The sequence below is a fragment of the Rhinatrema bivittatum genome, chromosome 4, assembly GCF_901001135.1.
Source record: "Rhinatrema bivittatum chromosome 4, aRhiBiv1.1, whole genome shotgun sequence".
In the NCBI taxonomy this organism is placed as follows: Eukaryota; Metazoa; Chordata; class Amphibia; order Gymnophiona; family Rhinatrematidae; genus Rhinatrema; species Rhinatrema bivittatum.
In genome coordinates, this window is record NC_042618.1 from 166,210,984 (window position 1) to 166,332,879 (window position 121,896).

The following is a 121,896-nucleotide window of genomic DNA, read 5'->3' on the forward strand; positions in this document are numbered from 1 at the left end:
TACGCACTACGTACTGACGCGCAGTGGGACGCACCACCATTCCACTTTGTACTGTAACAATTAATTTGCTGCTATAAAATGTCTTAAAAATAGCCTGCATCATAAGGCACTAAATGATTTGTAAGGGACCCTTGGTTCTGGTATTTCTTTGCAAGTAGCAATCCTTTGTCAGATTACAGACAGTTTTAGCAAGGACCTTGGAGAATAAATTTAATCAGCAGAAACTCTGAGCTACAAAAACTTCAACTTCTGTGAAACAGCCACACTTCTATCTTTATTCACATACGCACACCATCAACTAACTTTCAATAATGTTCTGTTAAAACAAACGAAACAATTTTCCTCTCTCTTTGTCTTCATTACCCAGGCTAGCCCAATGTCTTTTTTTTTTTTTTTTTTTTTTTTCTTCTCTCTCTGGCTCGATCCCCTCCTCTCTCCTGTAATTATCTCTGCCGTTAACCCTTAACTGCCATCAAGTTCTAAACTTCAACACCAGTAAATGCATTCTTCAGCAATCAAATCAGTATTTTAACTTAACACTGTAAATTAATTAGTTGTATAGTAGTCTTGTGCAGCATCTGTAAACCAAAACTCTTCTTATTAGGGTTTAAAACAATTAAAAAAATCCCTGGTACATGTGCTTGCAATTCACAGATAGCAGTTATCAAAAGAAATAATGCATTTGATCACAAAAAGAAATTTGTCTAACCGATCTACCACAGTAGAATTTTTTTTTTTTTTTTTTACAGGTACCTTACAGACAGACAGACACTGGGGACTTCCGGTTCCCCATTTTGCGTACTTGAGTTACCATTACGAGGGCGGCTCCCTCTACTAGCTTCTTTGCCCACGACGGAGGATTTTCAATAACTGCAATCCAAGCAGTTATGTACGGTCTATCCTCAGGGCAACCCGGATTCCCTTCTTCACTAACTATTTTCTGGACCCTCGTGGCCGTTTGGAAATCGAAAGTCCCTACCGGAGGCCAATTTACACACAAACTGGGCCACCTATGGGTACATTGTTGAATCATTCCGGGCTTTGTACATTTATGTCTATCGAACACTTCCCTATAGTGTTCCGTCATGACTTTTAATGGAGTCGAACCGCCCCATCCCATCAGGATAGAATTCACAGACAAAGGAGGGAAGGGAGGACGGATAGGTAAGGGGTCCGTATCCGTCAGACACAAAAGGGTCACTTTCACACAACAAGAAACCTATTCCCACTATCGTATGCGTTACTTCTTTTTCCTCTTTTTATGCGCGTGGCTTTCGGAATGCAATTCCTACCAAACCACTAGACACCCTGGAACTTTCGTGAAACTTCTCCCATGTTCTGCAGGAGAGGCTGCTGGGACTTGCAGTTCTGGAAAGGAATTTGCGAGTCTGCAGTAATACAGCCCTTCACATAATACATCCATTGTTCTAATCTAGGTTACAGCAGTGAAAGCTTATCAGAGAATAAGAACAGCGAAGCCAAAAAATGAAAATGTGCAATGTGCTGACAGAGAGTTTCTCAATGTCCTAATTACAGCTGTATTGCAGACTGTAAGTAAACCCGTCATGAAGCAGGGAATTCTGGTACATGAAGTCCTTTGTCAGGTTGAAGCGTTCAGACCCCTTCATGCCTAGGGCACTACAGATCCTTGCAGCAGTCCTGTGCAGGTTGATTGCTGGGGCCCATGGTAAAGAATGCCTGTTTTTGGAGGAGGGAAAAGAGAAAGTGTCCTGTCCCCCCCCCCCCCCCCCGTGCTCTCTCCTGTTAATCTTGAGAAATCTCAGTGTCAGCAGAACTCAAAAGCTCCCAGGTATGGCAATTAAGCAGCAGCCGAATGTACAGCCCTCATGAAGCTGGCCTTACAGGCTGCTAGCTCACCAGAGCTCCACTCGCAGCAGATGGTGCACCCTACTGCCAGGTCCAGGGCAGAAACAAAATAGCGGGTCCCGCTAGGGTCCAGCACCCTAAGGCTCTGCCTGATTGACATTCCTCAGCTTAGCCAAGGGAGCCCTTCGTGATACCACAGACCCAGGCAATTGCTTTGCATGCCTCCTCCCCCCTACCCAGGCTTGCCTTCCACACATGCTGGGCCACTGTTTGTAGCACCAATACTACTTACTCTTGGCTGTGCCAATATAAGAGGATACACCAACAAAAAGTTAATGAGGAACCAGCTTCTGCAGTGACTCCCTTTATTCAAGCAGTCAAAAGGGAAATCCTTATTCAGTGCTACTGCACAGGGGATGCTCACCTCCAACTGAACTCTAACTGCCAACATTTCAAATGTTATGCTAAATCTCAGGCTCCCATTGATGAAGAAACATTCTACTCATTTACATGCTTATTCCCATTGGCTAAAACTGACTGACTGCCTCTTTACTAGCAGTTTGCCCTTTAGTGGAATAGCAGTTGTGCTGCTCACCCAGAGGAGGAGATGATGTCATCACAGAGGAAAGATAAAAGAGTTCAGTGGGCTGGGCCAGGAGGGTGCCCTGTAATCTGCACTGAATGACATCACAGACCATAATCCAGCCTCTCTTGCAGATCAGAGGAGCTGTGTTGGGGCCCACTCAATCTGAAGAGGTAGTGAGGGGCATTGGAGTATCAGCTGAGCCCAAGATTTTTGTTTCTGAACAGGAGATTTAAGGCACCGACCACAGAGGCTGTCTTCTGCAGTCCAAACTCCCACAAGGCCAGAGCTAGAGAGATTTGCCAACAAAAGCAGAATGTCAAACCAGCTCTATGTGCTAGACAGAGGTAGGCAGTGCAAATGTGACCTTGGATTAAGACAGGAGGGAAAAGAGCCTCTGGAGCTTGTTACCTTGCCTCCCTTACTATTGCAACTTGTGTCTATGAGAGCCTAACAAAATAGTTAAGCAGTGGAGGAGGGTGCTGAATTCCTCTGAAGTTCCCTCTCCCTTCTGGCAAGCAAGAATTTGTTGCTTTATTGTAAGAGAGGGCGTGAAAGACCCCAGCCCCATTAAAGAGCTGGGGAAAATGTGTCTCTGTGCAGATGCAGTGCCCAGCTTGACTTTCAGTGCAGACTGTTTTGACACTGAGGGCACTGCTACTGAAGAAAGAAAATTGGAATCCCTTGATCTTTTGCCATTCTGGGTTTTGCCACAAACCATTGGGACACTTGTTAGAGCCTGCACCTGAAGACTGCCAGCCTAGCTCTGACTGAAACTATTCACAGATTCAGTTTCTGGACTGTTTCCAGGTTCCAGTGACAGTATGTTCCCATTTGAATGGTTTTGAAGAAGCCTTCCTTCTCTGCATGTTTGTCCTTTGTTCTCTGTGTGTTTGTATTCTATTCTAGGTGCCAAGTTTAAGAGCTTGGAGTGCCCAGAGGGGTTTGCTTGGTTTGTCTACCCTCTGGAGCAGTGGTTCTCAACCTTTTTTCTGTCGGGACACACCTGACAGATGGTTCTCACATGCGTGACACACTGACCCATGATCGTCACAGGGCTAGATGTAAATGTACAGTTTGCATCCACGGGAACCCCCCTGATCCACAATAATGGATGTAAAGCAGAATTATGACATTCCCCGTTCAACTCACTCTACAAAAAAGATATTCTGGTTCTGGTGTCATCTCAGTAACAGCAACTCAAACTCCTTCTACTTTCAGGCTCAATAGCCCTACTTATGAAAAGACAGCAGTTTACCACCAATGCATGTCCTCTACACTCAAACAGGAGCAACCCTATCTATGAAAAGGCAACACTACAAATATTAAATCAGGCCCTAAAAAACCAATACACCTCTTATTAGGAAAACAGAACTAGCAAGCAGCTATAGATCCCCACACAAAAATAATTGTAAAACTATACTAATAAGCAGAATAAATGTTTCACAACAACTATGAACAGAATAACATCCAACAATTAAAAACTCATAAAAACTATTAAAAATTCTCCAAACACCAATAAAATATTTCAAAAAAAGCAGACACATCACATAATATTAAATAATTAAAATAGCAGTCAATCAAGAAAATAAACTTAAAAAGCCACCTTTACTTACCCCCTCCAGCAGCTTTCATACTCCTCTTCCATGCAGGCTGTAGCACACACCAGAAGCAGCAGTAGTGGCTAAGCTCTATACTCATGGTCCTCTTCCTTAGGGCCCATGTCTCTCACACACACACACACACACACACACACACCATACCAGTCATGCCCCCATGACCAGTTTCTGTCTCTCACACACCAATCATCTCCCAGTCTTTGACAAACACACCAGTCACCTTCCTGAACAGTTTCTCTCATGCCATACACACACACACAGGCTTCCCACTCCCGTGTTCCACTTACATATATGGGCTTCTCACTCTCATAATCACTTTCTCTTTCTCACATACACTCACCAGTCTCTCACTCCCATGCTTGTTCTCTCCACATGCACAGGCTTCTCATTCCCATAATCACTTTCTTTCTCTCCCACATACACACACACCAGTCATCTGATCTCTCTCATGCATACACACACAGGCTTCCCACTCCCATGTTCTCTTTCAGATATACAGGCTTCTCACTCCCATGCTGTATCTCACACACTCCCAGCTTTCTCACTCCCATGCTCACTCTTCACATGTACAGGCTTCTTATTCCCATAATCACTTTCTTTCTCTCTCTCACATACACGCAAACACACACCAGTCACCTGATCTCTCTCATGCATATACACACACACATAGGCTTCCCACTCTCATGTTCTCTTTCAGATATACAGGCTTCTCACTCCCATGCTGTGTCTCACACACACACAGGTTTCTCACTCCCATGCCCACTCTTCACCTGCACAGGCTTCTCATTCCATAATCACTTTCTCTCTCTCTCTCTCACACACCCGTCACCTGATCTCTCTCATGCATACACACACACACAGGCTTCCCACTTCCATGTTCTGTCTTACATACACAGGCTTCTCCCTCCCATGCTGTGTCTCACACACACCCAGGTTCTCACTCCCATGCTCACTCTCTTCACATGCACAGGCTTCTCATTCCCATAATCACTTTCTCTGTTACACACACACACACACCCAGTCTCTCTCTCATTTCCATGCTCGCTCTCCACGTGCACAGGCTTCTCATTCCCTGAATCACATTCTCTCTCTCACATTCACATACACACCAGTCACACTGTCACCTTACCAACCAGTCTCTCTCATATACATGCACACACACAGGCTTCCCACTCCCATGCTCTCTCTCACATAATCAGGCTTCTCACTGCCATGCTTTCTTTCACATACACCCCCACAACACCAGGCTTCTTACTCCCATGCTCTCTCACATACCCAGATTTCTCACTTCCATGCTTTTTTTCTCTCTCTCTCTCTCACACACACACACACATCCCTGACTGTCTCACACTCTCACATACACATCAGTCATCTCCTTGAGCAGTCACTTTCATTGTCTCTCACATATACACATACATCAGCTCTCTGACCAATTTCTCTCAATCACACACATACTCTCGATCAAATACATTCTCTCACTTACACACAGGCTCTCAATCACACACATTCTCTCACTTACACACAGGCTGGCTGGCTGCTTCTCTCTCTTTCTGTCACTCACTTCCTCTCCCCCCCCCCCCAGCACAAACGGTAGCTGCTCCTCCAGCCCCCGCAGGCCAAGAAGGAAGAATTCCATCGATCGCGGGAGGCTCATGCTGCTCTCTCCTTTCCCTTCCGCTTTCTCCCCCAGAGCAGGAAGATCAGCTGCCTCTCCTGCTGCCACCGGACTCCTGCTATCTTCGGGCGTCCGAACTTCCTGTCGGGGGGGGGGGGGTAGCGGAAGCGCAGCACACAACGTCCACTTCCTCCCTCCCCCTCCCCCCCCCCCCCCAAGCAGGAAGATCGACGGACCATACGGCCCGACGCCCGAAGATAGCAGGAGTCCGGTGGCAGCAGGAGAGGCAGCTGATCTTCCTGCTTTGGGGGAGAAAGCGGAAGCTGTGCGCGACGCTTCCGCTCTCCCACCCCAAGCAGGAAGATCGAAGGACCATACGGCCCGACGCCCGAAGATAGCAGGAGAACGGGTGGCAGCAGGAGAGGCAGCTGATCTTCCTGCATTGGGGGGAGGAAGCGGAAGCTGCACGCGGCGCTTCCGCTCCCCCCCACCCGAACAGGAAGACCGGTTGGCCATACGGCCGCAGCAGCGCTTCCCCATGTGTGCGGTGATGGCGCGCGAGGCGTGGGTTCTCTTGCAGCACGGCCTTTCTTCTTCCCGCGCACCACTTCCTGTTCCGGGTCCGGGGGGGGAATGCAGGCGCGGGAAGAAGAAAAGGCCAGCCACGGATGCCACAGCTTTTTTTTTTTTTTTGCACCGCTGCCGTTCCCGCTGGGCTTGAACGTGCTGATAGCCCGGCGGCAACGGCAGCAGGGAAGAACGAGCAGCGGGAGGGACCGGGAGCCACGCGACACACCTGCCGGTGCTTGGCGACACACTAGTGTGTCGCGACGCACCGGTTGAGAACCGCTGCTCTGGAGAAATCAATATTCCCTGAGCTAAGGTGTGTTGAGCAGGTAGCAGTGTTCCATGATGCAGTGCCCCCCTGTTGACCATTTAAGAACATAAGCCTTGCCATACTGCATCAGAGGTCCATCAAGCCAGTATTTTTTTTCCAACATTGGCCAACCCAGGTTACAAGTCCCTGGTGGGATCCCAAGGGGTAGATAGAGTCTATGCTGCTTATCCCAGGGATAAGCAGTGGATTTCCTCAATAATTGTTTATGGACTTGTCCTCCAGAAATGTGACCAAATCTTTTTTAAATGCAGCTACAGTAATAGCTTTTACTATATCCTCTGGCAATGAATTCCAGAACTTAATTTTGCGTTTATGGAACTGTTCTTGATTAAAAGAAAATTCATATACAGTGGTCTGATAAATGATTTATCATTGGGACAAAGGACTTTAACAGGATAATGACCTTCCCATATAAGAGGGATAGATCAGAAGACCAGAGGATCAAAAAGTTTTAAGGAATGTGAACACTGACAATTAAGGGATTTTGCTATGCAAAAACTTTGAGTTTGGTTTTGAAAGAAAATGTGATTTTTTTAAAGTATAAAATTATAAAAAAATTCCAGAACAATCATAAAAGAAAACATTCTATAAAAATATTAAAAATCAAAATAAATTGCCTTAATTTGAATTTTTCCAATTATTTGTATGCTTAATTTGAAATTTATGTTTTGGGTTGCCTGATCTTGGTGCACTAAGAAATGGTGCCTGCTTAACCTGGATTTTGCTTTGCAGAACTTGGTATTCAGTTTCATGGGAGATGAAATTTAGAGAATATGTTTTTATTATCTTTCAGGTGCCTGAAGCTCTAACCAAGAGATTACAAGGAGGGGAACCTGAAGATGGAAGAAAGATGCCAGCTTAGCTCTTGTCCACTCTGATGGGAAGTGTGACATGGTTTAAAATGGCATGGGTTCATGGAAATGGCCCATTGCAGGTGTGCTATCATGGTCTAAAAGGGTGGATTTGTCATGGCATTCCCTATCATGTGAATAGCTTTGTCTATATCCATGTTTCCATGTCAACCTAAAAATAATTTTTCCCTTGCAGGAGAAATGTAAGAAGAACTTGGAGGGCTGGTGATGTCTATTTCCAACAACAGGAATGATGGATTCCTAATGTGATGAAATGGAACACAAAATGGTGTCATGTATTTATGTTCATTTTAACCAATTGGGTTCAATACAGGAGAAAGGCTGTTTAGAGGATCCTGCAAAACCCAAGCTGTAAGACAGTCAACAAAAGCCAGTACTGAGTACTGTTCTGTGGTTCTAGTATTTTTCATTCAGGTTGTTGGTGTTCAGTTTCAAGAACTGCAACCAGGAGATGTAGTATGGTGTGCACATCATCAGAGGTATCTTTTATGGTATTAAGTCTTCTCCATGGAAGGGTAATAGAGAATTATATGTATTTGATCCATGTTTGGCAGCCCACTATTGGTGAAGACTATAGACCTATTAAATGGAATGATTTACAAAAGCTTTTCAAAGGTGTGTGCTTCTGAAGGAGGATGTTACAGCACCTGTTCATATTACAGTGGTATTTAACCTTTTTTCTTTTTGCAGATGGACAGCTGTAGAACCTGTATTGGGTAAGGATCTGAACATACAGGAATAGATGACTTCTCTCCATATAATGTTGGGCTACCATGTTTACTGTTCATTGTAATGTGCAGATGTGTTTTGTATTTGAAAACATTTTTGTGTATAAAATGTCATTTACCCCCAAAGATTTTTTGAGGGGTGGATGTAAGAGGCTCCCAAAATCTGCCCCTTACTAGTGTCATGGCAATTATGGCCTTCAACAGATCATCCTGCCAGCAGTGTGAATCAGAGATCTCCATCCAACCCCTGCCCCTTTCTGTGAGGTCAGTGTATTGCAGGTGTCAGTGTACCACTTCCCATTGGGATGGGTTTGAGAGTTAACAAAACTCCTATGCCCATGTAACACAGGGGGAGTCAAAAAACAGCTTTATCACAAGGCTGAGGGAGCAGGTGTATCCTTGCGGAGGACAATTTGGTGAGTCTGTCCTCTCACAGGGTCAGGGCCTGAAGAAGAGTTTCAGAGTTCCAGAAAGGGGAAATCCAGAGAGTCCACACAGTGTTTAGAAGTGTACCTAAGAAAGCAGAGTTGCTTACCTGTAACAGGTGTTCTCACAGGACAGCAGGATGTTAGTCCTCACACATGGGTGACATCATCAGGATGGAGCCCAATCACGGTACACTTTTGTCAAAGTTTCTAGAACTTTGACTGGCACCTACTGGGCATGCCCAGCATGGCACTAACCCTGTAACCAGCAGGGGTCCCCCTTCAGTCTTGTGTATAGTAAAGTACGTGAGAAAAATAAAATAACAAATCACGAGAAAACCGAACTCCGCGGGGTGGCGGGTGGGTTTCATGAGGACTAACATCCTGCTGTCCTGTAAGAACACCTGTTACAGGTAAGCAACTCTGCTTTCTCACAGGACAAGCAGGATGGCAGTCTTCACACATGGGTGAATAGCGAGCTGAGGATGCCTGAGCAATGCACCAAATGCACCCAAAGACGTGCAACAGGCACAACAACAGGGGTGGATTTGGGAGGAGGGTATCCTGAAAATCCAGAACAGGTCGCTGGTAGGACATTGGGTATTATGCTGAGAATAGGTTGCGCAGAACAGACTGGCCAAAAATGGAATCTTATCCAAGCAATAATGGGCTACGAAAGTATGGAGAGAGCTCCAGGTCGCAGCTTGACAAATATCGATAAGTGGAACCAAATGAAGGTGTGCCACTGAAGTTGCAATGGCCCTTACAGAGTGTGCTTTCACACGGTCTTGTAGCGAAATGCCTGCTTGCTGGTAGCAAAAGGAGATACAGTTTGCCAACCAGGAGGAAAGGGTCTGTTTTCCCACTGGATTTCCAAATTTGATGTTATCAAATGAAACAAACAACTGGGTGGATTTCCTGTGGGCTGATGTGTGGTCTAAATAAAATGCCAGGGCACGTTTGCAGTCCAGGGAATGAAGAGCTCTTCCTCCTGGGTTTGAATGGGGCCTTGAAAAGAAAGTAGGTAACATGATAGATTGGTTAAGATGAAATTCCGACACTACCTTTGGTAAAAACTTAGGGTGTGTACGGAGGAGTACTCTGTCGTGCAGAAATTTAGGGTAAGGTGGGTAGGTGACTAATGCCTGTAACTCACTAACTCTGCGAGCAGATGTTATAGCGAGGAGAAAAATGACTTTCCAGGTGAGATAGCGGAGATCTCAGGATTGGAGAGGCTCAAATGGAGGTTTCATGAGCTGTCCTAAGACCAGGTTAAGGTCCTAAGCAGGGGCCAGAGAACACAAGGGAGGTTTTAGGTGAAGCAAACCTCTCATGAAGCATGTGACTAAGGGATGTGTGGAAATTGATACATCCCCCACGCCGTTGTGGAAAGTGGCTACCACACGGACATGCACTCTTAGAGAGGAAGTTTTCAGGCCTGACTCTGACAGATGCCAGAGATAGTCCAGTAACTTCGCGGTGGAACAAGCAAACAGGGCGATGGATATAGACGTGCACCAGACCGTAAACCTTTTCCACTTAGATCGATAAGAGCATCTCGTGGAAGGCTTTCGTGAAGTTACCAGTTTTGAAGTATAGGAGCTGCTAGTGGTTTTCCAGAATAAAATATTTATGGTATTAATTATTGTTTGTCTTTTCAGGTTACCTCATAAGGTGATACTTGCGCCTTCTAAAGAAGTTGAAGTATCAAAGGGGGGAATGTAGGAGCTCAAATTCCTATGAACAATCGTTGAATGAGAAAAAAAACCTGAAAATCTCTAATTAACAGCGCCAGCAGTGAAACGCATTGAAACGCACAGCCATTTTGTATTGTATTAACATTTGATACGCAATGGAATGCACTAAGTACTTACATACTGACATTCAGTGAAACGCACTACCATTTTGTAATAATATTTTGTATTGTATTAATACGATTGCTGCTATAAAATGTCGATCATATCATGTCTGTTAAATGACGTGTGTGGTGGTCTGATTGTAAGCTACACCTACTTGAAAGAATGTATAAAAGCCCACTCCCGACGGGGAGTGGCATGCAGTTTGTTCTAAGCCTTTGTCTTAGCTGCATCTTGCTGGCAATAAAAGTCTATCTTTACGGATCAGTTGTCTGGACCTCTTTCCTGACTAAAATAAGACGGTTACACCAGGACTCGAGATACCGACTCCGAAAGGTTAAGGGGTCGGAGTATCAGGTTTCAACATCCAGGCCGTCAGAGACAGGGCCGGGAGGTTAGGGTGGCGCAGGCACCCGTTGTTCTGAGTTATCAGTAGCGAGTCTGTCCCCAGGTGAACGTGCTGGCGTGCTGAGAGGTCCTGGAGGAATGGGAACCAGGCTTGGCGTGGCCAGTGAGGGGCTATCAGAATCAGAGCCCTTGTCCCTTCGTAACTTCACGAGAGTCTTGGAGATGAGTGGAAGTGGAGGGTACGCGTAGAGGATACCTGTGGACCACGAGAGGGTGAAACCGTCCCTTGGCTGTGAGTAGCAGCTGCGAGTGAGCGAGCAGAAGTTCTCTACTTTGCGGTTGTGGATGGACGCAAAGAGGTCCAGACGTGAATAACACCAGCATTGAAAGAGTGTGTCCGCTACCATGGGGATGAGGGACCATTCATGCGGATGAAAGGTTCAACTCAACTGGTCCACCAGAATATTGTCCACGCCCGCCAAGTAGGTCGCCTTGAGGTACATCGCATGGGAAAGGCCCATGCCCATATCTGCGCAGCTTCCTGACACAGAAAGTAGGAGCCTGTTCCTCCTTGCTTGTTGATGTACCACATCGCCACCTAGTTATTGGTCTGAATCAGGATAGTTTTGTTTGAGAGGCAATCCTGAAAAACCAGTAGGGCATATCTGATCGCCCAAAGCTCCAAGAAATTTATCTGATGTTTGGCTTTCTGTGGAGACCAGTTTCCCTGAGTCTGCAGGTAGTTGACATGAGCACCCCACCCTAGGTTGGAGGCGTCTGTCGTCAAGATAATCTGAGGTTCTAGAGCCTGAAAAGGAAGGCCTTGAAGAAGATTGGATTGTTGCATCCACCAAGCTAGCGACAGGCGGAGCTGCTTGGTAACGTGGACAATGCTGGGCATTGGATGATAAGCCTGAGCCCATTGGGATCGCAAGGTCCACTGTATCACTCTCATGGCCAGGCGGGCCATGGGCGTGACATGCACCGGGATGCCATATGAACCAGCAGGATGAGGAAACAACGAGCTGTCGAGTAATCGAGAGCCTGGAGGTATTGTGCCAGGGATGTTAGAGTGTAAGCTTGATCCTGAGGGAGGAAGACCTTTGCCTGTATGGTGTTCAGATCTGCCCCTATGAAGGATAGAGTTTGAGATGAAACTAGTTTGAGAGGTCTAGAACTGGTAGATGTGAATCGGTTATTTACTCTTTCAGATAATAGAAAGACTAGGGGGCATTCCATGAAGTTAGCATGTGGCACATTTAAAACTAATCGGAGAAAGTTCTTTTTCATTCAATGCACAATTAAACTCTGGAATTTGTTGCCAGAGAATGTGATTAGTGCAGTTAGTGTAGCTGTGTTTAAAAAAGGATTGGATAAGTTCTTGGAGGAGAAGTCCATTACCTGCTATTAATTAAGTTGACTTAGAAAATAGCCATTGCTATTACTAGCAACAGTAACATAGAATAGACTTAGTTTTTGGGTACTTGCCAGGTTCTTATGGCCTGGATTGGCCACTGTTGGAAACAGGATGCTGGGCTTGATGGACCCTTGGTCTGACCCAGTATGGCATGTTCTTATGTTCTTGACATAGTTGACTAGAAACCCGAGGGAGGTAAGTGTATTGAGGGTGAGATGATAGGATTCTAGTGTGTGGTTTTGGGTCAGAGCCCTTATCAACCAATCATCAAGATAAAGGTACACATGGACTCCTTGGCCCCTAAGGTAGGCCGCTACAAGGCACTTGGTGAAGACTCGAGGTGCGGACGCCAGGCCGAATGGCAGGACCTGGTACTGGAAGTGCCTGGGGCCGACTGGGAACCAAAGGAATTTTCGGTGAGATGGAGTGATGGCAATGTGTGCGTACATGTCCTGAAGATCTAGAGAGCAAAGCCAATCTCCTCTTTCCAGTAGAGGGAGTAGGGAACCCAGGGTTACCATTCTGAATTTTTCTTTGTGCAGATACTTGTTCAAGGCACGTAGGTCCAGGATGGGGCGAATGCCCCCTGATTTTTTTGGAATGAGAAAATACCGAGAATAGAACCCCTGCCCCTGCTGGGAGAGGGGCACCGGTTCTATTGCCTGGGATTCGAGGAGGACGGAAACCTCCTCCTTCAGTTGAGAGGAATGGTCGGATGACCCCCCCCCCCCCTTTCCCACGTCAGCCGAGGCGGGGAGTGTTCCGGCACACTCAGGAAGTTGAGATGATACCCTTGGAACACCACAGCCAGGACCCACTGGTCAGAAGTGATCATGTGCCATATGTTGGTGAAGTGGCACAGTCGACCGCTGACTGGTACGGACGGTAGAGGAGGTTGGCTTATGCTCTCTAGCGAGGAGTCAAAACCCAGCAGCTGGACCCGGTTGAGGGGCTGGCTGGGTCTTCTGAGGTCGGGTTTGCCTGGGCTGACCTTTCTGGTAAAGACTGGAAGGACGACCTCGAGCAGCAGAAGGATAATATCTCTGTGACTTGAAAGACAGGCACTTAGAGTCCTTTCGGAATGTCCTCTTAGAAGTGGACAGGAAATCAGAAGGTACTGCGGAAAACTGGTGCAGCGTTTCATGGTGGTCCTTTAGCTGTGCCACTGTTTCCTGGATTTTGTCCCCAAAGAGATTATCTCCAGCGCAGGGTAGGTCTGCTAATCGGTCCTGCATCTCTGGTCATAGGTCTGAGGACTTCAGCCAGGCCCACCTTGCACTAATCCCCGCTACAGACACTCTGGAGGCAGTGTCAAAAATATCATAGGCAGCGCAGACCTCATGCTTGCCAGCATCTAGGCCTTTCTGAGCCAGAGCATTGAGCTGATCCTGAAATTGTTCTGGTAAAGATTCAGAGAAATCTTGGATCTTCTTGAAAAGGTCTCTGTTATACTAGGTCATGTATAACTGGTAGGAAGCAATGCGAGAAATGAGCATTGAGACGTGGAAGACATGCCTGCCAAATGCATCCAGGGACCTCTGTTCTTTTCCTGGAGGTATGGAGGAATGAGGTTTAGAACGCCGAGTCTTCTTCTGAGCTGACTCCACAACACAGAATGGTGATCCAGCTGTGGTCTTTGAAACCCAGGGGCTGTCTGGACAAGGTAGGTGGCATCTGTCTTTCGGTTGACAGGTGGCACCGAGCCTGGGTGCTCCCAATTCCTTTTCAGCAGGTTGATTAGGATTTCATGAATAGGAATAGACATGATTTCCTTAGGGGCATCAAGAAACTGGAGTACTTCCAGCATCTTGTGCATCGAGTTCTCTTCTGTCTGAAGCTGAAATGGAATTGTTTCAGACATTTCCTTTATGAAATTAATAAAGGACAAATCCTCTGGAGGAGATCATCGTCTTTCCTCAGGGAGAGAGGGCTCTGATGGCAGATCATCAGAATCCTGGGAAGAGTCATCGGTCCAAGGATCGTAAGGCTGATCCACAGCTCCCTTAGGATCACCAGAGGGAAGAAATTTCATTAATCCTGAAGGATCAGGCCTAGGCATCGATGGTACCGGAGGAGGCACCGATTGCATCAACGGCGGCATCGACAGCATCGATGGTAGCACCGATAGAGGACGATGCGATACCAATGGCAGAATAGGTAATGATGGAACCGGTGACATCGAAGGATGAGTCGGTGGCAGGTTCCCAGACGGCGGTATGGGTAACAGTGTTTCTTCATTTTCCGATGACAAAGGTATCAGCGTGGAAGGCGGTATCCTCGGTTCCACCAATGGAAGAGCACCAATCAGCACATCCAGTCTGCTTAGCAGCGGTGCAAGGACCGTAGGTATTGGGTCGGTGACTGGGGCTAGCATCGGTGTTGGCACCGATGGAGGTTGGAAGCCCTGAAGTGCTTTACCGATGGCCTCTTGGATCATCCGATCCAATTCCTCGTGGAAGCCTGGGGCATGTAACCCCAGCTCCGGAGTGGGAGGCAATACTGGCGTAGCCGGAGGGTCCACTGGTGAAAGTGGAGGCGCGGCTCCCTGCACCAATGAAGGTGGGGAACTCCTACGGTGACGCGTTCGCAGAGGAGGTTGGGGCCTTCTCTGGACGGGATTTCTTTGTCGGTGGCTCTGTCGACGCCGATACTGAGGGCTTGCCTGGATCAGCGGACTGAGCCTTCCGATGCCGGTGTCGACGCTTTTCACGATGTTCTCCTCGGTCCTTTTCCTGAGGCGATGAGGAAGAAGCCAACACCTTCGGGGTAGTCTATGCCGGTTGGGCAGCACCAGTGTCTTGCTACTGGCGAGAGGTCGATGGCACCGGCTCAGATGATGTCAAAGCGGTCAATGGAGTCGGGAGTTTTGACTGAAAAAGAAACTCCATCTTCTCTGAACGGGCCTTGCAGCCCTTCGGCGTCATTTGGGCACATTTGGGGCAAGTTAAAATGTCATGGTCGGACCCCAAACACAGTACACAAACACTATGCGGGTCTGTGATGGACATTGTCCGAGGACAGTCAGGGCACCGACAAAAACCGACGCCATGTCTTTGACAAAAATTTAGCCGCGGTGCAGTTGATGGCCTGTAGGCCCCAAAGGGAAAACTCAACGGGAATCAACCGCAAATGAGGGTAAAGCCTTACCTTTTGACCGCGGAGTATGGAACTCACAAAAACCACCGCCCCACCCATTCCGGATGACCAAGCACAATCTAAAGCCAATGAACTTGCATCCTTCTTCCAAAGTAAAATTTCCAACCTTCTAACATGTCTACCCCCTAGCTCCACTCCTCCTCCCAGTTCTTCATCCGCTTGTCAAATACAGGAGCCTCATTTGAATCATTTGAACCCACCTCCACTATTGAGATTGAAACCATACTTAAGAGAATGAAACTGTCTAATCATCCGTTAGACCAAATCCCGACTAAACTACTCCTATTGGTGCCGGACACTATTTCTAAATATTTGGCTGATATCATAAACTGCTCCCTTTCACAAGGAATTTTTCCAGACGCGCTAAAACATGCCACTCTCAAACCCCTTCTTAAAAAACCAAACCTGGACCCTAGGGACCCCAACAATTTCCGCCCTATTTCCAACCTGCCCTTTGTCGCTAAGGTCATGGAAAAAATAGTCAATGCTCAACTCTTGGAGTATCTTGAAGACCACAAAATACTCCACTCTACGCAATACGGATTCCGCAAATCGCTAAGCACAGAAACCCTACTTATTTCCCTCACAGACCACCTCATCATGGGCATGGACAAGGGGCATTCCTTCCTACTAGTGCTCCTCGATATCTCTGCGGCCTTCGACACAGTGAACCATGCCATCCTACTAAACCAACTAGCAGAAATAGGAATAACAGGAACAGCACTCAGATGGTTCGAATCCTCTCTCAGCAGTAGAGGCTATAAAGTCAAAGTCAACAATAAAGAGTCCCTAGCATTAACTCCTCACTTGGAGTTCCTCAGGGATCCTCCCTATCTCCCACCCTCTTCAACATCTACCTCCTTCCCCTCTGCCAATTGCTTACAAACTTAAAACTGAAACACTATCTATACGCCGATGACGTACAAATTCTGATCCCTATAACTGAATCCCTTACAAAATCATTAAGTTCTGGGACAGCTGCCTCCAAGCCATAAACCTCCTCCTCACCAGCCTAAACCTAGTACTTAATTCTGCCAAGACGGAACGCCTACTCATATCACCGGAATACAGTAATACCCATCTACTGCCCCAACATACTGTCCCAACACATGGTTCCAAAACACTGATCACACAAACAAGAGATCTTGGAGTAATAATTGACAACCATCTGAGCCCGAAGAAGTTCATCCACCAAACAACCAAGGACTGCTTCTATAAACTACAGGTGCTGAAAAAACTCAAACCTCTCCTGCACTTTCACGACTTCAGATCTGTTCTCCAGGCCATTCTGTTCTCCAAGGTAGACTGTTGCAACGCTATTCTGCTTGGTCTCCCAGCTTCTTCTACTAAACCCCTTCAGATGCTCCACAACACAGCTGCTAGGATCCTAACAAACACCAACAGAAGAAATCACATCATACCCATCCTCAGAGATTTGCATTGGCTTCCAATAAGTTTCAGAATTCTTCACAAATCCCTTACTATTATTCATAAATCTATTCACCACCAGGTCCCTATCGACCTGCAAATCACTCTCAAACTCCACACCTCCTCAAGACCTATCAGGGAAGCATACAAAGATTCCTTACACGCCCCTCCCGCCAAATCCACACAACTGTCAACCACCAGGGAACGGGCCTTTTCGACAGCAGGACAGACCATCTGGAATGCCATCCCCCCAGACCTCAGACAGGAACCTTGCTTACTGACTTTCAGAAAAAACATTAAGACTTGATTGTTTCAACAAGCCTTCCCTTGACCAAGGCCTACATCAGCCATGCCACAAACCCGATACTAAGGCCTATTAAGTACACGCATTCGCTGTTTTTGTAACTAGATATTGAGTTCTCTCTGTACTTCTGTTTTCTTCCATCACCCCAGTTCCATTACCCCTGTTCTTTGTAACTTTTGTTCTGCTTGTACATCCGCTTCTGCTGGTTAAGGTTAATGTTATTACCCCCCTGTTTCTTGTAAACCGATATGATATGATCTGTATCATGAATGTTGGTATAAAAAAGTATTAAATAAATAAAATAAATAAATAAATTGATAGGGGGACCCCTATGGGGTAAAAGTTTTTGAAAATTTTGAAAGAAGTTCCATGAGGAAAATTCCTGTCAGGAATCTCTAGAGAGCTCCTTAACCCATGTAGTTACTGCTGCGCGGGGAGAAAAAAAAAGAGACTGAAGGGGGACCCCTGCTGGTTGCAGGGTTAGTGCCATGCTGGGCATGCCCAGTAGGTGCCAGTCAAAGGTCTAGAAACTTTGACAAAAGTGTTCCGTGATTGGGCTCCATCCTGATGATGTCACCCATGTGTGAGGACTACCATCCTGCTTGTCCTGTGAGAAAGTCCCTTACAGAAAAGGAATCCACAGCATCTGCTTGATGAGAGTACCATGGTGCCCTAAGGGAGAACAATCTGCCTGGGAAAATCCACAAAGCAATTCAGCCAGAAGCTCACCAAAGAGGAAATAGAAAAGAACTAAGAAGTTCTGCAATACCCAAAAGGTACTGGAAGGCCCTGGGGTGGAATGGGTTACCTGTCCCAAAGAGCTTACTTTTGTGGGAAGGAGTGTGAGAAAGACTGTGATTTGTGTTTTTGGACACTCAACTTTGTCTAATGTGATGTACTGCCTTCTAGTGCAGGGGTCAGCAATCTGTGGCACACATGCCATAAGTGGCATGCAAGGTCATTTTTACTGACATGGCAGCAATGATACAGAATAGCAGCTGAGTGGCTGCCACTGCCAATGTTTGTATGGAGCCCTGAGTCACATAGGCATGGAGATAAAGCCCCCCTGTGTGCTGGCAGCAGGAGTTGTGTTTAACCAAACGTTATCTCCTGCTGCCGCAGAGCCAGTCTTGCAGCTCTTAATGTGAGACTGGCCCCGCGGCAGCAGAAGATGTTGCTTGGTTAAACATGAATCCTGCTGCCACACACCCCACGATGTGGGAGGCCGCCACAGAGCCCATTCCGCAGCAGAAGAGAGAGAGAGCAGACCTGGTGATCACCAGTGGATCTCCTCCCACTAGTGGCTGAAGATTAAGAAGCCCAACAGGCTGCTCCTTTGGCAGCCGAAGAGAGATGGAGAACCCAATGGCTGCTAAGATATTCCATACTGGGTCAGACCAAAGGTCCATCAAGCCCAGTATCCTGTTTCCAACAGTGGCCAATCCAAATCACAAGCACCTAGAAAGTACCCAAACATTAGATAAATCACAAGCTACTTTTGCTTATTAATTACTGTAATAGCAGTTTATGGATTTTTCCTCCAAGAACTTCTCCAAACCTTTTTTGAACCCAGCTACACTAACTGCACTAACCACAACCCCTTGCAACAAATTCCAGAGCTTAATTATGCGCTGAGTGAAAAAGAATTTTCTCCGATTAGTCTTAAATGTACTACTTGCTAACTTCATGGAATGCCACCTGGTCCTTCTATTATCTGAAAGTGTAAATAACCGATTCACATCTACTTGTTCAAGACCTCTCATGTTCTTAAAGACCTCTTATCATATCCCCCCTCAGCCGTCTCTTCTCCAAGCTGAACAGCCCTAATTCTCTTCAGCCTTTCCTCATAGGGGAGCTGTTCTATTCCCTTTATCATTTTGGTTGCCCTTCTCTGTACCTTCTCCATCGCAACTATATCTTTTTTGAGATGCGACGACCAGAATTGTACACAGTATTCAAGGTGCGGTCTCACCATGGAGTGATACAGAGGCATTATGACATTTTCTGTTTTATTAACCATTCCCTTCCTAATAATTCCTAACATTGTTTGCTTTTTTGACTGCTGCAGCACACTGAGCCGATGATTTCAAAATATTATCCACTATGATGCCTAGATCTTTTTCCTGGGTGGTATCTCCTAATATGGAACCTAACATTGTGTAACTACAGCAAGGGTTATTTTTCCCTATATGCAACACCTTGCACTTGTCCACATTAAATTTCATCTGCCATTTGGATGCCCAATCTTCCAGTCTTGCAAGGTCCTCCTGTAATGTATCACAGTCTGCTTGTAATTTAACTACTCTGAATAATTTTATATCATCCGCAAATTTGATAACCTCATTCATCATATTCCTTTCCAGATCATTTATAAATATATTGAAAAGCACTGGTCGAAGTACAGATTCCTGAGGCACTCCACTGTTTACCTTTTTCCATTGTGAAAACTGACCATTTAATCCTACTCTCTGTTTCCTGTCTTAACAAACTTGCAATTCACAAAAGGACATCGCCTCCTATCCCATGACTTTTTAGTTTTCTTAGAAGCCTTTGTCGAACACCTTCTGAAAATCCAAATACACCACACATACCGGTTCACCTTTGTCCACATATTTATTTACCCCTTCACAAAAATGTAGGAAATTTGTGAGGCAATACTTCCCTTGGGTAGATCCATGTTCCCTGTACATACCCGGTTCAGTCCAGACTCCTGGGTTTTGCCTCCCCTCCAGCAGATGGAGACAGAGAAGTTTTGACTGAGCTGCCCTATATCCTGAGGTGCCACCTGCAGTCCGTCAGTATTGAACTGTATCCAAGCCAGATGAATAAACACCTTAGCCAAAAACAGTAACTAAAAACAATTTTGTCCCTCAAATGAGCAGAGGGAATTAAAATCCATGCAAACTCAACAACTGTGCCCACCCTAGATGGGACTGGAACCTGAGCTGATTATTCAGAGAGAAAACAGAAGTAACTGGTCAAGCGGACTCTCCAATTCCCCGTTCAGAAAACTAGGTGGGATTCTGGACTGATCCATGGTATCACAGGAATGAAAATTAGCAGGTAAGAACCAATTTTCCTTTCCCTGTACATACTCCTGGGATGTTCCAGAGCTCCTTTACCTAGGGTGGGACCCTGAGAGTCCCGCTCGAAGCACCTAGTCGCCAAAGCTCCCTGTTTTCTGGGGCCTGGACACCCAGGCAGTAATGCCGGGCAAACGTGAGCAAAGACTTCCAAGTAGCCACCCTACATATATATCTCTTGCCTAAGTTCCTGCCTAAGATGGTGTTGGACTTCCATCTTAACCAGTCCATCGTCCTGCCAACATTCTTTCTCAGGCCCCATTCCCACCAAGGCAAACAAGTCCTGCACAGTTTGGACTGCAAGCAAGCCTTAGCCTTCTGTCTGTCCACCCAACTTTTTATTTATTTTGATAGAAATAAATTGGGTATCGCCGTTGCCAGACACTTTCTAATTGGCTAGCAGACTACATCTCCTTCTGTTATGCCCAGGCGGGACTGCATCTTGGGGGCCATTTCAAGGCTCATTTTGTTCGAGCCATGGCAGTGTTGGTAGCCCACTTGAGAGCATTTGCCATGGAGGAGATCTGCAGAGCTATGATGTGGCGTTCTCTCCACACATCCACATTGTTCGGACAGGGATGGCCGATGCGACAGTGGCTTTGGCCAATCTGTCCTTTGGAGCTTGTTTGAGGTGTAGAACCCAACTCTGTTCGCACCTAGGGCCCATTGTGTGTGTTCAGGCTGCCCCTACTCCTCCCTCTCTTCCCCCCCGCCCCCCAACAAAACTACCTGTTGTGCCCATGGCAGCTAGTTTGGGTATTTTGTTGGTCCCCTTTTCTGCTGGGGGGGGGGGGGGCAACCTGTAGCTAGGGATTCACCCATGGGTGAAGACTACCATCCTGCTTGACCTCAGAGAAAGCAGAGCTCCTTACCTGTAACAGGTGTTCTCCAACAACAATAGGATGTTACTCCTCACGAAATCTGCTTGCCATCCTGTGGAGGTGGATTTTATTTTATTTTATTTTTTTTATCCTTGAATTCTCAAAGACAGAGGGGAACCAAATGTGGACATGTGGTATAATGTATGATGAGCATGCTCAATAATGCTCAGTCAAAGCTCTAGAAACTTTGACACAAGTTTTCCATGGCTGGTTCCATCTGATGATGTCACCCATGTGTGAGGACTAACATCCTGCTGTCCTCAGCGAACACCTGTTACAGGCAAGCAACTCTGCTATCTCTGGCTCTCCTTCTCTAAAAACTTAACCCTACACCTGCATCACATACCGTTTCTTGGATTGGCAACTGTTGGGAGACAGGATACTGGGCTTGACGGATCCTTAATCTGACACAATATGGCATATAGGAAAATTGGTTCTTACCTGCTAATTTTCATTCCTGTAGTACCACGGATCATTCCCGACTCCTGTGTTTATGCAACCGTGCCAGCAGATGGAGACAGAGAAAGTTTAACTGACACTGCTTGTTAAGCACTGGTGTCACCTGCAGTTCCTTAGTATTGATACGTACCCAAGCACAAAAACTCACTTGCAAAAACTTGTAAAAAAACTTGAACACACTTGTTAAAGCTCTGAAGAAAAATCTGCATAGCAGAAAGAGCACAGCTGAGCAGAAGACTCTCCACCTCCATCAAGCAGGCAGGCTCTGGATCCATGGTACTACAGGAATGAAAATTAGTAGGTAAGAACCAATCTTTCTTTGGCTGTGTCACTTCAAACCATGACTATTTAAATGTTTTGTGATTTTATTCTTTATAACAGTTTCCACGATTTTTCCTGCCACTAAAGTCAGGCTCTACTCTATAGTTTCCCGGATCACCAATTCTTGTGCTTTATCCTATTTTCTTCTGCTGGCTCCTTCTTCTAATTTTTAAATGAAGATCTTTTGGCTAAAATAACCTCTTTCACCTCACCTTTTAACCATGCCGGTAATCGTTTTGCCTTCCTTCCACCTTTCTTAATGATTGGAATACATCTGGTTGTGCTTCTAGGATGGTATTTTTTAACAATGTCCATGCCTGTTGCACACTTTTTACCTTTGAACCTGCACTTTTCAGTTTTTTTCTAACTATTTTTCTCATTTTATCAAAGTTTCCCTTTTGAAAGTTTTGCACTAGAGCCATGGATTTACTTACTGTCCCCCTTCCAGTCATTACCTCAAATTTGATCATATTATGATCACTAGAGATGTGAATCGTGTGCCCGATCGTCTTAACGATCGGGTTCGTCAGATATATTTTAAGTCATCAAAAATTGTTGAGTTGCGATACAATAGAAACTCCCCCAATTTATCGTGAAAAATCGTAAATCGGGGGAGGGGGGAGGGCGGGGGGGGATATATTTTTAAAAGTTTTTATGAGTTTTTGCCTCTATGGCCAACTTCTTTTCAAATTCTTTCCTAGCCTATCTTACATTTAACTTGCCAGTGCTTATGCTTAATCCTATTTTCTTATTTATTTATTTAGATTTTTTATATTCTACTTTTTGGCCCAAAGTGTACATCAAAGTGGACTACATTCAGGTACTATAGGTATTTCCCTATCCCCACAGGGCTTACAATCTAATTTTGTACCTGAGGCAACAGAGGGTAAAATGACTTGCCCAAAGTCACAAGGTGCGACAGTGGGATTTGAACCCTGGTTTCCCTGGGTCACAGCCCAAGGCCTTAACCATCTTCTGATGGATCATTCTTCTAATTTCTGAATGAAGATCTTTTGGCTAAAATAAGCCTCTTTCATCTCACTTTTTAGCCATGTCGACAATCGTTTGACCTTCCTTCCACCTTTATTAATGCATGGAATACATCCGGACTGCGCTTCTAAGATGGTATTTTTTAACAATATCCACTCCTGTTGCACACTATTAACATTTGTAGCTGCACCTTTCAGTTTTGTTTTGTTTTTTTACTGTTTCTCATTTTATCAAAGTTTCCCTTTTGAAAGTTTAGTGTTGGAGCCATAGATTTATCTACTGTCCTCGTTCCAGTCATTAATTCAAATTTGATCTTATCATGATAACTATTGCCAAGTGGCCCCACCACCATTACCTCTCTCACCAAATCCTGCGCTCCATGAGAATTAGATCTAAAATTGTTCCCTCTCTCATCGGTTCCTGAACTAATTGCTCCATGAAACTGTCATTTATTCCATTCAGGAACTTTATCTCTCTAGCATGTCCTGATGTTACACTTACCCAGTCAATATTGGGGTAATTGAAATCTCCATTATTAAACTACCAATTTGGTTAGCTTCCCTAATTTTGCTTAGCATTTCACTGTCCATCTCAACATTTTAGCCAGGTCTTGATTGTAGGATCCATCACAATCATATGGAGATGTGTGCCTGCATACCCCACCTCCTACTTGAGCAGGTGGTGGGGCTCACACTTGGAATATGGCCTTTTTGGTAATTTGAAATGCTAGAAGAGACAGGGTTTAGAGAGGTATGGCAGGTAGGATGTCAGTAAACAATTTTTGAAAGGCTGACAATCTTATTACATCCCCAGTAACTCTCCCTGCTTCCTCAGCATCTGTCGTCCGTCCCCCCGTCCCCCCAAATCCCCCGAGGAAAGTAGGAGTTGGTGAATGCCAGGGTCAGGCACTCTTTTACACATAAACACTCTAGCCCCCCTCTCTACTTCCCTCCCCTTTCCTCCACCTCTTATTTCTTTTTCCTCCTCTCTCACACTCCCCCTCCCTTCATCCCCTCCACTCACACCGCCATTCCCTTCGGACTCCTTCCTTCTCTCACTTCCCTCCTCTTTTCTTCCATCACCCCCTCCCCTCCCCATCACCTCAAGTGGGGCTTATTCTTCTGCTGGCAAAAAAACCAACCTGCTCCATGGGCCAATTTAGCCATACTAAGGAAAGGTTTGGGGGGCTGTAGTTTCGTGTTCTAATGGAATCCAAGTCTGGGGAGAGCAGCAGCTCCAAAGCAAGGTGGGGCTCAGCAGGTTGGAAGAGACACAGAAGCATGATTTAGTAGGGCCAGGGAAAACAACATGGCTCCAAGGTCATGTTTTTGGAGTTACAGTGTAGATCTCGCCATAGATTCCATCAGGGAGACGTTGGCACAGCTCTTCTATTCCACTATAGCAGGATACACTTTGAAATGTGCTCCTCCTTACACATTATGATCAGATCATGCAACACAAGAAAGACATTGCTAAAAGTCTGCATTAAAATGAAGAATGCCCCGTGCACCATAGTAACCCGCTCTTGATTTTGGGAGTCATTCTAAGCAGTCGCCAATATCTTTAGCCCCCACCCACATCTTGATGTAAGAGGCTTGTGCAGAGATCAGAAAAACAGCAGAGACCAGGGAGGATTCTGGGATATTTATTAACCGCGCTCATTTCTGTGACTAACTCAGAAACCGTGAACAGATTAAACAGGACACCAGAAACCTTCCGAACACCACCATCATTGCGCACAAAAGGTGGGGAACAAATACAAAATCGAAAAGGAGAAAACTATCCACAGATTATTTACAACTTTGATAAATAAAACATGGGGCATTTTGCAAGAACACTTTCCTTTCTTCAGAACCAGTGCATTGAATTATGAAAGAAAAAAAAATCTAAACATTAACAAAACCAGTATAAAAACAACTTCACAAAATGGCTTTTTCTGCACAGCATAGAGATTAATCCTGCATGTACCACACCCCACAGTTTCCCCTAGGTGTGGCCTGAATTTACAGAAGAGAAAGGGCAGATGTGGCCTAGCGCCCCGCACCAGGCTGCAGAATTCTGTGCTGGTGGCACAGACAAGGAGGATGAGAGGTAAGATCTGGGTAGTGCAAGGTGCACAGACAGCAAGACTTCACCCAACCCTGCTCCTTCCTCCTACCTCTCCTGTCTGCTGTAGGTTAAGGGCTGTTAATACATTCCTTGGGATATTTATGGCTACATAGGCAGTAAGTGTTTCAGGACAGGACTTTTTTTTTTTTTTTTTAAACAGAGTTTAATCCTTATTGTTTGGCTAGAGTCCACTTTCTTGCTTTCAATGAGATTGAGAGGTAAGGTATTTTTGTCTCACCCCACCCTCCCCTGTCCTCAACTCATGACTCAGATTTTCCATTTGATCTTTTCTAAAAAGGCCAAGGAGTGGATCTATAAAAGGATCTAATGCACAAACAGGCCGATACAGTAAAGTCCGCGGGAGAGCGGGCACCGGCCACTCGCTAGCGCCTCCTTTTTGACAGGAGCAGCGGCTGTCAGCAGGTTTGACAGCCGACGCTTAATTTTGCTGGCGTCGGTTCTCGAGCCCGCTGACAGCCACGGGCTCGGAAATCGGACGCCGGCAAAATTGAGCGTCCAGGTTTCGGCCTGACAGCCGCGGGCCAAATTCAAATTTTTTTTTTTTTAACTTTTTTTTTACTCTTCAGGACCTCCGACTTAATATCGCCATGTTCCCTGTACGTACCAGGATCAGTCCAGGACACCTGGGATGTGACTCCGCACCAGTAGATGGAGACAGACTAAAACTTGTGGGCGGAGCATATATGCCCCTGTGCCAGTCACAGCCCCTCAGTCTTACTCTGTCTCCAGTAGGTGGTGCAGGTCAGGTCACAGCTCCTTCCTGCCCTGGTTCTGGTACTCCGTCAGGGTCGGTTCTTTTCTTTTTCTTGGTTTTAGGCCAGTTTAGTGTTTTTCAATTGGGATTTTGATTTTGCTAAATTGTTCCTGAGGTCCCGTCCGCCCTGTCTCCCAGGGGGGTTGTGAGGTCCTGAGGGGACTACCCCCCCCTGGTTGAGGCCGCTGCTAGGGTCGAGGACCCGGCTTTCCCAGTAGCAGCGTCAGGGGTGACACCGGGGAGCCCGGTTCACTTACCCCTGCTGGACTAGGGCTCCAGGACCGTGGACAGCGACAAGCGTTGTTTTGTAAAAAAAAAAAAAAATGTTTTACTTTTGTTTTCGGTCTCTCTGGCTTCAGCTCTCTGCTGCTTTGCGTCGCCGCTCCGTGGGGTCTCCGGGGGGGGCGCCGCTGGCAGGGGGGAGGCCGGGGGGGGCCGCTTTCGCTAAATTAAATTTTTTTCTCCCGGTGCGCTCTCCGCCGCGGCTCGCCGGCAGGCCTCGTGGCTCGGCCTGTAGGGCCTGCGGCTCAGCGCGCGCGCGCGGCTTCCCCGCGGTGGTCTGTGTGCGGCCTGTTTCCCGGGCGGAGAGGGGTCATCCGGGGCGCCTCGGGGGTGCTCGATCCCGCAGCGCACGATCGCCGCCGCGCAGGGGGGGGCTCGGCAGAGCGGCCCCAAGACTTTTTCCCGCTGAGCGCGGGAGTGGCGGCCATTTTGGCCTCGGACCGTGAAATGGCGCGGGAAACGGCGGGAGCCTCGGGCCTGCCTCCCGCGCTTTTCTCCTCAGCGGGTTGATACAGGGGGGTCCCCTCGGGGGTCCCTTGGTCCCCGGGGGTTTTCAGAGGATGATTCTTCAGCCTCGGGGTCCCTTTCGGAGGATTTTGCGCTGTTGTTGCGCAAAGTCCTAAAGTGTAAGCGCAGTAAGCGCGGCCGGGGTGGACCCGCAAGGCCCCCCCCAGGGAAGACGTCATGCAATCCTAAGGGCGCTGCGGAGGGGTCCCGGGGCCCTTCCCGAAGTACGCGGCTTCCTCGTGGCGTCCCACAGGAAGCCGATTCCGATTCCCCCCTGCGGTGGACTCTGATTCCCCGGAGAAGCCCCTGAAAGGGGCCGACGGAGATGGGACGGACGAATCCGCTCAGCCAGGCGCCGGATAGGGATCCCAAGCAGTGGAAAATGATGATCCCAAGGTGGTCCGGCTCTTCCGCAGGGAGGACTTGCCACCCTTAATTCCGGCCATTCTCCAGGAGCGGGGAATAGAAGCTCCTCCGGTGGTAGCCCGTCAGGAGGCAAACATGGATCCGGTCCTGTTAGGTCTCTCGGCTCCGGCAGTGGCTTTCCCGTTTCTTTCTCCTCGACGAATATTCTGTTCCGGGAAGGGCACACCCCGGAGTTAGGTTTGAAGGTCAGTAAGGCCATGGACAAGCTTTACCCGCTTCCGGAGGATGCGCTGGACCTTCTCATATTCCCCAAGGTGGACTTAGCGGTCTCCGCGGTAACAAAGAGATCTACCAGTTCCGGTCACGGACGCGGCAGCTCTCAAGGACCTTCAGGACAGGAAGCTGGAAGTGCAGCTCAAGAAGATTTCGAGGTTTCCGCGCAGGGAGTGCAGGCCGCCATCTGCACGAATTTCGCTATGCGGGCCAGTCTGCGCTGGGCCCAGGTTCTTCAAGCCAAGGCGGATTTTTCCGCAGACGAGGCAGCGCAGGCAGATCGTTGGGAAGCTACAATAGCATATGGCGTGGATGCGCTGCACGATTTGCTGCTCACGTCGGTTAGGTCCATGGTAGCGGCTGTCTCGGCACGCCGACTTTTGTGGTTGCGCAACTGGGCGGCGGATGGTTCTTCCAAGGCTCATTTCGGGGTACTACCATTCAAGGCCATTTGCTGTTTGGCAAGGACTTGGACGAGTTAACGAGTTCCCTGGGGGGGAAAACAGGGCCTTCTAGCTTCCCGAGGATAGATCCGGGGCGAGGTCCTCGTTTTCGGCCAGTTCTCTTTCTCGGGGTCCCAGGAGGTCGCGTCCTCAAAGGGCGTCCGGGCGTTCGTATAGGTCTTCCTCCTCCCGTACTCCGCAGTGGCAGCAACAGTCCTTTCGAGGTAGGCGCTTCGGTAGACAAGGAAGTGCCTGGCAATCACGGCGCCCAAGTCTTCGCAATGAAAGGGGGTCGGCCCATCTTTCGCCGCAGCCTCGGCACGCCGGTTCCAACGGCGGGGTACGGTTGATGTCTTTCCGAGAGATGGGCCGGTGTATCGGCGGACCAGTGAGGCCTCACGGTCATAGGACGCGGCTACGCGTTGGATTTTGCTCACACCCCAGCGGACAAGTTCCTGGTCTCGCCTTGCAAGGCTCCCGAGAAGAAGGCGGCGGTGCGCGACACCACCCAACGCTTAGAAGGCTTGGGAGCTATTTCTCCAGTCCCGGTCAGCCAACACGGCAAGGGCCGTTACTCCATCTACTTCATCGTCCCAAGGAAGGACGGCGCGTCCAGACCCATTCTGGATCTCAAGGGGTGAACCGATGCCTTCGGATTCCTCACTTCACAATGGAGGCGATTCGTTCAGTCATCTCCTCGGTAAGGCCCGGCGAGTTTCTAGCCTCCCTGGATCTCACGGAGGCATATCTTCACATAGGCATTCATCCATCGGTCCAACGCTTCCTCAGGTTCTGCGTTCTAGGGCGGCATTACCAGTTCCGAGCGCTCCAGTTCAGGCTCGCGATGGCCCCACGTACATTCTCGAAGGTGATGGTCGTGGTGGCGGCGCAGCTGCGCCGAGAAGGTCTCTGCGCCGAGAAGGTCTCCTGGTCCATCCTTACCTGGACGATTGGTTGATTCGGGCAAAGTCCGAGGATCAGTGTCGGATGGCGGTAGCCAGGGCCTTCCACCTTCTGCAGTCCCTAGGATGGGGGGTCAACTACAGCAAGAGTCATCTGACACCCACGCGGACCTTGGAATATCTGGGAGCTCTTTTCGACACGAAGCAGGGCAAGGTGTTCCTGTCACACGAACGGAGGTGCAAACTGCAAGCTCAAGTACATCGCTTATTGTCTCTCCGCCAACCGCGGGTCTGCGACTACCTTACGGTCCCAGGGTCTATGGCTTCAACGCTGGCACTGGTTCCCTGGGCATTCGCTCATCTGCGTCCATTACAGTCATCCTTACTATCCCGCTGGAAGCCGGTCTCTGAGGAATTCCATCTACCGCTTCCACTCAAGGGACACGCGAGGTCCAGCCTGCTCTGCCTGGGGAGCTCGGTCCAAGGCCTATGGTCCGTGTCGCAAGCCCAGTGGTCTATCAATCGCCTAGAGACCAGAGCGCGCCTAGAGACCAGAGCGCGCCTAGAGACCAGAGCGGTCCGTCTGGCCCTGCAAGCCTTTCTGCCGTTGCTGCGGGGGAAGGCAGTTCGAGCGTTGTCGGACAATGCGACCACAGTGGCATACATCAAACGCCAGGGCGGACCAAGGAGCCCCCAGGTGGTGGAGGTGGCTCAGCGCTTGATGGCCTGGTCAGAGCTACATCTCAGCAACATAGCAGCGTCTCACATTGCGGGAGTCGACAACGTGCAGGCGGATTTTCTCAGCCGTCATCGTCTGGATCCCGGAGAGTGGGAGTTGGGGGACGAAGCTTTCTGCTCATTGCAAAACGTGGGGGGTGCCCCACATGGATCTGATGGCCACGTGGCACAACGCGAAGGCCCCGCGATTTTACAATCGATGTCGAGAACGGGGGGCAGAAGGCGTCGATGCGTTGGTGCTTCCCTGGCCGACGGATGTGCTGTTCTACGTGTTTCCCCCGTGGCCGATGATCGGCATGATTCTACGGCGCATAGAATTGCACCCGGCCAAGGTCGTCTTGGTGGCACCGGAGTGGCCGCGCCGGCCGTGGTTTGCAGACCTCGCCCAGCTGGCGGTAACGGCGCCCCTTCGGTTTCATGGAATGGCGGGCCTGCTCCATCAGGGCCCCGTCGGGCATATGTCCGTGTCTGGGTGGTCTTTGAGGTCTGGTGCGTGCAGCGTGGGGTGGTCTCCACTTCGGCTTCCGTCTCCGACATTCTGGCGTTCCTCCAGGCTGGTCTGGCCAAAGGCCTGGCGTGCAGTTCCCTTCGGGTTCAAGTGGCAGCGCTCGGTTGTTTGCGGGGTACGGTCCGTGGTACGTCCCTTGCGTTCCACCCGGACATTGCTCGCTTCCTCCGGGGTGCCAAACGCCTTCGTCCTCCCTTGCGTCTTCCTTGTCCGGCTTGGAACCTCAACTGGGTTCTTGTCCGGCTTGGAACCTCAACTGGGTTCTCTCCTCCCTATGCACGGCGCCTATTGAGCTTTTGAAACGCGCGACTCTTACGGATCTCACTCTTAAGACGGCGTTCTTGGTAGCGATCGCCTCAGCGCGGCGTGTTTCCGAGTTGCAGGCCCGGTCCTGTAGTGAACCCCTTTTGCGTGTTTCCGATTCCGGAGTTTCTTTGCGCACAGTTGTTTCTTTGCGCACAGTTCCTTCCTTCCTACCGAAAGTGGTGTCGTCTTGTCGTATGAATCAATCAGTGGAACTGCCCGCTTTGGCGGCCGGGGAGTTCTCTGTTCCGGAAGCGAGAGAATTGCGGACGCTTGACGTGCGGAGGTCCCTCCTCCGATATCTGGGGGTCAGTAATCCGTTTCGGGTCACAGATCATCTGTTTGTCCTGTTCTCTGGTCCTAAGAAAGGGGCCGCAGCGTCTCGCACAACGATCGCCCGGTGGCTTAAGGAGGCCATTGCTTCAGCGGTGGCTTAAGGCGGCCATTGCTTCGGCGTACTGGGTGCGGGGAAAACCGCTTCCCGTGGGCCGGAGGGCTCACTCGACTCGTGCGCAGGCGGCATCGTGAGCGGAGGCTTCTCCGGTATCGCTCAAGAGATTTGCAGGGCGGCTACCTGGAAGTCGTTGCATACCTTTATCAGGCAGTACGGGGGATGTCCGGGCTACCGACCCCGGAGGATTTGGAGAGAGGGTACTCCGAGCGGGACTCTCTGCTTCCCACCCTCGGTAATTTAGCTCTGGTACATCCCAGGTGTCCTGGACTGATCCTGGTACGTACAGGGAAAGGAAAATTAGTTTCTTACCTGATAATTTTCGTTCCTGTAGTACCAAGGATCAGTCCAGGATCCCGCCCGCAGTGCTACGCTGAAGTAATGGAGAGTCCGCTCTTTGTTCTGAATTCTTCTGTTCCGCTTGTTAACTCTCTTGGTTGGAGAGTCTGTTTCCAGGAGGGGTGTTTTCCCCGTTCTATTAGCGGTTTCTAGCTAGCTTAGTTCTCTGGTTGTGTTCTACTTTGACATTACGTATGACTGAGGGGCTGTGACTGGCACAGGGGCATATATGCTCCGCCCACAAGTTTTAGTCTGTCTCCATCTACTGGTGCGGAGTCACAACCCAGGTGTCCTGGACTGATCCTTGGTACTACAGGAACGAAAATTATCAGGTAAGAAACTAATTTTCCTATATTAAGTCAGAAGGTGCACAGAAAAGCAGATTTTACTGTTTTTCTGTGTACTTTCCTGGTGCTGGAAGAAATTAGCGCCGACCTTTGGGTCGGCGCTAATTTCTGAAAATAAAATGTGCGGCTTGGCTGCACATTTTACTTTCTGTATCCCACGCGCATACCTAATAGGGCCATCAACTTGCATTTGCATGTTGAGGGCGCTATTAGGTGCCGCGGGTTGGACGCGCGTCTTCCTCCCCTTACTGAATAAGGGGTAAGGGAAAACGTGCATCCAAGAGGAGACTAACAGTGCGCTCCGTCGGAGCGCACTATACTGTATCGGCCTGAAAATCAGTAAATGCCATAGAAAGAGTCGGAGACGCTCCAAGCCTAAAAAGGGTGTGTGAGTGGGTGTATTAGGTTAGAGGAGGGAGACAGAATTCAGTGAATCTCTTTAAACTTTCACTGATACCCTGATTATTGCCCTTAGCATATAGGGGGCAATAAATAACTGCCTGTACTGGTGCAAAACCCCGCATGTAGTTTTTTGGGTTTTTTTTTCCTCATGGGGTATGGATCAATAATTAAAGCAAATTGCTTTGATTATTGTCCCGGAAGAAAGTATCTGGCAGATTTGCACCTGCTCTTTCTGTAGATATTTTCCCTTGGAAATAAATACATGCAGATCTGACATATGTCATCTACATGTGCCATTTCCTTCCCCAACCTAAACATGCTCTCAGGAACACTGCCAGACAATGTGGGGAAATAACCCATTTCCACAGGAAAAAATCGAAATGGCTTAGATTGTCCTCGTAATGAAAAAAGCAGGTTCCTAGTACGGTTCTAGATCAGGAGGTGAATAATCAGAGGGAGGATGCTGGACCGGCATGGTCTGATTTCTGTAAAGCATAGGGAGACAGAGATCTGTGGCATCTCTCACCCGCCACCCTCCTCCATATTGTACACGTTAAATAATCCTGAGAAAGAGGAAGAGAGCTGGGGGGAGAGACTTTACTGCACATGAACCAAAAAATAAAATCTTAAATCACAGATTGGAACACTAGAACATAAATGGCAAAGTGCACAGATACGATTAGACATTTGGCCTTTGCTTCCTGATTCTTGGGTTCTTACCATTGTGATCATGAATCACTAAATCCTGTCACTGTGTCCTTGGGCCAAATTCCCATATATTAGGGGGTAAGGGGGATGTGGAAGGTTATGAATACAGTTTTTCATCCCCTCTAGATGCAGTTATAGTAACTATGGTGAGGCTGGAGGTAACTGGACTCTTAGTAGGTTGGGCGATGTCTCACAAGGACCTACCCAAAAGATGTAGCGCGTGAGCTCTGGAGACGTCACGACCTGTTCTTCAGATGCAAGTTACCAGAGCATTTGTTTTATGGGGGTCCCATAAATGATGTCACCACCATCTAAGACATCAGCCCTTAAGCATAACTACAAATATAAGAAAAACCTATAAAAAGTGCAGGTGCTCCTTTCCCCAATAATACTGGAAAGCTGTATACCAAAGCAGGTGCTGCTCCTCAGTAGCATTAGTCCAAGGCTGATGAAGGGACACTTTATATTACCTGTCCCCCATCTATGGAATCTCCATCAGCGGCCACTATACCATCAGACAGGAGAGAAAATAAAATCCACACCAAAGACGCAGCACTGCCACCAGCACCCATCTGCTCTCCTTCGCCCTGGCCAGCAGGGATCCTGTAACATAAAACCCTTTGTGTATATAAACTATACAGAACATAACCAGGCACAGGAGCCGGCAGCAATACTGAGTGAAGAAAGCACCCCTCTGCTCAGCATTGCACCCCACAGTTTTGCAAGAAGAATGCTATTAAATTGGTGCACCTAGCACAGCTGGCACTGAGCAAGGGGCACTTTTACCACAAATAATTCCTGGGTGAAAGTAATTCCTTTTTTTTTTTTTTTTTTTGGCTGTTTCAGACTCACAGCCCAAAAAATGGACAGGGAGTCTTCAAGACATTTGGACCTCTAGTCTCTTTAAATTAAAAATATATCTTATCTATGTACATGTCTTGGGCTCCTCCTTCCCAAAATATTCTATATGCTAGGCTTATAGAGATACTGCTGGATCTTGTCCCAGAGTTTTCAGAGTTCTCGGCTCAAGGCTCTTAGTTTGCTGACGAAGATCACGAGTACTTGCTGGATGCTTCAGAGGTAATGCTGTTCAGAATCCTCTGCCAACATACTGTCAAGTCCTAGCCCCCAACTCCTACCCCTTCAAAGGGGGAAAAAAAAAAACTTGCAAAAGCTTAAAGCAAATCCCTGGGAATTGTTGAGATGTTAACAATTCCTGGATTCCCCCAGCCTACCCAGTGAAGGAGAAGATTGGGGGAGCTGGGAATTGGCAAACAGCAAGTGTTAATGTCGCTTTGTCGATGACACCTTCTTCTTCCGGGCAGCCAGCATCTCATAGAAAGGATCCCGGCTGATAGCTGCTCTACAACCCAAGCAGAGAAAAAAAAAAAAAGGTCATCAAAAAGAAAAGCAGTTAGAAAGCTATTGCATTTCAAAAATTTCTAACCCAACCCTCAAGAGGTGCCTTCCCCATCAGTCTCATCTCATCCTACTCCAGAGACTGTCCATTCCAATCCCTACATGTAGCTATACACAATTTCCCATAGGAAATAATGGGTTCCCTGCAATGGTTTAACCCTCGAATATCAGAAAAAGAGAAATGTGCCTATTTCCTTTATCTACTGCCTCACCACCAACCAAACTTGATCTCTGGTGTTACCTTTGCTTCCTCACAACTAAAAATTCTCTTTGAGGCCCTTAGGATTTTGTTTACTGTTTTTGCCTCCACCATATCTCTTAGGAGATTGCTCCATGTATTCACGACCCATTTCTGGGAAGGGCAAGGAAGTATTTATCTGCTTCTGAAAAGGCTAACCTCTTGTGCACTTATTTAACCCACCTCTTCTCCAGAGGTCACACATTTATAAGATTCATAATTTATTTATGAACATTTGATATTCCGTCTTTTCTCAAAGTTGGTCTCAAGGCAGATTATAATAAATTTAAAATGAAGAGAGGCATTAGAACAGCTTACAGTCAAATCAGAATTTGAAATTAATGTAGCACTAGGATCCAGCAAAGGAGAACCCATTTGTGAATAGTATCAAGACTCATGCATGTCTCTGTTGTGTATAATACAGTCCCTCGTCAGGCATTCAAGGAAGTTGGGCCAAAGATGTGGGTCTTAGGGGAAGGCCTGGCTGAAAAAGCCATGCCTTAGCTGTTATTCAGAACTTAAAGTAGCATAGCTCCAGCCTCAGGGTTAGTGGTACTTTGTTCCAAATGTTTGGTGCGAAACAACAAAGCACAGAGTCTCATGCAAGACAATCTGACAGCAGTCAACAGAGGAGAGAAAGGAGTCATTTCTGCAGACCAGAGTTTCCTTAAGGGTACATAAGGGTAGAGAAGTTGAGAGAGGTATTCAGTGGCCTGTTTATTCAAGCATTTGAAGACAAAGCAGAGTGTTTTAAATGTTATTCTGCTTTTCTACTGGGAGCCAGTAAAATTGATGAAGAATAGGCTTGACATGATCAATTGCTTTTGCATCTATCAACATTCTCAATGCAGTACTTTGCAGGAGGTGAAGGTGCTTCAAACTGTATTATGAGATGACACTGTTTAGGGAATTGCAGTAATCGATTCGGTTGGTGACTAGCACATGGATTACAGTATCAAGATTGTGTTTATCAAGGAAATTGCACAGTTGGTGGATCTGATGCAGATACATGAAGGATGATCTTACTACTTTTGAAATGTGTGGTTTCATTGTGAGGGTTTGGTCAAGTTTTTTGAACTGACCTTTTCCACTGAAACGGAAGCTATACTAAAGAAAATGAAACCAGCATGACATCCTTCTGACACTATCCCCACTAAATCTCTCCTGTCCATCCCCAGTATAATAGCAAAACCCATCGCTGATATCGTTAACTGTTCCCTCTCTCTGGGAAATGTACCTGGCCCTCTTAAGCAAGCCACCGTCAAACCCCTACTCAAAAAACCTAATTTCGACCCTAATGACCCCGCTAATTTCTGACCCATCTCAAACCTACCCTTCCTAGCTAAAGTACTTGAAAAAGTAGTCAACACCCAGCTTTCCGACCTCCTTGAAAAACATATCATCCTCTTCCCATCACAATTCCGCTTCTGCAGATTTTTCAACACTGAGATTCTCCTAATCTCTCTCACTGACACCATTCTTAAAGGTTTCGACAAAGGTCATTCATACTTACTCACCCTACTTGACATTTCCTCTGCCTTTGACACTGTAAACCACAACATACTCCTAACCCGTCTCAAGGAAATTGGAATATACGGAACCCCTCTCCACTGGTTTAACTCTTATCTTACCAATAGACTTTACAAGGTCAAAATAGACAACTTTGAATCTAAACCTATACACCTCTCCAGGGGTGTTCCCCAAGGCTCCTCACGCTCCTCTATCCTCTTCAATATCTATCTTCTACCTCTCTGCCAACTACTCTCTGATCTTGACCTCACGTACTTTATTTATGCGGATGACGTACAAATACTCATCCCCATTACTGACTCTAGCCATCACCCTTAAAACTTGGGAAAACATCAACAGCCTCCTCACCAGCCTGAATCTTGCCCTTAACACTTCCAAAATGGAACTGATTATCATCTCTCCTCCTCATAACCCCTTAACTGCCCCGCCCTAAGCCATTACATTTTCACAGCGAGTGTGAGACCTTGGTGTCATTATAATCACCTCAACCTTAAAAGATTTATTGACTCGACGATGAAAGAATGCTATTTTAAGCTTAACACTTTGAAAAAACTCAGACCACTCCTCCACTCTAATGACTTCCGCACTGTACTACAAGCCACTATCCTCTCCAAAATAGATTATTGTAACTCCCTACTCCTCGGTCTATCCAAAGCCACTATTAAACTTCTACAAATGCTTCAAAACTCCGCTGCCAGAATTCTCACTAACACTCGCAAAATAGACCATATCACCTCCATCCTCAGAGATCTTCACTGGCTCCCGATCTCCCACTGCATAATCTACAAAACACTCACCATCTCACATAAAACCCTTCACAACCAGAACATGCGCTGGTTGAATGATTCCATACAATTCCACACCGCTAACAGACCAACCAGATCTTCTTATAAAGGCACTCTATACACCCCTTCACCTAAGCTATCCCACCTTAACACCACGAAAGAACGCACTCTATCCATTGCAGACCCTTATGCCTGGAATACCATGCCTCCCGATCTCAGACAAGAGCAATGTACTCAGAAATTTAAGAAAAAACTCAACATGGCTCTTTAAAAAGGCCTTCGCTTAACCAGTTCTTACTCATCCCCAACACTTATCGCACAATCCAGTATCCTCTCCCTTTCCATCGTATATGCCCTTATCATTGTTGTTTGCCCCTCCCACCGCTTATGCTCACTCCATTCCTTTGTAACTGCTCAATTGACTTCTCCATCTTCTATGTCCCCCTAATACCATGTGATCATATTGTTATCTTTTGCGTTCACCATATATATCTTGAAACGCCTCTATTGTTATGTTACTGGGTTTACCATATATCTTGTAACGCCTCTATTGTTTGTTACTTCATTTACCATATATCTTGTAATGCCTCTATTGTTTTGTTACTGCGTTTACCATATATCTTGAAAGGCCTGTATTTCCTTAAATCCTTTGTTTTCAACCGCCCTAGTTTCATGTAACTTCTTTTCCTGTTAACAATGTTCGTTGTAAACCAACATGATGTACCTACGAAATGTCAGTAAACAAAAATCCTTAAATAAATAAAGTTGAAGTCCTATGCTTTGTACTGACTCCTTAGGATGTAAGGTGGTATCTGCTAGCAAGGGAAACAATTGTAGGGGGTGACCTTGGTGGCTGAGTCAGAGGAGTTCTGATTTAGGTAGGTTTAGTCTGAGTTTGTATTTGCCAAGCTATTGGGCTACTGAAGTAAGACAATTATTGAGCTTGGTAATAGATGAAGTTTAGTCAGATCCCATTTTGATGCAGAGTTGGAGGTCATCCACAAATAAATGGCACTTGGTACTGAAGGACTCGATGAGGACGCAAATAGAGCACATGTAGATGTTGAAAAGTGTTGAGGAGAGGATCGAGCCCTGAGGCACTACACAGGTGAGCTCTTTAGGGCAGGATGGTTTGTTAGCTCATGTAACCAATTGTATTCTGTTGGCAAGAAATGATTCAAACCACTTTACAGCAGTGCCATCAATGCCACTGCTTTTTAGGTGCTGGATCAGAAGATAGTGATCAACCATACTGAAGGTGGCCAAGAGATCAAGTAGGACAATGAAGGAGTTACCACCTTGATCTACATGGAGATGGACACTGTTTGTGATGGCCAACAAGACCAAATCCATTCCTTGGCTTTTCCTGAACCTGGATTGATACTGGGCTAAGATACTGTACTCCTCTGGGGATAAGAGTTGGTGATAAACTACTTTTTCCACCACATTGGATAAGAAGGGAAGGCTGAAGACTGTGCAATAGTTGTCAATTATTTTAGGATCAGTGCCAGGTTTTTTGTAGGATGCATTTGGTAACAGAACAAGCTGGGTAGCAAGTCTTAAGTTTAGACTAACATGATCTAGACCAGCAGGCTAGATTATGTTTCAAGTTGTAGGTGAATCTTGGAGGAACTGGATCTAATAGGCTCATGGTCTGACTCATTCTCTGGAGGATCTTTACCACTTTTAGTGACGTGATTGCAGCTCTTGAACATTTTGGTAGCCCTCCTTTATCTATAGCTCTCCGAAAATGTGGTTTCCAGAACTGGACATAATACTCCAGATGAGGTCTCAAAGAATTTGGACAGAGGCATTGCCATTTCTTTGTTCATGCTGGCTATATTTCATTCCATGTCCCCGAGCAACTTAAGGTTATCAAATGTGATCACACTCCCAGACTTCTCCTGTTCAGTGATAACCAGCATATCAGTTGCACCATGTGCTGCTCGCCTAAGGACAAGTTTCTGTGCTCCAAATACATGACTTTATACATTCTGGCATAAGTCTCAGCTGACACTCTCCTCTATACCTCAAGCTTTCTTAAATGTCCTTTTTCTTTACTTCCTCTGGGGTGTCAGCCTGCTACAAATCTCAGTTATCTGCAAAAAGACCTTTACAGTTAGCTCTTCTGCATCATTTGTGGTCACTCTGAATAGAAAGACCATGACCGATTCCCTGAGGCACCTGCTGATCACCTTCTCCTCAGGAGAAAGGTAATTTACCACTGCTTTCTGTTGCCCATCATGCCACCAGCTGTTAACCCCATATCCCACTTCAAGGCTTACCCCTGAGCTGCTTGGCTTATCTATAATCTGCCTGTGTGGTACAATATCAAAATCCAACTATACCACATCCAGTGCTTTCCCCTGGTCACCCAGTCATAGAAAACTCTCGCCATCCTGCCAGCACTTCACTGAGCTCCCATGATCTATCTACAGTTCCATTCACTAGGTTAAATATAACATTTTATTACCACTTACTTTATGCATTTTATCCACTCCTCTTTCTCCTCGGGGGTGGGAGCAGAAATACGGTACACTGTGTGGTTCCCCTCTACCACCCGTCCATCGGCCTCTGTCTTACAGGCTTTGATCACCTGATCCTTATTATCTGGGATGTACAATTCAAAGCAGTTCTGCGACGGAGAAAGAAAAGAGAAAACTGTATCAAGAGCCAGCAAAACTATCTCAAAGCCAAGTGGTGCCTCCCCACCCCAATGCACATACATAGAGCAAGGCTGGGTATGCTTCTCCCCTATCCCTGGCTCCCTCACACACAGCAAAGGCTAGGCCCTGCCTCCTCCACTCTACTCCCCCAGAGTGGCCTCCACTGAGATTCAGGCAGCTGGAAAGGTTTACCTTGGACAGAAGGAGATAGAAGGGTAGAGGGCAGCTGCCTATATAACTTATACATTAAGGGGGCAATTTTCAGACTGTCCGCTTTGAGTAAAGTCCGTGAGTACTTTTTACCTGCAAAATCTGTGTTTACTTTCTCTTTAAAACTTGTCATGTGTACATAGTACCTGCAGATTATTGGAACTGTTCTTTTTTTTTTTTTTTTTTTTTTTTTTTTTTTTTAACACTACAGGGGCAAGAGGAGCAGAGAAAATTTGACACAAATGCTCACTGGCTTTTTGGAGTCTTCCACCTCTCTGATGCTCAGGTTTTCAAGTGGGATTATTCCCCGAGGCTCCTTATCCTGGGAGTACACAAAGGCACATTAGCACACACGATTCTACATACACACAGACTAAAACAAACAATCTGCAGGGTACCATATTAAAAGGGAAAACAAAAACTTAATAAACTAAAAATATAAGAACTTTGGACACTCAGATTACACATAAAGCTAGTATAATCATATGTCCCAAAATGTTCAGAGAAATAGTAGCCCAAACTAGGGATCTGAATATCGTTCGAAAAGTTTAAACTACTAAAATTAAAATGGTTAAATGTTAAGTGGAAGTCACAGGGACAGGATGCCCCCAGGATGTGCCTGCACTGACCAACAGTGTCCCTGCCTGTTCCAACATGGCCGTGACCATGGGAGCTGCGCAGCCTGCCGGAAAAGGGCAACCCCGGAAGTGCCAAAGTCAGCTGAGGGCCCGGCTCACGCCTGCCTGTCCTTGCAGCAGATAGCACCAACTAATATTAGATGGTTACATGAACTGCACAGTAAGATTTTTCTTATCAATTAACATTTAATATCCCTTGGTCTAACCCATATGAATATGAGCAGTATACACAGTATAAGTTATCTACCCTCTGTCAAGGGTAGATAACTTATCTCTTCCAGCAGGGCAGAAGCGTAACAGAATATAGTGATCTATTTACAAAGGATTTCTTCTGCACCTCTATCCCTGCACACACTGCTCCCCATGCATCCAGGGTCAGCCCCCTCTCCTCCCCCACCCCTGCTCTCATGAATTCATGTTCAGCACCCCCCCCTTGTAACCCCATCACTGCACACACTGCTGCTCTCATACATCCAAGCTCAGCACCCTCCCCCCCCACACACAGCCTCCTGAAGTATCCAATCCCTCTGTGCTCCCTGTGGTGTCTCCAGCAGGGCGGCGCTGTGATCCTGCCACTCACTGTGGTGTATTCAAAGTAGTAAAGGCAATTATCTGTCAAAATGAACCAACGTCTCTTCCAGGTCTTTACTCGGCCACCTGCAGAGCAAAGAGAGTCAAGTTCCACGAGACAAGAAACAGAATTTACTTCTAATGCAGACAAAAAGGAGATCCAGGGATTGGGCAGGGGGCACTGCAGAATGAACGAGATTGGGGAGTAAGAAGAACTGTGGGAGAATGGGGGGAAGCAAAGAGAGAAATGGGAGTAGGGGGGTGCTGCAGTGAGAGGAAAAGGAGGGGAGGGACAATAGTACAGGAATTATATAGCAAACATCTTCACATGATTTCTCAAAGTCAAACACTATAGCTCAAGCATCCCAGGAAGAGGCAGAAGCAAGCAGAATCTGTCCAAATTAGGGTCTCCCTGGGAATGGGGCAATGGGAGAGCTGGGAGGGCTGTGGCAGGGCTAGGAGTTATAGCTGGAAGAGTCTGACAGCAGCAGGCAGAGCGACTGAACGGCATCAAGGAAGCAGCAACAAAGCAACAAAACAAGTGAGGAGGAGAAGAGGGGTCTTCAGGAGGTGCAAATAGGATATCAGCACCACCATATTACACCCAAGGACCATCTACACAGTAAATTCCCAGAGGGCCAAAAAATTGTTTAACTTTCCAGACAGGAAAAAAAAAACCAAAAAACTGTAACAGATGCAAACCCTTTGGGATGAATGCTATAAATTCATAGCCAGTAAGCTCTGGGACAGAGTGACCCCACCCAGACACCTCCTACTTCTCTGCAATCAGTGCAACCAAAGATGCCAGCTTCAGAACCAGGTACTGTAAAAACCCTTCATTACCCTCCACATTTCCAACTGTCATCTAGCTCCGAAGAACAGATTCAGTCTGAGCAAAGGCTCCTAACCCCACCTATTCTGGGATACCCCCAAAATCCCTCCAGGGGAGCGAGTCCCCATGCCTACTCCCACAGCTTGGTTGGTGTAGCCCAGGGTCGGAACAGCAGGGGCTTTCTTCAGAGAGGAATCCAGAGTCAAGAGTGAACAAGAGACCACGAATTACACCCCATTGAAGCAACAAGTATGGTTACCAGCAAAACACAGTGCAAACACACTGGTATTCTCACTGCAGAGAAAGAAAAGCTAACAAGGAGCAGACAGACAAACTGAAAGGCTGGACAACAGTCCCCAAGAACTCCAACCCCCACCAGGAGAACACCTGCCTCCTCCTGACTGCCCCTTCCCTCCCCCACAGAACTCCCACCTCCTTATTCTACCTCCCAGGCCTCCTCCACCCTACTCCTTCCAACCCTTTGAGAACACTTGATCCTTTCTCTTCCCCTATGGAATTTCCTGGCTTTGCTCCTCTTGACTCCTCCCTGATTTTTTAGGAGCAGCCATTTGGCTATTGTGTCAAAACTAATGAACTCTATTGGCCTAATGTCTGATCTCAAGCATAACATCATAAGGCTTATCAGATTCAAAATGCATTAAGCTATCTTCATTAATAGGGTATTTTCCCTACTTTCTGCAGCTTGCTTGTTTCCTGTGTTTTGGTGCTATGCCATATTAGAAAATCATGTAATAACTGCTAGATTGGGTCAGCCCAATGGTCCCTATCACCCAGCATCCTGTGTCCAAGAGCAGTTACAATGGTGCTTAAGGGAAGTGTATAAGAAACACGGGAGGTGGGGCATTAAGAGTTGTCTATCCCCTCTCAGGCCTTTCCTTTTTCTAACACTCACGGTTTAGGGTAACACCGACCTGGGATGACATCTTTGTCTGTTATTTTAAATAACCTGTGACTGATCCCCATCCCTCATAAATGTGCCATCTCTTTCTGCTCCCAGTTATACAGTTTCCCCTCCACAGCCTCCTGTGGCAGTAACTCCCACAGGCTGACTGTGTTATGTGAGGAAGTGCTGCCTGGAGTGTGTTACATCTGCCATCTGACAGTTCCATTGGGTACCCCCTAGTCACTTGGAAGTGCAGAGCAGATTCTAATGTGGAGATCCAGTCCCGTGTTACTCCCAAAAGTAAGAGATGCAGACACACAAATCTTCCCGATTAATAATTAATGGGCTTATCCTCCAGGACTGTGTCCAAACCTTTTTTAAACCCTGGTATGCAATTAACCTTGACCACAACCTCCGGAAACAAATTCCAGAGCTTAACTGTTTATGGACTGAAAAAAAAAACCCAAACACATTTAAATCTGCTACTCATTAGTTCATGGGGTGTTCCCTAGTGCTAGTACTATCTGAAAGGGTAAATAACTGTTCCACTCCACTTATGATTTTACAAACCTCTACCGCTCAGTTGTCACTTTTCCAAGCTGAAGAACCTTAAAACCTTGTTAGTCTCTCATAGGGGAAGCCATTCCCTTCCCTTCATCTTTTTTGTTGCCCTTCTCTGTACCTTCTCTATTACCACTACATCTTTTTTGAAATGGAGCGATCAGAAATGCACACAACATTCAAGGAGCAGTGGCACTATGGATCAATACAGGAACTAAGGATATTCTCTGTTTTATTCTCCATTACCCTTCAAATTATTCTTAACATTCTATTTGCTTTATGGCTGCTGCATATTTCAATATACTGTCCACAATGACAAGATCCTTTCCCTGGAAGGAGACTCCTAATATTGAATTGTGTATCAATAGATGGGATTATTTTTCCCTATGTGCATCACTTTCCACTATCTATCGACCTTTTGGGATCCTGCCAGGTACTTGTGACCTGGATTGGCCACTGTTGGAAACAGAATGCTGGGCTTGTCGGACCTTTGGCCTGATCCAGTATGGCAAGCCTTATGTTCATATATTTAGATGCCCAGTTATCTAGTCTATATTTGAAAAAACTGGAATGTATTGTGACTTGGTACAAATACAATATTGAAGAAAAAAGTCACATATATGTCTCGGTTTATCGGTTTACCCTCAGATATGGGCTGAAGTTCACTTGCCGCTTGTGTAGCGTTTATAACTTTAAGCCAGAAATTATCTGGCTGCCCATTTTCAAAGTAATCACAGGGTAACCTTTTTTTTTAAACAGTTCTCTAGTCTGGCAAAGTCTTTTTGCAGTTTCTCATCATCTGCTTGTGTTTTTGCCGCTTTTAACTATTTTATGTCCTCTACAAACCTGATCACCTCACTTGTCGTTCCATTTCCTGGGACACTCCACTAATGACCTTTCTCCAATAGAAAAACTGTCCATTTACGTCTGAAATTAGTTTTGCTGTGTACATGTATTTAATTTGTATTAATTTGCTTTTTGTAACCCACCCTGAGTTTGTTTAGTTAAGTTATAAATAAATCAGTAGGGCCACTGCCTCCTATTCCATTGGTTTTTTTTTAATTTCCTGAGGCACTTTATCAAAGGCTTTCTGAAACTCCAAATATGCTGTATATAAACTGGCTTACCTTTATCCCCGGATATATGTACATCTTCAAATAATTCTCCTAGATTGGATAAGGCATGACCTCTGCCTTGCTAAATCCACGTAGGCTCTTCGCCATCAAGCCATGTTTATCCACAATCCCGTTAATTCTGTTCTTACCAATAGCCTTCATCATTTTCCCTGTCACCAATATCAAGCTCACTGGTCTCCAGCTAGTTTGGTCACCCCCTAGAGCCCTTTTTTAAAAATTAATTTAGCAGAGATTCATCAGTGCATTGGTCTTCCTACTTGGACATTTCTCTTCCTAAACGAATGCTACTTGTAAATAATGATTTTTGTTCCAGTAAACTCTTTACTCTGATTTATTTTGGGTTACTCTGTGCCTTGTTTTGATTGGTCCCTATTTACTAAGCCTTTTCAAACAAACAGACTCCTAGCTGTACTATTTCATTTCTAATGAGCTTCCTCGTTCCCCAGGGACATTCAAAAATGGGGCTGGGTGTGAAGCCTATTGGGAGACTTGGACTTTTAAGAAGGTTGAAGTATTCCCTCATCACATGCTCCCACTGTAACTTGGCTTCATTTCCCCCCATTGCTTCTGAAGTACTCGTGCAGTGTGTGTGAGATGCGCTCTACAGACACCGACATGCGACCACCTCTGGCAGTGGAAGATTCTGTTTAATATCGAAAATACTTATGCTCACTACAGCCTAAACAACCCCCTCACATGAAAACACCCCCTCCCCCCCAGGACATCCCTGGGGACTGTGTGCACTGTGGAAAAGCAGCATGAAGCCTATTACCGCCATCACACAAGGAACAAGGAAAGGAAGACCAAGATCACCCCTAGCACCCAGCGAGTCAGCCATGAGCCGCAGTTACATACCTCCTGAAGATTTGGGCAAGTAAAAGAGGAGCCAAAGTCAGGGAAACATACAAATAAGGGAGAAAAGAAAATTAAAATCGGAAATCCAGCCTGCAACAAATGATTCTAACAGCACAGTCTGCAGGTAACCTCCATGTTTTGTACAAAAACAAGCAAATGTAAAAAACAGGTTTCTTGGCTCATCAGCCCTCCTTGGGACACTGCAAACCAGCACATGCCAAAAAAAAAAACCAAAATACAAAACATGCAACTATGCAGCTGGTGCCAAGGCAGCTCCTGAGGGTCCAGGTGAAAACTCTTCCAAAGACTGAAAGGAGTTTCTGGCTTGTTCATTCGCTTTATACATATCTGCTTTGATGCAATTTCACCACAATAACTGTGAGGACACCCTCGTTTCAGACCCTCCCCACACCAACAGTCCTGTGACACAGACTCGAACTATTCCTACCCCTGGACATGCACCTCCCATCTCTCTGACAGCTCTACAATTAAAGGAAGAGAGCCAGCCTTGAAGGCCAAGAAAGACTTTTTTTGGGATTCCAAAATGGTATTATTGCAATTTTTAAAGCAAAATCTATTGCAGTTTTGTTTTTTTTTATTGAGGATTCTGATGTCTTTTAACCATATATTTGGCCCCTCCATATCTCTCCCTTTCTGGGGGAAGAATTGATTTGGGTTTTCCTGAAACAGGGCTTAGTGGGGAGCAAACTCTCTGGTGAATTAGAGGGTACACTGCATTTTCATACCAGCTGCTAAACAAGAATCATTTCCCAATCCTGCTCCCGCCAGGCCCCAAAGCTCAGTCCAAGAAAGAAAAACACAAAAAAGGTGTCTTACAAGTCTAAAAAAAAATTATTCAGTTCTATTTCGAAAACTCAGCATAAGCTTTCTGTAAGTGGAGGGGAGGAAGAGCCGTGCACTCAGCCCTTCTGCTGTCAGGATGCATAAGGAGGGTGTAGGCAGGGGATTGGGGGGGGGGGGGGGGGGGGGGGGGGGGGGGAGGGGACAGCCAACTTAATCTGGGGAGATGGGACAAAGGAATAGGACCCTCCACAATTAGGTATCAAAGAAAAGTCAACACTGTACAGCTGACCTACCTGGCAAAGTCCCATTTTCCTCAGCAGCACATCAGCTGTGCAAAGTGTGCAGGCGGATACAAATGTCTAAAGGAAAGGGGGAGTGGATACCCATGTCTGGAGGGGAGGGGGTTGTGCGAGTAGAAACACACATCTGGAGGGGAGTTGGGAGTGCAAGTGAAAAGTGATGTCCAGAGGGGAGGAGGGAGTGAGGAGTGATAGTGGATACCCATTGACTGGGGGTTGAGGGGGGAAGACTGCAAATGCATATGTTCTCCAGTGAATCACTAAAAGACATCCCCCCCCCCTTCAAATTCCCCTGCCATGCAGAGAAATCCTGCACGTGCACTCACCAAGTTTCAGCAGCCAGCCCTCTCGGTCAGGGTTGAAAAAAGTATGTGTGAGGTCATTACCATCGTCCTCTGGGATTTTAAAAGGTTCATTTTTTATGCTGTCGTACAGATTCTGTAACACAGAAGGTAGCCTTGCTGAAATATTAAGAAAAGTGAGTGCATAGGAAGTGACCTGTCAAACATGTGCCTGCTCGTCTCCTCATGGTAGGTGTTATTATACTGCTCACAAACTCCAGAGCATATCAGCGCCTGTGCCCAACTCACCCCAGCCTGCCTCTTCTGATCTATCACTGTATCAAAATATTGTTTCATAAAAAAACAAAAAAAAAACACATTTCTTATGCGAGGGGAAACCGAATTAGAGTCTACCCAGTAGAAAGTCTCTCCAGAGACACCCAGTCCCATTCCCAAGCACCACATATGCAGAAGCAGGCCCGCTGCTCGGCACCCTAAAGAGCAATGCCGACAGTCAGTATCCATAACCTCACAGTATCCAATAAGGACTCCACAACTCTTCTATACTAACACAGTACTTTCATTACCCCTGTAAAGGGCTGTATTGTGGATGAACGAGTGGGTGGATTCCCCCCTCCACAGGGCTGTATTATGAATCAATGGTTAATTCTGTAGTATTTTATTGGGGATGAAGAGGTATACTGTGAATGGGGGAACTGCAAGGGTCAGCGTCTCCATTATGGTGCACACTGACCCTTTGCTGGTTGTGTTCTGTCACTTATGAATGATATCCCTTCCCTAATAATTGCAAGGAGGGGGGCGAGAATGGCCCTTACTAACCCGCAACAGATCCTCAGGCAGGTCTCCTCCCACGTTAATTCCTCGGTTCATGGCGATGAATCTCTCCACGCTTGGCTTGTCTTTGACGTTGGGGTTATGAAGACTGGTGTTCAGCATGATAATGGCGAAGGAGAGAACGTAGCAAGTGTCTGCAAGAAAACAAGGTGAGGAGCTCTTGACATGGCCTTAGGAAGGTGGTGTGCAGAGCTCCTGATGTGGCCTATGGGAGGGGGAGTTCTGTGTGGCTCTCGGTACCTGGGGTGGGAGTGGAGGGCGAAGGAGAAGGAATAAACAAAGTGTGTGTTCATCCTCATGCCTCATCCTCACAACCAGACACCCATTCCCTCATCATCAGAAAAATCAATTAACTGCAAAGGAGATTATACCATGTTTTGTTTCAAGGGTCCTGTGGATATAACCATCTTCATCCCAATTCCAGCCCTCCCTGCCCTTAGTTTCTTAGTACAGGTTCTGTGCTTCTGATATCTGGCCCCAGTCCAAGGGACTACATGCTGATCAGTGTTCACCTAGCCCTGCTGCTGACAGATACATGGCATACAAGACCATAAGAAATGCCATGCTGAGACAGACCAATGGTTCATCAAGCCCGTCCGGGGCACTGAGAAGTGCCTGGAGGATACAAATGGGGAGATCCCCAAGTCTTCCTGGCTAATTATTTTAATGAACCTGTCCCCCAGGAGCTTGACTGGACCTTTTTCTTAAAAACACAGCTACCTTACTGGATGACTACATTCTCTGCCAAAAAATTCTACAGTTTAATTGTGCGGCAACTGGAAAAAAAACACACTTTCTAGAATTTGTTTTAAATCTGCTACCAATTTCATGGAGTGTCCCCTAGTCTTGGTACTATCTGGAATAATAACATATCCCTATTTACCTATTCCACCCCACTCAGGATTTTATAAAGTCTGTCATATCCCCTCTTTTCTTCATTAGGCAGCTGTTCTATCCCCTTTACCATTTTTGTCGCCCTTCTCTGTACCTTTTCTAGTAGAGACCTTTAAAGCCTCACGACTGCTCCTTTTAGTGACCTTCTAAATTGATATCCTTGTTTTATCACAGTCTCCCTTTTTAAAGTTAAATGGCATAGACAGATACATGGAACTTGCTTGGCATCTGTTTCTGGACGATGATGGTTCAATAAAATATTAAATAAAAAAATGGCATAAATAGAATACAAAATGGATTATCCACTAGAACCGTATTCTCACATCAGTTGAAGGTGGCCATTCCCATAACTAACTTGTGACTTTGCCACTTATGAGTTAGAGACCCTTCTCCTCATTCATTCATTCAATAAGAGTACAACTTTTATGCGCTGGATAATTCTAAAATGAGTCATTCTTTGCCATGATTTTGTTGTTATAATGTATCTGACTGTTGCATTGGAGAAATTACTTACCTGATAATTTCGTTTTCCTTAGTGTAGACAGATGGACTCAGGACCAGTGGGTATTCTGCTCTTCTGCTAGCACATGAGATGGAGTCAGATTTCAAAGCTGACGACACTCTAGATATACCCCTGCAGTAACCTCAGCTCCTCAGTATTCTCTTCGAAAAGCCATTGTGGATATATCTTTGCTTAAATAATTTGATTAAAATTAATTAAAACTTGAACTGGTTCAACTAATTTCCAAACTGGAGACCGCCAGTGCACTCAACCAATTAATGCCGACACCGGACAAACTGTGGGCGTCTTGAACTAGGGGTAGGCCACGGCTTACCCGTATTTGCTTAGTCTCGAGGTTTGCTATCCGTGGTTCTCCTTTTCTGGGGCAGCCATGGGCGGGATGCTGAGTCCATCTGTCTTCACTAAGGAAAACGAATTATTAGGTAAGTAATTTCTCCATTTCCTAGCGTGTAGCCAGATGGACTCAGGACCAGTGGGATATACAAAAGCTACTCCTGGACAGGGTGGGAGGCTGCCCGTGGCCCACTTAGTATCGCCCTTGTGAAGGCTGCGTCTTCTCAGGCTTGAACATCCAGGCGGTAGAACCTAGAGAAGGTGTGTATGGAGGATCACGCTGCTGCCCAACAGATCTCAGCGGGTGACAGTAGCTTGGTTTCTGCCCAAGAAACTGCCTGTGCCCTCGTAGAATGAGCCTTAACCTGTAGTGGTAAGGGCTTCCCTGCCTCTATGTAGGCTGCCTTGATTACTTCCTTGATCCAGCAGGCTATGGTCACCTGCGAGGCCGCTTCTCTTTTTTCTTCCCGCTGTGAAGAATGAACCAAGCGATCCGTTTTGCACACCGGTTCTGATCTTTCCAGGTACCGCACTAGGAGTCTGCCGACATTTAGATGGTGAAGAAGGCGAGAGTCTTCCAAGTCCTTATGTTCATCCAGAGATGGTAGTGAGATGGTTTGGTTTAAGTGGAACTCGGAAACCACTTTCGGTACAAAGGAGAGGACAGTGCGCAGCTGTATGGTTCCAGGAGCGAACCTAAGGAACGGTTCCCGACAGGATAATGCCTGTAGTTCAGAGATGCGACGAGCTGAACATATTGCCACCAGGAATACCGTCTTCAATGTTAAGAGGCGTAGTGACAGACCACGTGTTGGTCTGAAGGAAGCCCTAGCTAGGAAATCTAATACTCAATTGAGATTCCATAGAGGCACCGACCACTTTAAGGATGGTCGGAGTTGTTTAACTCCTTTCAGGAAGTGGGACAAATCTGGATGGGTTGATAACCGGATACTGTCGACTTCGGCTCTGAAGCAGGACAGTGCGGCTACTTGGACCTTGAGGGAGTTGAGTGACAACCCCTTCTTCATACCGTCCTGTAGGAACTCCAGAATCATGGGAATCTTGGCTGTCCACGGGAGTTTCCCCGCAGTCCTCACTTCAGGCTTCGCATACTCTCCAGATCCATATGCACGACAGGGATGTGGAGAACTTGCGGGCTCGGAGCAGGGTGTCAATCACGGCCTTTGAGTAACCACACTTCTTCAGGCGAATCCTCTCCAGGACCAGACCGTAAGAGAGAATTGAGAAAGATCTTCGTGGAGAATCGGGCCCTGCCGGAGAAGGTACCTGTGAGGAGGTAGGCACAGAAGGTTCCCAGCAAGGAGTCTTTGGATGTCTGTGTATCATGGTCATCTTGGCCAATCCAGGGCCACTAGTAGAACTAATCCCCTGTGATGTTCTATCTTGCGGATGACCTTGCCCAGTAGTGGTCATGGGGGGGGGGGGGGGGGGAAGGCGTACATTAAGTCTTCCTCTGGCTGAGTCTGGATGAAAGCGTCGATCCTATGGGAGTGTGGCTCTCGTCTGCAGCTGAAGAACCTGGGGACTTGGGCACTGAGACGGGTGGCCAGTAGATCCATGGCTGGGAGGCCCCAGCGATTTACTATCAGTTGGAAGGCTGTGGTCGACAGCATCCATTCTCCCAGGTCCAGGCTCTCTCTGCTGAGGAAGTCTGCTGAGATGTTGTCTTTTCCTGCAATGTGGGAGGCCGAGATCCCTTGTAGGTTTATCTCCAGAGACACCTCCTGGATCCTCCGTAGCGGTTGATGTAAGCAACCGTTGCCGCGTTGTCAGACATTACTCTAATTGCTTTGTCTCGTAATCTGTGGCTGAATCGCAGGTACGCTAGACTGACTGCTCGAGCTTCCAGGCGGTTCCATTCCGCCTCTTCCTTGTTCCATTGTCCCTGGGCCATCAGTTCCTGACAGTGGACTCCCCAACCTCGCAGGCTCACATCCGTGGTGAGCAAGGTCTAGTTCGGTGGGGATAGGCTTACTTCTCTGCTTAGGTGGTCTTCCTGTAGCCACCACTGGAGATGAGAATGTACCGTTGCTGGTAGCTGGAGTCGAATTGAGTAGTCCTGGGACAGTGGGTTCCATCGTGACAGTAAGGAGCGCTGGAGCAGTTACATATGGGCCCTTGCCCACGGCACAAACTCCAGGGTTGATGCCATGAGGCCAAGGACTTGAAGATAGTCCCATACCTTGGGGCATGCATTGGTCATCAGTCGTTGTAATTGTTCCATCAGTTTCCTTCTCCTCGGAGGAGGGAGGAAGACTTTGTTCTATTTGGTATTGAAATGGGCCCCCAGGTACTCTAGAGATTGAGAGAGCTGCAGACTGCTCTTGCCTGTGTTCACGACCCAACCAATTTCCTGCAGTAGGTTCTTGACTCTGCTGGTCACCTGCCGGCTCTCTTCCGAAGACTTTGCCCTGATCAGCCAGTCGTCCAGGTAAGGGTGTACCAAGATCCCTTTCCTTCCTCAGTGTTGCCGCCATGATCACCATGATTTTGGTGAAAGTTCTGGGGGTGGTTGCTAGGCCGAAGGGTAGTGCTCAGAACTGGTAATGGTGGCCCAGTATCGCAAACCACAGGAAGTGCTGGTGATCCTGATAGACTGGGATGTGAAGGTAGGCTTTGGAAAGGTCCAGGGAGGTTAGAACTTTCCTGGTTCTACTGCCATTATTACAGAGCGAAGAGTTTCCATGCAGAAGTCTAGCACTCGCAGATGATGGTTGACGTTCTTGAGATCCAAGATGGGCCAGAATGATCCTTCCTTCTTGGGAACGATAAAATAGATGGAATAGCGCCCCGTATTTTGTTGGGGTATGGGAACTGGAGTTATTGCCTTCAGACTGAGTAGCCTTGTTAGAGTGGTTTCTACTGCCAGCCTCTTGGTGTGGGAGTGGCAGGGTGACATCATAAATTTGTCTCGAGGGATGCTGCAGAACTCCAGAGTAATCTTCTTGAATGATGTTTAGGACCCATTTGTCTGACATCATCTCGACCCATTTTTGGTAGAAGAGGGCAAGTCGATCCCCTATCTCCTCTTCCTGTGGATGGGTCGGCCCATTCTCATTGTGAAGCACGGCTGGAGCCTGCCCCCGGGCCTGCTCCCCTCTTGGTCTGTCTGTTCTGAAAGGGCTGGGACCTTCCGGAGGGACGAGGTGCCTGGAACTGCGAGTTCCTGTAGGGTCTAAAGCGCTGCAAGCCTCTGCCCTTGGTTCTTCTGGGGGAGGGACGCTGAGATCTTTTACTCCTATCTTCTGGTAGCCGAGGCACTGGGGATTCGCCCCATTTGCTGGCTAATTTCTCCAATTTGCTTCCGAACAAGAGAGATCCTTTAAAGGGCATTCTTGTGAGATTTGCTGTAGATGTCGCATCCACAGACCAATTCCATAGCTTAGTTGTCTTCTGGCTGCCACAACCGAGGCAACGCCCCTGGCTGAGGTGCGCACCAGGTCTGAGCTTGCGTCCATCAGGAAGGCTGCTGCAGGTTCCATCGTCTCAATGATATATGTTCCGGAGTTATTTGCCTCCCTCGAGAGAAGCAAGCAGGAATGTGCCACCAGTGTGCAGCAGGAAGCAATCTGCAGTGTCATTGCTGTTGAGTCAAATGCCTGCTTAAGGATGGATTCCAATCATCTGTCCTGAGTATCCTTCAATGCAGCCCCTCCCTCAACGAGAATCGTTGTTCGCTTTGAGATGGCACAGACCATAGCATCCATTTTCGGGAAACGCAGGCGTTCCTTGGTTGCTGGCTCTAGAAGGCATAGAGCTTCCAAGGCCCGACGCCCTTTGAAGCTGGACTCCGGAGCCTCCCAGTCCAGGTCAATTAGCTCCTGGATGGCTTCCATCATTGGAAAGTAGCATGAGGCCTTACTAGGGGACACCAAGATGGGGGTGTTCTTCTTTGGTTCCGCCATAGGGTCCGTGCCTAGAATACCCAGCGTCTTCAGAGTCTGAGAAACAAGGGCTGGTAATTCGTCCTTGTGGAAGAAGTGAAGCATAGTTCAGTATGGTTCCATTCCTGGAGGGATTTCTCCTTCTTCCAAGGGGGGAGTCACCCTCAACTGAGGTGTTTGGGTCCCTGTCAGGGAAGTTCTTGGTTAGGCGAGGCATGTCTCGAGGCATCTGAGCAGAGCTGGAAGGATCTTGTGCTTCCGGCAGGGGTTGAGCCCGGGGCACAGCCGGGGCTGATTGTGCCTGAACAAAGGCTTACAGGCCTTGGAAAAATTCCAACCAGGAGAAGGTCCCTTGGTCCATGTTAATCCCAGGGGGAGTCGGAGTAGGGGCCCCAGAGGTGCCCTCCTGTGGGGAAGCCATCTCGGAGATGCATAGATCCGGGGAGCTATCATCAGTAGTTCCGGAACCATCTCCCAACAGTAAGGGACCAGGCTTTGGTTCCCCCTGGGTTTCTTCCCAATGTTGACACAGGAAGGACTCCAATTCAGGCTGCGCGGCTCTTATGTGGCAGGCTGTACAAAGAGAGTGCCTTCTGGCCTTCTTGGGTGCCGGTGCCACTGTCTCTATATGTTTACGCGTGTGCGGTTGTAAACATGGCTGTACGTATAGTTATGCGCATGGGTGCACTCAGTTGTGCGTGCCGCTGTGCGCACCATTGTGCACACAGCTCTGCGTGCATCTGCATTGGACGCGGGCAAATTAGGCACATCGGCCGCCCGGCCTGCCCCACGCTTGCCGCTGGTCGAGAAGGGAAGATGGCGCCAATGACCCCTGCATGTAAGATGGTGCCCCCCGAGGGTCTCCACATGTGTGGATCCTTGCACCGGATCGGGGCCTAGCTCAACCAAGGCTGCTCAACCTGATTGGTGCTCCCTTTTAACCAAGCCAGAGAAGAATTTGGTATGGCAATCCAAGCTCTGGAGACCGTAGACCTGAATTTAAAGATTTTTTCTTACCTGGTCTTGGCGCTTACCGATTGTGTGCCAGATGGTCTCCAGCTGCGGGGGGATAGGGAATTACCTTCACAACTGCGCTCAGTTCTGCACCCGCTGCCTTTCAGCCACACTGGGGGCTAAGTCCACACCGGGAACCGGCTACCGGACCAAGGCACACCTCTGAGGGATATCGGAGATCACCCTCAGGAATTCTCGACTGGGAGCGGGACCCTTAGGTATCACCACAGGAGAGCGGGGCTCGATCTTCTTTAAAGGTAAATTTTGTTTCTTCTTTGCTGTAATTCTTAACACTATTCTAGTGTGTGGGATAGTGTCTGCATCTGCTAGGAGACGGAGAGATACTGAAGAGCTGAGGTTACTGCAGGGGTATATCTAGAGTGACGTCAGCTTTGAAATCTGACTCTGTCTCCCATCTGCTAGCAGAAGAGCACAAAACCCACTGGTCCTAAGTCCATCTGGCTACATGCTAAGAAATATCCAGCTTATTGCAAACCGTTTTGAGCTGAATGTTTTGTTTGAGAAAGGTGGTATATAATTTCAGTTTTATTAAGAGATCAAATACCCATCAACACTGATGGGATTTAACAGTTCAAATACACTGTGACAGCCCTGGGGGGGGGGGGTGACAGGGCAGGAGGGGATAGTCTGGAAATCGCCCCTCAGCTATTCTCTCTCTCTCTCCCTTTCAGCCCTTGTTCCAAACTTCCTGCCATTGCCACCAACCTGGACACTAGTCATCCAGCAACCAGCACCTTAGGGTCAGCTTATTTACTGTGGCCAACATTGCCAGAAACCATCCATGCTACTGATCAGCATCTTGAGGGATGAGACATGTGGACCTTCCCTCTCAACCCCAGCCCATCAGTTTATATATACAGAATGCTCCAGGGACGGCTCAAGGCAATCTGCTGCTTCCCCCTAGGTCCCCCTCCAAAGTTAAAAGCATGGGACAAACCATCAATAGGGCCAAGGGGTGGGGGAGTCCCCTTGGAGTCTGACCCTTTCAATGATATGAAATGCTACAGAAGGAGGAAAAGAGGGGTCAGAGTTCCCAGAAGAGTGGCAGATAATAATAATATTTCCAGGAAGCTGGCAACCCTGCCACACTCCCAGGAACCCTATGACTTACCTCCCACACTCCCCCAGCATTTTCCCCGTGTGTTTGGTAGAGTCTCAATTGGTGCAAGGGTAATAGGCACCCTAGACAAACTTTACTGCTTTGTGACCCCTTCCTCTCAGCCCTCACCATACATAATTAAAAATTTTGCATTTATAATAACAGATTTTACATGAAAAAACATTCATAGTCTCAAAGGTAAAAATATCACATGTATATTATTTTTGCATGCATTGTTATGGTATCAACCAGAAAAAACTGCAAAAAAAGACATTTTGAACCCATACGGTATTAGATCTATTGTAAAGTGCGTTTGATGAGGGCTTGTTCCTCAAAAAGCCATATGTAAACTAAATTACAATTACAATTTAGTACACCTCACATTCCAAAACAGCACTAAATGCCAGCACTCAAACAGTAACAGCCCTACCTATGAAAAGGCAACATTGCAAATATTAAAACAGGCCCTAAAATATCAATACACCTCCTGTTAGGAAAACAGTACAAGACAGTCCGCCATACAACGTTCAGAAAGAAACTTAAAACCTGGCTTTTCAGCCAAGTTTTTCCAGGATCATAAACCCCCTACTCACATCCAGCCTGTTCATTCCTCTACCTTCTCCCACTTTCTGAGCCCATTAAGACTACTTGGTGGCAGGCTGGATCCTTACTGTATTCTCTTCGGTAACACATTGACTATTACTCACTCCAGATGCGTTTCCCATTTATTTCCCAATATTATTATGCATTTCCTCATGTAGTTAATTGTATTTTCTAATGCATTGCTTTCCCACATCCCAGTTCTGTATCCCTTGTTCCATGTACCGCCTCCAGGTGAACTCGTTATCAGTTTAAATGTAAACCGATGTGATTTGTATGTTATACAGGAACACCGGTATATAAAAATTAAAAATAATAATATTGATCTCTGCACAGAAACAACATGCTAGCAGAATACCTCACCTTGATCACACATGCAGAACACAGACAGACCCTCACCAAATACAGAATAAAAACACTAAGTAGCAAATAGACTGGGCATGCAAGAGGCTTATATGTAAAGACTAGCTAGGTGAATGAGATAATAAATGCTGCCAGAATGTTTAAGATTGGTGAAGTCACAATGGTAACTTGCTTATGTTGATGGAGTGGTATTGTGGGAGTTATTGATCGTACAATATCTGTACCCTTCCTATGCGATTATCTTGTACACCTGTAAACCTTTGTTGCGATCATGGTGATATTTCTGTTTCATGCCTGATTGTTGTGTTATTTGTCTGCAAGCTTAAATAAAAGTTTTAAAAAAATGTAAATATAGAAACATGCAGAGAAAAACTGAACTGGAGAACACAAGAAGCCAGACTGTATGCAAAGCAACAATAGAAAAACAAAAAAAAAAAAAAATCAAACCTCAAAATAATAATAAAACACAAAATATAATACATTAATCATAATAGTAAAACTATAGAAAGAAGAAATATTTCAAACATAGTTGACAAACAGAACATCGTTCAAAAATTAAACTCAAAAAAGGTTTTAAAAAGTTTTCAAAAACCAATAAAATATTTCAAAACAGACACATCAAACAATTTAAACTAATAAGAAAAAAAAAATTCCCCACACTCCCTATCTGGGATCTTTTCCAGCCACCCTGAGATTGTAATGGATTGGGAGAGGGGGTGCACAAATCTTATCCTCTCTTTCACTCACACACACACACACACGCGCTCTCTCTCACACACACACAAGACTATTTCACCATCCTGGTAAGGTGGATGGTAGTATAGATATTCTCACTGCTAGACTTTTCTCTATCTCACATGGGATTTGATCCATAAGGATTCCATGGTGCATTTTGTTTCCTGCAGGACTTCTATCCTGCTTAACTCTATGCCATCCTTTACACATATATAGTGCTACCCTCCACCAATCTGGTCTGCCCTCATTTCAATACATTTGTACCATAGCATCACAGCATCTCATTAGTTATCCTCCTTCCACCAGGTCTTCAAATGCTTACTTCTATATCTTCATTTAATACCATAAATTCTAACACCCTAATCTTATTTTTTAGACTTCTGGCATTTGGATATAGACACATAAATGTATTCTATTTGCTCCTATTCAGAACTCACTCATTAGCAATAGATTCAGGTAATTTGGAATTATTCATATTTATCTGCTCTTCATTTAAATCCATCTGAACTACTTTGACTTTTTCCACATCCTTTCTATCAGCAAACTGTAACAAGAGGAAAGTTTAGAGTATCTTTAGAAGATATTTCCCTCCAAACCATGAACTACTATCTCCTTTCCTCTGTGGCTGAGTTTAAAAGCTGCTGTAGCTCCTTTTTAATTAATTGTTAGTGTGAGCAGTCAGTTCCACCCCGGTTAAGACACAGCCCATCCCACTGAAATAGGCTTCTCCTTCCTCCCCTGCATCATTGTCTCAAATCAAATATGGAGGCTCTGGATCTCCGCTTGCCTCTGGGGTTCTGTGCACAGAACTGTTGCATTCTCAGAAATGCTCACTCTGGAGGTTCTAGATTTTAATTTCCTACCTAGAAGCATAAATTTGGCCTCCAAAACCTCTTTCCTGCCCCTATGTCAATGGTATCCACATATGCCACTCCAGCACTCTCAAAATCCTAAGTGATTGACGTATGGAGGGTTGGGGAAGATTAAAATGGAAAATTAACCACACAAATATGAGCATTGGTATTGTTAAAGCTTTTATGTTCTATACTGCATTCCATGGCTAATAAAACATTTAACTGAAAAAAAATCCTAAGTGATGCTTGAAGTCGGCTATCTTGGCACCACACAGGTAAATTGCTACGCATAGCCACTAGCATCCAGTTATCGATATTCCTAATTTTATATGACCAACTATAACTGCAGTCCTAACTCTTCCTTCCTGGACACACAACCATGGAAACAAATTCTTACTACAAGAGAATAATGCATCACCTGGAAGGCAGGCCCCAACAATAGGACTGCTTCCTGTCACTCCAAGGTGATTCTCTCTTTTTTTTCTGATTGTCTTGCTCCTCTAAAGCAGCACAGGGGCTGCAGAGAGGAGGTGGGATTGCTCTACTATGTCTTTGAAGGTCTCCTCTATATACTTCTTTCTGCCTCAGTTCTTCCAAGACTGCCACTCTAGCCTCCAGAGATAGGACTCGTTCACAGAGCTAGAAGCTCTGACTTAAAGAGCTTATTAAAAAAAAAAGGAAGCTCTTTGCTCTAGATGCACACACACACACACATGATCTTTCCCCAACAGGCAGATATAATCGTACATATGTCACTTGGTGCAAAAGAGAAGATAGCCCCTCTATCCCACTGCCGACTGCATCGTTCTATTATTAAAGGATGTGGGGAATGCTAAACAAAGTTTAAGTTCCTTGAAATGCTAGGAATTTATTATCAGGGATTTAATACAATAACTAGTTCTCAGGTGTTTAATATTGTTTACCTTTAAAAGCTTATTGCCTAATCCCCTGGGCCTCCACCCCTTGTAGCCTATTTTTTTTTTACAGTAGCCCAATATTCAGCAGTTCACAAGATCTCTCTGCATGTGGGTAGCATTCAGTGAGTGCTACACAGAATTATCACAGTGCCGTGTACCTGTGGACTGAAAGACGCCTGGATTACACTGACAGTACCGCTGTGCGAATGCCTCCATCATCCGATCTATTTTCTGAGCCTCTCCTGGCAGTCGGAAGCTCCAAAGGAACTGCCTGGGGGGAGAAAAATAGGATACAGCCCCTCCCCAGTCAGAATGCGAAGAGATAGTAGAAGGAAAATGTTAGTACAAGAGCTTGGCTTTCACCTTGCAGAAAACACAGCAAGACTGAGGCCATCTGGTCTCCCCAAGGTAGTGGTGTATGCTGCACCAGGAAAAAAATATCCCTCTCTCCAAAAGGAATGGTTTATGCACACTCACCAGCTGCAACAGGTAAGACCACCATCTGCTCCCCCCCCCGCCCCCTCCCTGGACACAAACGGCATTAACCTGCATCCAGTGCAGTGCCAGCATCAGGATACAAAGCCCTTCAACTCCCCCACCCATGGAGAGACGTAACCTGCACTCACCGTAGTGCCTGCACCAGGTTCAGATCCATAAACTCATGCAATTCTACAAAGGCATGAAGTACCTGGATATTAAATTCATCTCTGCAAAAAGAAACAGACAAGAGTTCAAGCATAAAGGACAGATCAAGGCTCCCTGGGACTACCAGGGAAAGGGGGGATGGGTGGGTGGACATTTGCTTCCCCTGAAGCTCTGAGAAATGCGGGAGAGGAGTGGGGAGGGTGAGAACCTCTCATACCTGCATATACACCTGGAATACATGCTTTTCATTTGTGCTAATTACGATACCCTTATTTACCCACAAAGACATTAATTGGGAAATCAATATTCAAAGCATTCGTTCCAGCTAACATTTATTTAGAGTTAGCTGGACAGAAACACGGCATTTTTAAAAAAAGTCTCTCTTCATTCACAATCTAAACTTTTGCCAGCTAAGTCATTACTGGGCTAAAATTTAGGTGGATTAAAAAAAAACAAACCCAAAAACAAGAGAGTGGGGAAATTTTGGGGGCATGGCTAATGTTTAGCTGATATTCATCACCAGCTGGAAAAAGTTATCTGGCTAAACCTGGTCAGGAACATTGCAGTCCTAAAGTTAGCTGTATAATTTAACAACCCAAAAAAAAAAAATCCCCCCCAAACTCCGTACACCCTCATCATCTTTTAAAATTGTAGCGCAGGCCGAGCACACCTCCCTCCGCACATTCCCCTCCCCCAATATCTTAAACAATTCTTGAGTCCAAGCAGCACTCATTCCCCTCACCACCCTTTCTCTCCTACCTTTAGAGAGGCCAATCCCCATTCAGTATTGGGCTCTCCGAACAGGGATTGGTTGTTTCACCCCTCAGTAAAATGAATAAATTAATATTAAGTGCAGGTAGCTGTGAGAGCTATCGGTACTTAATATTCAGCAGAGTGGGAGGAACTAAGAGCCTCTCCTCCTCCTGCTTTGCTTTGGAGGTCACTTGAGGGTTTGCAGGAGTGGTGATAAGGATTTTTAGTCACAATTTTTTAAAGGTAAGGATATGCTAATGAGGGGGGGGGGGGAGTGTGGATCAGTGTCAGTGTCACTCGGCCCAACAATGTAGGGGAAAAAAAAAGGAGAGGTAGTAAAGACCTACAAGAGCCTTCACGCTGCAGCTGAGTAAGAGGAGCTTGTACTGTATGTGAAAGCCATTGTGGTGGCTTGAGGAGTTATATACAGTAGATGTAGCGACTTTAGTGAAATATAAGTTGTGTAGCTGAATTTTGGACAGATTGAAGTGAACAGAGATAGTTTACTAGGAGACCTGTGAGGAGCAGGTTGCAGTAGTCTAAACGGGAGGTGATGAAAGAGTGGATAAAAGTTCCGGTAATGTGTTCAGAAAGGAAGAGACAGATTTTAGGGATGCACAGAGAAAGAAACGACATTTTTGCAGAGTTTTGAATGTGTGGAGAGAGAGAGAGAGAGAGAGAGAGAGAGAGAGAAGAGAGAGAAGTTGAATATGACCATAAGGTTATGGGCTGAGGGAACTGGGAAGATGACAGTGTTATCCACAGATATAGAGAAAGGGAGAAGATAAAGAGGTTTATCTTGGCCATGTTGTATTTAAGGTGGTAATGGGATATCCAGGCGGTGGTGTCAGCCAAGCAGGCTGAGATTTGGAACTGAATTACTGATTAAATTTCTGGTGTAGAAAGGAGATATGGGAATCATCCATATATGGATGGCACTGAATGCCATGGGAGGAGATCAGAGCACCAAAGGAATTAGTATAAAGAGACAAGAGAAGGGGGCCCAGGATATGCCCTGAGGCACACCAATTCATAGGGGATGGTGGCAGAGGAGAATTCACTGGAGTACAAACTAAAAGTGCAATGGAAGAGGTAAGAAACAAGATAGAATGGCATCTTGAAATCCAATTAAGGACAGAGCATCACGGAGTAGATAGTGTCAGTGTCAAAAACAGTGCTGGGTTCCATGTTAGGAGTCACCATCCCAGAAAAGGGCCTCAGACCTTGTGGATTATATCTTGCACTCTTCAATTTTGAGTGCAATAGCGATCAAAAAGGCAAACAGAATATTAGGAATTATTTGGAAAGAAAGAGAACAAAACTGAGAATATCATAATGCCCTTATCCTGAGTATTGTGTGCAGTTCTGGTCACCCAATCTCATAAAAGATATAGCGAACATGGAAAAGGTATAGAGAAGGGTGACAAAAATGATAAAGGGGATTGAAAAACTCCCTTATAGAAAAAGGCAACGGTTAAATAGAGAAAGGTTATTTATCCTTTCAAACACTATGACTAGAGAACACTTCATGAAACTAGCAACTGGCAGATTTAAAACAGATCATAGGAAGTGTTTTTTTCACTTGGTGAACAATCAAGTGATGTGATTTGTTTCCATAGGATGTGGTCAAGGTAACTAATATAGTGGGGTCCAAAAGAGGATTGTATAAGTTCCTGAAGGAAAAGTCCATTAATGGTTATTAGCCAGGTAGATTTGGGAAAGCCAGCGTTTATCCTTGGGAGTGATATACAAAAAAACATCAGCTACTGGGGATCTGACTGGTATTTATGACCCATATTGGCCACTGTTGGAGACAGAATGCTGGGCTCGATGGACCTTGGTTTGACCCAGCTTGGACTTCTTGTGATCTTACGTTGCAGCAGAAAGTGATAGACTGAGAATGTGACAGATAGCAGGGATGACTACAGGGGGAAAAAAAACTGAGGAGCTAGGTACGAATTTGGAGAAAGAGAGAAAATGGGCAGTTTCTGCAACTGTGATTCAGAAAAGGAGGAGAGGATAGCAGTGGCCAGAGGAAGGGGAGAGGAATGCAGTGGGTGAGAGGGAAGGAGGCAATGATAGAAATAATCAGGTTAAAAACTCAAGACTAATTTTTTTAATCTAGTCATAGAAGTAATCAGCCATAGTCTGGGCAGAGAGAGAAGGGGGGCATAGGAATTGAGTGTGACAAACAGACGGCAAGCCAGCCTGTCAGATGGCATAGTAGACTTGCTTGGCAAGTGAAATAGCAGAGAGAAAGGAGGTCAGAAGGAATCTGAAATGCATGAAGTTAATATAGGCATGGGATTTTAGCCAGCGATTCTGTGCAGATCGGACACAGGTATACAGGAAGCAAACAGAGGTTTTGTGCACCTTGTAGGACAGGTAAGGGGAGGGGCAAGAATGTCTAAAACAGAGGAGAGTAGTGTTATGAGAATAAAATGCCTCATCAACTGACTCAAACAATGAAATGAAGGAGAGTAAAGATGAGACAGCAGAGAAGAGGATACAAGGGTCGATAGCCTGGGCAGGCCCAGATTTAGGCATGGACAACACAGCCAACTGCCTATGGCGACAAATACCCAGGCTAAAGAGGAGCCTGCTTCTACTTGCTTTGGGACCTTGTGCCGGCACAGCTTCAAATGGGCACCACTACAGCACTCTGCCTATGGGTGCCAAAATCTTAAATCCGGCCCTGAGCCTGGAGATTCCTGGAGGTGTTGATGGTGACTGGACGAGGCTGTGGGGGAGGGTGGAGTCGTAGGAAAGTTATCAGAGGATGGTTTGAGAGGGGACGAACTAAGGTGGAGAAGTCAGAAACAGCAGTTGGATGAAAGAAGTGACCACGCTGGCAGCTAGGGGCAGTAGAGTAGAATTGAAGGTCAAATGAGGAGGTTAAGGAAAGGAATTTTGAAGCATAAAAGAGTCGGAGGGATCGTCAATGTGGAAGTTAAAGTCCCAAGAATAAGGAAAGGGAAAGATGGTTCAAGGAAGAAGGAAAGCCATGAGTCAAAAGTTGGAGAGAAAGGAGGAGGGAGATTTATTGGTTGAAAGGGGGAAATCGATAACCAACGGCTATTCAGAGAATCTGTGAGGTGAACAGGCAGATGGAGTGGGCTTCAAAGGAAGAAAAGGAGTGGGAATGAGGTGGAAGAAGAGGCCAAAACCTACAGGAGGGGGGGAGAGCAGAAGTCCACCAGCACTACAGTGGCCCTACTGCGTGAGGTGTATGGGAGAAACGATAACCTCCAGCACGACAGGGGGCAGCAACTGAAGCAGCGTCCACAGGGGAAAGCCCAATCTCAGTCTGAGCAAGAAGATGAAGAGTATGAGAGATAAAGGGGTCATTAATGTACGCAAGAATGGCAGAATTACAGAAACTATCATGAATAAGGGGGGCTCTTGCTGTGCTCCGCACTCTGGACGCACATATCACACTGACGGAGGGCCAAACAGCAGCACTTCAGAGTCCCATCTAGGTGTCACAATGATACGCATAAAGCACGAACACAGCATAGTCAGTTAAAAACAAATTAAGAGCACCTAGGAACAAGACTTCAACAAGAAACAGGCTGGCTGCTACTTGCAGCAGCTGCTGTGACAGCGAGGAGTGTCTGTATCCAATGAATGGCAGCAGGCAATGTGGGGAGGGCTCTGATCCCCTTCAAACACTGCTGAGATACAAAAGGAAATCTTGGTGAGCAGATGAGTGGGAACCGCATCCTGCTGTACTAACAGTTGCAGACCTTATTCCCAGCTCCTGAACGACTTTCCTGCAGATCCCTCAACTCAGCTTCTGTGTTTGATGCAAGTAAATCTTTCAAAACAGATAAGACATCCAAGTAGCATGCGCACATCTTTCAGAAGGGGTTGCTTCTTTCACAAAGACTCCCACCTTGCCCAGCCTCACTTCTAGCTAATGTTCCCCCAGGGTAAGCAATTGCAGCTTGCTGCCGTCCATCCCCCTCTCTGTGCATGGATAAGCTACTTGCTGCGTTACCTCTCTCCCAGGTAGTCCCCAATGGCGGTCTTGTTGAGTCCTTCCCCTTTGTAAAGGAACTGCGCGATGTCCTCACATGTGTTCCTCAGCAGCTCATTCTCAATCAAGAACTGGATTCCCTGGAAGAGAAGAATCATTAGATGGGTGTGGGGGAGGGGAAGCCTTCAAGGTCCTACACCATGGGCAGGACATTGGGGGGGGGGGGGGGTAGAAAAGAGGTTATTCATAACACCAAGGGCAGGGAATGGTGGAGGAGGGGAAAGGGATTCCTCCAGCACTGAGCTGAGGGCAGGGAATTTGTTTGGGGCAGGGGGAGTCTATCCCCAAGAGCAGAGAATGGGGGAGAGACACTGGACGTCATTTCTACAAATAATAGAGGTGGAATGGGTTTCATCTATTTTAAAACTTACAACCATTTGAAAGTGCTTGCAAAACAGGTCCAGGTCCACTTCCCATTGTCTCATGACCTCTTGCCCATTCCTCCTTGACCCCAGATACTACCTCCTTCGCCTCTCTATCCCCTGGAAGGTGTCTTACCTTTTTGGGGTCCATGTTAAACTTCTTCCTCCCCATAGCCACCTGCTTGTTCCTCTGCATGTTTTTCCTTCAAAACAAGAAGCAGCGTATTCACACTCCCTGTGCCCGTATGCCAGCATCCACCACAGTTCCCATGTCCAAGTGCCAGAATCCAGACCCTTGCACAGCAATGATTCCCCGCAGGTCACACCTTCCCCCACCCCCGGCTCACGATTGTGTCAGGAAATCCCCCCCGATTGCTTGGTGCGTGGAAGTGCAGAACCAGTGACCCCCAGTAGGGTCATGACATCACTGTTCATAGCAGAAACAGCTGGTACACATGCAGTGTGCCGGGCAGAGTACACAGCCAAATGCCAACAGCTCCTTCTGCACGTGATAATGCCAGCTGGCTGGAGAATTTTCTTCTTGTGCCAACTTAGAGCTCAGGCCGAGCGATGCATGTATGAGGTATTTAATAAGATGACATAAAAATGTGGGTGGAATCAGGGCGTTTGAAAAGCTTTGGTGAGACCAGGATCAAGAAGGCCACGAGTCACTGTTCGCAGCCGGACCTATACCACAGAGAGAATCGGCTGCAGGTTCGAAGGGGAGCCTCCCCATACCCCAGTGCTGAGAGACATGCCCCCTCCCCCATCCCTGCCCCTGGGGTATATCAGACACCCGGCCCCCTCACCTCTCTTCCGTGGATCCCAGATTCTCAATTTCATTTGTGACTTCTGCTATCTCATCCTTCAGCCGCTAAGAAAGAGATGCATGAACAAAAAAAATAAATAAATAAGAGGAAAGGAGGCATCTCACAAGAAGCAGCAAAGATGCACCGGGGAGAAATTTTCTGAAGCAAATTAAAGGATCTCAAGTAAGAGCTACATTATCAACGATCAAAGGGGGAAATAAGCAACTGTGCTGGACAAGATGCCCCAAGGAGAGTCTCTTCCAGCTCCCGCTCTGCCCTTCTCTCAGGAGTGCCTACTATCAGGTACCATTCCACCCTGCCACAGACCGAGACCACGTCCCCCAGCACGGACCACGAGCACTTCCCTGCAATTGGCTTTGCGTAGAGGGAGAAGAGAGCGAGTGTTCATATAATCCAGGACATCTGTCCTGAGGGAATCCCCCTTATCCTCCTCATCTTTGGCATTATATATTTTTTTTTAATTAACTACAATCTTTTGCCCCCAGAAATCTCTCTGGGAAGAAACTGCTTTAAATCACAACACAGAAGTCAAACCTCCTCTCCCGATATATAAATAATATAATATGGAGAGGGAAATTATATTCCCAAAAATATTAAAACAATTAATCAATATATGTAAATAAGGAGAAAGGTATCATAAGTAAAGTGCCTACTAGTGTCAATCCACCGTCTCCCGCCCACCGTTTGTGATACCGTTTGTGGCCCTATGTGGGCGGGAGACGGTGGATTGACACTAGTAGGCACTTTACTTATGATACCTTTCTCCTTATTTACATATATTGATTAATTGTTTTAATATTTTTGGGAATATAATTTCCCTCTCCATATTATATTATGGAAGAAACTGCTATATACATGCCATGGGATCAAGTGATCACTCTTTAAGAGAGCAAAAGCAAAGGGGAAAAGGGAGGAAGACAGACAAGAAGAACAGAAAGGATTGAAACAGAAGAGAAGTGGCAAGGAAAAAACAGAGGTAAGGAAAAAAAAAAAGGCAGCAGGGGACTGTGACCCCAGAAAAAACACTTCCACCAACCCTGAAACGCCAGCTGTGGTTAAACTGTGATCATGTGACAAGCTAATGAGCAGTAATACACATATACATGCTACCAGGCAAATGCCGTCAACAGGAAGCAGGGTGTGTCTCTATCACTGCAAAACACCAGCTTACACATCCAGGCAGCACTTTCTGGGGGAACCACCCTCCTGAACTTCATGCATGCTCAGACATTGTGGAGTCCTGTGTTTCATGCACTGGAATATTACGCCACTCTCCTATTCCCCCAGCACAGTACTGAAAATTGCACTATGGGCAGGGTACGATCTGTCACAGGCCTCACAGAGCATGCTGCAGGCAAGATACAATCAGCCGCAAGCCCCACAAAGCACTGCAGGCAGAATCCAGTCAGTCACAACCCCTGCCACAAGCACCACAGTGCCCTGCGGGCAGGATGCAGTCAGTCACAGCCGCTGTCACAAGCCCCAGAGCTCTTCAGGCAGGGTACAGTCAGTCACAGCTGCTGTCACAAGCCCCAGAGCTCTGTCGGCAGGGTTCAGCCATTCCTGATCACTGGTCCCACAGGTCACAGCAGGCAGACTAGAAGTACTGAACTGAACCAGCGATGCCACCTCTCACCTGTATGTCTGCCAGCAGTTCCTGCTTCCGACGCCGGATGTTTTCCAGCTCCTGCTGCTCCTCTGGAGTCAGATCACTGGGAACTGAGAGAAAAAAAAAATATATATATATATGCTGAGCACCACATTTTGCTCCCATGTGTCCACTGTGCTACATAGGACTGAAGTGTGACACGTTCAGTGGCAGCCCCTGGCAAATCTCCTTGCCACAAAATTCCATGAAAAATCATCTCCTGTTTTGTTTTGCTTTGGATTTTTTTTTTTTTTTTAATTTGTACTCCACCTTTTGTGAGTGGTCAGCCACTTCAAAGTAGATTATATTCAGGTACAGTAGGAAGATCTCTGCCCCAGAGGGCTTACAATCTAAGAGCCTCATTTACTAAGCATTTTTTTCATAGCCTTAAGAGGCCTATTTACTAAAAGTATTCTCCCATTTTGTGTCTATGTGAAGAATTCTTTGTCAGTAAGGGCTCAAAGTTTGTACCTGAGGCAGTGATGGTGAAGCGATTTACCCCAAGTCAGAATGAGCAGCAGCAGCAGCAGGAGGATTAGAACTCTGGCTTCCCTGGTTTCCGGCCTGCTGTTCTAACCACTAAATTACTCCTTCACTCCATGTCTCTGTGCAGGCTGCGCCCCCCCCCCAGCTCGGTCCACACAACAGGCTGCACAAGAGCCACTAGGAGCAGGAAGAAAGGTGATTTAGCAGGATGAATTCAACACCGATCACCAACAGCTCTGCAGCTTTACTTTAGCTCCAGTACGTACAGAGGCCCATCTCCAGCAAGTGCTGGCCTCCACCACTGAAGAGACCATGAAACCACAGCAGACAGGAGCAAGGCCACAGAGGCAAACCCTGTGCTCAGGTTTACTAATGATAATACGGGAAGCAGGCCTGAAGCTGGGAATCTGCCCCATTCTGGTGAAGAGCAATGGTGCCTGCACGTGCAGCAGAGCAGTCAGTTCATGGCAGGTGTACTACAAGGGTGGGCCTGCCCCACTGTCCCCTTCAGCACAGCTTGCTGTTTCAGAAGATAAACACCTATCACCAGAGCACATCCCTTCCCCCTCCATCACCAGCTCCAGTGCACACCCTTCTTCCTCCTCCCATTACCAGCTCCAGAGCATAAACCCTCCTCCTCCTCCCCCCCCCCCACACCATTATCAGCTCCAGAGTATACTCCTCTTCCCCCTTCCCTGCCCCCACACCAAAACCAGAGCACACCCCTCCTCCCACAAACCTAGCTGCACAGCACACTCCTCTCCCCCTCCCTTCACCAGCTCCAGAGCGCACCCCTCTTCCTCCTCCCCCATTACCAGCTCCAGAGTGCACCCCTCCATCCCCTTTCCCTGCCCTCCATCACCAGCTCCAGGACACACCCCCTTCTCCCCCAGTTCCAGAGCACACCTCCTTGCCCACTTCCCACCAGTTTAAGCACCACTCCCCAACAGCTCCAAAGCACACCCCCTCCTCTCCCTCCCCATCACCAGCTCCAGAGCATACCCCATTCCCCCATCACAAGCCTCAGAGTGCACCCTCTTCTCCCTCAGCTCCAGAGCACACCCCCTTATCCCTCTCCTCCACTTCCTCCCCACCAGCTCAAGTACCCCTCCAACCCTCTCCCCACAAGCTACCGAGCACAGCCCTTTATCCCCCTCACCACTAGTTCCAGACCACACTCATTTCTCTTCCTCCTCCACCCCCTCCCCACTAGCTCCAGAGCACACCACTTTTCTCCCTCCTTCACCCCTCATTTTCATCTCTGGAGTACACCCTTTTCTCTCCACCGCCCATGGCTAGCTACCATGCACATACCATTCTCTCCCTCCCCCACTGCCCATCACCAGCTACAAAGCACATACTAGCCTCCCTCCATCACCAGCTCAGGCCCAAATGTTCTCTGCCCCCCCCCCCCCCCCCCCCCCCCCCGAAATCACCAGCTTCAGTTGTAGTGCACTCAGCTGCCTTTATTTTTCAAAATTCTTCCCCAACTCTGAAGGCTTTGCCACCACGGAATGATGAGAAATGGGAACTACTCCTCAGCTCTAATCCCCGGCTCTGTTATTGGGTAACAGCCATTCTTGCATTTGCTGCATCCTTTTGGCTAGAGAATGGGAATAAATAAAAAATGCTTGGGTGTAACTTGCACAGAGCAGCAGTTACTTCCCTTAACAGAAACATGGGGGTAACCTGCATGGAGCAGCAGTTACTACCTTGGGAAGCTTGCTGGGCAGACTAGATGGACCATTTTGGTCTTTTTCTGCTGTCTTTACTATCGGGCCGATACAGTAAGGAGCGGTAGAAGAGCTGCGTTAGTGCCGGGCGCACCTGCGTTTGCCGCACGCACAGTCCTGCTCACCTACTGCTCGATACTGTATGTAAATAGCTTGCAAATGCAAGCCGCGTCCAAGAAGCGTCTGTGATGCGTTAGGCCCGCGCAACCCATTTTACTGTATAGGCGCTTAATACAGCGCCTATACAGTATCCTGGGTGTGCTGGTACCTGTCATTTCAAATGACATTTGAAATTACAGGCACCAGGAAGTGGATCCCAACTTTAATCCATGAAAACTTACTTTTTGTTGCTTTCAGCCCCTTCCCTTCTCTGCCGTCCTCCGGAGAGAGCAGCCGGCGGCAAAGGCAGCTTGCAGCGGTCCCCCCACGCAGGTCCTGGTTCTCCTGGCTCAGCCCTCATCTGAGGGTTGTGAAGTCAGGTAAGAGCCCACTGTTCTGTGCCCTCTCCAGTCACGGCGCAAGTGGAGCGAAGCGTACTTTCATTGGCTTGAGCGCCCGTCAATTTGGGCGCTCAAGCCAATGAAAGCACATGGACGGGCGTGCGTGATGCACGCCGTGACGTCACGCCCGCCCGTCCATGTGCTTTCATCGGCTTGAGCGCCCAAATTGACGGGCGCTCAAGCCAATGAAAGTACGCTTCGCTTCGCTCCGTGACTGGAGAGGGCACAGAACAGTGGGCTCTTACCTGACTTCACAACCCTCAGATGAGGGCTGAGCCAGGAGAACCGGGACCTGTGTGGGGGGGACCGCTGCAAGCTGCTTTTGCCGCCAGCTGCCCCCTCCGGAGGACGGCAGAGAAGGGAAGGGGCTGAAAGCAACAAAAAGTAAAGTTGGTAACATGTCAAGTCGCTTCGGGAGGAGGGGATTTTAGGTTTTTAGGTTTCCTTTTGGGGGAAAGTTTGCCGTCTACCCTTACCCCTGCCTCTAACGCAGGGGTAGGGGTAGGTGGTAAATTAGCAGGTTAAACGCGCGGCTCACGTTACTGTATGGGAGGGAATAGCTAATTCGATCGTTTACATGTAATATACATGCGCGGGCGGAAGGGGTTACCCGGTGATTTAAAGAGGTGGTAAGAGTAGGTTAAAGGGGATAGTGTATCACGGGTTGGACTAACGCGGCCGAAAAGTGAGTAGAAAGCGGGTTAGGAGCAGGGTAACCGCAGCCGCACTTTACTGTATTGACCTGTAAGTTACTATGTAATAAGGTGCACTAAAGTTAGCCCAGTTTTTTTTATTCCTGTTTTAGCTTGCATTTTTCTGTGGTAAGGTAACCCTAGTATTTAACAGATGTTTTAATTTAAAAAAAATGCACATTAAACCAGGATTAAACCAGTGATAAAATTAGCAAGGGTTCATGCAAATACCTTTAAAAAAAAAAAGGCATTAGCTATTCCCCAACAAAGTAGGGAGGTGAGTTAAAGGTCTGACAGCTTAAAGCACATTTTTTTTTTTTTTGCTGGAAATTTAACTCCTGGGTCAGAGCAGGATTAAAACTTAACTCTCATTTCTGGTGGCCATGTTATACTATTGTTGTGCCTGGTGCGGTAGTGCCCACCAAACATTTGAGTTTACTCCACCTCTGGGCGGGCACCTGCATGTGCATCCCAACTTTGGCATACTCTCAGGCTGATGCAATATCGTGCGTGTAAAAGACTTGCTTCCAGAGTAGACGCATGTTTTTTGGGTTTTTTTTAAAGCGCGTGCATCCACCTCTCCTGGGCGCTCGATGTAATATGCAAATGAGCTGCCGCGCTAAAGGGGACATACAATGGATAATTTGGGTGTCCCTAGCGCTCTGCATTGGGCGCCCAGGAGAAGAGGCTTTGCGACCACAACAGCCTGGCCAGAGCTTCCTCCCCACCCCCTGGCAGGGCTGTTCCCGATTGGTCCTTTTCACTGACAAGTGTAAGTGAAGCAGCGAGTAAATTAATATTAAGTGCCCCATGTGTGCAGGTTACCAAAATGGATGCTCAATTTCTGAGCATCCATTTTATCCCGCAGCAGCTAATTTATTGGCCCAAAATGCACACACAATATACATGGCCTTGAGCATGTATATCGTGGGTGTACATTGTGTGCCCCTAATTTTCATTTTCATTTATTTCTTTTTTACATGAAGACTTTTTTTTCTGCATGGTGCTGCTTTTCTGTGGTTACTCCTAGGAGGAACCACAGAAAAGCAGGTTTGTTTGTTTTTAAGTTGAGCCCTCAACGCGCAGGAAGACTTTACGCCTGCTCTGCTGATCCCTTCATTGCATCGGGGGTTACGGACGCACATCAAAACACACATCCAAGCACTCATTAACCTATGTTAATGAGTTTAGTACTAGGCTCAGCGCACGATATTGCACCGGCCTGTCTAAGTGCAGATGTCCACTCCAGAGAGGAAACTCTTGAATCCAAGGCCATTTTGGCAAGAAATGGCAAGTAAAATCAAAACATAAGCTCTCTGGGGCAGTCACCTACAGCTAGCTTAACAAAGCATAAACTCTCCAGGGAGGCATCTGCAGCTGAACAGGATTCCAGAGTCAGATGCATAGGCGCAAACGTGCATACTGTTGAACTGAAAGTGCCAGCCCTCGAGAGCTTCTGCTTTGATTTTTCTTGCCATGTCTTGCCAAAATAGCATTGCACGTGAGATTGTTGCTGTGCATCCCAACTTGTCAGCACATTCTTTCATTCAAGACCATTTTGACAAGGAATGGCAAATAAAATTAAAGAATAACCTTCTCTGGGGAAGGGGCCTACAACTAGATGAAAAAAAAAACAAAAACAAAAAACCTCTCAGGGGTGGCACCAAAGTGCATACTATTCAGCTTATGTTTTGTTCAGCTGTGGGTGCCTTCCCAAGAGAGCTTACGCTGAAAATGTAACTCCTTTTTTTAGGCCTGAGGTGGAGTAAACACACATTTCTGTTGGCCAAAGTTATAGAAACAGCTAGACATTACCCACATGCGTACAGCAATAGAATATCGGCCACCAGAAATGTGAATTAACTTATACTCCATCTCAGGCCAAGGTTGTTATCAAAACACAGGCGTAATGAGATAAGTGCTTCAGGTTGGAAGACGTCTGACCAAAATGGCCTTGCATCCAAGTGAAATCAAAGGTAAGCTCTCTGGAACAGGTAACTACAGCCATTAGGGTTGCATAGCACCAAAGTGTGTACTATTCAGATGTAGGTGCTTGCCCTAGAGAGCTTACCCTTTGATTTCACTTGGCATGCCTTACCCAACTGGCCTTGCATGCGAGATTGTGCCCAAGCCGGGATGCCCAGTACCAGTCTTGCATGCAAGGTCATTTTGGTCACTCTCCTTAAAACTTCAAGCACTTTTCTGCATTAGTGTGGCTTTTCAGGCTATCTCACATTTAAGCACATTCTTTCATTTAATACAACTTTTTTTTTTTATTCTGCTTAATTTGCATCTCATTAATTTACTGTATTCTAGGACCCCTGTTTTTAAACGTATGTGTTAAGTAAAACCTGCGCTAAAATTTAACTCAGATTTTAGTGGGGGTTTTATTGCATCTGCCCCTTTGAAATGTAACTATTGCTGACAGAGGCTCAGTATGAAAAAAGTATAAAAGCTGCCGCTACATTGTCACCCAAACTTTTTCCAGCCTGGCTACAAAGACTTAAAAGCCATTATTGCAGCAAAAGGTGGTTCTATCAAGTACTAATCTGAAGAGGCTGAATACTTATGCAAGCAGCATTTTTCAGTTTTTAATTTTATTTACCAAAAATGCAGAGAAATAATGAATGGTGACTTTGAAATTTTACTTTTAAGAGCATACTGGTTTGCAATAAACATGCTGTCTGGAACAATCTGTGAAAGTGTCATTTGTAATCCACACAAATCTGCTGACTTTTTAGGGGGCCGAATACTTTGCAAGCCACTGTACACACACATCATTCTCCATCATATATGATGGGAGTGGGAGGAGGAGGTGTGTGTGTGTGTGTATACATAAATGATGGAGAATGATGTATATGTATATATATATATGATGGGGAGTGGAAGGAGGATGCGTGTGTGTGTGTGTCTGGGTACCTTTCCTTCAGGAAATTGTCTGAACCTCTTTTAAACCCCACTCTGTTATTCGGATGTGTGTTTGTATATGATGGGTAGTGGGAGGAGGATGTGTCTATGTGTGTATAAGACAGATTGGGGGGGGGGGGGGTGAGGAGGATGTATCACAGTAGTGGGAAGGTGGATGTGAATATATATGACAAGTCAGGGGAAGAGGCTGGAGGTTGCCAGTGCATATGTCAGGGAGTGAGGGATGGGAGTGTGTGTGTAACACAATACTATATGTCACAACTGGAAACAGCACTCATCTTACATCAGGTATTTTAACTCTCTTATGAATCCCCTCCCCCATCATCTCCCGTCTGTCTGTCAGATTCGTTTCCTTTTATCAGAAGAGCGGGATGGAGAGATCAGAATGTAGAAGATAAGAAATCCCCCCCCCCCCCCCCCACACCCGCAGTAACCCCCTCTCAACCAGCACACACAGACCCTCTCTGCTTACACAAGGGATGGAGACTCACCCCCAAGGACAATGACATGCACAAAGCATCACCTTACCAAAGATGCCGGCCCTCTATCCTTTCAGCAGCCTGGGCTGTGGTCCCCTGCCAGACATCAAGCAGCTGAGGCAGTGCAAGGCCTGCCCTCACGGTCCATGGCGCCTCCTCTGCCGGGGGGCCCAGGGTGGAGAAGCAGCCGAAATCCCAGGGCCTGCTCCCAGGCTCAGGAAAATCTCCATGAAACAGGCGCCGCCTCCCTGCTGCAGCCTCTGCCCGCACTGCCTCATTAACCCCTGCCTGGCTGCAGCGCTGTAACCGCTCTCTCTTCTGGCTGCTCGCTGTGGCTTGTCCCGAAACCTGCTCCCACTTACTTTCTATGGGAAACCTGGCTATTTTCAACTGCTCCTTATCTCCGACATTGAACATTGAATGATGAAGCACTGCCCAGCTGGGAAGGGGCGCTGTAGGGACTCCTAGTCTACTTCCTATCCTGCTGACAAGATGAGAGAAGTCTGACAGATAAGATGGGGAGGGTGGAGAGAGGTTCAGGAAGTTTAAATGCCTCCTTTCAGCCGAGCTGTTTCCAGTTGTGACAGAGTCACACTGATGAAGAGCAGAGTCTCATTTTTAGTAGGTAAAAGACCAAGGTTAGGGTTCTCCAGCCAGAGAGCAGATAGAAGTTTATAAAATCATGAGTGGGATGGAAGGGGTAAATAAAGGTTCAAATGGTACTAAAACAAGGAGACATTCCATGAAATTAACAGCCTGCCAGGTTCTTGTGGCCTGGTTTTGGCCTCTGTTGGAAACAGGATGCTGGGCTTGATGGACCCTTGGTCTGACCCAGCATGGCAATGTCTTATGTTCTTACAGGTTTCACTCGCACACTATCATGCTGCGGAATCTGTTGCCAGAGGACACGATCAAGGTGACCAGCATAGCGGGGTTCAGAAGGGGTGTGGACAAGTTCTTGGAAGAAAAGTCCAAGGCACATTATTAGCCAGGTAGATTTGGGAAAGCCACCACTCTCCCTGGAAGGGATTGATGAGAACAAATCTATTTTTTTGGGGATCTGCCCAGATCGGTCACTGTCAGAGAGACAGGATGCTGGGCTCCATGGATACGACCCAGCAGGGCACTTCATATTTTTTGGATGGTCCCTTTCGGGGGCTGCTCTCAGCAGCCAGGGGGCAGAGGCACGCCTTCTGGGGTACTGCAGGGATCTATTGGAGCCAGGCTTCTATTCATTCCTATGAGGGCAGACGTCTTTATCCGCATTTACCACTAATTTTAATGCACCAAAAAACAAAGCCACTACATCTGGTCCCTACATGTGCTCAGAAAGATGAACAGCTAAGTCAGTCCTAGCAGGATTTGAAGCTATCAAACTTGGGTTTACAGCATGGACAGCAGCGCCATCCCCAGCGGCTAGGTAAGGGGCCCTGCCTCGCCACACTTGGAGGCCTTTGCAGGGGCCCTTCCCATACCATGCAGGGGCCCTTCCCATACCATGCAGGGGCCCTTCCCATACCATGCAGGGGCCCTTCCCATACCATGCCTGAGCAAGTATACATCAGTTTCTAACACCAAAGGCTAAGCTGTAAAGAGGAAGGGGAGGGGTTAGGTCACTGTTTCTAAATGTTTAGAGCCAAATATTCAAAAGATCTATGCTTTTAAGTTTAAGAATTAGGCACCTAGATTTTCCTAAATAAAAATTCTCCACTGCTCATATCCTAAATTTAGGCACCTAAAAACTTAGGGAACTTGAAAGTGGCAGGGCCAGGTGAGGGGAACAAACTTAAGTGTTCAGCTCCAATTTCCTGCACTGAGTGCAAACAGCCTGCCTATATTTAGGGATCTTATTTGAAGGCGCCTATATTCAATCTACAAGGAAGGCTCCTTACCAGTGACTGAAAATAGCCAGTTAAAATGAGGCGCTTAATGCTGTTTCAATAGTCTGGTCTGATACTACCAAGTCCCAGTAAGGAAAAGAGCCAGACTGAAACCAAATGGAGGTGGGGGAATTAAACAGGAAGGGAGCAGGAATCGGAGGGGTAAAGGGAAGAATCCCATGTTATGGAAAGAGGTGAGTCAGTCACAGAGGTCTTACAAAGATTAATTAGAACCCTCCGCTCCAGCCAAGCTTCTAAGCAGGGGAGCCAATCTGTTGTTTGATATAAACATTATTAACCAGACTCAAGCAAAGGGGTCAGGGTGGAAGCCCAATGTGCCGAGGGACCTGGGTTTGACTCCAGGCTCAGGCCTTCCGCTCCCTGGACGCAGACACTCTCCATCCGCTCCAGACTGGTTTTCGCCCTCTACATTCTACAGAGAGAGCCCTCGCCAGAGTTTCCAGTGACTGCTTTATGGCCAAAGCCAAGGGCCTTTACTTAATACTCATCCTCCTTGACTATCTGCTGCTTTCAACACTGTTGATTATTTTGTTTTATTTAGTCAATCCTTGATTTCTCATCTTATCTGGGAACCCTAAAGTAAGTTATCAATAAAAATACAGCAAACACAAATACTATACTCTGGGCACATACACAACTTATAGACAATATATTGATCCTAACATCTGCAATTATGAAAAATATAAAAATATCTAGTTCCAAACAAGAGAATATAATAATAAAATATGTTAAGGAGCTTTGTAAGACAGTAATGACTTATATTTCAAAGTCAAGACAGAAAATAAAAGGGGCACCTACTCCTTGATACTTTGTCCTGTCTTGGTTCTCTTCTTATCTCTTCCATCGCACTTTTACTGTCTCCCCTGGGGGGATCCCCCTCCACCATTATCCCACTATCAATTGGTGTGCCTAAGGGCTCTATCCTGGGTCCTTTTCTTTCCTCTCTCTGTACTAATTCCCTTGGTGTTCTGATCTCCTCCCACGGCTTTCAGTACCATCTCTATGCTGATAACTCCCAGATATAACCACTCTACACCAGAAATTCAGACCCAAATCTCAGCCTGCTTGTCTGACATTGTTACGTGGCTGTCCCACCATCACCTTAGGGAGTTCTGTCTTGGCCACGATGAGTTTATCTTCCATGCCAAAACCCACTTCCCCTCTATTTCTGTGAAGAACATGGTCATCCTCCCAGTCCCCTCGGCCCATAACCTTGGGGTCATCTTCGACTCCTCTCTCTTCTTCACTACACACATTCAAAACACTGCTAAAAAAATGTGTCATTTTCTTCTCCATAACTTCACCAACATCTGTTCCTTCCTTTCTGAACACGCTACTAGAACCCTTATCCACTCTCTCATCCCCTCCCAAAGCCATCCCTCTCCACTACAATCTATCTTTCACCCATATAACCTCTCAAGTCACTACATTGGCTCCCTGCTCATTTCCACTTAAGGTTCAAGCTCCTCTAACCTATAAGAGCCTTCACTGCTGCTTCTCTTTAATCTTTCCCTATATCTCTCCACGTTCATCTCCTCTCTTATCTTGAACTCCGCTCATCGGTGAAATCGCTCATCTGTGCTCTCCCTCCAGGGTTAACTCCCAAAGCTGCGCTTTCCATCTTGCTGCATCGTATGCTTGGAAGAGACTTCCTGAGTCTGTGCATCACGTTCCCTCTCTGGCCTTAGTCAAGTTTAGCCTAAAAACCCACCTTTCTGAGGCCCCTTTTAAATTTTAACTCCCCTGGTTCTCCTGGATCATATATATCTTGGTTGGTTTTAACTATTTTCTATAATAAATGAAACTCATAAGAACATAAGAAATTGCCATGCTGGGTCAGACCAAGGGTCCATCAAGCCCAGCATCTTGTTTCCAACAGAGGCCAAAACCAGGCCACAAGAACCTGGCAATTACCCAAACACTAAGAAGATCCCATGCTACTGATGCAATTAATAGCAGTGGCTATTCCCTAAGTATAATTGATTAATAGCCATTAATGGACTTCTCCTCCAAAAACTTATCCAAACCTTTTTTGAACCCAGCTACACTAACTGCACTAACTGTCTGTCTTTAGATTCTAAGCTCTATGGAGCAGAGATTTCTCTTCTGTGTATCTGCATAGCACTGAGTATGTCTAGTAGTGCTATAGAAATGCTAAGTAGTAATAGTAGAACATCAAGAAATATGTTTTCCTAGAAAGAGTGGTGAATGCCTGGAATGCCCTCCCAGAACTGGTGGTTGAAGCTAAAATAACAAAACTTCAGAAATGTATGTGTTAAACATAGAGGATCCTCAATTGCAAAAAGTGACAGGACAGAGGAAGCATGACCTCTTCGCACCATAGGTCAAGGGGGTAGGTAGCCAAGGGACAGCCTGTTCGGAGTTGTAGTTATGACACTGACCACTATGATATGGCTTCATCAGGTTTTCAAGAAGGCATTAGGGTAACCTGCACAGAGTGACCATGATTAAAGCCCAAACTTCAGTGAGCATTATAGAGGAAGCCATATGCCTGGAACAAGGCTTCGCAAGTTTGGGTGGCTGTGTGGATTATTAGAAAACTTAATAAGACATGGAATGGGATCTGGGTGTTGGATTTGGTCTTGTAAGAATCACAGAGGAAGTCAAGACTTGCGGGATCCATGGCATGCACCAGGGTAGAAGAGCAAAATTCTATATGTAATGTGTAAAAATAACACAATACAATAATTGTTTTTGAATAATTGCCAGTACAATACTGAAAAATTACTCAAGATTTTTTAAATTTGTATGCAGAATTCATCCAGAAGCACTGTAAAATTACATAAGGCTTGATTCCCCAAGCTCTCTCCTTTTCTTTCTTCCTGACCCAGGCTAGCCAATCTTGCCTCAGGTTCAGTGGTGTGCTAAGGGAGGGGATGCGGTACACCCCAGGTGGCAGCCGGGAAGGTTGGCAACTGCAAGCAGAGCCCATCACACTCACGCTAGAAGAAGAAGAGGGAGGCCTCCGGGCCGCGAGCAGTGGGAGCACTTGTCAGCCACCTAGAGCGCCAGGGGTCTGGAGCCGGCCACTGCATAGCCTTTTCTTCTTCCTGCTCGCCGCGGCCCGGAAGAGGAAGTGGTGGGTCCGTGCGGGCGGGAAGAAGGAAAGGTCATGTAATCACGGCCCGAGGCACGAGGAAGAGCAACAGCGCTGCCCCCCACCTTCCCATCGCAGATGCAAGACGTAGAGCCGCACCAGCCCCCCGTGCCGCCTCAAGAAAAATGAAGAGTCCCCGTCTGTCGCAGGGGGCTGAAGGAGGAAACTGCTGCTGTGCTTCTGATGGGGTGCGGGGTAGAAAGTGAGAGAGAGTGTGTTTGTATCTGTGTGTGTGTATGGGAGCGAGGGTGCATGTTTGGGTGTGAGAGAGGGAGCTGTGTGAAGGGGTGTGTATGCATGAGAAAAAGTGGAGGGTGCCTGTCTGCAGGGGTGTGTGAAAGTGTGTGCAAGAGAAAGAGAGAGCCTGTGTGAGGGAGAGGGAAACCAGAGATCACCCCGGGTGCCAAACACTTTAGGTACGCCACTGCCCAGGTTAAACCTCCAGCTCTCTCTGCCTACTATTTATCTGCCGTTATATACTCTGTTACTTTCCAGGTCCAATCCTCCACAGCTCTCTCCCTCTCTGATATTCAACCTCCCCCTCCCAGATTCAAACTTCCCTTTCTCTCTGCCTTCCTCTCCTTTCCACTCCCAGGTTCAAAACCCCTCCCCCAGCTCTCTTCTCCCCTCCAGATTTAATCCCTTACTTCCAGCTTGCTTTCTCATCTTCCCTGTTTCAACCCTTCCCCCATCCTGCAGCTCTCTCGGGCACTCTCTCTCCTACCTGCTGGCCTCAGGCTGCAGGATAGTTAAGAAAACAAACACAAACTTGTGAGCAGGCCCAGCTTGGAACAGCTGCCAGCACCAGGGCTTGCGGGGGTAAGAATGTGCTGGGCTGGAGAAGAGCAACACTGGGCAAAGGGGTAGCGAATGAGGAAGCTGCTGCCGGCCCAATCAGCTGTTTGCTGCCAAAGGGCAGGGCCGGCGGAAGTACTAGGCGACAGCGCCAACGGGGCCAGCATCTCCCCCTTCCCATGAGGGTCCCGAAGATGAAGCCATATAGTTGGCCCGTGCGCTGGAAGGAGGAGATGCTACCTTCGCTGGGAGCATGAGCCACGGTGAGGAGCAGGAGGCCTATCAGAAGGCCCGCCAGCTGTCAGACAAAGAAGTGGCAGCCAGGCCACCATCAAGAGCAGAAGGAACCAAGGAGAAGCCATGGGGCCAGGGCCCCACACTGTCAGGAGGAGGAACAGCAACCGCCATCCCCATGTAGTCAAGAGCAGGAAAAGCAGTGGGCCATTCACCAGCAGGAACATTGGCAACTCACACGGCCTAGAGTAGGAAGCAGAGCATTGGCAGCTCCCACAACTGGAAAAAAAGAGAAGGGGATGGAAAAAGGAAGGAGCTGCTGCCACTGCCACATGTGCATGAGTGAAAGAGCATGTGTGTGTGTATGTGTGTGGGGGGGGGGGGATTTCTGTGCGATGCCCAGGATTGGGGGTGGGGGTATCTGGAAATCAAAAATTCCCAGGTATGAAGTGATGTTTTATGAGGAATGGTGATGTTTCTGTTTTTCCATTACTGCACCGCATACAGAGTCTGGCTTCTTGCAATTTCCAGTTTGATTTTCATCTGCACATTTCTATTTCTATTTTATGGTTTATTTATTCTCTGTTTGGTGAGTCTGTCTGTGTTCTGCATGTGTGACTGAGGTGACGTATTCTATTAGCGTGTTGCTTCTGTGTAAGGATCTCCAGTATCCTGTTTTCCTAATGGGAGGTGTATTGATGTTAAAAGGTGCAATATTTGCAGTGTTGACTTTTCATAGGTAGGATTGATACTGTTTCAGTGTTGGCATTTAGTGCTGTTTTAGGACGGGAGGTTTACTATGTCGGAATTTCAGTTCCATTTACTCTTGGCTTTCTGAGGGCCAAGCTCACCCCCAATGTGTGTTACAACAGGCCTAATACCATATGGGTTACAAGAGTTTTCTAGGCAGGGTTTTCTGGTTGGCACCATAGCAGTGTAAAAATATAAAACATACATGCTGTGATATTTTTTCATGTAAAATCTATCAGAAATGCTAAACTGTTTAAGTATGTGTGTGGAGAATGTGTAACTGGTGGTGGGGAGGGGGGGCGCCAGGCTGAGACACCTAACACCCTTGCACCAGCCCTGGCAGAGAGGGAAAGAAGACAGAGGCACCGGCACTGAGAAGTGGCATAAGCTGGAGCTGTGCATGGAAGCAGACTTCCTTCTTCCTCTTCAGCCCCTATGGAACCTTACAGTCTCCATCCCTCCTGTTCTGGTCAGCGCTGGCAAGTGTAAGACGACTGCCTTCTCGCCCCCCCCCCCCCCCCAATCTGAATGCTAAGTGTCAAATTCTGCACTGATGGGAAATTGTGCACTGCCTACTTGCGCAGAATTCCACCAGGGGTAACCCGAGATGCACATTTCCCAAAGCCCACAGAGAAAGAGCAGAGACTTCCCACAAAAGAACAGAAAAACATCTGTATAATCCCGGGGGAAAGAAGAGAAATGGCAACTACAGCTCTCTCTATACATATCTATAGACACTATAGACAGATACCTATAGGACAGCACATTCAGTAGGTTTTGGGCAGGCCTGGCCCGGATATGGAGGGTGCAAATGCAGAATATCAATGGAATGAAACAGATGAATTAAAGGGTTGAAAGGTCAGATTAAAAAAAAACCAAAAACAAAGGAGAAGAATCTCAACTGGGCAGACTGAATGGGCCAATTTGGTCTTTATTTGCTGTCATCTACAATGTTAAGAACAAGTCTTAACTTGTCACCAGGCTAGAAACGTAATCTGACCACAGACAGTACGGACCAGCAGCAGAATCCTGAAATTGTTTATTCCTTTCTTGTATTTTGCTTGGAAATAAAGGTTAAGAAAATCAATAAGAATGGTTATGACTTTTTATCGAACAATATATAGTGAATGTAATTCCTTCCCTTTAATCCTTATTTCTATAGTGCTACTAGATATACGCAGCACTCTCACCAGATGTTGGCTTCCATGCGCAGGCTGGCACCACCCTGTTACCAGATCATAACCATTTTTTCTCATCCACCCCCCCCCCCCCATCCTGCTTTAATATAATGCTTTTCCAATATTAAGATTAACTAATTTTCCACCCTCAAATCTCATTTTCCTTTTGACTAGGTCTTCTACCATCCTTTTACTCCAAGTGGGGAGGGAGAGAGCCTTATCATATGAAGGTATGACTATTGCCACCTAATACGTCATGCTGTGCCAGACAGATAAAGACACACTCACATACGCTGAGCCAACATTCAAGAGGAGAGCGGTTTTCCCCAAGTAAGAGTAGATCTGGCCCCTAGCAGGAGTCCCTGCTGCCCCCTCTACCTCATCGACTCCCTTTACCTTCTACATGCCTTGGATAAAACAAGACCAGCACTTCAACCAGATCCTGCAGCAAGAGAGAGATCACAGTGCTTTGCCATATCTGAAATAGCAGCCTCACCAGACATCTGTGCCTGTGCAGGGAAAGCTAGCCTAAAACTTGTTGGTGTCTGTCGGAGCTGGACTGCAGCCCTGGAGAACAAACTCAGGCCCTCTGATCAGAATTAGCCCAGACAGACATAGGGGGAAGAGAAAATAGACTTGAAGGGGGAAGGAAGCCCTCAGTCTCAGACACACTTGACTAATTCTCCTACATGTGTTTGGACAAGCATATCCCCGTCATTAACCAAGTTCTGGCTGCAGCCGCTCAGTCTAGGCCCTTTCTCCTGCTTGGAGGTAAGTTTCACCTTCATATGATAGCAGGGTTGACATATGATAGCTGGATCGGACATATGATAGCTGGATCGGACATATGATAGCTGGACATATGATAGCTGGATCGGACATATGATAGCTGGACATATGATAGCTGGATCGGACATATGATAGCTGGATCGGCAGTCAGTCTGGTTCTATTTACCAGCCTTCCTCAGAACCGGCCCAACAAGAAAGGGTGGGGACGTGAACACCGGGACCTCCCCTCCTGCTAGGACACCCTTTGACTGACTCAATAAGCTTTTCTTTCAACACCCTCAGATCCTGCAAGTAACTAAATTCATTAGCAAATCAATCTCTTTCAAGCAGTCCCTACTACTAAACTTAGCATCTCCACGAGATATCCAACCCACCAGAAAAAGATACAAGAACCCAGCTCGTGAGAGATTGCCCATGTGCACGCACGCACGGAAGGGGGAGATATACACACATGCGTCTGGGAAGAGACTGCCAGTGGACATCTACCCAACCAGGAAGAGACACATGCATGGAGACCAAAAGAAGGGGTAACAAACATTTACCCACAGGGAGCTGTACACACGTAACCATCAGCAACAGGGGAAAACACACGTACACACACACTAGGACTGCTGGGTGGGGAGCGCACGTACACACACACACACGTCCCAGAAGGTTACACAGCAACTAGAAAAAATACTATGGGGAACTGAAACAGCAAAATATAGAGGGGAAATGCAAATTCCCCTCACTACCAAAACCCAAACAAGAAAGAGAGAGAGAGACACTGCAGGGTGCCTAAATTAACTGGAAACCCAAATAATCCCCAAACAGATTAGTGTTTTCCAGTCAGGACAGTACTAGGCAACTGTCTCTGACACTTCAGGACGACAATCTTTGAAGTAATGAGAAATTACTAGGAGATGCTGTTTCTGAAAAGGCAGTTAGTCATATATGAGACAGTACCTCCTGTTCAACACACCTCCGATCCCTTTCCCCAGATGAGGAGGGGGGGGGGGGGGAGGGAGAAAAGTAAAATCAGACCCCAACCACAGTAAAGGAAGGGAAAAAACTTTCTGGTATCTCCTTGACAATGGGGGTGGCAGCACATTTCCCTGTCCCACAGTGCCAGGGATGATACGTTCACCCTTACGCTTCCAGGCAACACATATCTCCCCCCTCTCCATCTTCTAGCACCAGGCAACACCCAGGACTTCTCTCCCCATGCTGTACTGCCAGATATAGCACAGACCCCCCCACCCTATATTACTAGCCTCTCCCTCCCCCTATTCTATAGTGCCCATCACAGCACAGAACCTCCCACTCCCCAACACATGTAAAATGGTCATGCCTCTAAAGTTATAGGAATGTTGAAAATAGTGCTAGGCACCACACAGAACAACCCCCCCCCCCAAATCTTGTATTATTGTCAAACACCACAAAGAATCCCCCCCCCCCAGTCATATAGTGCCAGGTATCACATAGAAACCCCCCTTCCCCCACACACACAAACACACTCCAACATACAGTGTCAGGCACCACACACAGGACCCCCCCCCCCCCCCCACTCACCATTCCCTGCCTCCGTATTGAGCACCATGTCTGCACTGTAAATCCTGGGGTTGGCCTCCCTCTCTCGCTCTCTCTCTCAGCTGCTCCCAGCACTGAAGCCGAGAGCTGGACTGCTGAGGTAAGCAGGGAGAGGCGGCCACCTGCCGCCCTGTCCTACTGCAGGAACCAACCAGCCACCAGATGCCAGGAAGCACGTCATGTGGGCCCCAAGGCCAGATTACTGCCAACACCCTGTTCCTGTTCCTGAAGAAAGCTTAACCCTTTTCACACCCACTGAGAGACTGTGCAAGATCTGAGGAAGTGAGAGGCTGGGCAGACATTGCAGCTGTTAGGCGATCACTATGTAAGTGAACAGGAAGCAGATGCCTGTCCCATGTCATAGATATGCTCAGCTTAGAACCCTTCTCTCACCCCTCTGACACTCATTCACCCAAGTTATTTAAACTGTATGTCTAAAAAAAAACAACAAAAAACAAAACTCATTTAATTATTTCAGAATGTGCTCAGCACCTCCCTAATTCCTGCTCTCTGCCTGAAGTTTCTGCAGAACCAGCACTTGCTCAGGTTACAACATAGGCGGCAATGTAAGGAGTCCCATCCCAGACACATACACTGAGAAATTTGAGGGGGGGGGGGATGGGGGCACATCAGACAGACCCTCATTTAAACTGGGCAACAGGCAGAGTCATACAGTCTCGAGGGCAGAGAACTCAATACATCTAAATACAAACCGAATAACTTCCCATTTCAACTACATTTTAGTGAAAACACGAGAGTCCTGCTTCACTAAGGCTTATGCTTATGGGAGAAAAGCTTAATGAATCAGGCTCTTTGTCTACATGAATAAAGACCGCCCAGCTAGAGTGGTGAGACTGGCCACTACTGCTTGGAGCCCTGGACTGAGAGAGACTGCTGAAGCAGGAGCAGGGATTCCTGTTAGCTGCCTCCAGATGCGGTCTCCTCAGGAGATCGACCCTTTTCAAGGCACATCCATGGCTCAGTCAGCCACTGCAGGGAGAATTAAACTGCACTTATCATGCAGTCTGGTGCCTGCAACACAAAGGTCAAATGGAAGGAGAAAACCCACAAACCCCACAATGCACTGGAATAAGTTAAAAAAAAAAAAGAGAGACAGACCAAAAGTCTCCCTCCATAACTGGGTCACATGTCACGTCTGGTCATGTGGGGAAGTTTTTGAAGGACCCCCACACAGACAGAGTTTTCAGGCTATCCACAACAAATATGCAAGTGAAATCTCCATGCATGGAACACTCACCATATGCAAATTTATCTCATGCATATTTATTGTGGATGGCCTGAAACCCAAATGCATATGGTAGCAGTCTTCACTAATTTTTTAAGCTGGAGCCACTTTGGATCCAAAGAGGCTGGAGGAAGGCCAACAAATTTTCTTGCACAGGGCCAACACCACTACTGACTGGCAAGTGCCAATAAGGTCACTGTCCCCACCACTCTCTCCCAACCCCCTCTACCTTGTACCACCACTCTCTTTCTGTCTCCAATCTCTCTCATATTACTCCACCCATCCCCAGGAGTCTTCCACTCTCTCAACTCCCAACCCACACCCACACATACAGCAAACGCAGCTTCTCCCTCAACCTCCCCATAGCACAGCAGCAGGGTCAGACCGTCAGTCCTCTCACCCCACTGCAGCACGAGCATCCTGATCCCCCCCCCCCCCCCCCCACACACACACACACACAGAGTAGTCTCTTACAGGCTGATGCAATATGGAGAGGTCTACAAAATCATGAAAGGACTTGAACAGGTTAATGTAAATTGGCTATTTACTCTCTCAGATAATAGACGAGCTAGGGGGCACTCCATGAATTAGCAAATAGCTCATTTAAAATAAATCCAAGAAAATTATTTTTCACTCAACGCATAGTTAAGCTCTGGAACTCATTGCCAGAGGATGTGGTTACAGCAGTTAGTTCAACTGGGTTTAAAAAAGGTTTGGATAAGTTCCTAGAGGAAAAATCCATAAACTGCTATTAATTAATAAGCAAGGGTAGCTTGAGATTTATTTAATGTTTGGGTACTGCCAGGTACTCATGACCTGGCTTGGCCACTGTTGGAAACAGGATTTGATGGACCCTTGGTCTGACCCAGTATGACAATTCTTATGTTCTTACAGACGCACTATAAACATGTCCAAACTGGACACACTTTTTTTTTTTACGCATGCATAATCAGCTCTCCTGGGCATTCGATGCAATAGGCAAATGAGCCGCCGTGCTAAAAAGGATACATTAGGGATAAATTGTGTGACTCTAGCACGTCCATGGCATCGAGCGCCCAGGAGATGTGGCTGTGCGCAGGTTAGGAAAACAGATGCTCGCTTTTACGAGTGTCTGTTTTTCTAACCCGTGCACTGCTACGGGTTAGGAAAATGGATTCTCGTAAATTGAGCATCTCTTTCCCTAACCTGACTGCTTTAAAGACTTTTTTTTTCTGATTCTGTGGTTCCTCCTGCTTAGTATCGCTTGGGGCACCTCAAAGCTTAACACCAGCTCCAGGACTAATGATTTTTTGGCGTAAAAAAGTGCGCATCCAGCACACGGTAACTTTTTACATCGGGCGTACTAGCTAATAGCCTCATCAACATGCAATTACATGCGATGAGCGCTATTAGCTACGCGCTGGGATGGATGCGCTAATCCCGGTATTGCATCAAGCTTAAGTCTAGCGAGTCGAACCGCGCGATCAGCAATGAGCTGACCTTAGTGCCCGATATTGCATCAGCCTGCTCGAATGGTCTGCTGCAGGGAATGGGCAGGAGGCTGGCTGTAGGACAGGATCAATTTTATCTCCACTTATCTTGGCGTACTGGGACTTATATCGCTGCCACTGCCTTCTCCCTTATTGCCGCCACCACCACCACCTCCTTCTCATTGGCTGTTACTTCCCCTTCGTCCCTCACTTCATATTGCTCTTCCAGTAGCATAGGCCGACTGAGACACCTCCTTTGCATCGCTGACGTGCTCCAGAAGTCTCCTCTTTGCCCCGAGATAAGGGAAAAATACAAAGCAGGAGCTACATCATCAATGGGAGCTGCATTAAGGATCCTTAAGAGCTGCCACTGGCCCCCAGGCCTTAGTTTGAAGAACACTGAGCTATGGGGTCCCCCAGGACAGGTTTGGGAAGCCCTAGGGCACAGTGCCACAGACTTTTCAGAGTCTCACGTACAAATAAATCTCAGCAAGATACTGAATGGTTGCTGCAGGTTCTGGGGGTGGGGGGGGAGGGTTATGCACAGTGGGGGTTTGCATGCAAGGGGGAAACTATCTGGGCCCCTAACTCTGAAGTTACAATGTGAAACATTTTCTGACATGTGGGAGGGACATGGGGACATGGCACTGAACTGGGCAACTCCAAGTTTTATTTTGATGTTTGTAAGGCGCAAAGAAAGATAGAAATAGAAAGTAGGGGGGGGGGGGGGGTCAGGGAAGCCTAGCAGGACAAGGCGAACTCCTCTGTACCAGCCTCTGCAGGCTGCAATGAGTGCAGTAGAACGATGGCAGGCACCAGATCTTTTACTCTGCTGGGATTTCTTCTTCTAAAGATGCCAATGCAGAAACATTTCTTTCAGCCCCAGCTGAGGGGGTGCTTCATGTGCAGAGCAGAAAAGAAAACCCACCTAGGTCCCTCTGCTGACAAGAAGCACTACCAGGATCTTCTCCGGGTAAAGGCAATTAACAATGGAATCCAAAATGGAAACAAATGCAAGCTCCAGGACAGGAAGAGACGGGTCATTCTCTGACTGGAAGAGAGAAGCCACGGACTGCAGCCACAGCAGCGAACCATCCCAGCATTCACAATGTCACCCTTGCTAAACAGAGGGCAGCAGATCCATATTTAGACTATAATCTCTCCTGCTACTTGGTGTAAAAATAATCCACTCAGGAAATAATAAGGAAGGGGCCCATTATACTCAGGGAAGAGATATTTAACATTAGGCGTGTGCTTGCACAGAAGCTAACAGAAGTGTCAGTACCAAGCGATTACTCTGTTGAAAAGTATGGCGAAAGAGAAGATCCTCAAGCAGCAAATGATGCAATTGGCTATCAAGAAAATGTGGCGGAAAGACACTAAAATACTCCCCAATTGTATTTTCTGCCACCAACCTAATGTGCCTCCTCTGAACTGCAGGAGGGGGCTCTCTTTCATACAATGCAATTATGAAGAACACTAGTGGTAAAGCTGAGAGACTGAGATCAGACTCAGCATACCCCGGTTTATGAGCAAGGTTCACTCCTGTCATGATGTGGGCAAAAACTGATCCATATGGAGAGACTATTCCCAAAGGCAAAGGCACCACAAGGGAGCACTTATTTAAAAATGTTTATATACCACTTCCCTGCTTCTTTAAAAAAAAAAAAAAAAAAGCCCAAAACAGTATAACATAAGAATAACACACAAAAATATATTAATTGTTTTACTATGCAATCCAGACAAACAACATAAAAGCAGATAAACAGTGGTTCTCAACCCTGTCCTGGGGACCCCCCCAGCCAGTCAGGTTTTCAGGATATCTACCATGAATATGCATGAGAGAAAATTTGCATACACTGCCTCCATAACATGCAAATTTTCTCTCATGCATATTCATTGTGGATATCCTGAAAACCCGACTGGCTGGGGGGGGGTCCCCAGGACAGGGTTGAGAACCACTGAGATAGAAGCACCCAAACAAACAGTCATGGGGAGGGACCTGGGTCTGATGCCCAGGTCAGATCTTCCTTTCTCTGTGCCAGCTGGGGCCGCTGAGCATTCACAGCCCCTGGGAGAGAGGGAATCCTTGCCATTCACTGCTCAATGGTTATTTATTTTTTGATTTATATTCCGCTTTCTGGCACTTCAAAGCAGATTACATTCAGGTACTGGGGGTCACTCAGGTGTAGTGACACCTGTTGGCCAGATACAGGATCCAGGTTATCCACGGCTTGTAGCCTCGCCGTTACTCTGATGGCTGGGCTGAACGGAGAAGGGAAGGTATAAAAATAAGGGAGAAAGCCCCAGGTAGTTGCAGATGAAGGCTGATAGTGCCAGATAGCCCAGATGCTGGTTCTGACTGAGCTACAAACCCAAATGAACAGTGGGGGAAAGTGCCAGGTCAAACATCATTAAAAAAAAAAAAAAACAGTACTTGAGGAGTCCATCATGTGTGCACATATTCAGGAGAGTGTTTGTATGTGCAGTGACCACCCAGTACTAAAATCATTTCTTGGACAGAGCTGTAAGGAAGCAAAAGGTCCAGAAAGTTGTCCAGTGCCACATCATGTCAATCAGGGGTGAAAAGGGTCATAACTGATGATCAAATGTGAGGGAAAAGGTAAAAGACAAAATTTATTCTAATCACTAGGCCCCGCTTTCAGTCTCAGCAGCTCAGTCCAGTTCAACAAGGTTTAGATCCTACATAAATGCATAAAGACAGACAGACGGGGGGGGGGGGGGGGGGGGGGAAGGAGAGCAATGGAGCTGACAGGTGTAAACAGAACTATAAGGCGACTTCCTGTACCTGCAGAGCTGCATTTAAGCAGCAGCAGGCAAGGTGCGTCTTCTTCCTTGGACCACATCCTGTCTCACGCTCACCTGCCTCCTTCCACTGCACCCAAAACACAGCGGAAAGGGTGGGGGCTCATCCAGCTGTGGTAAGATCTAAACACAGATTTCTGGAGAACAAGGCCCCGCTCTTAACAAGAACTCTCTCACTCCCCCACAAGCTGTACTTCTTGGGGGATCCTAGTTTGTGCCGTGTATTGGGGAACAGCCGTGACCAAAAAAAACAGATAGTGTAAGAGGAAAAATGTCCTGAAAATGGAGAAGCGAGACCCTTGCCCATCCCTTGTCTTTTCCAGCAGAGATAGAGAGTTGAGGGGTTAGTGGGGGGGAGGGGGGAGGGAAAGGCAGAGAGAGCAGGGAATTGCTACAACCCCATCAACCAGCAATTCCTTTGAACAGTGAGAAATACAGAGATGTTCCAAAGCAAGAACAAGAAAGAAAACATCAACCGTAAGTTATTTGTCATAATCAAAGAGGAAGCGAGAGGAGGGGGTGAGCGAAAAGGGAAAGGAGGAAAAAGGAGAGAAAATGGAAAAAGGAGAGAGGAGGGGAAAGGGCAAAAGAAAAGGGGAAGGGAGGTAGATATTCACACCATTTACCTGGTTTTCCAGTCACGGAGGGGCAGAGGAATGCTTGGAAACTGGATGCGCAAAGCTCGCTGACCGTGGCCATGCTGCGTCACGGGGACAAGACCACGTAGCCCAGCGGCACCTGCCTCCTCCAACACAAACGGGTTAGCCCGCGATTCTCACTCCTCTCCAACTCCTTCCAATCGTCAACAGGTTCTACCCCAGGCTCTCGGGGGCAGGAGGATGCTGCGCTTCCGGTTCAGACCCTGGTCCCGTAGAGCTCCGTACAACCTGCAGGCAGGGGCCCGGCGGGCAGCGCCAGTCACAGCTCCAGCGGAGGGGACCATCCCCCAAGTCCATGAACACCACCCCACGACACAACGTGAAGCAGCAGCTTGACACCCTGCAGAGCGCCTCTCATGGGTGGCGGCAGCCGCAGCCCCGAAGGTTCCCGAGATCCATCTGCTCCCGAGGCCGGGTCAGCGAGACGCCTTCGCTTTCTGAACTCTGGCAAAGACGGCCGTGCGAATGTGGTGAGGGGTGCTGGGGATGTCTTCCTCAGCTTCCATCAATCCCACCCATGTCTACAAACTAATGCCCAGTGACGTGGGCTCAGACTTGGATGGGGGCAAGAAGCTGCTGAAGTTGCCTGTCGATGCCTTCTCAGTCCCCCCCCCCCCTCTTACCAAGGCCAGCCAAGATTCCCCAAAGCCAGAAAGGATCCCCACCCCCCCATATCTGCTGTTCTTCCTGGCTGCAGCAGTACCAGGTCCTTCAGTGCTGTCGCATAGCAACAGCAGGAGGAAATGAGAGGGGCATATTACAAGCAAACAGCTCTGAAAGATAGAAAAAGCTCCGGTATTATCCTGATCAGCTGCAAGGGCTGCGCATCTGTAACCAGCGGGGGACGGAAGGAGGCACAGACTGTGCCTGATTTGGAGGAGGTGGGCAGATTATGCAGACTGTGCCTGATGGGGTGGGCATCGCAGCCTGTGTCCAGCGAGAATGGCCAGCCTGTGCCCTGTGAGAAGGACCGGGGGCAGGGTGCGAGGCATACAGCTTCAAGAGCAGGGGAGAGGAGAAGCCAACTATCCTGTACTGACCAAGGTGAATGGAAGAATCTCAGTCTTTAGAAGACTAACCAACCAACCACAACCGTGGAGACACGTAGATTTCTATTCTAACAAACGGAGGGCCCGTTTCCTGGTCTCCTCGTGCTTTGCACTCTGGTTCCCACACTCAGCCGCCAGATCCTGGATGCTCCCGCTCTCCTGCCATGCCCTTCAAGGACAACCCCTCCAACAGCTACATTTGGCTGAATTTTGGGAGATGAGTCTCTTACTGAGGTGCCAACATTCCTGCCAAATCCATACACGAAGAGTAGCCCCCAGTACCTGCATACAAATGAACCAAGACAGACACAGCGACACTGCACTTTAGACTGATGCAAAAAATCTAAAGAAAGACCAGATGAGAACAAAAAAAGGGGAGAACCTCATGAAATAAAATCAGCAAGCAGCCTAAAGTACATAGCGTTTAAGAAGATAAGAAGTACCGTGCCGAGCAGGGCTTAGTTTGTTGGGGAATGGCCTGAAACACAGTTCCGCCTCTTCTTTTCAGGCTTAAGAGGCAGAGCAGTTTTAGTCCATCCCCTTCTTCCAGGCAGCCTGCAGGGAAGAAGAGAAGGGCTGAGCACTAGTGGGAGAAGGCTGACTGGAGGAGGCAGGTAGGTTGAACACTGGTGGGAGTTGGGAAAAGGAGAAGGAATAGTGTGTTCGTGGATGTGTGTGTGTGTGTGAGAGAGTGTGTGCTTGGGGGGAAGAGAAAGATTTAATACCCAGCCCTGGTTCCACCCACAATTCACATCTGGGTCCTGGGCCTCGCTCACTCGCTAGCTCCTAACCTGCCACCTCGCTCCATAGTTCCACTTTTTTGGTCTACAAATTAAGCCCTAGTGCCAAGTCATCCTAATGGCCCATCCAGCCCCATATCCTGTCTCCCACCGTGGCAGCCCCGGTCACTTGGAAGTTCCTGGCAGACCCCTTCCCTGCTGCTCATTCCTAGAAGTAACAGCTGCACTGGAGCCACCCAAGCCTTTCCGACTAATAACCGTTAATGGACCTGTCGTCTAGAAACTTCTCCAAACCTTTCTTAAGCTCAGCTACACCACTAACCTTAACGGCATTATGTGGCAACAAATTCCACAGCTTAATTATGTGCTGACTGAAAAAATATATATATATATATATAATCTTAAATTTGGTCTAACTCTGCTTCCTTCTAGTTTCATGGCATGTCCCCTAGTCCTAGTACAATCTGAAAGTATAAATAACTGTTGCCTCTCATGATTTTATAGACCTCTATTATCTCCTCTCCAAGCTGAACAGCCTTACCCTGTTTAGCCTTTCCTCCTAGGAATGCCATTGCATCCCCTTTTAGCATTTTGGTCACCCTTCTCTTTATCTTTTAGAGCTCCATTTTATCTTTTCTGAGATGGGGGCAACCAGAACTGCACACAATACTCAATGCAATAGCACCATGGATCAATACAGATGCAGTATGACACCCTCTGTTTTATTCTCTATTCATTTTTGGATCGTTCCTAACGTTCCTATTTGCTTTTCTGAACACCAATGCACTGTGCTCAAGGACTCCAAGGTGCTTTTCCTGGGTTCGGACTCCTAAATTTGGAACCCAGTTTAAAAACTGAAAGGCAAAAATGCATCTATTGCTAAACTCAGCTAAGTGGCGCTGCATTTATTTGAACTTGGAGATGTGCCTTGTAGCGCACACAGCTTTCAATAAGCACACACACAAGCGCACACGCACACCATTCATCAGGAAGCGCATCCCTCCCCCCCCCCCCCACGAATGCCTGTCAGCAGCAGACCTGGGCAGCACAGCCAGCGCTTTCAGGGTCAGCGTGCAAGAAAAGCAGAAGGTAGATGACTGATGAAACACACCGAGAAGCAATGGGGTGGGGAGAAATCACAGGAAGCCCCATTGGTTACCCTGCCCTTCCCATCACCACCGCTGCCCCTACAATATAATTCCACAAATTAAAGCAGACAGAGTGAACAAAACCAGACACTCCTTCAGTGAGATACCGGCAGCAGACGGCGAGGGGTTGGAGGGAGGCCTTTTCCACCCCCGGCACCTATTTCTAAGGTGTGCAGAGGAATGTAGGGTTTGTTTGTTTTTTTAATTTTAGTCTTTGCATTTTTCCAGATACAGCCCAGCCAGATAACAACATACTCAGGAAGCAAGTTTGCTTGCCTGTAAACAAGGTTCTCCATAGCTTGCAGGATGAATTAGCTATTACACGTAATTGATGTCATTGGATGGCACTGACAGGGAGCCAGCTCTAAGAGCTCAGTAAAGACTTTACTGAGCATGCATGAGAGTTCCCATAAGCGCAGGCCTTGTGAGGCCCTCTGTCTCTTTCAGAGATTAAGCTTTAACAAGGTAGTCAACTCTCCAGGATGGCGGGTGGGTATTATGACTAATTCATCCTGTCTACTGAGAATGCTTTCTCTATTGACAAGCAGACATGAATTAGTAATTATTGTCTTTTTAAATACAGTGGCACAAGTATTTAAAAAGACAACCTGGCTCCCACCAAGTAGAAAGTGGTTTACTGGGGTGGGGAACAGGCTACACAGAACTGCTTACCCAAAATTATGGCCACCTCAGGACACACTGTTTAAACAGTAGTGGGACATGAAGGTGTGCACAACTGACCAAGTAGCAGCTTCGCACGTTTCTTCAATGGAACTGGCCATGAGATGAGCCACCAAAGTTACTATGCCTCTCTTGATAAGCCTCAAGAGTCTATAATCTGTAAAACAACCACTGTAATAACAGTGCACAATATAGTCTGCTACCCTATTGGCCAGAGCTTGTTTGGCAATTGCCCTTCCCATTCTGTGTCCTTGGCTACCAATAAACAGTTGAGAAACTTGACAGAGAGGTTGAATCTCTTTCAGTAACATGCCAGGGCTCTCTTTCAGTCCCAAGGAGTGAAGAGCCCTATCCTTCGTGCATATATGTTCTTGAAAAGAATGCTGGCAACAGATACCACTTTCGGAAGGAACTTGGAGCTTGCAGAACCATCCTATTGTGAATATGAAATCAGAGTTTGTAGTTCACTTACTCTTTGTACTCAAGAAATGGCAATGAAAATCAAAAGATGGTTTCATGAGTTGAGCTAGGACTACATTGAGATCCCAAAGCACTGTAGGTTTACTGACCAAAGGCTCAGAATGCCACAATGCTTTCATGAATCTTGATACCAGGGGGGGGAGAGAGAAATCGGAGCCCCTTCTACCTGCTGAAGATATGCCGCAATGACAGTGAGATGAACTTTAACTAAAGAGGTGCTAAGGCCTGAGCAAAGTAAATCCCTCAGGCCACACGAGAAGGGATCCAGCTCCAAACTTCAGAATCTCTTATGGAGAGGCGCACACACTAGTGCAGGACTTTAAGTCCTCCATCTTGGACAGGAGAATTTCCAATATCCTTCTCTGGTCACCAAGACTTAAGGAAGCAAAGAAATTCTTCACTAACTCCAACAGTTGGGTCCCCAGAGGCTGGGGAAAAACTCTAGTGCAGAGTTGGAGGAGAGACATCGTCTTCAGAAACCCTACTCAGTTCATTATCCTCTTTAGTTCAGTCTGTATAGCTGTATAAGAACTCTGTAGCAGGGCATATGTCTCTTCTGCAGCAGCAGCTGGCTCCAATGTGCTCCAGTAAAGTTGCATAGATTTTATTTATTTATTTATTTATTTAGAGTTTTTATATACCGGCAATCATGAAAACATATCTTGCTGGTTTACATAGAACGGGGGTGCAATAAATACATAGAACTTAAAAACATAGAACCAGAACTGAGGTGACAGAAGGTACAGTTACATTTAACAATGGAGGCCAAACTTGGAGAAGGAAAAAGAGAAGAGAAGATAGAAATGGTTAAACAATGTACAATTTAAATGTAGTATACAAAATAAATGTTATATACAAATGGTAAGGTGTTTTGGGAGTCATTGAATGGCATTTGAATGGCATTTGAATGGCAGCCTAGTCCAAGGCCTCCCATCACAACCTATCCTCAGTGGCAGGAATTTTGCACCAAAGCACTCTGCTCCACCACAGTTTATGATACCTTGGCATGCCACGCTGAGTGGGACAACTGTGCCTTAAGAGTGTGAACTCTGTTCCAAGTACATGGACAGTGCCCTGGTCAGCCCAGATCTGGATAAACTAAATGACTCAGTGCCATGGGAATCATCTGCACCATAAATGATGAAGGGACCTGCCTCTATGAGGCTATCTTCCACTTGGCACTGAGGAGGAACCTGCTCCAGGAGACCCCTGTGGCGACAGTGAAGATTTCTCCTTTGGCTGAGGAGGATGGCCCCAAAAGGGTTTCCTCATATCATTTGGATATTCTTCTTGGTGCCTCATCCTGGACCACAGACTTCTACACCACGCTCAAACCCCGACTTGAGGCGGATCCAGGAACCAGCTCCACATTGAGGGCAGAGGCACCTTCCTTTGTATATGGGATTGAGGTGGAGAGGAATTTTGAGTTGACTCCCTGCATTAAGAGCCTGACAATGTCTCACTCCTAGATAAGGACTGGCTCCAGTGTTTAGCCTTGGGGCTCTTACCCATCAGTTCACTTTTTATGGCCTCCATCTTCCAGGTGAGGTAAGCTTTGCCTTGGAGGACATCTAACCAAAGCTGTAGCAGTTGGATCCAGACCCAGACAGAATAGCAGACGGCATGCCTAGTCATAATGAACATCCGGCACCCACAAATGCGAGCCTTCAAGCTGCTCAACATGGACTTCACACACATCTGAACTTTTTTTTTTTTAGAACTGAAAAGTTCTGTTTGAGGCACTGCAAAGACAGAAGCAAGAAAATAGAAAAGCACCAAGGCAATAACAAGGCACAAGAGCAAAAGCTTCACAAATCCAAGAGACTGGAACCCGTCCGTGTGGTAGCTCAAATGAAGAATGACTTAAGAGGAGGCGCATGCTCACAGGGAACTCCCGCATATGCTCAGAAGAATCTTTACTGAGCTCTGAGAACTGGCTCGATGTTGGTGCCATCAGATGATGTCACCCACGAGTTATAGCTAATTCATACCTGCATGTTGACAAAAAATGGTAATAGTTCTTCATGTATTATATTATTAAACATAATAAATCTAAACTTTTTGATTCTGACCTTACTTTAATCTAATTTTTATTCTCTCTAGGCTATCTCTGCCACTGTCCAGAAAGCAGCAAGCCCAGATGGTACTTGTACCCTTCACTGGTCACTACCACTTGTTGGCCAGGTCTCACATATCACAGCACTATAGCCTGTGCCAGGACACTCTTCAGCAGACCACACCTCCTCCCCAAATACCTTCCCTTCCTCATGTCTACTAAAACCAGTGTTTCTGGTCTGTTTAAACCACTCTGCTGGAAAAATGCCCGACGTCTTGCCTCAATCTTTGGCTTCAGTTAGACTGAGAAGACAGGGAAAATTCATCACATCTTTGGCTTTCTCGGAGGCTTTGTTGAGCTAACGCGCTATGTGGCAACTGAGGATATGCAGCTGCTAGGTCTGGGATTGAAAGCTGCACGTTTATCCAGGTCTTGTCCTATGGGCAACACTCACTAAGCAGGACACCACCATAAGAGAAAGAAAAGCAGAAAGGCATCATCTACAACAAAGACGAGGGTAATTATATAAGGTTTCCTGCAAAATGCAAGACATCTGTGAGAGAGCAATGGAACTTTTCATTTGAAAAGAAATTTTATTTGCATATAAAAAAAAACAAAAAACTTTAAAAATTACCACACAAACTGATTGCACCAACAAAAAAGACATCACATTAATATGGTACTTGAGAGTATTAAGGGTTGTAAATAGAAATTTGGCCAGAACCTAGATTTAATGTACCGGACATCAGAGATTGCCAATAGGCTTAAATTCCCTTACTTGTTTGTATGCGTTATATTTTTAGGGGGTGCTTTGAAGAGGTATATAGTATGTTATAGCTCACACTATGAAGGCAGTGTTCAAGAGGGAAAGGTTTTGAAGCTTCCTGGCTACATTCACCTTGGTCTCTCTAATTTAAGAAAAGGCGGTCAAATCCCCAAAGATGCTATGAACCACAGATATCTCTTCAGCCAGCTCTTTCTGAACAGGGACCTTGCGAAATTTCACCACAGACAACATGAGTTCTACTCTCCCCAGTCACTGAAGGCAGCACAAACACTCCCACCACAAGTATGAACACTGCCCCCCCCTTCACTGAAGGCATCACAAGCACTCCCACCACAAGCATGAACACTGCCCCCCCCCTCCACTGAAGGCAGCACAAACACTCCCACCACAAGTATGAACACTGCCCCCCTTCCTCCACTGAAGACACCACAAGCACTCCCACCACAAGTATGAACACTGCCCCCCCCCCTCCACTGAAGGCATCACAAGCACTCCCACCACAAGTATGAACACTGCCCCCCCCCTCCACTGAAGGCACCACAAGCATGAACACTGCCCCCCCCCCTCTCCACTGAAGGCACCACAAGCACTCCCACCCACAACCCACTCTGCAGCACAAGAACTCCCATCTCCCCACCACAGGTGCCATGAACACTCCCCCATGCCCCTCACCACTGGCACCAGGAGGCCATGCTGTTCACCTGCCCTACCATAGCTCCTCCAATGTTTGGTTTTTTTTTATAGCCTAGCATGCACTCGCTTTATAAAAGAGGCATAAAAAAAAAAAAAAAAAAAAGCAAGAACCTACGGTGAGACAGAGATAATCTCCATGGAAGCAAGCTGGATTAATATTCCACAAAAGACGTGAGAGGCAGCACCTGCTGCAAGGAAACTTTGTTCCAAGGGTAGTTCAGCTGCTAATTAAAAAAAAAAAAAAAAGAGGGGGGGTTTGATGTAATATGTAGGCATCCCCAGCTCTAAATCAGTGCTGGGCATGTTCCCCGCTCATACACTGCTCCCCACCCATCTCACTCAGATGCCAACACCCCAGAAAGCACCTTCGCTCCATATTAAGTAGACCGCATCCGCCTTGTACATCAGATAGGGTTGCTAGTGCCAACCTGTGAACCCAGCTGGTTTTAGGCCGGATCTTTAAACCATCAGCCTGACTGCTGGCCTCCTGGCATACAGCTGGAAACTATCCAAGTCTGAACCCGCTCCACATCAAAACTCCCAGAGTCTCATCGAGAACCAAGTCAGCCCGGGAAGCAAGAGCGCAACCCTGTGGCCACCGGCACAGGACTGTACTACACTTACCAAATCTTCCGTTTTAATTAGATCAATGGTGGAGGGGGAGGAAAAGCGAGCACAAAATTAAGAGGGAACAGAGATGCCAGTGAGGCACATAAAGAAGAGGGAATGGAGGGATAGGGAAGCAGGGAAAGCTTGTTGGCTCCTTCAAAGCAACAGCTGAGCCCAGGTAGTCACGGTACATGAACATGAGGCTGGTGCCAGAGAGGAGATCAAAGTGAGCAAGTCGGGGGAAGGGAAAGAGGTTGGAGAGAAAATATGGCTGGGAGCCATAACCGAACAAGCCTCAACAATACTTTATATTTCTAAAAACTGCAAATCCTGACATACACGGTACCAGCTCGCAGAGTCTGCAAACTTCAGCAATCAAACGAGCTGCTGGCAAAACCACAGCTGGTCAGAACGTAAAAGGCTGGTGGAGGAAGAAGAGGACAGGCCTACATGCATAGAAGCAAAAACTTTCACACATTTTAAAATACGAGAGGGATTTTAGAAAGCATGAAACGAAACAAACACCGATACCCGTAATAATCCTAAGACAGCTAATACACTCCACTCCTGCCCTATTCAAATTCACAACCCTTGAGCACAGTCACCACTGACCCCGTGTGAGTGAACATGGACATTCCTTGTGTGGCCTTCATGAGGTACCATCCTCACCACAGGATGAGGCTCTAGGAAAAAGAAATAAACTACCTCTTTTGAAACATGTCAAAAAGATTGGGATATACGTTTCCTACAAGAAACCAGATTATGCAACCAGAAAGAGATCTCCTTCACCAAGTGGGAGTAGAGAGATGTCCTATCAGTGTAGTCAGTTGGGCAGGATGCATACAATGGGATTGCTATTCTGTTCACCTTTACCAATCTGACTGTGGGGAAAGCACTGGAGCTGGAGCTGTGCCCAGGGAGGTGGCTCTTGATGGATGTTGAAGTGGAAGGGGAGAGCTTACACTTGATATGCTTTCCATGGCTTGTAGATGAGCTTTTAGAGTCTCTGACCCTATTCTTTGGAATGAGATGCCTCTAAATATTTGTTTAGATGGCAGTTATTTGATTTTCAGGGAGATTTGAAGGCACAGTTCTTTCTCTCAGGCCTTCTTACTATTTCCTGATTCTTCTAATTTTTAAGATTCATATAGATTAAGGATGCTCTGTTACTGCTAAAGGCTGGAGGGATATTTACTGGAAGGTTATTTTATATTTTGTTTGATTTTGTGTTTTATTTTTGGTATTGCTGTATTATTTGCATTGTAAAGGTGCCTTGAGGTTTTATGTCACTAAGGCAAGAAATCAAACATGAAAGAGAAATAAATATATACAGTCCCCCAAACCAAAGGAACTGTTCCAGGCAGTGAAGCCATACCTGGTAATAGCCAGGATGCTGGTGTTTGGAGGCAATTTCAACTGTGTGGAGGGCAGCTTGGATTGGGGCTCACAGCCTGCAGCTTCTGGATAGGATGAAACCACCCTCATAGCAATGATAAAGACAGATTGGTCTCAAGGATGAGTACAGACTATTTTCCAAGATGCCCAAGATACACGTATAAGCCGTACTGACTGCCTGTATACACACGCATCGGTCTACACAACTCGGGTTCGGATTGTATCCTCTGCCTTTTCTGACCACTGTATAGTAAAAACGTGTATTGAACACTTCTTTGGTCACTTTGTTTGGAAGGGGAGTCTGGTGGTTGAATAATGAACTGCAAAACCGCAGAACAGTAAAGAACATGGAAACATTTTATGAAAACCAGAAATCTTGAATTCCCCTCTAAATTCAGTTCAGGAGTGATGGAAAGATATCAAGATCCACCACTGAGCCCTCTTTAAAGGGAAGGAGAAGAGGGGTTGCTCCTACCTATGGTTACGACTCAGCTGGATGCATTCAGATATAAGCTGTGGGAAATGGGTAAATAATATTTATTTATGAATAAGCATTTGATATTCCACCTTAGGCTCAAGGTGGATTACAATCGAATTTAAATCAAACAGTTATAGTAACATTAATGGGTCATATATCGTCAAGCTAAATAACCAAAAGCAGAGATGAGAAAGTTGCATTCAGTTGCAGAAAGAGCACAGACAGCCATGGACAAGAATGGAAATAAGACTCTTGGAACCTCTTCTGAACCTGAAGGAGACCAGGAAAAGTAAATTTAATAGCGGACTATGAGGACTCCGAGGGGGATATGCAGAATTCTCCGGAGGCATGCTAAGGTACATAACAGCATAGGAGCCAGTTCTGTGAATGCAGTGGGTACTTGAGCACCCCCAGTACTGAGCAAATGCCATCGCTATGTCCAGGGAGGAATAACTTGGATGGAGTTTAGCACCCCCAATCATTTTGAAGAGCTGGTTCCTATGTGTAACAGAATAATATCACAGAGTGTTTAAAGAATGCACCATATCAAGCCAGAAAATCCAGCTTTTCCTGTACCCAGATTATGAGTGCTGGAGTTCCAGCCTCTTACAGCCTCAATCGCAACACAAGAAGTCAAAGACGCCATTTGCATGGATCACAGGAGATCTTCAGGAAGACTGGTCTAATAGCAGAATTCTACAAGACCTTCAAAGCCATTTTGGTCAAAGATTTGAGAACATCTACCTTACTTATCTGGCTAAAAATTAGACATAAGTCATTATCCAGATTTATCCAAATAAGAAATGGGTGTGTTAGGAGCAGGGACAAGTTAGCCAAATAACTTATCTGGCTAACTCCGATATTTGGAGTCAGCCAAATAAATTATTTGGCTATTTCCAGAAGTGCCTGAGAGTAGATTTAAAAAGCTATCCAATCTTGTGTGGCTGGATAAATTTAGCTTAACTGGCTATATTGACATGAATATAATGGATTAAATGGAGCAGCAGTTTAAAAAAAAAGTTGTGGACTTACTGGCCCTAATCACTGCTCTCCTCTGCCTACCCAAGATGGCAATCCAGGGCCCTGTTGGCCAAGCCTGCACTAAATCTCTCAAGTTTATCTTTATAATGAAAATTTGAAATAGCTGGTGCTGCCTTCCCTCCTTCTCCAGTCCTGCCAAAAGTAAAGCAAAATGTTCCCCTCCTGGGCTCCCACCCTCCCAGTACCATTAAAATGAAGATCTTCAGCCCGGCTCATGGAAACAACCTACTGTGACCCAGGCCTGCAGCTTCTAGGGCAATTCCCAGATTCTGGTGCTGGTCCTTACTGTCCCTGGTCAGATTTCATTTCTGGCCTGGTGGCAGGATACTATACAATTTGGCTGCTGTTTCACCTCTTTTTCCCAGAATTATAGAGAGTTTTTCTTGCTCATTCTTTCATGGGAAATGTTTGATTTTCTCTGTTACTTTTGGGAAATGTGCATCCCTGACATCTTTGTATTTTGCACAGCATGAGAGGAAATGCATTTCTCTTGTTATTTTTCTAGTGTTGCACTGAATAGAATCTGGCTTCTTGTGGTTTCCAGTACAGTTTTTATTTGCATCTTTCTATTTTTAGTCTTTAATCATGTATTCTGTATTTGGTGAGGGTCTGTCTGTTTTGTTTGTTTGTTTTGCATTTGTAACTGAGGTGAAGGATTCTGCAGCAGTCTGGATTTTTCTGTTTTCCAATCTGCATTTCCCAATAGGAAATATATTTGTTTCAGGGCTAGTTGCAGTATTTGCATCACTGCCTTTTTGCAGGTCAGGTAGTAGGTTATTGGACTTCCGGGTATTGGTGCTGGGGTGATAAGGCAGGTTTGCTACATAGGTGATATGTGATTTTTTTGCAATTTTGTGTTGACATTACAGAGTAGCCTGGTAACAGAGGGAGTTTGTGTTGCTGTTACTGAGCAGACACCAGAATTTGAATATTCATTTTTGCATGGCGAGTAGAAAGGGGAAGCATCCTAGTTCCGCTCTACTCTATTTATTAGGAAAGTTTCCATGGACACAGTGTTTGCAAAACTGGAGGCATAAAATTTCTGTTGGGGATCTGTCCCATTCTGTATAGCCTGGGGTTAATGATAAACCCCAGACCTCACTCCCATATAAAAGGATTAGTTAAATGATGCTACTGAATACATTTTAGAGGGATGTATTTGTCCAGAGGTTTTTTATTGCATAAAAGGATCTTAGGTTTTTTTTTGTAGTGCCTTTATAGTCATTTAAACCTCCCAGATGTATATATTAAATACCCGCATGTCCAGATCTCTAACACATAAGATAGTCTTTACTCCCTTAACTTCCAACCACTCTCTAAAGCAATAAAATAGGATCTAGTGCTTTAGGCTCCTTATTCAAATTTCATGGATTGGTAGGATATCCACTATAAAAATGAATGTCCTGCCTATAGTGATTTTCCTGTTAGACTGGGGTCCTAAATTCATTTTTTCACAGTGTTAAACTCAGCTTTGTCTAAATTTATATAGCTAGGGAAAAGGCCAAGAATAGCACAACAAGTTCTATCTTTCCCTAAAGCGATGGATGGCTTTGGCCTCTCCAGCTTTCAGCAGTACCAAAAGGCAATACACCTGAAAAGTATTATCACATGGTTTAAAAACCCAGAAGCATTGGACTAGCACTGAGAAAAGTTGGGCCCAGAAAAATGTTTTTCATCAAACTCCTTTCATCAACACCCCTTTATAGCCTCTGCACTATGTACTTGGAATAAGGGTTGCACAGAAAGGCTATTTCCTCTACTGCTGTTTCTCCCTTATGACGCAACCCTGACTCAGCCTACTTTACAAAACAACTTCTCTTTTCAAAATGACCACAAGATCTGTGCTATGGTGCAATTATGTCTGCTGATCCGCTTGAGACCAAACCTGGCAAAAAGCAGAATATCAGAGCTTCATAAATAAATAAGTGATAAAGATGTGATTAGTAACCATGAGTGTTGGGAAGAACCCAATCTGACTTTTGCTGTTCATTAGGAATTTTACTATTTGTTCGTTAATGACATTACAGATCTCTCTATAATTTGGGTTAGTAGCATCCTCATGTTTATCGATTAGTGTATACATAAATTAGGAATCAAAGATAAAGAGAGCAAGCAGTCAGTGGGTGTCTACATAGAAAAACATGAAAAAGCAAAATGTTGCTTACCTGTAACAGGTGTTCTCATAGGACAGCAGGATGTTAGTCCTCACATATGGGTGACATCATCAGGATGGAGCCCAATCACGGAAAACTTCTGTCAAAGTTTCCAGAACTTTGACTGGCCCCTACTGGGCATGCCCAGCATGGCACTAATCCTGCAGCCAGCAGGGGTCCCCCTTCAGTCTTATTTAAAAGTTACAGGCAGTGCCGAAAAATAAAATAATAAAACGTTACAAACCCAACATCGCGGGGTGGCAGGCAGGTTTCGTGAGGACTAACATCCTGCTGTCCTGTGAGAACACCTGTTACAGGTAAGCAACATTTGCTTTCTCACAGGACAAGCAGGATGGTAGTCCTAACATATGGGCAAGTACCGAGCTGAGGATGTCCGAACATGCACCAAATGTACCCAAAGGCGTGCAACAGGTACAACAACTGGGGTGGAATTTGGTAGAGGGCATCCTGAACCCCACCGGGCAGGCGGAAGGGTGTTAGTACGTCACATTGTAAATAGGTTACGAAGGACAGACTGGCCGAAGATGGAATCTTGTCTTCCGGCTTTGTCCAAGGAATAGTGGTCTGCAAAGGTGTGGAGAGAACTCCAGGTGGCAGCCCTGCAAATGTCAGGAAGCGGCACCGATCGTAGGTGTGCTACTGAAGTTGCCATGGCCCTCACAGAGTGTGCTTTAACACAGTCTTGAAATGGAATGCCCACTTGCTGATAGCAAAAGGATATGCAGTCCGCCAACCAGGAGAGAGTCTGCTTACCCACAGGCTTCCCTAACTTGTTAGGGTGGAAAGAGACAAATAATTGAGTGCTTTCCCTGTGGGCAGCTGCACGGTCTAGGTAAAACGCTAGAGCCCGTTTACAGTCAAGGATATGCAGAGCCTGTTCTCCTGGGTTGGCATGGGGCCTGGGAAAGAAGGTAGGTAGTATGATGGATTGATTAATGTGAAACTCCGAAACTACCTTAGGCAAAAATTTGGGGTGAGTGTGGAGTACCACCCGTTCTTGCAGACGTTTAGTGGAAGGCAGATAGGTAACTAGAGCCTGCAATTCACTAACTCTGCGAGCTGAAGTGATAGCCAAAAGGAAAATCACTTTCCATGTGAGATATCGAAGGTCACAGGATTGAAGAGGCTCGAATGGTGGTTTCATGAACCGACCCAAAATCAGATTAAGGTCCCAAGAAGGGGCCGCAGGACATAGTGGAGGCTTGTTGTGGAGCAAGCCCTTCAAAAAGCGTGTTACAAGGGGGTTGTACTGATATAGGAACATCCCCGACACCTTTATGGAAGGCGGCTACCGCACTGACATGCATTCTGATGGAAGAAGTCTTAAGACCTAACTCTGATAGATGCCAGAGATAGTCCAGAAACTTCGGGATTGGACAGGAAAAGGGGTCAAGGGACTGAGAAGAGCACCATGACATGAACCTTTTCCATTTGTAAGAGTAAGATTTTCTTGTGGAAGGCTTCCGTGAAGCAATCAAGACACGGGAAACTGATTCAGAAAGGTTAAGTGGTTAAAGGATTAACCTTTCAATATCCATGCCGTCAGGGACAAGGCATGAAGATTGGGATGGCGAAGGCACCCGTTGTTTTGAGTGATTAGAAGCAGGTCCTTTCCCAAGGGAATGTGCCTGTGGATGGAGAGATCCTGGAGTATGGGAAACCACACTTGGCGTGGCCAGTGAGGTGCTATCAGGATCATGGTTCCCTTGTCCTGACGTAACTTCACGAGAGTCTTCGAGAGAAGAGGAAGTGGAGGGAATGCATAGAGCAGACCGGTTGCCCATGAGAGGGAGAATGCATCTCTGGGTTGAGAGTAATTGCTGCGAATGAGAGAGCAGTAGTTTTCTACTTTGCGGTTTTGAGGAGACGCAAAGAGGTCTATCCGAGATATCCCCATTGTTGGAAGATGGAGTTAACTATCGAAGGGTTGAGAGACCATTCCTGCGGTTGAAAGACGCGACTCAGCTTATCTGCCAGCACATTGTCCACTCCCTGCAACCAGGTGGCCCTGAGGTACATCGAATGGGAGAGAGCTTCCGCCCAAATCTGCGCAGCTTCCTGGCACAGAAGGAAGGAAGGAGCCTGTGCCTCCCTGCTTGTTGATGTACCACATGGCCACCTGGTTGTCTGTCTGAATCAGGATGACTTGATTGGAGAGGCGATCCTGAAAAGCCCTGAGAGCTCCAGGAAATTTATTTGGTGTTTGGCTTCCTCTGGAGACCAAGAGCCTTGTGTCTGCAGATCGGCTACGTGGGCTCCCCACCTGAGGTTGGAAGCGTCGGTTGTGAGAATGATTTGTGGATTCGGAACCTGGAAGGGCACTCCCTGGAGGAGATTGGTCTGATTTTTCCACCAGGCGAGAGACAGACGGAGTGAGTCGGTGACGTGGACAATGGCTGACAGAGGCTGAATAGCTTGAGTCCATTGAGACCTCAGAGTCCAGTGCATGAGTCTCATGGCCAAGCAGGCCATTGGTGTGACATGGACTGAGGATGCCATGTGTCCCAGGAGGATGAGAAATTGGCGTGCAGTCGCAGCGTGTTGAGACTGCAGCTGGTGAGCAAGAGACACAAGAGTCAGTGCTCGTTGTCGAGGCAGGAAAGCTTTTGCCTGTAAGGTGTCCAAGTCTGCCCCAATGAACAACAAGGTTTGAGATGGGACTAAGTAGGATTTGTCGTAATTGACGAGAAATCCTAACAAAATTAGAGTGCGTAAGGTTAGATTGAGGGACGACAGAGCAGCTTGCTGAGTGGGAACCCTGATTAACCGGTCGTCCAGATAGATTTAGACGTGAACACCTTGTGTCCTGAGGAAGGCTGCGACGACTACGAGGCATTTTGTAAAGACCCATGATGCAGACGCTAAGCAGAATGGAAGCACTCGGTATTGATAGTGCTTGGGGCCTACTAGGAACCTCAGGTACTTGCGATGAGCTGGACCTATCGCAATATGGGTGTATGTGTCCTGGAGGTCCAGAGAGCAGAGCCAGTCTCCTCTTTGCAGAAGAGGTAGAAGCAATCCCAGGGTGACCATCTTGAACTTTTCTCGCTGGAGGTACTTGTTGAGGGCCCGGAGGTCCAGAATAGGATGGACGCCTCCCAATTTTTGGGGGATTAGGAAGTACCAGGAATAGAACCCTAGGCCTTGCTGAGAGTATGGTACGGGTTCTATTGCTCTTGACTGGAGAAGGAGGGAGACCTCCTGATCCAGATGAATGGAGTGTTCGGATGTCCTCCACGTCTGTAGAGGTGGGGAGTCTGGTGGCAGGGCGAGAAAGTTCAGATGGTAACCCTGGGCAATAATTGCCAATACCCATTGGTCGGATGTGATTGAATGCCACATGTTGTGGAAGTGGCACAATCAACCTCCCACTGGTATGTGCGACAGAGGAATCTGGCTGCTGCTCTCTAGTGTTACAGCTATGGCTGCTGTACAACCGCCTCACCACCAGGGGTCCCTCTAGAGCTGGCTCTCCTGACAGGCCCAGTCCATCTCCCTTGTTCACTCTATGTTCTGGGCTTCCCTTTATAACCCTGCCTGACAGTTCCCTCGGTGCTTCGGCATCGAGCTCGCCTGGGCTCCTTGCTCTAGCCTTGCTTGCTTGCTGTGCGTGTGGTCCTTGGACCTTGCTTTGTCTACCTTGCCTTGCGCGGCCTTCGGGCCTTCTACCTTGCCTTGCCTTGCCTTTGGGCCTTCTACCTTGCTTTGCCTTGCCTTGCGCTGTGTGCGCCTTCGGGCCTTCTACCCTGCTTTGCCTTACCTTGTGCTGTGTATGGTCTTCGGGCCTTCCGCCCTGCCCTGCTTACTGTGCGTGTGGTCCTCGGGCCCTCTGCCCTGCCGTGTGAGTGAGGCCTTCGGGCCCTCTGCTCTGCCGTGTGCGTGTGTGAGGCCTTCGGGCCCTCTACCTTGTGTGGCCTACGGGCCCTCTGCTCTGCCGTGTGTGAGTGTGTGGCCTTCAGGCCCTCTGCCCTGTGTCCGTGTGTGGGCTACGGGCCCTCTGGTCTGCCGTGTGTGTGTGTGTGAGGCCTTCAGGCTCTCTGCCTGTGTCCGTGTGTGGCCTACGGGCCCTCTGCTCTGCCGTGTGTGGCCTTCAGGCCCTCTGCCCTGTGTCCGTGTGTGTGTGTGTGAGGCCTTTGGGCTCTCTGCCCTGTGTGGCCTACGGGCCCTCTGCCCTGCCATGTGTGTGTGTGTGTGTGTGTGTGTGTGTGTGGCCTTTGGGCTCTCTGCTCTGCCGTACGTGTGTGTGTGTGGCCTTCGGGCTCTTTGTCTTACTACTAGCTGCCCTGACCCAGCCTGGACCCTGACACTTATCTGCCGCCTGCCCTGACCCAGCCTGGACCCTGACACTGTTATCTGCCGCCTGCCCTGACCCAGCCTGGACCCAGACACTGTTTCCAGCCATCCCTGTCTCTCTCCACCTGGAGCCACCCTTCTGGGTGGTGTTCACAACACCAGAACACAGCCCGAGCGTAACACTAAGTGGAAGTCAAAAACCTGAAGCAGGTCCAGGTTGAGGAGCTGCTTGTGGTTTTTGTTTCCAGGCTTGATGAGATTGCGGTTTTTGATAAGGTCTCGTGGCACGGGATCTAGTTGGTGGTGGGTAAGACTTCTTCAGGCGATAGAATGACTTCTTAGAGTCCTTTCTGAAGGGCTGTTTTGAGGAGAAGTCAGAAGGCATCAACAAAGAGAGCTGTTTTAGGGTCTCATGATGATCCTTTAATTCTGCCACCATCCGTTGGATCTGTTCGCCAAACAGATTATCGCCGACACAAGGTAGGTCAGATAACCGGTCTTGTACTTCTGGGCGAAGGTCAGAAGACTTGAGCCAGGCCCACCGTCTCTCCGAAATAGCAGCTGCAGACACACTGGTAGAGGTGTCAAAAATGTCATAGGATGTTCTAATCTCATGCTTGCCTGCCTCGAAACCCTTGTTTACAAGGGTTTAAATTGTTCTTGAAATTGCTGAGGCAGGGAGTCTGAGAAGTCCTGTATCTGCTTAAAAATGACCTTGTTATATTGAGTCATATAAAGCTGATAGGCGGCAATTCGGGAGATGAGCATGGCCCCTTGGAATACTCGGCGACCAATGTTATCTAGGAATTTCTGTTCCTTTCCAGGAGGAACAGATGAGTGAGGTTTTGACCTCTTAGCCCTCTTCTGTGCAGACTCTACCACGACCGAGTGGTGATCCAGCTGTGATTTTTGAAAACCTGGGGCTGACTGCACTAAATAAGTAGTATCAGCTTTCCTGTGTACTGGAGCAATTGATCCAGGATTTTCTCAGTTCTTCTTGAGGAGATCAAGAAGGACCTGATGGATGGGAATAGAAGTTATTACCTTGGGGGCATCCAGGAATTGGAGCAACTCCATCATCTGGTGCCTATCATCCTGTTCCATCTGTAATTGAAAGGGAATCAATTCAGCCATTTCCTTCACAAAATTTATAAATGAGAGGTCCTCTGGAGGAGAACGCTTTCAACTCTCAGTGGGTGAAGGTGGTGAAGGTAAGTCATCGGTGTCTGATGAGGTATCATCACCCCAGGTATCATAAGGATCAGCAGCCTTCCCCCTAGGAAGTAGAGGGGGACAGGGTGGTTGGATACCGGAAGGTCCAGGTCTAGGCTCCAAAGGAATCGGAGGAATTATCGGAGGCACCAATGATGGTATCGAGGGAACCAGTGAGGCATCGAGGGCATTGATGGATGACTCTGTGGCGCCGGACATAATCGGCATGTTGGCGTCAGTGTGGGCAACTTGGAACATACTTACATATATGGTGGACTTGCCCAGTCATCATACCTTATTGGACAGAGCTTACAAAATGGTTCTCTCAGCTTATGGGACAGACCGTCTCGTTGGACCCCACCTACGCTCTTCTTGGTAAACTGGTAGAAGGTCTATCTCTGCATCAGCAGCGACTATGTCAGCAAATTTATATAGTGGCACGTATAGCCTTGGCTCGTAAATGGCGAAGTACTCACTTACCACCTTTGACAATTCTTATCAATCATCTCCACAAAATACAAATCCTGGAACATATTACCGCTGTTCGACACCAACACTTATCATTGTACCAGGCTGTCTGGGCTCCTTTCACATCATGGTATGAGACATATGTCGCAACCTAGTTTACTGGTTTTATGAACTCTCGTGACATTCAGGATACAGGGTATATATTATTTTGTCTTACATATTACTTTGCAGTTTCGTGTTTCCCGTATCCAGACATTTCTATCCCTTGAATGATTCACCTAGTGTCCCTAACAGAATTTTCGCTTTTTGACGTTTCCGGGATTCTTTTAACTACATAATGTTACTTGGATCACTTGGAAAATATTACGAGTATGGTAAAGGGGGGAGGGAGGGGAGTAGAAGCATTGTAACAGAAAATATGTACTTTCTAACGATTATTGTTGATTGTATCCATTCTTTCTGTACACTGTATTTATGTTCTTTTCTCTGTTTGCTAATAAAAGCTTTAAATATAAAAAAAAAGTAAAGCGAAAGAGGCTATTTTAGCCAAAAAACATCTTTCAAAAGTTAGAAGATCCAGCTGACAGAAAATAGGAACAAGCATAAGCACTGACAAATTAAATGTAAAACATTTATGACAGGCTAAGAGAGAATTTGAAATGAAGCTGGCCACAGAGGCAAAAGCTCATAATAAAACCTTTTTAAAATATATCCAAAGTAGGAACCTGCAAGGGAATCTGTAGGCTCTTAGGGAAGATAAGGCCAACATGAAAAGACTAAACTAATTCTTTGCCTCAGTGTTCACTAAGGAAGATGTTGAGGAGATACCAGTTCTGGAGACTGTTTTCAAGGGGGATGATTTAGATTAACTGAACCAAATCACAGTGAACCTGGAAGATGTAGTAGCCAGACTGACAAACTAAAGAGACTTAAATGTTGAGCAGGAGATGTGGATGGGCAGACTGAATCACCTAGCAAATCACCTGGACCAGATGGTATACACCCCAGGGTTCTGAAAGAACTAAAAAGTGAAATTTCAGATCTATTAGTAAAAATGTGTAACCTATCATTGAAATCATCCATTGTATGTGAAAACTGGAGAATGGCCAATGTAATCCCGATATTTAAAAAGGTCTTGAGGGGTGATCCATGAAACTATAGGCCAGTGAGCTTAACTTCAGTGCCAGGAAAAATAGTGGAAACTATTCTAAAGAACAAAATCACAGAACATATAGAAAGACAAGGTTTAATGGTACACAGCCAGCATGGATTTACCCAAGGCAAGTCTTGCCTCACAAATCTGCTTCATTTTTTTGAAGGGGTTAATAAAAATGTGGATAAAGGTGAACTGGGAGATGTAGTGTATTTGGATTTTGACAAAGTCCCTCATGGGAGGCTTCTAAGAAAACTAAAATGACATTGGATAGGAAGCAATGTTCTTTTGTGGACTGAACACTGGTTAAAAAACAGACAGGAAACAAAGAGTAGAGTTAAATGGTCAATCTTCTCAGTGGAAAAAGATAAACAGTGGAGTGCCTCAGGAATCTTTACTTGGACTGGTGCTTTTTCATATATTTATAAATGATCTGGAAAGGGATATGATAAGTGAGGTGATCATATTTGCAGATGACAATTATTCAGAGTAGTTAAATTATATGCTGATTGTGATATATCACAGAGGACCTTGCGAGACTGGAACACCAGGCATCCAAATAGCAGATGAAATTTAATGTGGAGAAGCACAAGGTGATGCATACAGGGAAAAATAACCCATGCTGTAGTTACACAATGTTAGATTCCATATTAGGAGTTACCATACAGGAAAAAGATGTAGGCGTCATTGAAATTGTCGGCTCAGTGTGCTGCGGCGGTCAAAAAAGCAAACAATGTTAGGAATTATTAGGAAGGGACTGGTGAATAAAATTAAGAATGTCATAAGGCCTCTGTATCGCTCCATGGTGAGACTGCACCTTGAGTAGTACGCAATTCTGGTTGCTGCATCTCAAAAAATGGCTCCCCTATGAATAAAGGCTAAAGAGGTTAGGACGGTTCAACTTGGAGAAAAGACAGCTGAGAGGGGATATGATAGAGGTCTATAAAATCAAAAGAGCACTAGAATGGGTAAATGTGAATCAATTATTTACTCTTTCAGATAATAGAAGGACTAGAGGGCACTCCATAAAGTTAGCTAGTAGCACATTTAAAACAAATTGGAGAAAATGCTTTCACTCAATTACAATTAAGCTCTGGAATTCATTGCCAGAGGATATGGTTAGAGAAGTTAATGTAGCTGGGTTTAAAAAAGGTTTGGAAAAGTTCCTGGAAGAGAAGTCCATAAACTGCTATTAATCAAGTTGACTAAGGGGTAGATTTTCAAACCGCGCGATTTGGCGTACTTTTGCTGGCGCATCAGGTGCAAGCAAAAGTACGCGGGATTTTAGTAGATACGCGCGTAGCCGCGCGTATCCGCTAAAATCCTGGATCGGCGCGCGCAAGGCTATCAATTCCGTATAGCCGGCGCGCGCCGAGCCGCGCAGCCTACCCCCGTTCTCTCCGAGGCCGCTCCGAAATCGGAGCGGCCTCGGAGGGAACTTTCTTTTGCCCTCCCCTCACCTTCCCCTCCCTTCCCCTACCTAACCCACCCGCCCGGCCCTGTCTAAACCCCCCCCTTACCTTTGTTGGGGGATTTACGCCTCCCTCCGGGAGGCGTAAATCCCCGCGCGCCAGCGGACCTCCTGCGCGCCGGGCCGCGACCTGGGGGCGGGTACGGAGGGCGCGGCCACACCCCGTACCGCCCCGGGCCGTAGCCACGCCCCCGTACCCACCCCCAAAACGCTGCCGACACGCCCCCGAAACGCCGCGACGACCGGGCCCGCCCCCGACACGCCCCCCTCGGAGAACCCCAGGACTTACGCGAGTCCCGGGGCTCTGCGCGCGCCGGGAGGCCTATGTAAAATAGGCTTCCCGGGGCTCTGCGCGCGCCGGGAGGCCTATGTAAAATAGGCTTCCCGGCGAGCAGGGCTCTGAAAATCCGCCCCTAAGTGCACACTTTGCACTAGTTCACATTAAATTTCATTTGCCACATGCATGTCCAATCTCCCAATTTTGAAAGGTCCATTTACAATTCCTCACAGTCTTCTTGTGAGTTAACAATTTTGAATAATTTTATGTCATCGGCAATTTGATCACTTAACTCATTGCTCCCATTTCAGCTCAACCTGCAAATATGTAAAGTGTGGGAGCTGTAATCCAATGTGGGTGGGTCCTGAGGAAACCAAATTCTCACTCAGCGAGGGGATGCAGTCTCTGCCTGAAATCTCGGTGCTAGGGTTCTCCTTCGATGGGGCAGAATCAGCCCATAGAAATCAGGAGAAGAAAATTGAAAGAGGGGAGCAATGGGTGGCCAGATGGATGAACAGCAAACACCAACTTAGTGTTAAAGTTCGAATTATTAAGATGTTTCTTTTACCTTTGTTTATGAATCTAAGTTTTGTATTTCTGCTATCCCAAAACATGGTGGTCAGACCGAATGGCCTGTTCTATGAGATGCTCTGGGGGTGTAAATTCCAAAGGATACATAGGAACATTGTTTGCCTAAAAAAAAAATGGTGGTGGTGGTGGGGGGGGGGGTTTAAGTACGATAAACCCTGTGCTGTTTTGTGCCATCTTTTATGTTTTCTTCAATTTGAATAAGTGTCTGAGTTTGGGGTTATGTCAATGGCAACACATCCTGCCTAGATGGGATATTCCCTTAATCCCAGCCAGGAAAGGATAGCGTCAGCTAGGGGACGAGGTCATTGCCCTCCCCATGTGCAAGCGTTCACATGCTACCTAACATCTTGGCACTTCATGGTTGATAAAGTGGTATCATTCTCCAGGAAAGAGCTGTATGAGCTTGTGCTATGGAGGTCATTCTACAATGACCTTGGCCTTGCCTCAATGTGCTTGTGAGCATTATGCTGAGGTACTTACTCCAAAGGTTGGGAGACAGTAAGATCCACACAGTCAATGTGGGACTTCTTATGGCTGCCAGTTCTAGGGCATCAGTGTCCGAGCCAATACAAGATTAAAAGTGAATGTGGGAAATACCTGTCCTTGCCTGACCTGTACCACACAAAGAAACTGTAGAGCATCTGTTAGCTGCCTACTTAGAAATGCAGTGTGGGCCGAGGCCACAAAACAATTACAGATACCCTTTTTCTCAAGCAATGTGGACAGCCTGTATGGGATAGGGCTATGGCCCAGACAACCATGATGGGCTTGCACTCTTTGGCTTATCACTCCATCATAAAGCACAAGATATAGCTAGAAAGATGTGCTCTAGTTCTGAGAAAACTCCACACTCCAGTCATGGAGCTGGTGGTCTCAATAACTAGCATGATCTGAGAAATCTAAAGAATAAAATATGTTGCTTCACAAGTTTGGAAAGCAAACCTGGCTCTAACATCCTGCTGTTAAATGCATTAACTATGTGATGTAAATGCCCGCTTGTGCTGTTAAAAACATTGTAAGTATTGTATATATGTAAATATTTTGTTTTCACATAAAATAGAATTACCCCACTACTTCAGTATTGAGATCCTCACAGATACACAGCTCTGTCAATGCACCTCATTCCTGCAGTACCCCTTACGTTTAGGTAAATAATTTACAATTGCAACAAAAGAAAGAGTCTGAAGGATGGCATAAGAGGATAATCTGGCGTATTTATAAAAATGAGAAGGAAGTAGGAGAGCAAAACTGTCTCTGACGTGAAGCATACGTTAGTGCAGCAGCAACTTCCTCATTCCCCAGCAGGATCAGAAGAAGCTGGAGTGCAAAAAGGAATCGAGAACAATGGCGGGCTGGGGGGAGAAATAGACAGGAGAAAGATGGGAGCATGGGCATCCAGAGAAGGGTTGAGAAGAGGAGTAATTTAAGAATCTCCTCACCTTATAGCTCTACCACCGCTTAAGTCAGAGCTTCCCAAACCTGTCCTGGGGACCTTACAAGCCAGTCAGGTTTTCAGGATATCCACATTGAATATGCATGAGGTAAATCTGCATTTACTGAGACTCCATGGTATGCAAATTTATCTCATGCATATTCATTGTGGATATCCTGAAATCCTGCCTGGCTGTGGAGTCCCCCAGGATGGGTTTGGGAAGCTCTGTCTTAGGTGTTCTGTTAACTCCAACAGGAGAAGGGAAGGACCCAACCCCACTTTAGCACCATACAAAGGCTACCATACATGGCTAGCAAAATTAGGGACTACTCCCACATTGACAAGTAAACTGCTTTCTAACCTACCCCTCATCCCCAAATGAATGAGGGAGAGAGTGCATAAAACTGCCCCATCTCTCTCCCCACTAATACAGGAGAGGGGGCTTTGAGGAAGAGGTCGAGCAACAGAACAGAGGGCACTGGACAATGGAGTCTATTCTGGTGAAGGCAGAGTGACCAGTGGGTCCCCCAGGATTCAGTGCTAGGCCTGGTTCTTTTCGATAGCTTTATCAGTGGCACTGCAAGACAGAAAAAAATATCTTTATTTCAGTTTGTGATTTTCTATGGAGTTGTAGTGATCTCTGTGTTTATTCTACTGTTGATTTTATTGTAACTCACCTAGATATTTCATGCAATAGGCATATAATGTGAACAAATGAAACAAACTCATGAAAAATGGGACTGTTTGCCGCTGATACAAAAGGCTGTAACAGAGGAGACACACCAAGATGGGTGGAAACTGAAAGAGGCCCTCGAAAAACAAAACAAAACCCAGAAGGCGGCCCTGAAACCCCTCCTCCGGGAAGAAGAGTCCCAGGTTTGAAAGCTGTACTCCAATGGAAAAGAGCATAAAATTAATGAAAAAAATCATTGGCCACGTATCATTTAGGAGAACAAGAATTAGAAACTGCTCAACAGGCAAAAGATTTTTGCAAAAAGACAGAACAGATGGGAGCAGATCAGAAAAGGAATGTTAAAATGATGCACAACCCCTACACTGATGGATCTCAGATGCGCCACATGTGCTTACTAGAGGAAAGATGGGATAAGAAGGATATGAAAGCAACATTCAGATACTTAGGTTCCAACACAAAAAAATAATAAAAACATGGACAAGGGGGGGTCACAACCTGAACCTGGACGGATGGAGAGTTCTTGACCTGAACCTGGAAGGATGAAAGCTAAGAGGAAACCTGACAATATATTTTTTTACTCAGAGGGTGGTAGATGCCTGGAACACAACCTGAGTCAGAATTTAAGCATAATTTAAGATACAGAGGGCAGTGAGAGACAAAGGTAAAAAAAAAAAGAAAAGAAAAAGGAAAATACTGACTGGCTAAACACTGCACTACAACTACATGTCCCCCAGAGAAATCTAAGATCAGCCAATAAAGCTCTACTAACCATTCCCTCTGTAAAGACAGCAAAACTGACACAAGTAAGAGAGAGACCTCTATCCCTAGCCGGTCCAATATTATGGAACACACTACCACTCGAAATAAGACTAATGAAAGATCTAAAACTCTTTAAAAAAAAGTTTAAAAACATGGCTCTTCAAAAAAGCTTTTCACAATGAGAGTGGGAAGTAAGGAATACTAGAAAGAAAACTCCAGCACACTGTTAAAAGTCAACAAATAGCAGTTATCACCCCTTTATTATTTTTCTCATACATATAGATTAATTTAAGAGTACAGTATTCTCATATATGGATATTCTATTATTCATATAAATGGAATTTCCATTCCACAATCCACATAGCGTATTTGAATCATGTAACCGAAACTTTATTGGCACCTACTAGCTAATTTATAATCCTAACCAGACTCATTTATGTGCCGATCTGTAAACCGTTGTGATGGTATACTACTAAACGACGGTATGAAAAAGTTTTTAAATAAATAAATAAAAGGGGAGGAGGGAGACCTCTGCGTGTTGGACTTGCATGCTTGCCCACCCACTGGTAAAGAGCCAAAAAAGGAGATGAGAAAACAGACTTCCACCCAGCAGATCATCAGGGGGTAGCAGATCTCTGGTACATCCTTATATATAACCATGGGGAGAAAGCAGGTTGCCCAGCATGAGACGCAGAACGACTTGGCCACACTTCACTAGGAAAGAGCAGCGATACCCTGCAGGCCACATACGATGGACAGCCAAGAGAGATCCTTAGCCAGGAAAACTGAATGGGCCAAATAGCTGTCTGTCATCATCTGTTTCTGGAGGACAGGTCTCCTCTACTATGACTGGCCAGTGGTCTTCAATCCAGTCTCTGGAGAGCCCCTAACCTGTCGGATTTTCAGGATATCCACAATGAATATGCACGCGATCTCTCTTGGTAAAATAGAGGTACAGAATGCAAATATAATCACGTGCATGCATTCTGCATATTCTGAAAACCAGTCTGATCATGGACCAATGGCCTGACAGCAGAAGAAGACCATAAGGATACATTCCAGCTGCCAGACAGAGTATGAAGCTTAAAAGATATCACTTCCTATCCAGAATAATTTTTGTGATCTTCCTCCTCAGTACTAAGAACATAAATTGCTATGCTGGGTCAGACCAAAAGGTCCATCGAGCCCAGCATCCTGTCTCCAACAAGTAAGAGGCCGCAGTCCCCATGTTTACCTGCCAATAATCGTTAATGAACCTGTCCTCCAAAAACTTTTCCAAATCCTTTTTAAACCCAGCCATATTGATCACATCTTCCAGCAACAAATTCCACATCTTAGCCATGCACCAACTGAAAAAGATACTTTCTCCAATTTATTTTAAAATCTACTACCTCTTAGTTTCATGACATGTCCCCCTAGTCCTAGAACTACCGGAAAGGATAAAAAACCGTTCCGTTAACCTGTTTCACTCCATTCATGATTTTATATCATATCTCCTCCAAGCTGGAGAGCCCTAACCTGTTGCTTTCTTTATAAAGATTCCCCATTTGGTTTATAGCCAGTATCCTTCCCATGTCAAATCAGAAAGCTGTTGCCTTCTAGGTCCCCTGCATGGGTTGCCAGACAGACTTGGCTATGCATGGTAGCACCGTATTAACTTGCCTAGAGTCATCTCTTACCCAGCCTGCATCTACCCTCCCCACATGTAGGAAAGGCCTGTACCAGATTAGTTAAGCAGCTTGTTGTGGTAGCACAAACCCTCCAGCACTGCTACAGTTGATAACAAAATGACCACAGTTCTTGCCTTTCACCAGCCAGGAGCCCAGAGGACCAGCTTCCCTGCAGCAGAGGCTCTGAACCACATTTCATTTCCATATTTCCTTCCTCATTGTTACTCAGCATTAAGAATACCTGCACATGCAGAGCTCCACACTCTACAGCATTAACTGTCCCCCACCCGGCAATTCAATCAGTTCCATCGCCTTCCCACAAAACCCACCGACACTCATAACGGGCTGATCCCAAAGTGCACCCCAGACCCCCACATTTCACAGAACAGAGAAGTCTAAAGCTATTCAGCTTAAATGCTGTCCACCACCCCAAGTCCAGATACACTTAGGGGCCGATGCAATAAATCTGTGCAGAAAACAGGAACTTTCCTAACTTACGCCCAGCCACCTCTCCTGGGCATGCAATCGAATATTTAAATAAGGGGTCGCGCTGCCAAGGAGATGCTAGGGACAAATGTGGACCCCTAGCACCTCCTTGGCAGTGGGCACCCAGGAAAGGTGTCTGTCAGCAGGTTAGGAAAACAGACTCTCAATTTAACAAGCATCCCATTGCCTAACCCCGCTGGGCAGGTGTTAATTTCTGAGGGTAAAAATGTGCCCGTCAGGTGCACATTTTTGTTTTCAGACGGGGAGAATAGCTAATAGACTCATCAACATGCATTTGCATGTGATGCGCGCTATTAGTTTCATGGGGGTTTGGACGCACGTTTTGGACACGCTAATCCCCTTATAAAATAAGGGGTTGTGGACGCGTGTCCAAAACCAGCATCCAACCACGGGTTAAACTGAGCGCACTGAATTGCATCGGCCCCGAAATGCTCATAGGGACAAGCAGGAAAACCAAGATTATCACACGCTGTACATAACCACTAATAGCTTGTTTCTTAATCAAAATATTTTTTATTTGGCCTAACTGCAAATACTGCACCAGCCTATCTTTACAATACCTTGGCTAGGAATTAATGCATCTGTGTGCTGTAGAGTAGGATGCAACCATTTTAAAATTCTGTGCAGGAATGGTTTCAAGAGCTGAGCCTTCAGTCTGCTAGACAGCAATGGGGCACAGGGATTACAGCAGTCTCAAGCTGTCACCCTAAAGACCCCTGATGTAACCTCCACATCCACAATGTGGATTATGGTATGCACCAATGGCATTACCACCATGTGCCATCCTCCAGATGAAGTCTGGCAGATGTGGAGCACCAGTTCTCTTCGTTCTGTCCATGTTTCCAAATCATGACCATTTTTTTTTTAAATATCTCCTTCAAACTGCTCTCCTCTCTCTCTTTTACCTTCTATCACACTCTCCCATACTAGAATAGTTAATCTTCCACTAAAGCCTCAGAGTACATGACCAGCCTCTCTCATTTTCCTTTTGGCCAGCTCTTCTACCCGGGATCTTCCCCTCTCACCATGTCAGGCATCCTTTCATTTCAGATAAGGTCCTTCTAGCTAATGTTCAGAGTTCTTCCATAACATGTTTCACATACATGTATTTCCTCTAAGTCTGTGCTTCAGTCATGTATCCTACCCCTGAGAAGATGGTTTTATATAAAGATTATAAGCAAGGTATGTCATAAAGGACAAGTCTCAATCCTATATTACCTCCTAATTTATATGATCTTTTTACCATAGCTGAGTAATCAGCATGGCAATGCCCAGTGGATTTCACTGTACGTAAGTCTCAGAGAACAAAAACTACATACCACAACCCCCCCCCCCCCCCCCCAAAAAAAAACAACACACTGAACATGGCAGCCAGTCCCAGCCACTGTACAATAATCCTTTCACCATTGCACACCCTTTGGCTTCTTTCTGACTCACTTTCCTTTCAGCTGCCAAAACTCATTTCACCATTACTCATTATTTACAGCTCTTAGCCTTGGTCACTACATCATGCATACAGCAGGTGGCCTGCACAAAGGAGAGAAGCATGAAACTACAACTCCATACGCCCTTAACCCACACAGGGAGACTTCGGCAGCTCAGACACAGCAGCACCAGGCTCCAAAACAGGAAGAGATCTTTAAAAAAAAAAAGAAAGAAAGAAAGAAAGAGAGAGAAAAGAACAGCTCAGAGACAGCATATTTCCCTCTCTCAACACAATGCCCAAATAGTGCCCAGAACACAGCTGCACATGCTCTCCCCCTCACTGCCAAAATGGTGCTTCTGCCAAAAGCAGGGCAGCATATACACTGCACTCCCTTCCCCCTGCCCAAGCAGGGCAGCACAGCACATAACCCTTTCTCCAACAGGTGCAAATACACACATCCTCTGTCAATGCCTCCCCTCCCCCAAAGTGCATACATCCCCTACTTAGTTTACTGCTCCACCCCACCTTTACTGCTTCCCACCCAAACAGAGCAGCACATACACCTCTCCCTCCACCCCCCAAACAGTGCCATCAGGGGCAGGGGACCACGTATACCTTTCTATTGTCACTGCCATCACAGCATTTACACACCATTGTCAAACATACACCCCTTCCCCTTTACTGCCCCCTACCCACGCATGGCAGCACATTTACCCCACCTGACACTGCCTCAAGCAGACATGCACCTTTTCCCCCCACTGCTCAAGCAGTGCCCCCTAGAGGTAGGGGCAGCACATTCGCTCCTCCCCATCCACTGCCCAAGCAATGGTCCCAGCCGCGGGCCAGCATATACTCCCCTTAAGCTGTCACAATCACCGTAGCGATCCTCACCTTCTTCCTCCATGGCTGCCAGAGTCAGCAGTACTGCACCTTCCGGCCCGCTCAGCACCGGCACCTGGACACGCCTCCACACGTCACTCCAGCCTTTACGTCAGCCACTCGGGATTAACTGGAGCTGCAGCGGGGGCGGTCGCCGTGCCGCCACGTGCTGAGGGAAGTGGTCAGGGGCAGTAAGTAGCACGTGGAGTGAGATAGAGGAAGGCTCCCGGCCCCTTCCGTTTGGTGACACGTGGAAGTCACAAGCCGGCGCAGCCTGGGAACAAGCCATGTCCCCGGGAGGTTGCAGCTTGAAATTCAGACGCATATAGTGGCTCGCAGATGGGGATGGGGGGGGGCTCGGCTCCCGCTGGACACAGCACTTGGTCCTCACCTCTCCGGCTTGGAGTCTCAAACTCTTGAGTTCATGCTTCATAGATAGTGCAGTATATGAAAATGAAAACTGGGTCTGGACTTGGAAGGCTGATGCTGCGGAAGGACAAAACGCTGCAATACTCCGGATTGATTAAACAAAAGCTAAAGCTTAAATACAAAAGAAATGTCTACCTCCTGCATTTGAAATACAGTGCCGGCGGAGTGTTTCCTGATGTAATGATTTTTATTTTTTTTCATCATTCTGATCCGGTTATTGTCTTTTGACCAGATGAAAGTAAATGCCAGATAACTAATCAAGAAACGAAATGTTAGCTCAATAAACAGTAACACCTTATAATACAATTTTTGTTAACCTTTATTTTCATGATGTAAAGACGCGCATAACTAGGCTGTCACGTTTAGAATCTCCCCCGGTTTCACTGGCTAGCGAGGCTAAGGTTCTAACCTCTAGTCATTTGGGACCCAGGGGAGAACAGCACAATAGAGGGTGGGGACAGAAGTGAAGTAAGCAGGTACAAAGGGAGATGAGGAATTAGCATGAGAGATACCAGTTGGTCAGAGCAGATAAAGGGGCGGATAAGTAAGATAAATGAATGAGGGGGGGGGAGAGACCGTTTTGAATGCAGCAGCGGCGGCAAGGGAGAGTGAAGGAAAGAAGTTTTGAACGACCCTCTTGCCACACCCTTGCTGAATAGTCTAGAGGAGCAAGGAAGGTTTAGGGTGAATGCTTCAGTAGCAAGCAGAAGGAAGGGGACTGCAGATGCGAATTAGCAGCAGCAGGAGAGGAGCTGGGAGAGAGGCTTTTTTTTTTTCCTCCCAGCGGTACAGCTGGGAATCTTCATGTAGTATTTATTTATTATTTTTATATACCGACATTCGATCTCAATTGAGATATCACACCGGTTTACATTCATTCAGGTACTGTAGGTATTTCTCTATCCCCAGAGGGCTTACAATCTAAGTTTTTGTACCTGAGCAATGAAGGGTAAAGTGACTTGCCCAAGGTCACAAGGTTCAACAGCAGGACTTGAACCCTGGTCTCCTGGTCCACTGCTCTAACCACTAGGCTATTCCTCCTCCCCTCAACAATGTATAAGTAAAAAACATTGTATAAGTAAAAACTAGTATAAGGAAAACTAGGCAGTGCATATAAAAGAGGAGGATTGTGGCTGTATAGCACCAACATGGACTGTGTGCCGACCTGCTCCAGAACAGGAGGAAATTAATCCAGGGTGTAGCAGAGGTTTAGCAATTGAATATCAGGTAGATGGTGGGTCCTATGAACTTATCCTCAACAAGAGAATCCGAGTAAAGGACCTGGAAGAATGTGGTAGTATATAGCACATATTGTGGAACCAGAGCAGCGCAGTATAGACTGGACAGAGGGGGATGTTCAGTTTCACTACATGGCAACAGTGCCTGTGGAGCAGCAAAGTAGGGGATGGGAATAAAGATGATGCAGATAGAGTCTCTGGGCAGCGAGGGAATGGAAGAGAGCAGATAGAGATGTAGATAGAAGGGGAAGCCAAAGGCCTGAGAGAAAAGCCGGACAGATTCAGAGCGATTAGGGACCAGACAGAGTTTCAGACAGAAAAGGGGTGGCAAGG

The 121,896-nt window shown here is 46.7% G+C and overlaps 1 protein-coding gene across 3 annotated transcripts; it reads right to left on the reverse strand.

Annotated features, from left to right (window-relative positions):
- Positions 1–33,055: 33,055 nt before the first annotated feature.
- Positions 33,056–120,004, reverse strand: CYTH1 (cytohesin 1). Of its 3 annotated transcripts, none has more exons than XM_029599140.1 (13): positions 119,909–120,004; positions 66,370–66,452; positions 64,713–64,777; positions 64,040–64,106; positions 63,503–63,621; positions 58,731–58,811; positions 58,263–58,375; positions 46,832–46,980; positions 46,036–46,148; positions 40,330–40,408; positions 39,362–39,433; positions 38,716–38,870; positions 33,056–33,626 (listed from the first exon to the last, which is right to left on the reverse strand). In XM_029599140.1, exons 1-13 carry the CDS (start codon positions 119,919–119,921, stop codon positions 33,548–33,550), a joined length of 1,188 nt encoding a protein of 395 aa, XP_029455000.1. In that variant the 5' UTR covers positions 119,922–120,004; the 3' UTR covers positions 33,056–33,547. The 3 variants fall into 3 exon arrangements, with proteins under 3 accessions (XP_029455000.1, XP_029454999.1, XP_029455001.1); XM_029599139.1 differs by lacking the exon at positions 119,909–120,004 and adding an exon at positions 83,516–83,664 and having other exon boundaries at positions 40,330–40,406; positions 46,037–46,148; XM_029599141.1 differs by lacking the exon at positions 119,909–120,004 and adding an exon at positions 73,249–73,424.
- Between the last annotated feature and the right edge of the window lie 1,892 nt (positions 120,005–121,896).

Bases quoted from the DNA above. Each gene is read 5' to 3' on its own strand.
- CYTH1 (XM_029599139.1), bottom strand. From the start codon at position 83,543: ATGGTGCTCAATACGGAGGCAGGGAATG. The intron at 63,622-64,039 runs GTAAGACACCTT...CTTCTCTTCCAG, and splicing joins TTAACATGGACCCCAAAAAG to GGAATCCAGTTCTTGATTGA. The intron at 39,434-40,329 runs GTGAGTGGCAGG...GTGTACTCCCAG, and splicing joins ACTACTTTGAATACACCACA to GATAAGGAGCCTCGGGGAAT.